The 116285-nt window shown below is 36.1% G+C and overlaps 2 protein-coding genes and 1 non-coding gene across 3 annotated transcripts; 1 reads left to right on the top strand and 2 right to left on the bottom strand.

The window, feature by feature from the left end:
* Positions 1-4003: 4003 nt before the first annotated feature.
* LOC128230731 (putative ammonium transporter 3) lies at positions 4004-22523 on the bottom strand. The gene is made up of 11 exons (XM_052943177.1): positions 22430-22523; positions 16580-16843; positions 15546-15834; positions 13974-14045; positions 12097-12156; positions 11753-11829; positions 7921-8034; positions 6740-6861; positions 6401-6614; positions 4714-4818; positions 4004-4062 (listed from the first exon to the last, which is right to left on the bottom strand). The coding sequence occupies exons 1-11, from the start codon at positions 22521-22523 to the stop codon at positions 4004-4006; spliced, it is 1470 nt and encodes a 489-aa protein (XP_052799137.1).
* Positions 22524-36323: 13800 nt separating this feature from the next.
* Trnaq-cug (transfer RNA glutamine (anticodon CUG)) lies at positions 36324-36400 on the top strand. The gene has a single exon. It is a non-coding gene; the product is annotated as a tRNA-Gln (tRNA).
* Positions 36401-36801: 401 nt separating this feature from the next.
* On the bottom strand, positions 36802-61294 carry LOC128230733 (putative ammonium transporter 3). The gene is made up of 10 exons (XM_052943178.1): positions 61225-61294; positions 49607-49870; positions 48792-49080; positions 41305-41376; positions 40415-40474; positions 40031-40107; positions 39163-39276; positions 38144-38265; positions 37676-37844; positions 36802-36968 (listed from the first exon to the last, which is right to left on the bottom strand). The coding sequence occupies exons 1-10, from the start codon at positions 61292-61294 to the stop codon at positions 36802-36804; spliced, it is 1404 nt and encodes a 467-aa protein (XP_052799138.1).
* Positions 61295-116285: the final 54991 nt, after the last annotated feature.

Consider the following 116285-nt stretch of genomic DNA (forward strand, 5'->3'; position numbering starts at 1 on the left):
AATTTCCATTTTAAGCCTGTTGCTTTTATGTTTGATGGGTGAACTTCTACTGATCTATTAGCACCAGCAAGGTCAATGTTTGCCATGAAACAATGGTATGTCATTATGTCTACCACATCTTGGATCGGTTGATATTGAAAGTGGTTTGTACTGGCGGCGTCATTAAGGGAGGAACCTGCCGGTCGAGAACAATCATGTTTTATTCTTCCTTTTTGGGAATCTTTCTTTGGGATAGCTCCAAGCGCCGACACGATTATTGGCTTTTCGTGTACAACTCTATAGCGCCCATTATTGATTTCGTATCACATTTGGGATTCGGTACGCGCGCATTTGGGCGGTTGTCGCAGACTTGTAATTGTCTACATTAACCGATTTTTTAATTTTATCCATATCCAAACTTTAAATCAATCTTTAATTCCTGAGAGAATGCATTCGCGGTCTGTAAAATCCACTGGAATGTTCCGTTCCCTTGCCTCAATGTTCAAACCTGTGGAGTATCGTAATTTCTTTCCCGAGGTGTTTTTCCCGAGTGCGTTTTGGGCGGTTGATGCCGTGGTATAGTGTCGCACATGGCGATAACATCAGTTCGGACCAAATGGGCATGTTCCTTTGGCCTTAAATAGCTTGCAATCATGTTTCTGTTTTCTCTGATTTTGCGTTGAAACTACGTCCGCGTTCTGCCTGACGCGTTTCGGTACCAATATTTACAGCATCATGTGGGATGAAAATGTCCCCCTCTGGAACCCGTTCTCTTGCCGCAACATGTCTCGTGTTATGCGAAGTGTTAAGATCATACGGACACGGCACTAGAAATTATACACATTAACAACAAAACACATTAAACATTTTTTTATAACTTTGTTTGTGTTGTACGTTGCTTTAACATAAGATTCACATTTAACAAAACTAAGTTTACACTCAATAATTAGTAAAGAATGAACTACTGCGTGGTTTGAAGACACCTTGGGTGGAGAAGATTTTCTTGATTGCATATATGTTTCTTAAGGTCTTGGCAATTGACCAAATTCTTAGCCTTTAAAGCATCTATGTTCACACAGTAATATGAAATATCGCCATAAATGTTTTCATTGGGTTCATATATATTCGCCATCTTAGTTGAAATGAAAGTCCTGCCATATTTCATAATATTTTACAAATCTTGTCTTATTTATTGATATTATTTATGGGGCTTATATAATTTTATACTACACATGATTCGGCTGTGTTCGAAAAAGTTAGCGCCGTAGCCACATTAAGGCACAACGAGGCAGCTACCTCGGTTAAAATTTGGAGAGCAAATAGATAAAAATAAGAAATACAATGAAAACTAATAAGGTCGATATCTGAATGCGTGAAACGACTACAATGTTTCATTTAATAATGAAAAATGCCGAAGCAACATACACTGAGGCAGCTTCTTTGCTGTCATTTAGCACTGCCGGGACACTGTATAATGTATCAAACCCTACAGCAATACCCTTTTGCTCGCGCATCGAGGGCACGCTCTATGTATAGAATGGCACTCCGTATTATTCAATTGATTCCGCATGAATTTAAAATATTTTATATTAATAATAGCATATACAATATATTCAAAATAACCGAATAATTGCATGTTCCATTTTATACATGCTTAAATCTCGGCTACATGTAGGAAAATATATAATTTCTTTAGCTGAAATGAAAAGCTCCGGTTGCTAAGTGTAGAGCATGGTTGTTTAATACGCGGGTAACCGCAAACACAGACATGTCCACGTGGACATAATTTAAGTTATTATAAAACTTCCAGCAGGAGGAATTCCTCTCAGAGGAAGATGGCTTAAGTCCGAAACCACGAGAACGGAAACAATAACTTCTATAAGATCTGGATAAGCAAATATGATGAAAAACTTTATTTCACAACTCCGCAAAATACACATACCATGTAAAAGCGCAGTGTCTGACCTTTGAGCCGACTCACCACAGTATGAGGAGGAAACGAATATGTCATATTTCAGTAGACTTAAAAGGGACATACTCTCCCTTATCTCTCGGTTACAAGATGGTTATCAAGAAAGGATTCCATTAGCACTCTGTCCATTATGAACATATATTCATCGCATAAAAGATACTTCTAATGAACCTGATGCGGCAAGTTATTTGAAGTAAATGGAAAACGGTATATAATTTTATTTATACGACTATTTTACATGGATTTATGACAGGTCAGTTATAAAAGCTATACAAATAAATATATTGCCAAGGAAACCAGACAAAATCAAAGGGATAATGACGGTGAAAATACATCAGTGATGGACCATTATTAGCTCAATCACTTTTATCCATTTTAAGACCACGTAATACAGCACTTTCTTTACTCGTTCACCTGAACAATTGGAAGACGGTAGAGGTGGATTATTTGTTACCTGGAAATCATGACCATCTTCCGTTAAGCTTTGAATACAAAATCAAACAAACATTTCCAAACGAACTTCCTATGATAAGCAATTTTGAGAGCACTGTTTTACGATGGAAACACTCGTGCGTCAATTGAAGGATTTTAAATGTGTGGCGTGAACGACTTCCCCACCATTGATGTAATTTGTAAGTTAATTTTGAGATTAACTGTGGGTTCTTGTTCGTGCGAACGCAGTTTTGGCGCGTTCAAAAGACTCAAAAAAATGGAAACCACCAACCATGTTAGACTCTTGTCTAAATCGTTTGGCTTCGATATTTAAAAAAAACATTCCAAGTGACTGCACGTATACTCTGCGATTGCGATTCCGGAAACCGAAGTGTTTGTTTTTTTGCTTTTGATTCGGAAAACAAAATAAAATGTTATGTATAATTATGGTGAATCTTGTTTGCGAAGTGTCGTAAATGGCAAACGAAAAGAGGTCGTAGAAATAATAGGAGGGAGCACTCTCCCGGACCCCCCTGGACTGCCTCAGTTTAAATGTGCCTCTGGCTAGGGAACTGAACAGAAATACAATTTAATCTAAACGATGACCTTTGCACAATGTTAAAGGGCCACCTTTCTCCAAAGTCGCTTATGTAACAGCATTCGTTGATGAACCTATTTCGGAATGTGTTGACCCACTACCAATGTTTTTAGTGCCGTCACAATAAGATTAAAACTAAATGACCGCCACAGATGGAGAACAATTTCGCAATGTGTCTACTACTAATCAATACTTTATAACCGATCTTCAAACTTTGAATAAAATAACGCATTCTTAAGTTTCCTAAGGCTAACGTGGCACTACCAAAGTGGTTCAAGTTGCTGCATTGCGTGGCCGATGTTCTCTATATACTGTATTGTAGCAAATTACGAAATGTTGTACAAATAATGATGGTTTACTCGGCTAGAAGGTTATTGTTTCTATGGCATATATGGGAAATCACTATTCTTGAGGAAATGTTAAAACAGCAAATCATTACTGCTCAATAGTCTTTATGATGTGATAAGATATGGCGTTTGTAAAAGTTTACTGACATACCGATAAAAATACCTACCGATGTTTTTTTGCGATTTTTATTAATAATACACATTCAAATGAAGATATTTAAAACCTTGTAACTTCAGCCATCTTATCTTGATTTTTATGTCCTATTGTCGTATTACAAGCATCAATATCCAGTGAAACGTCATTAATGGTGTCATTGTTGAGTTCAATTGCTTCTAATTGAATGCGTGATTCACCAGTGGATAAATTATGAAGACTCCTGTCGTTTGCCATTTGTAAATCAGTCATAGTATGGCTTTCTCCATATGTATGCCCGTCAGAGGCATTTTCTATGTTTTGCAAGCATGGTCCGTTGTAAGTTTCATTGTCTGAAGCGCGTGTGTCTTGGTTGCTGTCCCGGTGACTGGAGAGTGACCACCGTGAAATGCGACGTTTAAACGTTAATAATTGAGACATTATTGACGGTCGCGTGTTCAGAATTCTGGCTTGTGCTGACGACCGACCCAACAGCAGTTCAGTGTTGATCTCAAACTGTGTTCTTCTTCGCTCTGTTCTCCCTAATAGATGACGTTGTACAGGTCTGCATGAATGATCACGCCCTGGAATAGATCGTCACCTAAATTTAAGTGATAAACAATAAGAACGAATTTTGTAATGAATTGTAGTTTACTGAAGAGTTTGAATGTTTCTTTCCAGGTGCATGTATTCAAGATCGTTATTCTGTTACTCAAATTGACAACTCTGTGCTTATAAGACATTTTGTACGAGTCAATTGAATTTGTTAAAGACAACGTAGAGAAGCCTTTTTAATTTGCGATTATTCTTTATTCTTGAATTAGGATAATTTATGTATTAACCAAAGAAATATGTTGTTAATGAACCGACAATCATTTGATAAGTATTAATTATCACTGATTTAGATAGAGTATGTGTATATCAATTTCTTTCTACAATTGGGTGAGCTCAAATGAGGAACTAATTTAAACTTGTGTCTGTGTTTTGGGCTCCGACTCAAATATCATACAAAGAAAGCATACGCAACGGTAAGTAATTAACCGCATACATGTCCAACTCAGTATCGTTGAGCCTCAAGAAATTGAGCTGACCAAAATGCATTCAACGTCCATGTATTGTTTCCTTTAAACAACGTTAAAATTTTACACTACAATAGAGGGTAAACATCGAGGCCAGCAGTCAACAAGCTTATTCAAAGGCACAGGGACGTAAGCTTGAATTGGCAACTACAATCATAATGTAATAAACTTACCCATCACAAGAGCTGCTGGATTGACCTCGATGTGGTTATTATCTGCAGTGTTTTGTTCTATGGCGTCCTGTGTTTCTCCTCTCACGTGACCATTTCTGATTGACTCTGCAAACTCAGGAGCGTACGATTATGTCTTCGTCTTTCTGTCGTATACAAAATTTCCTGAAACCACACACATCCGATTAGACCAAAGCAAGTAAAACGTATAAACGTTCGTATTACTCAATTTACATTGAAATAGAGGTACATACTGACTTAATCTGACTTTAGAGAAACGTTTTTACCCAGTAAAGCATACCAACATATCTGCAGTATGTTGCACAGGCATTACTAAAACATGCACGACTGACTATCCGAAAAAGTAAAAAAAAGTTATTTTCTTTATCTAAATATTAATATGAAAAACTACAGAAACAAGCACAGAAGTCGAATGTTTAAACATAAACCCCGTTTAATGGCACAGGGTCAAGGCCAAAGACATATAACACAAAAACAAACAATCCAGAAACATGGAACAACAGCACACATCTCCACAACTACACAGGGCATATATACTATATAAACATTAAGGGGTGTTTAATCTAAATTAACTGGGGGTTTAAACTAGTTTGTTTGCACAGCCTCACTTTTATTCCAATAATCCCGAATCAAATAAAAGCGTAAATGGTGAATCTTATCAAAGTATGCGTTAACTAGAGGAAACTTAAAAATAAACCAAATAATAATAAATTTATATGTAAACCCTAAGTACTTCTATGACCCGGGATCCTGACTATATCTGCAGACGAAGGAATATAATTCAGAGTACTAATGCAAAGATATTTTTAAAGATATGATGCAGTTATTGTTTGAAACTATAAAAAATCCACACAACCAGTCTGCCTTAGTAAATAAAAGGTTAGAAACTGTGTAGTCATACAGTTTCATGATAAAAAGCATCATTGTTCTATAACTGGGAACAAACAAAGAACACATTCGTAAAAAAACAAACACACACATTGCTGCTTTTTTGCTTAAATCTTTTTCCAGATGGTTTCCCTAAGAATAATTGAAACAAGTGACGTCACACGCTGATAATACGAATCTGCCAATTTTTTGTTATATCAAAGGACTGAAAGCTTAGTTATGTGAGAATGCTATATTTAACTATATATTTTTTATGAGGAACTCATCATCCAGAAGGCAAATACTCTTCAAAGTATTTCCATTATATATACGGTTTAAATAAGATCCAAGCAATTCATTGAGTCTATCTGTCAAACTAGATGCTGGAAACATTTGAATTTTACAATTTTTATTTTAAAACAAAACACCACAGAAATCGGTATGAGCAATACTGTAAGCAATCGGTATGAGCAATACTGTAAGCAATCGGTATGAGCAATACTGTAAGCAATCGGTATGAGCAATACTGTAAGCAATCGGTATGAGCAATACTGTAAGCAATCGGTATGAGCAATACTGTAAGCAATCGGTATGAGCAATACTGTAAGCAATCGGCATGAGCAATACTGCAAGCAGCAATCAGCGATTCAAGACTATCATTATACTTTGAAATAATATTATAATGACCAAAATTTTGACAAAGTGTTCGTAATTAAGTCAGGTGTCCACTAAGGAATCTTGTTCTATACCTATTATAAATAAATAACAAAGCTATTTCAGATGTTCTTGTACCGTGTTTTACCTATGCCATGTTCGATGATGTCAGCTCCAATAATCTCTTCTTCCAGTATGCCATGTTCGATGATGTCAGCTCCAATAATCTCTTCTTCCAGCGATACCCGCAGTCCCAGAGTGACATCTATAAGCTTAAGACAGATGAAGGACACAACCACTGTCCAAATGATTATTGCCACCACTGCAAAACTTTGTATCCCCAGCTGGTACAGGCCGCCACCCTGAAATAGTCATTGTTGAATTATAAGGGTTATACAAAATATAGTCTTGAAACTCGCATAAACGTAACGTATAACGATATATTCAGATTGACATACAGTAAAACATGTTCTTATACAGCACACACATAGAAGAGCCCGGTGGAGGCTTTGTGTAAATAGAGCGCGTTGAGGAGTTTATCCTTCCGGAGAAAGAGCCCCGCTACCAGCATTCCCCACACACCGGAGACAGCGTGCGTCACGACACACCCTGCAAGAGTTGGTTACACAAGGAGAAGAATTGTATATATAGTTTGCATAGCTTCCTTTTTCCAGATTGTGGGCATGAAACCGGACACCTTCCCATCTGCTGGAAGCATCAACTATCACCACTTTAAAATTGGTAACACGATGATTTTACAATTTCGATTCTGATCAATACATGTTTTTCTTTAATTACTCAAGTGTTAACGTATTATGATTATTTTAACAAATTAAGTAGCGTGTCCGAAAACAATACTTGGCACAACGTAGACCATCTTTATGAACATGTCAGTCAAGACATTTTTGAAACATTGGCATTGATAAAAATGATTCTAACTAAATAATGCCTTCAACATCCGCGCTATGAACTAGGCTACATTTAAAGCAGTCTGGGTTCAATATGTGTTTGGTTGGTGGCCACAAATCAGACAAAGTAGGATAATTAGGGTACTCATGTGTCCTCAATAAAGGAACGTAACACGGGCAAGAATAGTATATCTAGTTATACAAGGTGGTTTCTTGATAGTTGCAAAGAAACAAGTTTTAACTAAACATTACTAATTTCATTCTTGTTTATATGTGCGTAAAAGTAATGTTGGAAAGCACTCATAAACAAAAAATGTTTCGTTTTAAAAGTAATGGTAATACACATTTGCGTCAAAATGAACGTCATTAGCGAGATAGATTTAATATATATGCGGAGACACATGATTGATAATACCATCGATTCAAACGAACACGACTGCACCGTGACATTCTTGCTGTTCCGAGGCGGTGATCACCAACATTTATTCATCATTGTATGCCTGTGTGGTCTGTCTATGTGTTTTTACGTGCTGTGTTTCATGTTTCTTGTGCCTTATGATTGTGCCTTTAAGCAACGTCTTTGTTAAGTTTGTGGCTGCTCAGATTGTCCATGTAGTTGTCATTGTATTATTACTATGATAAACTATCTGTTTGAGTACTTTTAACGAGCATGTACTACTGCAGGTGCTCTTTAGGATCTGAACCTAATCGATATTTAAGTGGTATTAAATACCAGAGTTCAAATGCTGTTCAAGCTTACCAACAGGGTCGTCTATTTTGAGCTTGTCTAGCAACGCCACTCCCGCATTGGAAACCAACGAACCAACAAATCCAATAATGAGTCCTTCCCAAGGTTGAACTACGGCACACACAGCTGAAGTTCAAATTAAACACTAAATTGTAAATACGTCGTTACTGAAATGGTTCAACAGAAACTACACAACCTTAAATAAACAAAGGGCTATAGTGGCCATAAATCGCTTACCTGTGTAAAAGCGTTTTACCTTTGCAATCAATTAATATGCTTGATATTTGTTCTCAAAGTTGTACATACTATCCAAATTTCAAAACTGTAGCTTCAAAAATAAGAAAGGTCAAAAAGGTACAATAAAGGTAACCCAAGCACAGCATTGATATTTGTTTTCAAAACTGTACACATGGTCAAAATGTTTTTGCTGCACCTTAAAAACTCAGAGTAGGTCAAAAAGTCACAGTCAATGTCAACCGAGGACAATATTGATATTTATTTTCAAAACTCTACACTTGGTCCAAATTTCATTGCTGTAGATTCAAAAAGAAAGTAGGCTAACAGGTCACATTCAAGGTCATCCAACCACAACATTGTTATTTATTTACAGAATTGTAAACATGGTTAAAATTTCATCGCTACAGTTTCAAAAATAAAACAGTAGGTCAAAAATGGTGTGTCGGATTTGATCAAAGGGGCGGTATTTGCACAATCTTGGTAGAGGACCACCATATGATGCTCGTAACAAATTATTAAAGGTCTGGGCCGAGCGGTATGAGATGAGAAGTCCACAGAAAACCTCATGGCATAGCGAATTTTGACCCCAGAGGCATAATTTGATTTTCGCAAGCAATAGTGTAAGACACAGGAACGTCGGACAGCGCAACATCCAATAAAATTTATAACTGCAATAAACAGAATGTCTCAACACGACATAGCTTCTAATCTATGCATGAGAGTTACATGCTTGTTAATATCAGGTGTATTCACTAACCACATGCATGAGAGTTACATGCTTGTTAATATCAGGTGTATTCACTAACCACATAAAATATAAGATTGTAAATTACAATGGTCTACATGTAGTTCAACGGAAAAGTCTGATTATTAAATTTATCATTCTTCTAGATAATAAAGAGATATAAAAAAAATCTAACCTATAAATAAAGAACAATTATTACCTTAGAAGTGACCAATTTGAAGAATTAATAAAATATGACATATAATCACTTGTAACTAAAAATAGATAACTAAAAATAGACAAAGTACTCTTCAACAGAAAGGGATACCGTATTGCTGCCATTGCTCCAAGAGTAAACTTTACATAACTATCAAGATTTTAACAAAATGCATTTATAGTGAACTTGTTACCCACAAGGTGAGGCCAATTTTGACCCTAGGGGCATAATTTGTACAAACTTGGTAGACAACTACTAGACCATGTTATATACCAAATATTTAAGCTCTAGGTCGCATGATTTTTGTCAAGAAAAGTTTTGTAGTTTTCCCTTAATGTTGTCATGACAACCAGAGTTCTGCATGGAATTCATTTCTTTGAACTATTTTGAAAGAGCACCGACCAAGGATCATTCCTGTAAAGTTTCATTAAGATTGTCCAAGTGGTTTAGGAGAAGATGACATTTATAATCAATTGTTGACGCTTGACGACAGACGACGGACAGACGACGGACGACAGTCGCCAGACATAGACTGATCACAATAGCTCACCTTGAGCATTTTGTGCTCTGGTAAGCTAAAAACAAAACAAAATAAAACTAGAGTTGTCACAGGAGTGACGAATACCCCCAAATTCCGCCTGGACACAGGAATGGCAAACCATTCCTTTGAAAAGAGGCCTTAACTCCAAGGTTACTGCACACTGCATCTTCTTTTATCATGCATGTATTGTTTCATTTAAATCTGTTGAGTAATTTAGATGTTACACTGCTGACAAGAAAAACTAGCTGATGCTCTAGCTGATCTCTTCTGGAATAAGTCATCTAGAGCATTCACGACCTTTTTTTCCAACACGATCATCATCAAATTTTACAAGTACATATTTGGGCTTGAATGCATCCTTGTCCACCTGGGAATAAATCCCGGGACTGTTCCTGTAGCCGAATTAACAAGTTCATTTGACAGGTCAATATTTGTAGTAAGCACTACTGTGGCAAATATGCCATACTTAAGTTCTGCTGGTATTCCACTGGCATCTGGTTCAAATGAAGCATGCTGGATTTGTTTTGTTTGTTCATCTTTCCAAGTGTCAATTACATTTAAGGTAAATATTTGCTCATTTAGTTTCTGAAGGATCTATCGAACTTGACCTGTATCTTCTGATGTTACACCTGTGTACCAAAAAATGTTCAAATCTGTCAAGCCTTTCATGAGTTATCGTCCGGAAACCATTTTTCTATTTTTAGTAACAGTGACCTTGACCCCACCAGCCCTAATATCATACTTGATCTGTATCTTCTGATGTTACACCTGTGTACCAAAAATTGTTCAAATCCGTTTAGCCTTTCATGAGTTATCGTCCGGAAACCGTTTTTCTTTTTTTAGTAACAGTGACCTTGACCTTGGCCCCACCAGCCCCAATATCGAACTTGACCTGTATCTTCTGATGTTACACCTGTGTACCAAAATTTTTTCAAATCTGTCAAGCCTTTCATAAGTTATCGTCCGGAAACCGTTTTTCTATTTTTAGTAACAGTGACCTTGACCTTGGCCCCACCAGCCTCAATATCGAACTTGACCTGTATCTTCTGATGGTACACCTGTGTACCAATTTTTTTCAAATCTGTCAAGCCTTTCATGAGTTATCGTCCGGAAACCGTTTTTCTATTTTTAGTAACAGTGACCTTGACCTTGGCCCCACCAACCCCAATATCGAACTTGACCTGTATCTTCTGATGTTACACCTGTGTACCAAAAATTGATGTTACACCTGTGTACCAAAATTATTTCAAATCTATCAAGACTTTCATGAGTTATCGTCCGGAAACCGTTTTTCTATTTTTAGTAACAGTGACCTTGACCTTGGCCCCACCAGCCCCAATATCGAACTTGACCTGTATCTTCCGATGTTACACCTGTGTACCAAAAATTTTCAAATCTGTCTAGCCTTTCATGAGTTTTCGTCCGGAAACCATGAAAACCGACAGACCGACCGACAAACAGACCGACCGACAGACAGACCGACCGACAAGCTCACTCCTATATACCCCCTCAAACTTCGTTTGTGGGGGTATAAAAATTAATTTCATACATATTTAGTAATTCAGAAATAGGAAATCGCATGTTCTCTTTCACCTTAGTACTGGAGTTTTTCAAGTGTATCTGGTATTAGGAACATCGTGTAAAGTAGTTATATTGCTTCAATGAGCAATTGGCAATCGAGATAAATACGGCTTGAACTCCGTAATTTTACGAAGCAAAAAATTATTATGTTCCCTTGAAGGCTTAATTAATAGCCAGTTAGTTACTTGAAATAAACCTCATTTATAAAATACTATCATTATTGAGAAATGCTGCAATTATCTAGTTCATTGTAATTAAACAAAGAGATTAAGGGCATATTCTAAAATTTCATCAACTTATAAAATGATCGTTATTAATCCTTCGAGCACAACTATAAGCATAGAATATTTAAGAATTCATTAACGTATCAACTACGGATATTGTATAAACTATTTATGATTCGAATAACATTTCTGAAAAGTTGTGAAACTGCTTAATGAAGTAAGCATGGTTAAGCTCGGAACTAACTGAGGCCGAAAGATGGGAATTTAAGTACTAAGTTTTCAAGAAAAAAACAACAACGCTTGTTTCAGACAGTGTTTACCTGTCACGGATACTAGAGAGCCAAGGAGACCATTAATCATGTACTTGACATCAAACTTCCGGTCCTTCATGATATAACTGAAAATTTTTTTTTTTTTAATTTAACGCTATTCCTGTATCGCTTTGGAGAATTTGAAAGAAATTGTGGTTCATTAATATAACGAATAACCTTGGACTTGCTACATAACCCATTCCATACTCATAGGATAGTTTATTTGACAAAAAGATTGTTTTTTGCATGCATTTTATAATTATACCTTACTTACTAGCTGTCCTTTTAAACAATTGCACGTACGCACGTTAAAATGTATACACCGTATACGATTTTCAAAGATAAAAAACTACCTGAGAAAAAATCCACCAACACCGCCGGCCACCGAGGAACAAAGAGTTGTTGCCGCAGACCTGCACATATACATTAACATCAAATTAAGTAAGCATTTTGTTGAAGTTATCAATGGAATTAAACAGATCGCGGTTACCTTTTAAAGCTGCACTCTCACAGATTGAACATTTGACAACTTATTTATTTTTTGTCTTGGAACGAGCCAATTTTTGCGAAAATCCATGGAAACTAGTTATATAAGACTGCTGACAAAATATTAGATCGCAGACTTTTATATAAAAGTTCAAAAATTGATGTTTTATGCATTTTTCTTAAACCGTTAGTAAACCATAAAACATTAATTTTCGAACGGAAATATGAAAATCTACGATCTGATTTTTTGTAAGCAATCTTATATCATTGATTTGCAGATAAATACGCAAAAATTTGCTCTTTCCAAGACAAAAAATAAAAAAGTTGTAAAAATGGCATATCTGTAAGAGTGCAGCTTTAAACGTGAAATAGATGATGATGATGATGATGATGATGATGGTCCTGTATTTAAATTAAGTAGGTACAGCTGAAAGAGTCTCAAATTATGTTAACAATTGCAGATCATAAGTGCATACGTTGAATTTTTATAGCGGTTATGATGTTAAAGAAAACACTGATAACGTTAACAACATTGTTCACTTTAAAAATAAATCTTAACGACCGGTAACCTAACCAGCAGCCAAACATCAACTGTGATCTAGTTAAAAACAACGCTGATCAAAACCTAAAAGGCATAACATAAGCTAGACGCATTACAATATTTATGCGAAAAGCTACAGAAACAAGCTTTGTAGCAAAAAGTTTAAACATAAACCCGGTTTAATGGCACTACAACACACAAAAAATACATAAATAGTAAACTCCGTTTTCAATTAATTTGTTGGTTGCCGCTTTGAGGCGGTCAGTGAATAAACGAGTTCACTAGGGGTTCAACCGGTTTACGGAGCTCAGTCGTATAATAATATTGGAGTATTGACGGTTATATCAACGCAACGATATTCTTTTGATGTTTGTGGCAGGGGTATTCGGGGTTAATGTGTAAACTTTCGACTACTTGAATTGTTTCTATAGTATTTCACATACATTTTGGGAAAAGTGAAAGGATGTTTACACCTCGAAAGAACTGCAAGCACAAGTTAAGCCATTCCATTACGGTAACCCAAACATCAACTGATAAATGGAATCATACAGTGTGTATGAAATGTGTCTGCTGAATTATATGCGTTTATTTGTCCTTTTAACCATTCTCAAAGATCACCGCAAAGTGTTCTCGCTTAAGTTTCAATTGCTTTGCGATTCGAATAAAACAAAAAGACAACCATTTAGTCTAACGGTGTAATGAACCAGAAATTCCATTTTAGTTTTCTTAGATAAACTTCATTAAAATATCGCTAAATCCTCCGAAATGCCGTGGTAATCATTAAACAGAGTACTAGGCGTATTTCTAAAGTAGCACACTATTTCAGTACATAGATGAGGCTCTTATGTGAATTTTCAGTTTCTACTCTTGTTGGCTGTACAAAGAAATCATCACTAAAATAAAGGGCATTGCTTGTGCAGGCCATTTAATCAAAGACATAGTGCAAGGCAGTAAAATGTTAACTCTATTCAGAGGTTAGAGACACTGAATTATCATTACATTATCTTCATTCCCAGCTTTGTTCAGTAAACGTAAAATACGTATCTGCATTTCAGGGAATGTATTTTGGGCCCTGCCTTGGCCCATGAACATCTGTCCTGTAATGTTTTATAAATGCGAATATGTACATAATTGAAGTCAAACACCATACAAATTCGTAACTCGAGTGAACTATTTGGTTTATTAAGATATGTGCATACTGACCTGGCGGCTAGTTTCCATTTTAAACCGGAAATACCAAATGTGCTTCCGCAGTTGAATCCATGCCAACCCCACCTAGAATGATTGGTAAATATAAGGGTATGTTTTATTACTTTTTGTAAATGCGTGATTCTTTTTGATCGATAAGACTTCTGTTTAAATAAAGAAACTTACAAAAACACATTTTTACCGCTTTTTATGGACATATGACCCCAGTCAGCTCTTGGTTTCACTGACGGTTCCAAGGCCATATCCTCAATTTCTAATAAGTTTATTTATATATCTATTTTGTTGCCCTTGTGGTTTGTCTGTTTTGAACGTGTCTCTTGTTTTGTGTATAGTTTAACTAGTGCCTTTAAACATGAATACAAAAATAATATTTGTATGTTTTGGTTTATCAATGTAGTTTGCATTTGTGTTTTGTTAAAATATATCAAATATTGGATCCACGATTCCCGTACAAGTAAAGAGACATTGTCGCTTGTCCAGAATTAATGCTTTTTACAAGTAAAGAAGAGCGGGTAAAGAGGCCTCTTGGCGTCTTCTGTGTTACCCTTCTCCCCGATAGTACAAACCTGTCGACAGAAATGATGGTTTTGTTCTAAATTATGCTGGTTTTAACCAAACAACACAAGTTTACATTCAAAGGTAGACAACCATCATTTCAATCATGGCATAATTGAAACATTTGTTTGTATGTTACATAACACTCATCAAGACAATCTGTTAAAAAAACCTCTTAAATAAGTATCTCGTACCTCAAATCAAAATTTTACATCATTCCGTCCATGAAATAAAAAAATATCCATGTAAAAGGTATAAGTATTATATCTAAAATGATTTTTTTTTATTGGAATCGAATGTCGAACGCTAAAAAATGCTTGAAAAACAATATTAGGAATTGTCTCTACAGCAACCATCAATATTTGCAGCAGACGCCCTTTTGACATCAAAAGATCCAGCACCATACTTATAATATCATAGTCTTAACAGCATCGACCATCAAAATGTACTATTCATCCGAACCATGCTGCTTTGAAATTATTCACCGCCGCACGATGCAGCTTTAAAGTAGATAATCCGCCGCTGAAAAAAAAGCTGTCGTCTGAAGATTTTCAAGCTGTTTCCCATTCGTTTTTTTTTTATACTTTTAAATAAAAAAAGAAAGAAAAACGAAAAACAAAGGCAATGTCAGCAAGTCCCAGTTCTGAGTACTAATATCCAGGAATTTATAAAACACTTTAAGATACAACAGTTTAAAAGGCTTTGGTTGTCTTTGTGTTTTATGTTTTATATATTATTCAGCAAAAAAAACAAATTATTATATAAGGGGACTGAACATTCATTAAAGGTTAATATTCGTAGAAATATTGAATATACACAAACGCTTTTGTAAAAGACACATTTTGCTTGCATTTTCTTATTAGAATATCATAAACAAAACTTATACTGATTAAAGATATTGAAGGATCAACACAGGCAAGTCTCGTACGTCCATGTTTGAGATTTGCAAGCCGCTTTTTAAACCAGGCGTGAATTTATATAACTAACAAGGTAAGTTGTAATACCACGTACCATAGCATGAACATGCCAAGCACAGCGTTTGTCGGAGAGCTCATGGTCGGTGCTTTGTGCCGCTCCCCGTCGTAGCGCCTATGCCTGGGTTTCAACATGAGGGTAGCGACAAGCCCAGTGACCCCACCCACAATGTGTACAGGCCCCGCCCCCGCTATATCGACCACGCCCAGCATGTAGAGCCAGCCCTTGGATGACCAGACCCAGTGAGCAGGGATGCTGAACAGGACCGTGTTGATCATGGAGAAGACAATGTATGAAACTAGCTTGGTCCTTTCCGCCATAGCACCTAATCGGAGGTAAAATGAAGTCATTACTTTAAATAAGGTCATGTCAAAATATTATGCGTCCTCTGGCAGGCTGGTTTTGGGCCATCAAAAGAAACAGAAAAATAAATAACTTTTTAAAAATCATAATAAAGCTTAGCAAACTGCATTTGCATAGCTAATGTAATTATTATGTATAACTAACTTAAGTACTTTACTAACCAAAATAATAGTGTTATTAGGAAAGGTATAAGAAACCAAGTATATAGATTTTTTGATTTTTCGTGTTTCGTTGAATTGCCGTGTTGATTTTCCGAGCACCTGTTGTATATGTCTCAAAAAAGTTGGATCGAGGAAAATGTGTATGTGTTTGTTATCTTGACGTTTCTTTTCACCTGCCTTAAACAGTCTTTGAACTTGAAACACGACGTTAAACATTGATTCAATTTAATAAGGCCTTACTCGTGAATCAAATGCAATTATTTGGAAAAGCCCAATTATAAGCCAAAAACATACAGAGATCTTCTTTAATGACACAAGGATCGAAGCAGAAGCTCAACGGACAATCAACAGTAGGAGATAACAAATGCTTTACCAGCATATTTGAATATTGATTGCTTCAGATACCAAATTGTTTTATTGGAAAACATTGCTATGCAATTAAAATAACATTACAATAGACTAGTCTCATGACAACGCAATTAAAATTTGTCGTCCGTTCGTAACGAGTTTATAAATGAGTCTGAAATAAATTGACAGACAAGGTACCGGAAACGATGGTTGTTGCGGTGGTCGCAAACGAGGCTTGGAAGAAAAACTTGGAATATACGATACCGAGTTTCTCATCTTCAGCAGTCACAAAGAAATCTCCCCATCCGATGAAAGCGTTGCTGAACGAGGCGTTGCCAAAACTGAGTCCGTAACCGAAAATCCAGTATGTGAGACCTCCAAAAACGACGTCCACTGCATTTTTGACCATAATATTTAGCTCGTTTTTAACGCTTACTGTTCCACTTTCCAGGAGCCCAAAACCTTAGAGATAAAACACAACCTTTAAGAAATAAATAGATTGTTAACTTAATGTATCCTATATACACTTGTGTACACGTTGGATGCATGGCTACCCAATTATATTTTGATATCATTTAAAAATGTTTTATAATCTGGGATAGAATATGTAAAATATATATAAATGACAACACGCCCTTACACCCCTAAATAATTTACAAGGAGGTAATTCACTTCAGATTCTGTTGAATTATAGAACAAAAATACCAGCTGCAATTACTTTATGCTATACTTATTTCAGGTCATTTATTTTAAAAGTTCACAACCCTTCAAAAGATACTAACATTATATAGGGTAACCAGTCAGCAACATTTAACACTTTTGTAAATGATCGGAATAAAATAGGAATAACATGACAGGCTAGTTATTCAATCATAAATGTTAAATAAGTATTGATAGTCATTTTTGGGTGGCCATTTATATACGTATACACATATACTACAAATTAATCAGAAGAGGTCGAACAGTAATATGGGTTGCTATATGTAAAAAGGAGTCACCATATTTCGCAAAGGAAACAGTCATTTATTCAATAACCTCGTCAGCGATAAAAAGAGTCACCAAATTTGGTATAGTAAACCGTCATGTACTTAATAACCTCGTCAGCGATAAAAAGAGTCACCAAATATGGTATAGTAAACCGTCATTTACTTAATAACCTCGTCAGCGATAAAAAGAGTCACCAAATTTGGTATAGTAAACCGTCATTTACTTAATAACCTCGTCAGCGATAAAAGGAGTCACCATATTTTGTACAGGAATCCGTCATTTAATTAATAACCTCGTCAGCGATTAAAGGTGATTGAAAGGAAAAGTTCCTTTTTAGTTGTTTTTATTTTGCAATTAACGGTGCTTTATATGCGGGCAATTATAGCTGCTTTGAAATACGTTTAGAATTTAACTCAAATGGATTTTTACGAGAAGTGATTATTTTCTTAATGAACATCCAGAGTGCAAAAGTTTGGTTGAAGCCTTCCAAGCGTAAAAATTCATATTTTTAAGGTGCTATAGGTGCTTTTAGAGCAAAACAAGTTACGTTAACTGATTTTATTGGAGATTGGTTCTTACAGAATTGGCATTTTACAAGATGAGGAATGATTTTAAGTGCAAAATTGTTTGACACTATCTTATTTACAATGTATTGTGGCTTCGAGGTGATTTCTTCTGTTTTCAGTAAGACATTTACATTTTGTGTAATGTAATTAAGAACTGAATTTAAGCCATATGTATCACCAAGGAGCCACACTACTTCTATTGAAATGTCCTGAATCTTTTTCCGTTTTGTCTTCCCCACCCACTTTGTAAAGGTCTCTTTTCTGATCACTTGAAACTATTATCGCTGTTTCTCGATAACGATTGCAACAGGACTCATTTCCGATGACGTCAAATTATAAAGCAAAAATGGCACGAAACCATGTGTAAACTGAATTTTAAAGATAGATATTCAGCTTAAAGCTGCTTTTGGAGTTTCAGGACCCTTTTCGGCAGGGACCTACCAGTACACGCAGGCTCCTCTTAGGCAAATTGTTCAATTACTATCATTAGCTGAACGTAAAACACTTGAACATAAAGACGACACGCACACAACATATCCGAATTTCAATTAGTTTTTTTAAAACTTCTGTAAAAGTGATACCCTTTACATACGTGTATTTTTTGGAATATCGTTTTATATATGGCACTATTGGCCGGATTTAGACCGAGTTAAAGTTAGACGTTGCGGAAATTGACACTGAAATACATGCGTAACCGGAATGTCCAGCGATAATATATCGTTTAAATATGTTGTATGTATACCTGTAAACCAGATAGAATAAATGATTCCATTTCAAATTAAAGTTGTGTGTTTGTTTTTCTATTTAAATATAGATGAAGTAACCGTTGTTTTATTATTATTATTATATTAAAACGCCTGTGTTACGCTGTCTTGAGTTTATTGTTTTAATCTCTGGACATGTGTTTTAAAAGAAAAAAAATGTTAAAATGATTCTTGTTGACCTAACGGCCCTTTAATGACAATTAGTGTTCGTGTAATAAGTCGTAAATGTCTTGAATGTCCGGTAAGCGTTATGGATGATATGGAGAGTGCACAGTCAAGATAATAGTGGCGAAGTGTACACGATCAAATGTATGTTATGTTATATACGAAACGACGATATTGGAGTAAAAAAGCATTGATGGTGAAACTAATATTGATTAATTTAAATATCGGAAAAAGTGAGTAAAAACACATTAATTTCATTGGTCTTTGAACATGGCAATAGAAGCAGAACATGCAAAAGTAATGCCAGACTAGTATTGATATACTTTAGAATACACATATCATTAATATTTAAGCAATACAAATATCAGAATACATTCATCCGTATTCCACCTAAACCATCATGGCCGTATACAACACTGCTGACGTCACTTCATACACATATCATTGCGCGATGTTTGAATGACGTCACAGGCGAAGTAGTGCGTAGGTTAAATGTTATCAAAAGGTAAAAAAACAATTCTTCAATATGAGTATAACAAGAAGGGTATACATATACTAAATAAATAACGTCTCTCGAAATCCGAATTTAACCCCCTCATAAACATTTGACTTTGACATTTGACCCGGATGCACCATACATACATGCAAGTTATATACTTGTACTTGCAATTGCAATTCCTACTGACAACAATCTAAATGATGTAACAACACTTTAAGCGTAACAATCTGTACAATACATATCGTGTCAAGTAATGGTAAATTCATGTCTTTGTTCTAATTTACAGAGACAACGTGAGAAATCAAAAAACTGATTTTTTATAAATTAAATGCTTTAAATATAAACAACGTCAAAATACAATTTATCATTCAAAACAAAATGACATTCCATCAGACCATATGCGGATCATAAGGCATGTCTGTGTGTGTACCTGACTGCATTGTGAACACAATGAATGTCGACTGGAGGATCCAGGTAGCATCCACTTCCGGATCAGACAATATACCATCCGTGTCCACTGCCATCATATAAACAGTTCAAACCGATTTATTTTTATTGTTTTGCATCATTTATTAATATCGTAGTAAGCTCGAGGCTTCTGTTCTTAAACTAGTGTTCACGATAAGTTTGCCTTTCTAGCTAAAATGCTTATGACGGACAGGTATTCTCATTTTCATGTACAGAAAGACCATGGCAGCAGCCACAGAAACAACTATTGAAAATTTCCATTAATGTAATAGCAGCAGGCAATTGGCTTACTTCAGCATACATATGAAAAATATTGTTTTCACTGGATAATGTGGCGACGCCTGTAGGAAATCAGCATACAACGTGCATGTAAAGCTAGGCATATTCTATGTTTTTCTCTATAGGTTATAGCTCATAAAGTACAAAATTAACAAATGGATTCGAAGGGAACGACATCGAAACTTAGGTTAGTACGTATGACGTCAATGTCAGTTTTGAATCGACTCAGGCTCATACGTAGAAAAACATCACAGAGGGCATGACATACTTGGCCATAATGAGCTTAAAGCAAAGTACTATACAGTCCATTGAGTTTTGAAACTGACGAGATACGGCTAAGCTTAATGTCAATTACGATCAGTAATTGGTAGCTTACCTAAATAGTAATTAAAGACGTGAAAATCAACGATGACGAAGTTTACAAAACAAATAAAAAATGCATTGTACAATAAGCATTTAAAGCAATGGATGATAGAAATTCGTTTGAAATATATACATAGCAAACAATCGGTACATTCAGTACAAGAGCGCTTCATACAACCTAAAAAGCGCAGTAATCAGGATTCAAATAATAATTTTATTCCCATAAAATTATTTTAAAGTTGATAAAGAAATGGTCAATGATCAGAGCGAACTAAGAATTGTCTCTTAAATTGTGTTAATATTCAAAAGGGCATAACACAGTAGTTTTGTTATCGTTTTATATATGCATAATTGAGTTAATATTTTGTCCATCACATGAGGAATACGTTTGTGTTTATATTACTTTGTTCAATCTGAAATACAGAGGGAATAGTATGGTAAGACTTGAGAACACATAATTTCAAGATTGGGTTGAAAGCAAACTTCGCGGATGACTGCATATGAATGAATTTACATGTGTGACGGTTTATAAACCTTATTTAGAAAGGCAAGTACATTTGACCCGTAACAATTTAGATGTCACAAGTCAATCATATTGATTATTGTATCAAGTGCGTTAGAATATACTCGATACTCGATCAACATTTTATTGTGCCATTTTTGTGATTGCTTTAAATGAAAAAGGATATTTGCTTTTTTGTTACATGTATTTGCAGATAAGTGTTATTGCTATTTTTCAAGATATTCCATTTTTTGAATAAATATCATATTAAATTAAAAGTGTTGATTGGATTGTCTGAACCATATGACACAAATATAAACCCTATTGTCGACTAATGGTTACAAACAGAACTCTGATAAAGAAAGTCCTTCGTAAAATATTAAACTAGCAATGGAATTAAATCTTTCAAAAGTAGAAATGTATGGCGTTCCCGATCAGCTTTTGTATTGTGTCAAAAATATGATTGTTTCATTGGATAAGATGTTAACTTACTGTCCGTTCCATAAAGCATGACTTTGGTTCAGTTCCACTAGTAGTACGTGGACAAATATGCCGTATACGATCTCATCATACATAATGTGAACTTTCTTTGATCGTAACGCTACCTGACTGTATCCGGAAACATCTTTATTTATCGTTTGTCATGTAATATAATATACTATAAAGATCAGAGAAGCTATTAGATAATTACATTAATGAGCCAACAGATTGAATTCAGAGAGCTCTTTTAAAGCTATCAGTATGGTAAATGTTTCAGACCCTATCACATGTGTCTTGCAATATTCATAGTATCCATTACCTGATTACACTTTTTAAAACTTTATATTCCTTTTCAACCTAAGATAGAGCATTTTTGCAAGATTGGTACATTAAGAAAGCCAGTGTAGTTTGTACGACAAGCATTATATGAACTGTTTCATAGATGAATACATATTTATAACGACTTTTCTCACTAGTTTATATCTAAAGATACCGAGCAGCTCTTTTTCCAATATAGTGGAAACAACATTATAGTACAGAACAGTACAAGCACACAACATATGTCCATTGCGTTGTTATGGGTCATGTTGCAGTTATAACAACATTCATTTACAGGAAAAGAGGTAGAGCTCATGTGTTTCCGGGGTGGATGTAAAAACGGCTCGCCGAGTTATGCGCAAAAGTCGGAGTTTTCCATCTTTACCGGAAACACATTATTGATAAGCTTTCTTTCACACCTTAAAATATCAACATTTCTAATATTTGGCGACATTGACGACCACACAAAGGCTATAACAGTAAACCGATTATTATTTTCTTGATAATCGGGATGATAATACAGAAGTCTTGTTTCATGACACACAAACCCATGTCAAAGCAAAGCAGATTGCCATCAAGAGACAGCAAAACAGTCCAAAACAAACACAACGCTTAAACGACGACACCAACGACAACAAGAATAGCTGACTATTTCACCTGACTGCATGGTAAACACAATGAAAGTCGAAGAAAGGATCCAGATGGCATCTGACTGAGGGTCCGCCATAACGCCTTCGCCCGCTACTGTCATTGTCTAGACAAGGACATTTGCAAACAAATGATTTTGTGATATGACTTCCATTTTATTTTCCAAAATGTAAGATGAATTTTCTTGGATAGGCGTGTATTATTGAATGTCAAGGTACGTTCACTGTTATTCATCCATGTTCAAAATGCAGTAAAACATTTTAGGCAAAATGCCACAAACGGACAATTTGTCTATATTTCGCGGATTTACACTTCTAATGGTTAAATGTATTCAAATATGTATACTTAAGATATGTAATCAAAATCAGAACTAGAAATAATCGTCTATCAATTGGAAGCTGGTTAAATATACACTTAAATACAAGACATTGATAGAAATGTGAAGGACTGAATAAAGCTGTTTTGCGGAACCTCTTTACTTGTTTATTGACAAACAATGATAATGGCGCCATTTTGTAAGCTCAATATTTACACCTCAACTTCCATTTCAAAATGAACTGCGATTCGGTAGTTGTGAATATTTTCCGATAAACGCAACATCGTCGGATATGTTTCAATCGCGAATCATCGCATAGCAATGTATATGCAAATTGAAAAATGTTTATCTAGTTGTTGTTTGTATTGTGTTATCTGGCCCCGAAAAACTTAAATCTACATGTTAAAAATTGTAAATGAATGATATGTTAAATGTATTGTTGTCCTTATTGTTTCAATTTACGATTAAAAGTGACCTGGAGTGATTGACTTTTTCCCGCGTTATTGTAACGTCATTTGATAAACTGTTTCCGGTTTCGGTCGGGTCGGTCTATTAACATATTGGATGAGAAATAATTTTAATTTTTGGTTTGCGGCTTTTTTTTGCGATTTGGTGCCCAATTGCAGTGTATGGCTGTGATGGAACACGGATACAAAAGAAAAAGATTTGCTAACTTAAAAGAAAGCAATCAGGAGAGGTAAACATTACATTTGTTGCGTGCTACATAGTTCAAACTGTGACAATAATTTCATTAAAGCAAAGCAGCAGTCCGATAGGACCATTCACTTCAATAAAATCATTCTTTTTGCAAATCACAATAACCGGTTAGGGAGTAGATATTGGAAAGTAAAGTACAGTTCTCAGACAGCGATTTCCGACTTGTTTTACAAGACTCTGATGGATATAAAACAGTTTTTAACCATGTACAGTTTGATAAAAAATACACTTTAGTGAAGCTGTATTTTATAACCTTTTATATTCCAAATAATTAGCCAGACTCAAAAACGTCATTTTATGACATGATAGTAAATAATACCTCTCTATATATATTGAAATCAATATTACATTAATAGCAGAATACGGATGGTTCAGATATACTATTGACTTTTTCAAATATTAAGATTCCTAAAAATGGACTGAAATTAATTAATGACGTCACTTTAAGGAAGTTTCCCAGAAATCCTACTGTCAACCTATCCTCAATTATGTATACACTTACACCTCTAATTCAAACAAATGAAAAGCACGTTTTGTTTTATGTCGCCGCATGAATTCCCCAGTGTTCGAACTACTATATTTTTATAAAGATTTCTAGCCCTTAAACGTTTTTGTAAATGAGCCCGAATTCAATAAGCGTTGAGTAAATTTTAATTAGTATTTAAAAACAATAAGCAAGAAAGATAAGGTTTAATTAATTTATTCCATAATGTTATAATTGCGATAATTAATTTTATTGAAATAAATTATTTAGTTAAGGTCTTCCCAGCTGTTCAACCTTGTTTGGATTTTGGGGTCATTTTGTCTGAATATAAGCCAATGGATCGAGACCTGCGGATACCATGATTTCCTGTTCCATTTTATAAACAAAAAGAGTGTGGAAGTTATGAAAAAAGGCGGATTGTGAGAAACTACATAAGTAAATATATAGCATATTTCTTTAATGTTGTTATTCACTGGTTTGATAGGATGATAGAGAACTCCATTTGACCTCAAAACACACGTCTGGTATTTCAGTAACGGTTTTGAGTGTGTATGTTTTGAAGTTAAAAAGGTACAGTGGTATGAACAAAATATTAGAATTCTTCACAAACCGGGGTGGTGTGTTGCATGAATACCAAACAGCGTCCAAGACGGACTTTCCTTCTTGTAACATACCTGCATACCATTTTGTATAGCAATTAATTCCTTATTTATGACTTATTTGTCTTCTGTAGCTTTTTGCATATATATTCAATACATATAGAAAGACATAAAACGTCCAGCCAGCCAATAAAATATGACATCGAGATCAAATGAGATTATATTCAATTACTCTAAGTATTTGCCAAATATTTCATCAATGCCTGTCAAGGTGGTCTAGTTACATACTACAATCTTATAATTCTGAAGAAGATTTTGTTCCAGTGTAACTATATCAATAAGTGGTGTCTGACATTGGAAAGAAAGTCCAGCGAATATTTGGTACAAACAACAGAAATTTGATGCGTTTATTTTAATTTACTTTAAATACGTGTAAGGCTTGCTGGAGTCACTTGCAGCGCCTGAACGTCTTTTTCGGAAGATAAATTAAAATGAACTGTAGCACATATATTAGTACAACAATTGTGTAAACTTACCTGGAAAGCGACAACATTTCCTTGATGATATCCAAACAAATCACAGCGATTGATATTCCACAAAACCTCGACCGTTTAATTGTCATTCTCCAATATATCACCAGCCCCCGATGCTCATTCTAAACTTTTGACCAAATGACGGAAGTAATGGTTCTCCAGCGGGAAACAACCTTCTAAGCAATTTAATTTCAAGACCTTCATCATGCGTTTTTGCTGGTAAAAATACCTTGATCTGATTTGTTTTACGGAACATATCGGCACGAAGCGCTGATGTATTGAGAATTCACGGCAGTGTATTTTTTCTTCCCATCTTCGTTTTTAGGCAAAGGCTACGGAGTATTTTTTAACGTATTTTTTATATATTTATTTTTAATGAATAGATAAATCCATATACTTCTTATAATTTTCATAAACCGGTCCACATTTATTTATAATTAAATACATTGAGGGTGTTTTGAAATGATCTGTTAAGTGCTTAATAACAAACAAACCATAAACGATTAATGAAATGGCTTTGTTTTAACCTGATGATATATAAACCAAACACGTTTTTATAATCCTACTAGTCAGTGTCTAGTATAAGTCTTTTATATGTGTTCAAAGCACTTACAATGTTTGCTTCAACCCGAAAAAAAAGTTATGAGAGTATGAAATAAGAGCAAATAAAACGACCAAATCTTGAAGATAGAATCATGGCTAAATGTTTTGCATATCATTAATTAGTGCAGGAAAAGAGTCTTTCTGGTTATTCCCCATCTAAGTGGTACACATTATTGAATACTCAAATATACATGTACGTACACTTTGTTAACCTCATTGATATTTTCATCCATGTGAATTTATCCTTTGAATTATTGAATTTTTCTCTATCATTTGATAATGTTATTCAAATATTGTGTTAACAATCTCATGAAAGTTAATGTTAATTCAGATATTTATTATGATGGCATAAAATCCATGATCTTGATATGCATATCCTCTAAATGAGACCTTTTCAGTGAGACCTTCCTTTCATTTAATCTTTGATCGTATTTGTTCTAAGCATCGACAAATCACTAGTATTAAATTTCAAAAATGACTTATGTATTGATAAACATTGATTATTTTTTTATTCGTGTTTGCTTGACCTATTTAGGTTTCATAATAATTAAGATGTTTTCATAATGATAATGATAGTAAAAACGTAGCCGCCGTTCTTTTTAGGTGCGCGTTTTTGGCTTTCGGGAATTTGAAAAAGAAAAACTTTTTCCCGAAGTGACATTTTTTTTATTCCTTCGGCTCTTGTATGAAAACTTGTGCAGGCAGTCGATCGAGAACTCGAGATAGGGTACTAGATACTATCGTGTGAAGCCATGTTTGTATACTCTTTTAAGTGTATGTTATATTATTTCAAAATTATAAAAGTAGAATAAATAAATCAGTTTATAAGTTTGAATATTTTTGACAGAGATCTTATAATTATATCGTCTCTGTTTGTAAGTAGAGTTGAGATAATTAAGCATATGAAGATAGATTTTAACGGTATTTTCAACATTGTTAAACTGGAAAGAGTAACTGATGATGTATGAACTTGCATTCAAATATAAAATATTTAAATGTTAATTTTCGTTGATTTTCAACGAATAACCATAGGTTTGAAGCATTTTGCCTTATCTTATAGTTTTCCAGAATCCATTTCAATTCATCATTTCACATAGTTATAACAATGATAAGTTTAGAATAAGTTTGATTCCTATTGACGACACTTTGGCGTACTATTTATGTCAATCTGTTGCCCCACATGTTAGACGTTTGCGCTCTACTACGTGTGGTTACCTTAATTTTAGAAACACAAACGGTATATGCTCGGCTTATTAAGGATTGTTGGGATAAGAGTGAGGTTTGTGCACATAAACTGGTTTAACCCCCCAGTAAATTTACATTTTACTGACCGTTCCAAGGAGGTACCTTACAATTCTTGATAAACATACCAATTATATATATATAGTATTGATGCACTGTGCTGTTTAAAGAGTTTTGTGCTGTTCTATGTTTCTTGTTTGTGATTTTGTGTTCTATGTCTTTGGCGTTTACCCATTGCCACTAAACCGGGTTTATGTTTAAACTTTTTGCTACTGAGCATGTTTCTGTAGCTTTTTGCATAAATATTGATATTTACAGCAGTTTAGTGAGTGCCGTGTGAAAGCTGTAAAAAGTCGCCCCGCACTTTCATTTAACGTTGTCATAATTTCCAGTTTTACAGAGACTGTGGTCGGTAGTTTTTGGTTTACATAATCTTAGTCATGTTGAAGACCTTTTTTATACAAAGGTTGTAGTACATTTTTCTAATCACTCAGTTTTAATTTCATTCACGTAATTTATATTACTGAATTATTAATCACTCATGAGGTTTTAGACCGCATTTAATATGCCAGGATCCTACACTCAAATTTATCTTAGGTAGTTCTTAATATAGCTTTTTGGCAATGTTCTGCAACGTTTCTATAAACGAGGTGGCTATACGTACAAATAATTATGAATACAGTACCTAAAAATATAAACCAAAAACCTTTGACTAGGAGGCAGGCTTCGTTAACTTTTAATCAACATCATTTCCCTGAACTGTTTTAAAAGACACCTATAGTAAATATTCGTAGATTGAATTTACATCTAGCTAATACTTGTCAAGTAAGTTATAACACAGATTCAAATAATAAACTTTTTAATTTAAGAGTGGTAGTCTCCCCATTGAAACTCTCAATAGTGCGAAAGTTACGATGGGGCTTGTTTCCTAAAATTTCTTCGTGCAATTCTGGGAAATGTATTTGTTGTTCTTTTCTTCGAAATAGCTCTAATATTACCTCGTCCATAAATAATAGGACGTTTAATTGTTTACTTAAGGAGAATGTCTCTTGAAAATCATCTAATATTATTTATGTTCTAACTTGAAATGTGGATACTTGTGGAATCCATTATTTAGGACAGACAGGGGGGCCATTGAAAGCCCGATTACGTTAACATGTTTATAAAATCAAGAATAAGAAAGAATAATAACTCCTTAGATTTTCTATATCAACATTTTTACAAGACGGGACATAGCTTAGATAAATTAACCATTCATCCAGTTGAACACCTTATATTTACAGATAAAGAAAGTAATTCTTATAAATTTAAAGCAAGATGCATTGCAGAACTTAACTGGATTAAACGCTTGCAAACTCCATATCCGCTTGGACTTATATAATGATAATATATTTAATGTAGGTAATATTTCGAAATGTAATAATATTTATATTTTTTTCATTATTTAAAGAAAGAAAGCGTAAGACAAGATCACATGGCAAGAGAATTAATGGAAACATTTAAAGAAAACAACGTAGAACAATTGATATGGAGCAATGTAATAGTATCTTGTTACAAAATGGCAAACATCGGCTTCTTTCTACTTCATGTTCCCTTTCATTAACTTCTTTACGGTCACTTGATAGGGAAGCTGATAATATTGTTTTAAGAACTGATCCGAAGTATGAATGCGCTTGTATGGTTAATGGATATACTAAACTAAACCTTCATCCCACTATTGAAAATGTTGATACTAGCAAAGTATATTGCATTAAACTTTCTTTTAGCAACAAGGGTATAGATCTTCTTAATCTAAATAATTTATTTAAGAATAAAAATGTAGAAAAATGTATTCCACAATACTATAAGAATAAAGAAATGCCAATGATATGTTACAAATATAAAAAGCCTATTAGAAATTTCATATTTAATTATAATAAAGTAGTATCAGAAGATGATATTTCCGCAAATACACCTTCTTCATGAGATTGTATTGACTCCATGTACCGCTACGACCCTGTTGGGCATATTGTTACAGGAGATTTTTCTTTTATTAAAAATAATCTTCTTTGAAAACTGCTTAATAAAGGTCCTAAATACCGGATAGCATCTGAAATTAATTTCCATACATGTAAATTAGAATTGACAGACAATATATCCAAATATAGTAAAAGCTGGTGCAAAAGAGAAGGGGTTGAACCAAATGCCTTATTACCGTGGATGAATAAAATATTGTACCTAATAGATAAGAAAATAGAGTTTTTCAACAATAATCCGTTGGCACTTCCCCCTAAGTCTATTTCGATAACTCCAAAGTTGATAATGGATATCAAATCCCTACATAAAAAACTTTTATTGGTACCAGCTGATAAAGCAGCTAATAATGTAATCATAGTTTGACGTTTATATTATGTAAATACTATTATTGGAGAGTTACAATCTTCCAAAACTTACATTTTTAACCAACTTGATGAAGAAAGTGTTAGTAAAAAATCATATTGATTATAATGCTAAACTTCAAGTTCTTTTGAATGATGATCATAAAAACATTCTTAAAATACACTGGTTGATTAAGATGCATAAAAATCCGAATAAATCACGATTTATTGTTAATTCTATTTCTTGCTCTACTAAACGAGTTTCAATTTTACTTACATCCTGCTTAACTGCTATAAAGTTTCATGTGAAAAAATACTGTAGTAAAGTTTATGAGAATTCTGGGATTAAACTCTTTTGGTCTATCAATAATTCTTTAGATTTAGTAAATGATTTTGAAAATAGACGGTATAAAGTCTCAGTACTCAACTCAACTCAACTCAACTCATCTTTATTTCCACCATTAGCGGTGATATTCATATTATGTACAAATAGTTACTATGAAGGCATGATATCTATATACATGATATATGTACATACACAATAATTAGCATATTATATCAACATGCATATTGAAATTGTGTTTGTATCCTTTGCATCAAACTTTGAGGTATAAGTCTTGTATCGAACACAATTATGCACTATTCACGAGACAGTTATAAATAAATACAAACGATCGTCTCAAGAATTGTTTTCGCACTGCTTGGTTATTCTGTACACTTAGTTCTGCCCCAAGAAGTGCTAAGAAAAACATAACGCTATCCATTGACAACAGTTCTTGCGCAAGGCCCATGTCCGTTTCCATGACGTCAGTGATTAGACGCCACCTTTCACGCTCATGTTTGGTACACCCGTGAATGATGTGTATATCCAAACTGTTTGACATCCATGACATCGTTGTGGCAATTGTGGTGGCCTTTTGCACCACAGTTTTGCAATAAACATGCGAATATGTTTATAACAGTTTAAGTCAAATATATCGTACACTGTTGCTCTACTTACACGCGGTTGCAAAATTCTAAATAGACTAAAATCCTCGTCTGACAGAGTTCGTGCTGACCATAATGAGGTATCTTTCAATGAAACAATAGTTTTAACTGTATGTTTCCATTGACGTCTAGAGGGAATTCGTTCTGGATTAACTAAAGCATTGTTGATAAAGCTTTGAAGTCCATATGTACATAGGATTTTACATATATCAGGAATAAAACCTAAAGAAACATTTCTATCTGTTACAAACTGAAAGTATCGTCGTAGAAAAATATTCTTAGTGGTGCATTTAGAGTCTAGACAAAGTATCAAATGTAAGAATAGCAATTTCTTAATGACCACCGAAGAATACAATTTGTGAAGCCCAAGCATTGATTCACACATATCAGATCTCGTGCGAAAATGAAATCCTTGTATTTTCTTAACCATAAAATGCTGTAAGCGATTAACTGAAGTTATATCGCTTTGTACAATATTATTCCATAATTCACTACAATAGAGAACAATTGGCATTATGATTTTAACATAGAGATTAACCGAAACTAATGGATTAAGACCATGTGGATGTACACCTTGAGCTCCTCTTATCGAAAAAACTTTTGCGAGGGAGAAAACTACTTACATGGCAGTTAATGTTAAAAAGGTTTTTTTTTTTACTTATAATCGCTCAGATAAATATATCTATTGGACATGCACAGATGTCATTGAAGTTTTAAATTTTGTACTCAATAATTCTTTTCTTAAATTTGGTAAATGTTTATATAAGCAAACTGTTGGAATTCCAATGGGTGCCAATTATGCACCTTTACTTGCAGACCTCTTTTTATACAGCTATGAAAGTGAATATATGTTAAAATTATTTAAGTCTGGAGATCTAGCTCTTGTTGATAAATTCAATAGCACGTTTAGATATATTGATGATATTCTAAGTTTAAATAATCCTGTGTTTACAGATAACATTCATTCGATATACCCTTCACAATTGCAACTTAATAAATCTAATATATCCGTTTTAAAAGCATCCTGTTTAGATTTGCAACTAGAAGTAAAGGAATATATATTGAGCATCAATCTTTATGATAAACGTGATGATTTTAATTTTAAAATAATTTTAATTTTTAAAATAATTAATTACCCTTCCTAAGATGTTCCTATTTCACCATCATATGGTGTTTTTATTGCACAGTTGATACGATTTGCTAGAATATGTATAGATGTAAAAAAATCAGCTCTCGCAGTAAACTTATGACGCAAAAACTTCTAAAACAGGGCTTCAGATATTTTAAATTAAGGAAAACTTTCTCAAAATTTGTTAATGGTCATTATAATCTCATATCAAAGTACAATAGTAGTCTTAAATCGCTCATTGCTGATAGTATTGCTCATCCCGATTTTTATGGTGATGTTTTAAAGAAAATTCGTAAAATTAAAATGTTTCCAGCAGGTAGTTGGGCAGATAGACTTAATGAATTACTTGGATTTTATTTAAACCGTGGATAGAAAGGCAATATTTTGAAGAGCACTTGCCTTCTTGTTTTTAAAGATGAATACCTGAAACAAAATATTGGGTTGAATATAGCATCCTTTCATAACTAAACTTTCAGTGCTTTGATTTTTATGAAGAATTTGCTAATTCATGTTATCTTTAAAATCTTTTTTGGCAAACACGTGTTGACTGACTCCGAGTGTTTTGGCTGTGACTTAATTTTCTTCAAATATTTTACGTTTTCAAATCATTTGGAAGGAGAGAATAGCATATTCAAGTCGCTTTTATTTTTGATATTGTTTTTCTTTATTTGTTCCCAGTTTTAGTACAATGATGCTTTTTATTATGAAACTTTATGATCACACAGTTTTAAACCTTTTATTTTATAAGGCAGACTGTGTGTGATGCTTTTGGTTTCTAACGATGACTACATCGTATCTTTGAAAAGTATTTGCATTAGGTGCTCTGAATTGTTTCCCTCCGTCTGCAGATAGAGTTGGGATCTCTAATCATAGAAGTACTTGGGGTTTACCTTTTCGTTTTATTATTATTATTTGTTTTATTGATAAGTTTCCTCAAGTTACTGCATACTTTGATAAGATTTACCTTTTGCGTTTTATCTTTACTAAGGATTGTTAGGATAAGAGTGAGGTTTGTGCACATAAACTGGTTTAAACCCCCAGTAAATTTACATTTTACTGACCGTTCCAAGGCGGTACCTAACAATTCTTGATAAACATACCAATTATATATATATATATATATATATATATATATATATATATATATATATATATATATATATATATATATATATATATATATATATATATATGCACTGTATTTATGCACTGTGCTGTTTGTAGAGTTTTGTGCTGTTTTATGTTTCTTGTTTGTGATGTTGTGTTCTATGTCTTTGGCGTTTGCCCATTGCCACTAAAGCGGGTTTATGTTTAAACTTTTTGCTACTGAGCATGTTTCTGTAGCTTTTTGCATAAATATTATTACATTCCTACATCGTTACGAAATCCAAACATAAATTATTATTTTTTTATATCTCAAACCAATTACCATCTCCTTTACAGCAGCGATTCGCATAACAGTCAAAGTGTGTAAGCCTTCTATTATTGTGAAAGAATGAATCAAATATGTAAAAACACTGACCTTGAGTGATAATTGGACCTCATGCTCATAACGACCATTGTCTACGTCTCGAGCCGTTATAGTACATACTAGCCAATAATCCCAATACTACCCAGCCTTGCCATGTATTAAACTATAAATGGCCGACAGCAACAATAGTCCAAGCAATGTAAGGCCTTATAACGGTTTTAAAACAGACACTCACAGAAGTAAGGTCAATCCAGTCAAATACGCTTCTGACCTCAGACCTGTCGGTAACGGTCTTTAGGTGATAGCTGTGTAATACTCACTATTATAGAAGCTCAAACAATCAGTATAGTTATAATCAAAGTACACTGTGTACTGTGTGTAAACAATACACGTTTCAAAGAATTAAAAAAATAAAATTGAGTAACGTACCCCAAAAAAGTTCTTCAAAAATCGACAAGTATATATGATGTTGTTATTTAAATTATTATCACATAAACATAGATTAAATAGTGAACACAATCATGTCTAATAAAGTAAAAATCAGTCAACAAGAAAATTTAGATTAAAAAAAAAACAATTATTTAATAAAATTCGAGAAAAATCGTTTTGAATTAATCTTGTGACTTTCGTAACGTGACACCTAACTATTAGGTATTGCCCGTATAAATATTTTCATCATTTAAGCTCCCTTTTGATATAAAGGTATAAACAATTCTTACGTCCAGCTGTCTGGGAAATGACCATGCAGCATTTACCACATCACACAATTTTAAACCCTAAAAATTTCAAGATTCTATGAAATATTCATTTAGCAAATCATCTGTCTCACAGGACTAACTAACTAGTTATAGGTCCCAGTAGAGTCGAGATCCAGCGAACTCCTGATTCACTGTCCGTTTCACGGATGTTATTCAATCATTTTACATAAAACAATTTTGATTAGGGAATGGTTTGTGTGTAGTGGTTGTATTTGTGTATATCGCGCTAGATTATTCTTGGTATTTGTATTTGGGTGGTGTAAATATGTTTGTGTGTCTAGGTGATTGTCAATTGGGCCATTGCCTAGTGCACCTAAACAGGATTTGTTATTAAATTTGGACAAATAGGCTTATTCCCTTAGAATGCATTATATTAATGAAACAAACAATAAACCAGACGTTACAAAACCAGACATGCCAAAATATCATTTCAGGAAAAGGTAATTTAAGATTAACTGGGACTTTAAGCACTTTGTGAGTTCTCAACCTCGCTCTTGTCCCAACATGTATCTTGTCTAACCACGTGTCTAGATCATATTGCCACAAGTCAATAACTACAATGAAAACTACATGGACAAGCCCAGCAAACGGAAATTCAAAAAATAATATTTATGCGAAAAGCAACAGAAACAAGGTCAGTAGCAAAAAGTCTAAACATAAACCCGGTTAAATGGCACTGGGTAAACGCCAAAGACATATAACATAGAATCACAAACAAGAAACATGGAAGAACAGCACAAACCTCCACAAACAGCACAGAACATACATACTATATATATAATAACTAGGTATGTTTATAAAGAATTGTTAGATAAACCCTATTTAATTACACAAATTTATGGCCTAAACGAGAATGCAATAGAAAAACAACACGGAAATAATGGTATAACCACCTTGGTTCGGTAATGGATACACGAGTTCACTGGAACTGGAGTCTACTGGGGGCTTAAACCACAAACAAGAACCACAACGCATATAAGAAAGAAGATATTTCACAAAATTATTGTGTGCTTTGTGTTGCTTTAACGTAGGTTTAACATATCCATATAACTGATTTGCGCTCTACAATTACAGTATGAAGTGAACTATAGCGAACAGACATAGAATGTAAAAAACTGTGATAGAAGCGTTTTCTGGATCGGATACTTGTTTTTTTCATATTGCCATATTGATTGATATTATTTGAGTGTTTTAAATAATTGCATCCAATAGATGATTCGATTGTGTTTGAAACATAATGGCATTTTTATTATAACGATGACCATTGTGTTACAGTGTAATGTGACTGCCCTATTTAATTATAGAATGAATCTTCGAATGTTGTTGACCCACTACCATTGATGTTAGAGACACCACAATAAGATTAAATTTATACGACCGTCACGGAGGAAGAACAATTTCGCAGTTTATCAATTATTAATGAAACAAACACAAATAATTTAGTCTTTTAAGGTTTGGTAGCCCACTACCAAAGTTGTTGAATTTTGGGTTGATGTTCCCTTTATACTGAAATGTGGCAAACTACAGACGTTGTTCTTATCGCTGTACAGCTATAATTGATTACCATGCAAGGATATCACTGCCACCATGAATGTTGTTCGATTGAATATTAAAACAGAAACAAAACATTACTGCTCAGCACATTTCTGTATTTATTCCGTAACTGTAATTTTGTGATAAAATATGCTTGTCGCAGACGCTTACTTACGTACCGCTAAGTTATACCTACCAATATAATGTTTTTATTAGTTTAACAATTCCGAATGCAGATATTTAAAACCTGGTAACCTGTGATCTTTTATCTTGATGTTTGTTTCCTATTGCAGTATTACTAGTATCACTACCCATTGGAAAATCATTAATGATGTCACTGCTGCTGAGTTCAATAGCTACTGAATCAGCTCTTGCTTCACCAGTTGATACACTATGAAGACTCCTGCCGTTTGCTGTTTGTGAATCACTCATAGTATGGCCTTCTCCATCTGCATGCCCGTCAGAGGCATTGTCTATGTTTTGCAAGCATGGTCCGTTGTAAGCTTCATTGTCTGAAGTGGGTTTGTCTTGGTTGCTGCCACGGTGACTGGAGAGCGACCACCGTGAAATGCGACGTTTAAACGTTAATAATTGAGACACTATTGACGGTCGCGTGTTCAGAATTCTGGCTTGTGCTGATGACCGACCCAACAACAATTCAGTGTTGATCTCAAACTGTGTCCTCCTTTGTACTGTGCTCCCCAATAGATGATGTTGTATAGGTCTACCTAAATAATTATGTTCTGAAATAGATAGCAACGTAAATGTAATTGATTAAAAATAATTGATTAAATATCTTTTTTTTAATTTCAGTTTATTTTAGTGTTGATCTGTTAGTTTTTTATCCGTATGCATGCATTCAAGATCGCCATACATTTATACCAATTCACAAAACTGAGCTTATAAATCATGCTGTACAAGTCAACTGAAGTTTTAACATGCTAATATATATGTTTATTTACATATTTATCAAAGAAATATGTTGCTAATGAACCGACAGATACATTTGTGCAGTGATGATTATTCCTTATTCAGATGTAACGAATGCACATCGATTGCACTCGAATAATCATTGAGATCAAACGAGAAATGCATTCAACTTTAATTCAGTGGAATGGGCTCCGACTGAATCAGATGGCATACAAAGGAAGCATACGTAGCAGCTAGTAATTATAGTCCGCCCGGTTAGCTCAATCGGTAGAGCGTTGGACTCTGAATCGGACAACCCGGGTTCGATTCCCGGGCGGACCAGGTCACTTCTGTTGTGATTGGTTATGAAATCCTTTCTACGGCCATTCGCACTGTACCACTGCCCCTGGCATGTACAGAAGTTGTCAGTTCCTTGCAGAGGTGAAGGCACCTAGTACTGGTTCTGCCCAGGATAGGTATGCGGTTGTTGAACTGTCACTCTGGGACCCTTCAATGTGCTCACGCCGGGACCCGGGGTATAAACTACTAACACCACCACCAGCTAGTAATTAACTTCTAACATCTACCAAATCAGTGAGTTTTTAGAATTTGACCTGAACGAAATGTCTTCAAGTCTAACTTTAAACATTTACAATACAATATAAGGTGTATGATTGAAATCAGAAGTCAACAATTAAGTATACGAGTAATAATGCTAAAGTAAATTTGTATGCTTTGGAAAACTAACCCGTCGCACGAGTGTCTGGATTGACTTCGATGTGGTTATTATCTGCAGTGTTTTGTTCTATGGCGTCCTGAGTTTCTCCACTTACTTGTCCATTTCTGATTGGCTCTGCAAACTCCGGAGCGTACGATAATGTCTTCGTCTTTCTGTCGTATACAAAATTACCTGAAACCACACACATAGGGCTTGACCAAAAAATGTTAACAATTAGTTCTAAAGCAATCATGATATTTTGCGTATAAATGTACCGATTTATTTATTGCTCATTCTGTACCAAATATTGTCTTCTATTTATTAAATGAATTATATGCTTTCAAATGCTAAAATATGTTTTACATCCACATAATGGAACTTTAGATGTATGTCTCTATCTGAAGACAAACGTTTTGTTTGGCCAGAACGCCTGAGAAGTTTTAACAAAATCTAATAACAATATTGTTAAATTACCTCCATTAAACAATAACTAGTAAAACAAGAGAACCTTTGAATATTATTAGTAGTGAATGCAAATTTCCCAAAGTTATTCGAAGTCCAATACAGTTATTGAACATCTCAAAAATTAAGATAATTATTAATTTTATTATTATTTCAATCAGCTAGGAAATGACCAACACTTACAGAACCATTGCAAACTTTCTTTGAAGACATAAATGTTCAACTTTCATATGTTCTATTCTTTTAAAAGTTTTTATTTGCAAAAACGCCGGTTTTATTATAATTTGTTTATTACGTTATGCTTAATGTGACATTTTGTTTCGTGTTTAGAAAAGCAAATGTATATTTTTACCCAATTTTATAAAATACCATAAGAAACGTCTACAATATGTTGCAATGGCGTTAATAAAACATACATGACTTGCACAATGTTTTACCTATGCCATGTTCGATGATGTCAGCTCCAATAATCTCTTCTTCCAGCGATACCCGAAGCCCCAGAGTGACGTCTATAAGCTTTAGACAGATGAAGGACACAACCACTGTCCAAATGATTATTGTCACCACTGCCAAACTTTGTATGCCCAGCTGGTAGAGACCGCCACCCTGACATAGTCAATTTCCAATTAAAAGGGAAATTCAAAATCAAGTCTTTAAAATAAAAAGAAACACATTAACGCAACGTGTCTGCCATTTACGCTATATTATGTAACCATTATTAGATATACAGTCAAAACAAACTTGATACAGCACGTACATAGAAGAGCCCGGTTGAAGCTTTAGATACTATTATTAGATATACAGTCAAAACAAACTTGATACAGCACGTACATAGAAGAGCTCGGTTGAAGCTTTAGATACTATTATTAGATATACAGTCAAAACAAACTTGATACAGCACGTACATAGAAGAGCCCGGTTGAAGCCTTGTGCAGATAGAGAGCGTTGAGGAGTTGATCCTTCCGAATAAAGAGCCCCGCTACCAGCATTCCCCAGGTACCGGAGACAGCGTGCGTTCCCACACACCCTGCAAAAGTTGGTAACATAAGCTTAATTAAATTAAGCAAGTTTTATAAGACAGTGGGCATCGAACCGGACGCGTTTCCACAAGAGGGTGCCATCACAGTTCAAACATAACCTTTAATATTACTATCACGACGGTTTCCCACTTGAAATTGTCTCAATACATATATTCTTCTGAAGATAATGCTAATGTATGACAATTCTCTTTAAAGCTGGTGTGACAGAAAACAACACTTGACTCATGATAGACCACGCTTCGAACATGGTAAGTTAATAGATATCTTTTATGGAACATAAGCATTTGGAAATATCATTCATTTATAACTATATAACGGATTTAACATCAGCTTAACTAACTCGGATACTTTTAAAGCAGTCTGTGCAGAATGTATTTTGCCAGTGGTCACCAACCAGATATGTGGTTTCATCCGGGTACTCAAGTGCCCTCAATAGCGGTGCCTTACACGTGCACCAATAGTATATCATATTGTAAGAAATGGTTACTCGATGGCTGCAAAGTATTTTTTTTTAATTAACAAAACTAATTTTAATCTGTGCTTAATAGTTAACAATGATATTACAAATATATATGTGTCAAATGAAACAAGGTTCGTGTCCACAAGTAATGGTATTAAATCTTTGCGTCAAGTCTTTCAATTTTACGTAATAAAACCGAACGAATGCCATTATCAAGATTAAATATAGCTATGAATATATCTAAAAGATCCGCTAGAATTATTTTAATTAAATTGTTCAATTGCCAGGAAATGAGGCAAACTTAAAAGATTTAGGTTATTTAGATGCAACACGGTATTTGTCTGGATGATATGCATTGATGATGAAGAACTGAACAAGACGGACTATATAGAGAATAAGAGTATATTTCACAACCGAAGCTTACCCACAGGGTCGTCTATTTTGAGCTTATCTAGCAACGCGACTCCGGCATTGGAAAGCAACGATCCAACAAATCCAATAATAAGTCCTTCCCAAGGCTGCACTATGGCACACACACCTGAAGTTCAGTTAAAATACGAAGTTGTAGATATATGTGGTTATATACATGTTTCAACGGAAACCAAATAAACGATGATTTAATTAAAACAAAAGAAAAATAAATCAAATTAATTTTATACATATTTTGTATTTCAGAAATAGGAAATCGCGTTATTTGCTCTTTCACATTGGTACTTGAAATTTTGCAATGCATCTGATATTAGGAACACCATATACAATAGTTTTGTTGCTTCAAACCGCTGTTGGCATTCGAGATGAACACGGCTTGAACTTTGTAATTTTACCTCGCACAATGTATTTATGTTTCATTTAAGGCTTTATTGAAAGCCTGTTAGTTACTTGATAGCTATCTCATTTTTAAAAACATGAGAAATACTGCAGTTGTCTAGTTCATTTTAATTAAACTAAGAGGTTTGGTACAGATTTTATAATGTCACCAACTTAAAAGTAGTCCGTAATTATTCCTTTGAGCAAAACTGTAAGCATAGATTAATTAAGACTGCATGTACGTGTCGACTACGGATTTACGGTTACTTGAATCATGTATTAGAATGAACATATAGTATCAACTCTCAATAAATCTTGTAACATTTCTGTTAAGTTGTGAAATTGTTTGATAAAAAAAACATAATTAAGCTTGGTACTTTGAGGCCGATAGGTGGAAATTTAAGGACTTTCAGGTTATGCGTCAACATGAATCACCGCGTTTATTCCAATATTTTCCTGGAGAGCATTTTTTAGACAGTTTTTACCTGTAACGGAGACCAGAGAGCCAAGGAGACCATTTATCATATACGTGACATCAAACTTCCGGTCCTTCACGATATAGCTGAAAACATTCTTAGGAAATTGTTTTGGTATAAAGCTAAAGCTATATGTGTATCACTTGAAGTATTGATTTATCTGAAAAGATATAGCACATCTAAAATAAGATCAATTCTGCTCTTGCAACAGAACACTTTCCAGACAAATAAGATGTTTTATTCATAGTAAGCATTATCAAAAATATCGCTTTCTAGATACATTTTTTTAATTTGGCACGTGCTAAACGACAATAGCTGTGTATTTGAACATATTGACATAAGCTTGTAATTATGCATTCAACTAGAGAATATTTTTTATAGATGAAGAATTACCTGAGAACAAATCCACCAACCCCGCCTGCAACCGAAGAACAAAGGGTTGTTGCTGCGGACCTGCACATAAACATTCATTTAGTCTAACAGCGTTATGTACTAAAAGGTTCCTTTTAATATTCTTAGATATTCCTCATAGTTAAATCCCTTGATACTTCAACATAATCTGGTAAACAGCCGATTATGTGTTGTTTTTGTGAGTTTATTAATGTAACCATACTATTTCAGTACGAAGATGATGCACGTATGTGCATTTGGATACTTACGTCGTTTCGCAGTGTTATTTAAGGAATGAATTACGGGGTTGATGTCATTATCGGGGTATGAACGCAATTGGGTTGGTCAATGTGTGTGGAGTCCGAAGGAAATTTAAAAAACTAACACTTTCTAAAATGTTGATTTATATTTTACGGGACCTTCTGACACAATACAAACATTAACAAGATAGATATTTTTCATGTATACTGTTATGCAATGAATTGCGATCCGAACATATCCGAAGATGTTGCGTTCATCGATTGATGAACGCAATTGCCGAAATGACGTTCATTTAAGGAATGGAAGTTGAGGTGTAAATTTATCACAAACATAAATGACATTGCGTCTGTATGTGTTTTAATTACGAACATATACCATGCACATTAAGATTAAAGAGTACTAAGCAGTATCATGATATTTCCATTCAGTAATCAGGGATACTGAATTTAGTTTGCCGTTTTCGTAATTTCAAACTTTGTTAGACGACCGTGAAATACGTATCATAAAGTACATTTAGGGATTCTAACGAAAAACAGGTCCGGGCTAATGAGCTTCTGTGATTCCATAAAAACCTAATACGACAGAACAAAACAGGCAAACTATACGTTTTATTTAGCTCTGTGCATACTAACCTGGCAGCTAGTTTCCATTTTGAACCGGAAATACCAAACGTGCTTCCGCAGTTGAATCCAAGCCAACCCCACCTAGAATCATCAGAACATATGACGGTGATTTGTTCTTGTTCGATTTTGAAAATAAACGCGATAAGACACACACAAAAAAGACATCACAAACATACATCTGTTATCCCTTTTATAGGCATACACTAGAAATTGTTTACATCACTCTACGTAAGTGAAATATTTTCGTGTCCTTAAATTTTTGCAGGAGAACACTATTTCTTAGTGAATTAAGAATTGGGTGTTGTTTTTTGTTGTTGCCAAAGTGGAGACTTCTTTGCAAGGAAAACAGCCTTTTTGCAAAAAGAAATCACTGTAAACTTGTAAAGTCATCAACTCAAACGTTTCTAAAATAAGAAAGCCACGGGACTTTAATTGTTGGGAGCTGTATACACAAAGCACCTAAGGTTATTCATTCAACTTCATTAAGATATTTGCCTTTTTTCTAAAATGGATTTAAAGAAAACTGACAATATTTGTACAGCTCGACAAGAAATGAAAACAGATGAAAACAAATCATAAAAAGAGGAGGGTTTTGTTGAAAATGTTCACTAAGATCTTAATAAATATGGTCCTTGTGCAGTTGATTTATATCAAGAACGTGGTTACAACTGAAAATAACGTCTTGTGCCTTTTACAATTGTCTGTTTCTGGAATGTGAAATGTGATTTAACATATGTGATGAGAATAGCACACTAGGAACAAGTGTTTTTAATATAGGCAATTCTAAGCAATAAAACATGAAGATGTCATTTGCCATCATAATACTTTATCATCAGTCCGAAAGATTTTCCCAAGCCTTTCAAAGATTCTATGAAAAAATACAATGCGTGTTTAACCAGTTTTATTACAAGCCTGTCAATTTCATTTTGATATCCAATAGTGGCAATACAGTATTTTAATTTTGCTGCGCGGTCTCAACGGATTCGTGTTTACATATCGAATTCAATGTGATACAGGACGCAAGAAAAACGTCCAATCACAACCTTCTATAGTTCTCAACCGATTTTCCGAAAAAGTTCACTACAGCTACAAAACCAATTATGGTAAGAGATTGTTTACTTGTTTAGCCAAAGACGTATTGAATAATTTTCTAATTCTCATTTAACAAACCTCTAAATACTATTAAAGCTTTGTATAAAACATATCACCTTTTCACTGAAAATACTTTTAAAGTTTTGCATAAAACATACCTTACGAAAGATTAATTACTGAATACTGAATACTTTTAGTTATATTATGCATGTTATCATTATATTTCTTCTTTTTCTGTTATTGATATAATAATTAATATTTTATTATTATTATTATTATTATTGATATTTTAATTATAATCTCATAATTATTTTTATTATTATTATTTTATTATTATTATTATTATTATTATCATTATTATTATTATTATTATTATTATTATTATTATTAAATAACTGCTTTCAGCTTATATTTTTATTATTCTTATTAAACATGTGTATGTTGGTAAGTGGGAGGTTGTGAACTCATACATTAGTTTAAACAATGGGGCTGTTCAAAATGGGTGGAGTCCGAAGGTTCGGACTCCACCAGCATTTTGAACTGCGCCATTGCATACCATAACCCAATGAAATGCAAAATGTCGAATTTTAATACTTATATTTACATTTATTTAAATGTACATTTCTGCTAATATAAATAGATCATTCAAGAGCATTTTCTCTTTTTTCATTCTCTCTTTGTTCTCAACGGTGTGTAAATTCGAACAGCTACAGTAACCTAAATCTAAAAAAAAATGAATGCGCAGAAAAAATAGTTCCTTATTCATGGGTTTAATTTCTATATTTTCAAGGAAAAGTATATTTTAACAACGTATTATAACTGTATTTCAGCTAGAAAAATACAACTGGAGTTATGAAAAATTAATAATAACAAGAAAACAACATTCTCATTATATCTCGCGATAATACGCGATACTAGCGTTTGTTAGTCTGACACGAGTTTTCAAATTGGAGAAAAGTTCCAGTCAATTTACTTGTTGAGCGTTATGTTGAAGGATCAGTTGGTGTATGAACCATGTTGGAATACGTTATTGGACAAATCAGCAAGTGCATTGTCATTTCTTCGGAAGTTAACATCGGATGAAACGACAGTGGCGGTGGGTGGGGTAACGTGTTTAGAAATGGAAACTTTCGCAAAAGGAAAGCTAACGGACGCGAGAAGACTTAGTGTTGAACTGCGCTCTTTCTTCTGGACGTTGCTGGGTGCACTACAATATGTTATTGTTTCATTTCCTCCATTTCATGTTTTGTCAGATGCTTTATTTTTACCAAATATCAGCCCCACGTTAGGCGAATACCTTTTTTACCGTCTCCGTGGCCCAGTGGTTAAGGCGTCCGCCTACGGAGCGGGAGGTCGTGGGTTCGATCCCTGACCGCGTCATACCGAAAGACGTTTAAAGTTGGAACAAGTAGCCCCCTTACCTGGCGCTTGGCATTTAAAGGGTAGTGCTTGGAAAAGTGGTGTACTCAGTACTGGTTTAAACCAGGAAAGTTGTACCCCGTGTATCGGTGCTTTGAGATAGGGCACAAAATTAATTGGCAAGGTCTAAAGAAATACATACAAACAATTCAAAATTCCAAAATAAGTCGTCATCATTGTCATTTAATATTTCTTCAAATGTTCCATACACATCATAAAATCAAAATCTACATTAAAATCAATCAAACTATCGTTGCTCATTTTGTTTTAATTGCTTTACTGCAGATTTTAGTTTTGCAGGTTGCCAATAATTTTACTACAATTTCATTGAAAAAAATAGTTCCGTAGTAAATATGCCCCGCCCATTAGTATTCTTTGCACCCAATGACAGGACAGAAGTATCGAACAAATGCACGCGATTTCGATGGGAAATGCCATTGCACTTTATACAGAAATAATGTGAAATTGATAAACAACAACCATCGTTAAGGAATGAAGTGTTAATGTAAATATTACATTGTGGTATGTCTCCACTGTTGTGTACGCTGTTAGTGTCTCGTTTAATCTGTTGAGCCTTAAAACAGGAATAAAACTTGTTCGACTAACTGGCTTATTACTGTAGTCTTCATTGTGATATTCTGTTTAAATATCGGGTCCCAGCAACAGTAACAATAAAAGGGATGTTGTCGGCTTTGTAGAGTAACTGCGTTTTTACTTAGGAATGAAAGGAAAGAAACGGTGGAATTAGGTCTCTTCAAAGTTGTTTCATAACCCTGCTCACTGATAGCACAAACCTGCCAACAGAAACGATAGGTTTGTTCTAACGTATGCTGATTTCAACCAAACACCCATGATACACATTGAAATCTTGCACCTATCTTTTCAATGTTGACACATTCTGCCATAATAGCAACTTTTTTCATATGTAACAAAAAGCCCTTGAATATAATCTATAAGGCCAAAACAAATAATTGTTTGTTTAGGGTAACCTTCCCAAAATTGCTAGGTAGGGTAGGTAGGATTTATTTTTTTATTTTTTATTATTATTTTTTTTCAAAATCTGTCGTAAGTTCAGAGTGTTTTCTTGCACATGGCAGTCTTTCCTACATTACTGTCATTGCCTGACTTTGTTTTATCATATAAAAAATAATTCTGATTAAAATCTGCATTTATCCACCCTTCGTAACTCTATATTCGCTAACGATTTTTTTTTGCTCAGAAACGGAAAAAAATAGTTAGGGTCGGCGCATTTTTATAGGTATGGTCAGGTTACCCGAAACGGACATATTTATTTTAGGCCTTATGTATATGGTACCCGAAAGCAACCTTTGGCTTTTAAAAATACCAGTGAAAAAGATTTTAATTCTGGTCATATTTATGTTTTGAAGCATACGATTTATATTGTTTTTGTTACGGAAAACACATCAAGAAACAATTTGTTTAATAAAACGGAGAAATAAAGAGAAGACTTTCCGACTTATCTATCTTATTTTTGTGGGGCACGAAACCGGAACCAAACATTATATTTTACGCCTTGCTAATCTTATTTTACTCCATTTTAGGTGTCTTTTACTTGTGTTTTTTATACTTGCATCGAAATAGCAGCTGATGGGCCTTAAGCACCTAATAAGTATGTCTATCCAAAATTTCACATGTGACTTTCCCATCATGTACACAAGGTTTTGTCCATTAAATAGAGATATACATATAACTTGTATTCTATCTGAAGATGGATTTGCTATTGGCATCGAAGTCGAGCAAGACGAAGGCTTTAACACCAACATTTGGAAATGTCTCTATAGCAACTATAAACATCTCACATCAAAACATGCAGCACCAGTCTGCATACGCATCGTGTTCTGCCGCACCATACTGTATTAGCGCGATATAATCCGCCGCACCATACTATTTAAGATCAGAATTCCGCGCGCCTTGCAGCTTTAACATCATTATTCCATGCACCAAGACAGCTTTAACATAATAATCACACGCGCCCCGCTGCTTTAACAGTATAATCACAGGTACCTTTCTGCTTTAACTGTATAACCCCACGCGCATTCCTGCTTTGACATGATGATCCTGTGCGCCATGCTGCATTAACATCCTTAATTCAGGCACCAAGGCAGCTAAAAGCAACATAATCCCACGCATCTCACTGCTTTAACATAATAATTCCACGCACTTTGTTGCTTCACATCACTATCCACACGCGCCTTTCTGCGTTAACAACATTACACGCGCCTTGATCCTTTAACATTAAAATCCGTCGCACCATGCTGAGTTTACTTCATATTATGCCGCACACTGCTGCTTTAACATTTGAATCAGCAGCACCATGCTGCTTAAACATCATCATTTGACGCTCCATGCTTCTCATACATCATAAACCACCTGACCATGTTTATTTAACGTCTAATCAGTCGAACTATAATGCTTTAAATAACATCATTATTTGCCTTATGATGCAATATCTGCCGCTCTATCATAATCCCCAATCCCAAACAACTTCTATAAAAGGGGTGAACTTCATTAATATTCAGAAACATATTCACTTGAAAGGGTCCAAGGTCAAGACGATGAAAAAATATAGCATGTGCAAAAATACTATGCTTAAAACGGGGTAATACTAAATCGCAAACACTAGTATCGATATTTATTCACGCTTTACATTTTAATGCAACCTTTGCGAACGCATATTTAGTTTTGGGTCAATATATAAGTTTTCTTGAAGCTGAACAAGTATCCTGGTAAAATGAAGAAAGCGATGTGTGGGCTGTGACCGCTAACAAAAAAACACAGGAATTTGACTCAATGTTTGGTCTGAAATGATATATTAATGTCATTATATGACCAAATACTGACAAAACAACAATTTCGGACACAGACCTGGCCACTAATACTATCATTAAAGAAAGGACCGGCACTCCGGACGTGCCTAAAATCAGGTGAGTCAGTTTTGATCTCTGTTTTCTTTTACACAACCGTCATAATCTAAACATACAATACAGTTTTGATAAGCGCTATCCATAACCTTTGCAATGATGAACAGCACTTGACACTTGTTTCGCAAATCAAAACGAAATCGAGCAAATAATTAATCCTGTCAGTGCGATTTTCAAAGGTCGGAAAACAATGTGATCAAAGTCAAGATCATGCACAGGTGGCATATCGCAACAATTCATCGACTGTTCAAACATATATTAACAAAGATTGGTAAATGCATCTATAAAAACCAACCTTTCTTGTGTTTACCATCCAAATGCAGTAAAAACAACTTTCCGCAAATTATTTTCTGTCAATAACGGCCATTTTTCTTTGCGAGCGCCTGGCTGATGGCCTTGAAGTTGACCTTGTTTTCGATTGGATTCTCGCAGGGCCCGGCTAATCGAAAATAAGGTCAACTTCAAATTGTTGTAGTATCTATTTAGTCATATAATGACTTTAATGTATCATTTAAGACCAAACACTGAGTTAAATTCCTGTGACAAAAAAGAGGTTCTTCATTTAATTTGAAATAAACGAATACCATTTATGCCTAATTGTTGGTTCCTGAATATTCTTGTTTGTATAAAGGGAAAAAAAAAGAATCACAAAAAGCCCCTGTATATTTTTTATAAAACAATAGTTAAAGGAAATTTCAAAATATGTGAAGTTGCCAGTCATGCAATAAGCACTATTCTTTAAAGACTTCATTAGTGTTTCTAGTGCGTCAAATTCGTGTGTAATCCGTTTACAAAGGAAACAAGATTATTATTTTGCTCAAAATGTTTTCGCTTCAAGGTCGTTTAACCATTTGTCGTTCTTCATAACCAGATTGAAGACATCCAAACGGTTACAACCTGACCTACTCGCTGCTTCCCATTTGTGTCGACGAGTATTGACATATACACGGCACGATTATTAAAATTGTAAATTTCAGACATATACGAACTAAATTACCATTCCGTTTCCTACTTCATCTTTTAAACTAAATTATTTTTTTTATATATTTCCTGCATTTCGATTAAATTTGGAGATTTATATGTGAAATAACAACAGTGAAAAACAAAGGATTGAAATTATCAACTTTTAGAACTACTTTTACAATCAATTTTGAACATTAACATTATATATATCATAATAGATTAAAGCAACTGCTCAAACATAATTTTGAGATTATATCATCTATTTTATAGCTTTATAAATTGCATGACTTTGAAATTCGAACTTTTCAGAAAATTCACAATACTGTAACAATTTGGACAATCATGCAATTACTGTTACCATTTGGAACATAGTTTCATTAACTACAATTAAATGATAGATGTGTATAAACAAATGGGATTTAAAATGAGCAAATAATAATTTTTAACTAAAAGTATTGGAGAACTATTTCTCAACAAGGACAGTATACGGCATCGGCGATCAAACCATTACGTCAGGGCCTCCCAAGTGTAGCCGGGTCATAAATGTGTATTCCAAAAAGAAGGTACATGTAGTTAGATTGTTTTTTGGAAATACCGCCGAAATGAGCATAAAAGAAACAGATCACTTGATGATTACATAATAAGATCGTACTTTATTTCACTCGTGGTCATTTTAAAACTATAGTTAAAATATGTTTTTCGTTGACCCTTGTTATATAGAATACGATTTTACACTAAAATAAACAAATATCCTTTATCTAGAAAATGATATTTATATTAACCAGTAATACAAATTCTCAGATATGATTGGAGTGAACTGTCATTAATTGCAATAAATAGAAGTCGGTCTTAGAAATGATGACATAACATTAACAGGTAAAAAGAAGCTTAAAAAAGTACATTGTACTGGCATTAGCTTACAAAAATTCTTCCATACACTAGACTGATTAACTTTATAAAAGGATCCACAGAGGCTGAATCTCTCACGTCAACAGGCTTAATTCATTTACGGCTTGTCAGCAGCTTAATAACCAGTTTTGAGTTACTATAACTAAATAGATTCGATGTTATACCACGTACCATAGCATGAACATGCCAAGCACAGCGTTTGTCGGTGAACTCATGGTCGATGCTTTGTGCCGCTCCCCGTCGTAGCGTCCATGCCTGGGTTTCAACATGAGGGTAGCGACAAGCCCAGTGACCCCACCCACAATGTGTACAGGCCCCGCCCCCGCTATATCGACCACGCCCAGCATATAGAGCCAGCCCTTGGATGACCAGACCCAGTGAGCAGGGATGCTGAACAGGACCGTGTTGATCATGGAGAAGATCATGTATGAAACTAGCTTAGTCCTTTCCGCCATTGCACCTGATCAAAGAAAAATGAAGTCATTATTCTATGTAAGATCATTCTAAACTGATTTTATGTCAAGGTGTGTTTTCACGATAGTTGATCGATTTACCAATTCTGGAATGTTGTTTTTGAAAATTGAAGCCTTACGTTATACATAAAATTATTATGGGTTTACTGATCCAGCAATGAGAAATATAGAAAAAAGCACAATTATGAGCGGGAAACTTACAGAGATCTTGTTTAATGACCCATGAATCGAAGCCAAACCTCAACGGACAATGAAGATACAGAGAAAATGAATGTTTTAACAGCAAATTTCACCATTGATTGATTCCTTGAGTCCTACGTTTTCTTTATTAAAAACATAGCTATTAAATTAATAGAATAAAAATAGGTGTTTTTAGAGGGAAAGTTCAAACGCATATATTTTGTAATAATAATGCATGTCACAAGACACGCAATCGTAAAATGGCATCCGTTTGTAACGTATTGTTTTGTAAGTTTCATTCAATACAATGTTTGAAATAAATAGTGTATGTACCAGATACGATGGTTGTGGCGGTGGTCGCAAACGAGGCTTGGAAAAAAAACTTGGAATACACTATCCCGAGTTTCTCATCTTCAGCAGTCACAAAGAAATCACCCCATCCGATGAAAGCGTTGCTGAACGAGGCATTGCCAAAACTGAGCCCGTAACCAAAAATCCAGTATGTGAGACCTCCGAACACAACGTCCACTGCGTTCTTGACCATTATATTTAGCTCATTTTTAACGCTTACTGTTCCGCTTTCCAGGAGTCCAAAACCTTAGGGATAAAACACATTCATTAAGAAATAAACAGTACGTTTTCTATAAATAATCGTTTGCATTTTTGATGCCAAGTGACCCTCAACTATTTTGGTATGATTTAAAAAGGGTTTATAACTAGGAAATGATATTTTTTTTAAATCCGAAATTATGACAAACATGCCTTTTTAAGCCTTTGAAGATTAGGTAGTTCACGTTTAGTTCTAATTAAAATAAAAAATAACATACCAGCCGCAATTACCTATGGTCATTTATTTTACGTATTTGAAATCAGTAACTAAGCAGCATATTGAGTCAACAGTAATGAGCATTTAACAATTTTGCCAACAGTTAAATAGAAATGACTGACGGGCTAATTTTTTCTATGGATTATATGCAAAACAAATATTGATAGTTTTTCATCGTGGGTGATTCAAGTAGGTACCAACACCTAAATATTATTATGAAAAATTATCATTATTGCAATTACCCCACGCTAGACTCTCTGAAATAAGCATATATAATGATCAAATATGTTTACAGTTTTACAGTTTCAGTTTATTGGCAATATCAGCAAATACATGCTTTTTGGCCAAAATTAACATCAATTTTTTACAAAGATGGCCACAAATAAAGAAAAAAAGAAAAATTCCACACACAAACATATAAGTATTTGATAACTATAATTTTAAGCTACACATGATTACACACACATGCGCACATTCCAGCATATAAATTACACACATATATTAATACAATCAAGATGTCACTGTATGTAACATTTAAACAAATCAAGAAACACCGCCAGCAAGTGCATCGTTTCGTTTTGAAATGGCGATACATACAAATTTTGTTAGGTTCCTGACAGTCATAGAATTATTACTAAATAAGGTAGATACAAATGTTCACACATATACTCGAAAGAGGTCAGAACCAGGTTTCTTTTCTAAATTGTACAGGAGCAGGAGCATGTTGTGTGATATGTAAAAAGGTATCAACACATTCCGTGTGGGAAATTGATATTTACTAAACAACGGTGTCAGCGAAATAAAGTCATAGTCAGGGAAAGCTAAATTTTGAATAGTTGGTCATACAATTATAGCTTCTTCCAAATACAATGAAAATCATTTTATTTTGAATTCTACTCGTTATGGTTAGTTTCGTGTTACCACTTTGTAATATAGGCTCGTGGATCACTTGGATTATCCTCGGTTTTGCTCGATAACGTCAATGTCCTCAGTCGTTGAAATGGCAAATGATAACAAAAGCAATATAGAAACAAAACCAAGAACAACAACGACAGCATCAACAACAGCAACAACAACAACAAATTCAACAAAGACGTCATCAACAACAGCACAATTTAAATTGCATCAACCAATATATACTTGAGATACCTTTCTAGTTATAAAATATACACAACTAAGGTCACATCAAATTGATTTCTTCGTCATCGGATTCTTGCGGTAAGGGCACTCATTTTCAAGGATATTTTTTTGAAAATAAACTGCGCGCACCCTAAACAAATTTCATTTTTTTTTTCGGAGCGCGTCGACATTTAAACTCTGTGATTTTTATGCCTGTAAGGCAATGTTTATAACAGTGCAGTATAGTCTTTTACCAACAATAAACTGATTCAGTAAACAATAACGCTTGTTTTTGCTAAAATAAAAAATAAACGGTTTGCATTCAAGTATTTGTAAACGTCACATTTGCAGACATTTCAACTTCAGTGCTTGTCTTCAAACATTAATTTGACGTAATTGATCCATTACTTATTGGTACATTACTCCCAAAAAGCATTTAAAAGAATTGCGAAAACAGATAACTAACACCTAAGAAAAACAGAAAAGTATCAGGAAATGGAGACTGTATTAGTTATTTCAAATGGCTCTAAAATGATTTACTATTTTTTGTTTATTCTTCTCTGGTTAGAAGTTATGTTCATGTTTCTAAAGAAAGAAAAAACCCAAGACATAGCTGTTGTTGTTTTTACTGACAATAAAACATGTCGTATTTAATGTAGTGCCTTTAAAGTACTGTATACTCAAGTTTAAATTGTGTAATTTTTAAAGTTATGCTTTTTAAAGTTTTTCCTAATTTAACATGTGTTCGGAGTTTTTTTACTCATATTGAAATAGCACCAGCCGTTAGTCTGTGCATATGTGTGTCCCAATTGCTCATACCCAAGCTGTAAATTTCTCATGTATGGACAAGCACAGAATTTCTTATTGCAATGACATATTTTCAAAATTTGCTGTATTTTGATATTCCATTACTAGTTTTTACTTCTCTTCAAATACCACTTTTGGGGCATTCGTCTCTAACAGTAACAACGCTACTTTGTATGGCTGTAGTTAAAATTCAATTGACTAAATTTTATCAATCCTGATTTTTATTATTTCACTGTCATATTTTTTATTTTAACATGATCATGTTAAACAACATATTGCCAACTTTATACTTATAAAACAGATTTGAAGCTGATGATTCTCGGTGAAGTTTTGCTGTTTTATTGTAGGTAATACCCAGTCATGGGTGTGCTGTAAAATAGTGTTACTCCTGTTGATGCGATTTGTTTTGGAGAATAAATAACCTAAGCCACATTGTTCTTCATGTTTCTACATTTTTATGTATGAAGTGTAAACTAAAAATATTTTTTTGGTATAATCAAATATGAAACAAACATATGTGTATTACTTGATTCGCAATAATGTCATTTTTATCTTTTGAGCATTGTTAAAAAAAAATTTTTTCATTTGATTTGGGAAAATTCAAAACAATTACATATTTATCTTTGTTCGGTACATAAGCTATACTTAAATCCTTTATAGACAGAAAATGTTGCTTTTTATCGTTATCGCTTCATCTTTAGTTTTGTTATGTTTTTTCTCTCGTTTCAAAAATATCTTATTAAAAAAATAAATATTTTTCTTCGCTCCATTTTTTAACAAGAAAATCCGTTACCACGACATAAATTTGTCGTGTCCGAACCCTGTTTAATTCGCATGTAAGTTAATATTTATTTTAAATACAAAGGAATGATATTAAGATGATTGAAGAATATATATTTTTTACATAGATACTCATTGACACTTGACATATATAGAAACGAGGTTATTGCATCATTTGTATTTGGTATCTTGGGAAATGTAGAGAACAAACTATTTTCCTACACGAAAGCATCATATTTGTTATAAGCCTCTTACGAAAAACAAATCTCTCGCTGACATGGCACGAAACTATAAGTTAACTGAGTTTTCAAAAAAGACATTCAGCTTTGAGCTGCTTGTGGAGTTGTGGATCGTTTTCGGCACGGATCTCTTTGTATTTGGACGCATGTCTAAGGCTAATTGTCCAATGGTTATTACGCATGTTTCACAGATTTAAGGCTTATGGGCTAACTGTTAAGACATATTGTCAGGTCTGTGTGAAGAACTTGCCATCCTTGAAGGCCATCAATCTAAAGAATTTATCGGCTTTTTCTGGATGTGAAATTCTGATTCATAAATACATGATGACTTTACATGTCAGAGTTTAATTTGAAAGATAATTTAGGTGTACAAAAATGACATTATTATCTTAGTTATTAATAACTGAAAAATATTTAATAATTCTAAATGTTAAATATATGAACGCAATTTACAGCAACATTCCGATTAACAGCCCATTAAAATGTTTCTTGGGCACTGTTAATGTTAAATTTAATTGAACAAAGTAAAATTGAATGAAGAAAACAGTAATATAGTTTACATGTTATTCTTCGAAAACTGACTCAACAAGTTTTACTTTCTGTATTAAGTTATCTTATTTATCTGAATGAACAGAGGTAAAACAGGCTAGCAGACACATTTTCATTGAATTTTGGAAATCATAGCCCAAAACAGTTAAATGATTTTCTAAGCTTTTGGCAAATAGTGCATTTCTACTTTAACATCATTTTAAGTAAATTACATCATAATATGCTCAAATATATTTTTTAAAGTGTTTCATTAATGAAGGTGCAATTACTTCCAATTCATTTATACACTGTTATGTCATGAATTAAGATATATTAAAGTGTTCAAGTCTGAATAAGTACCATTACTTGTAGTTTGGTAACACAAATGTATATTTGCATCATAAAAGTATGATGGTATGATGTACTACATTGCCGGAAACTGTTTCAGCAAATCGTAACGCACACATAGAAGATAAGATCAAAGCACATCCGAATTTTAATCTGATTTTTAAACTTTTATGAAAAGTTATGTACTTTTGATGCATGTACTTATAAGTATATTGTTCCATATTTAGCACAACATATTTAGACTGTGTTAAAATGAGAAATAAATCATCTTTAAAAAGATGGAAGTTGTCACTCAAAGGCATGCGTATTTGAACTTCTTGCTTTAATCCACCGTTCTAATATATTGTATGTTTAATTAGGAAACAGGTAGAATTGTGTGTGAACATAAATCTATTCCAGTTCAAATTAAAGTTTTTGTTTTGTTTCGTTTTTAGTACAAAATCCATTTAGTACCCGTTTTGTTATTGTAAAAAGCTTGTGTAACGCATTCTTGATATTTTACTCTATGAACTTTATTGCATGCGTTTTTCTCAGAAAAATGATAAAATGATTCTTGTTGACTTTAAAGAACTATAATGACAATTAGTGTTCGTGAAATAAATCGTAAATGTCTCGAATGTCCGGCTAGCGTTATGGATGATATGGAGAGTGCGCAGTCAAGATATTATTGACTAGGAGTACACGTTCAAATATATGTGTTTTGATTCACGAGAAGAACAAAATTGAGAAAATTAACGTTGATTGTGAAACTGATGTTGATTCATTCCTATTACGCACAAAATGAGTAAAAATAACCAAGATTAATATTTCTTCAAAATGAGTTTAACCAGTATGGCTTGAAATCTTTCAAATCTTCAAACATAAACTCGGGTCGAATAGTGTATTCGCAGTAATCTAAAGCATGTCACAATCTTTTAAATATAGCAATCTGTACAGTAGATTTCGTGTCAGGAATAGAGTAATTATAAAATCGTGTCTAATATTTGAACACATGTATGGATGACAACGTGAGAAATTAAATCACTGACTTATTATTAATTAAAAACATTAGTTACAAACAACGCTAAAATACCAATCATCATTCAAATTGACATTCCATCAGATCATACGCGGATCGTAAGGCATGTCTTTGTGTGTACCTGACTGCATTGTGAACACAATGAATGTCGACTGGAGGATCCAGGTAGCATCCACTTCCGGATCAGACAATACACCATCCATGTCCACGGCCATCATCTCGTTTTATTCAGTAAGTATTATTCAAACTGTTTAACTTTTATATGTCCTCTGTTAAATGAATTTCTGATTTGCTTTGCATCATTTAACAATGTCGCAGTAAGCTTGTGGCTTCTGGCCTGAAACTTGTGTTTACAATATGTTTGCCTTTCTTACTCATCTGCTAATCACGAACAGGTCTTCTCTATCTTTATGTACAGATATACCGTGACAACAGCCACAGAGACAGCTATTGACAAATAATCATTAATGTGATCCCAGGCGCTTGGCATTCTTCAGGTTACGTATGAAGGATGCGATATTCATTTTTCTGAATAATGTGAAGACGCCTTAAATAAATTAGCATACAACTAGCAATATAGGGATGGGTATGAACTTTTTGTTATTTGTATAGCTTATAACTCATTTTTTACACATTAAAGAAATGTATTCCAAGGGAATGACCGCGAAACGTTGGTAAGTAAATATGACACTACGGTCAACTTTGAATCGACCCCGTCACGTACCCAGAAAAACGTAACGCAGGGCATTGTAAACTTGATTAAGATGAGATTGTTTAAAGCGATGTACTATACATTTGATTGAGTTTTTAAATTGACGAGATACGGTTACACAGAATGATAATTACAAACAGTAGTTGCTAGCTTACTTTAATGTAAAGGGAATAAAAGGCGAAACAATCATGAAGGCAATCATTTACATTAACCTATATCGAAATACATTTGGCATTTATACGTATAACGCTTATATGTTAATGATGCGACTACAATGGGTACACTCAGAACAAGGGCGCCTCAAGCAGAGTGAGATCCACACCAACCAGTACACAGGACTCAAATAAAGACCTGTTTCGGAAATCGCTATTGGAACATTTGAGATATAATGTCATAACACAAATTATTGAAAAATACTTGTTTAGTTTATTTAAACTTCTCTAATATTTGCTTTCTTCCATGTTTCTTGTTAACTTTGTGATTTTTGTTTTGATGTTCTATGTCTTTGGCGTTTACCCAGTGCCATTAAACCGGGTTTATGTTTAAACTCTTTGCTACTGAGCTTGTTTCTGTAGTTTTTCGCATAAATATTAAAGACTTAGTCTTGAGATGATACACACATGGTCAATGAGCAGAGTGAACAAAGTTATTTCCGTCAACTTGTATTATTTAAAAGGTATTATTCAGTAGTTACTTGAGCAAAAAGATTGTTATTGGACTTCAAGTTAATGCATACATTGATAAGATTTACCTTTTGCGTATTTACTTTATTCAGAATTGTTGGGATAAGAGTGAGGTTGTGCACGCAAACTGGTTTTACACACACAGTTAATTTATTTTACTGACCGTTCCAAGGCGGTACCTAACAATCCTTGATAAACACACCTTGTTTTTATATAGTATATATGCACCGTGTTGTCAGTGACATTTTGTGCTTTTGTTCATGTTTCTTGTTTTTTTTTGTGTTTTTTTTTTGGTATTCTATGTCTTTGGCGTTTACCCTGTGTCATTAAACGGGGTTTTTGTTAAACTTTTGGCTGCTGAGCTTGTTTCTGTAGCTTTCCATATAAATATTTACCTACGTCTGGTTAGGATAGGATGACCAATGGTCAGGTGAGAGAGCGGACAAGTTATATCTGGTCAACATATGGCAATAAAGGGTCATAACTCAGGAGTAACTGAAGCAAGAAGGGTTGTTATTCGACTTTACTTACGTCTGGTTAGGATTGAATGACCAATTGTCAGGTAAGAGAGCGGACAAGTTCTATCTGGTCAACATATGGCAATAAAGGGTCATAACTCAGGAGTAACTGAAGCAAGAAGGGTTGTTATTCGACTTTACTTACGTCTTGTTAGGATAGGATGACCAATTGTCAGGTAAGAGAGCGGGTCATAACTCAGAAGATACTAAGCAATCATGCTGGTTAATGAAATACTTCTGAGATATCATCTTCATATATATAATGAGCAGGTTTAATACAGATTTGCCTAAAATGTTTAATTTGAATTATCTTTTAATAAAAATACACATTGCACACAAAGTATACACATTTTATAAAATAATATTGTTTGTATAAATGAACCGATTCCAATGGCACCAACAATGTGACGGCGCCAAAAAACTCCCAAAATCGGAAGTACCATCGTTGACATGAAGATTTTTTTTTATCAGAATTAAATAAATATTTTACTATGAAATACGATATTTGAAAGCTTGGTAGGGAGAACATTAAGGCCATTTTTGCATGCATATTTTAGATGTTTATATTTATATGGGACTTTGTCAGCTATTTTCAAATCAAATACATCAAACGGAGCAGATGTAATATTGCCTTAATACCAAAAGTTAATCAACAAGTTTAATAGAACTGATCTTTATTAAATGCTGATATCGCAAAAATAATATCATTAAGTTAAATGCTTTCATTCATTTTGTCAAATGCTTACTTTCAAGTTAGAAGTCACCTTCTATCGGGAATGTATAAGAGTAAGACTTTAAAATACATACAATTATGATTGATTTTGAAGTGCTGTTTATGTGTCCGGATGACAAACAGTTAAAAAAGTAAAAAGCAACATAGAAATGAAAAATTCACAGACGAATACAAATGTCTGAGTCAACATTGGTGCCGCTATATAACCCTTTTTGGGGAAACCATTTACATTTTTCCCGTCACAAATCAGATGTTACAAGCCAATCATATTGCATATTGCATCAAGTGCTTTAGATAATCAGATTTACATTTTATGGTGTCATTTGGATCATTGCTTTTATTAAAAAATGTAATGGGAGGTAATTGCTGTTTCTGTTTTTCAAGATATACTTTATTTGAACAGATAACATCTAAAAATAAAAGACAATATTTCATTGGGGATTGGATTGTCTGAAGCGATTCGACACAAAATAATCGATTTTTCCGAAGGATGGAATTCATCGGAATCAATACAAACACTGATAATATATTCCTTCGTAAAATATGAAACCTCAAATATAAGTGGATATTGTTTGTTTTTCAAAAATATGTATGTCTCGTTGGAAAAGGTATTAACTTACTGTAGGTTCCATCAACCATGGCATTGGTTCTGTTCCACTAATAGTAAGTAGACACAAATGCCTTACAAAATGTCATCACACATAATGTGAACTTTCTTAGATCCTAACGCGACCTGGCTGTATACGTGAACATCTAGGTCTATCGTAATTCATAAAAATATATACGGCTCAGAGAAGCTATTAGATAATTACAATAATGAACCAACCGCTTGAATTCAGAGAGCTCTTTTGTAGCTAATTATTCTCTTTAAAGCTGCACATTTTGTTTCAAACTAATCTGAAGAGCATTTTTATAGCATTAGTAGATTTGAAATGCCAATTTAATACTGAAGCATTATATGAACTGGTTCATTAATGAAACCATATTTATAACGACTTTTTACCCCAGTTTATATCTGTAGATACAGTACAATTCCCCTTTCGGTATAGTGGTACCAACATACTATTTTAAAACAATGAAAACACGGTACACGTTTAGTGTCATTCTCATTTTAATGGTTTTAGTTGCAGTTGAAACAATATCAGTTTACTGGAATAGCCGTATAGCTTATGTGATTCCGGTGCAGAAGTAAAATAGGCTTGTCAAGTTATCTCCAATTGTTGGATTCTTCCATCTGTACCGGAAACACATGATTGATAATTTCTCATTCACACCTTAAACTTTCGAAATTTATTAAATTTTCGCAAAATATAAAATCACAGTTGAGGTCAAAGGACAGTGCATTGTTGCAGTGCTATTTTTATTAATTCAAATGATACTGTACTTTGTTTTGTTTTTCGAAAAGTATTTATCTAATTTCCCTAAATCTGCAAATCGCTAATAAACTATTCTCAATTTGCGTGTTTATTTGCATCACTCATCTTACATGGGAATGGAGAAAGATATCACATTTTACAGAACACGACCGAGACGTTTATCCGTTATGAGATAAAACTGTTTGTATGGGATATTATGCTTAACTATGTACCAAAATCGCTGCCTCTTTTAATATAGAAGTGAGACATGCATTGCACTGGAGTTAGATAGTTTGATAAAACATCATCAAATTAAATTGAAAATTCAAGATGCATGCTAGAAAGTGACCGATCGAAATCACAGACGTACACTTTTGTACCACTACGAGTACATAACAATACTATAAGGTCTATCGTGTCGCAATATTTTACCATATATACGAACGAAATAAAATAGCAAGTATTGAGAAAATGACATCGTTGGAAATAAAACGAAATACTTATGCATATGTTGTTGGAACCGGTGATGTTGCTTCGTTGATTCGTTGTCAAAAAAAAATCAGAATGCCTTATTACACATGATAGACACTAAGCAAACTTTGTTGGCAACTACAAAACAGAGCGCAGCATTACAACGAAAGTCCTTAACATACATTTATAACCAAGAGTTACAATAATGAAATGGAAGCGGTTGTAACAAGCCCAGCAAGCAATTGAAGCGCCTGTTTTAGTGAAAAGGGGCAGTCAATCGAATATTGAGTTTAATGGAAATATAGTGAAATGTGATTTAGTTAAAGCGACAGTCCGCAAAAGTAACCGTATTTCAAAAGTTTTTAATAAGTTCCACATTGTTTCAGACCGACTGAACCGCAATTATTTTTTAAAAAATCGCTTTAATAACTTAGATTTAACAAATTGAAAATTGCCGAAAGTTGCTATTTTTAGACGGCAAAAGAGAAAGTAGGTCTACGGTTTTTTCGACTACTCTTGGGGGCGATACTATTTCCCGGTCCCGGTCTCATCCGGTCCCGGTCTCCTCCGGTCTCTGTTTTATAGTAGCTATCGGGCGTGATCAAAAAGGTGTTAATGACCGCGGGGGGTAATAGGATTACAAAAGATTACAGTTGATTAAAACATTAGATATTTGATGATAATTATGTCACTATTTATTTCAAATTTTATATCAATAAAACATAAAATAAATTTAGGCAAAGATAAAAACATGAAATATGCACATGTACTGAAATTAATGTCATGAATAACAAACACATTGAGTGTGTGTTTTTTTCATATTAAATTCAGTTATAAGTATACTATTGATAATAGTAATACAAAAAATAACAATGCTTGACTACATGTAAATCAGATATGAGTCGGATATGCAAACATGGAATTTTTCAATTGTAATCATTTATGCTTAAAAAAATTTATGTCGGGGGGGGGGGTAAACATAAAAGGAAGAACAATAACATAACATAACATAATTTAAAAGGTGCAATTCTAAGTTACTTCATACTCTAGCCGTCCTCAATCTTTTATGCAAAAAACATGAGCATTTGTACTGCATCGCATCTTTCTCTACACCTTTAACACGAATTGCATAAATAGTGTATACCTATAACAAATTGCATAAATTAAGACATAATGTTTATATATTTTATACCATTTTGTTACATATAAAAACAAATAAGATTGTCAAAATCGTGTTATAAACATCAGCAACACAATCCGTTGCCTGGGGCCATAAGTTATGAACCGGGAATTATGAGACCGGATGAGACCGGATTTTACGAGGAGAGACCGGGAAATAGTATCGCCCTGCGCATGCGCAAGAACTTTGGAATCCCACTGTTTTTTCTATTTATATAACCGTTAACTCTCGGGGGCCGATAGTTAAGAAGAGATATTGAAAATGACACGAAAAACTCATTTCTAGGTCGATTTGAACCAAAAATTTTTTGGATTCGTCAGTCAGGAATGCTTATCAACACATAGATGGATTTTTTTTTTTCATGGCTAATTTGCCCGATTTGCGGACTGTCGCTTTAATGCCGAACCTAAAGGACGACCACGACGTTGACGACGACACGAAGGATTTAACAGTAAATTGATTTCTTGAAAAGCAGACGGGATGATAATACAGTGGTCTTGTGTGATGCCACAAAAACAAATGCCGAATCAAAACAGACTGCCATTGATAGACAGCAAAACAGGTCAAACCACACAAAATTCTAAAAAAACGAAAACATCGACAACATCAATAAAACAACAGCTGAATATTTTACCTGACTGCATTGTAAACACAATGAAAGTCGAAGAAAGGATCCAGATTGCGTCTGACTGGGGATCCGCCATTGCGCCGTCGCCCACTACTGTCATTACCTAGAGAGCATTTACAAACAATAAAACCAAACGTCCAGACTTATTTTATCACACATTTCTAGCCAAACCAGAAAGTAGTCATTTGCCCAATTATTAGAAATCATTGTACTTCCAATTGTACTATTTAGAGAAAATTATATGACGTCAAAGGTTTCTAAGGCAAACATAATGGAGACACCTTCGGATATAAATCTTTTGAATGTCAGGGTACCTTTAAGGTTATTTATTTTCAGTTTATGTAAAGTAAAATATAGTTGGTATAATGCCTCAAACGGATAATTTGTCTTCTTTAACGGCTTAAACATTATAATGGACAATGATTTTCATACACAGTCGTTTTTAAGAAGACTATCTTGATCAAATTCCTGCTAAGAGATATCTTACAAAATTGATGACTAGAAATACTCATCTACCAATTGAAGCTGGAAACTGGTGTTATATAGAGCTAAATGAAAACGCATGTGAATCATGTGATAGAAACTGTAGTTGTGATGAATTGCTGTATGTACTTGAATGTAGCTATTCTTGTGTAATATTGTTTTATAGACAATGACCTCGGCCTCAAAATGTTTTAAAATTAAAATGGTAAGATCATCAAATTCATAAACTTATGCAATTTCATTCTTGTTGACAAATTCAGTTGAAGAAATTCAACGTAATTTACTCCTCCATTAGTAATTAATTTTTGAAAGTATACATTATTTTTCAGTGATAGTATTTTTAAGACTAAAGTTTTGTATAAGTGTTATGCATGTGAGAGCAAATTTCTTGGTAAAGACAAACATTCGGTTGAACGTAAATGCAAACAATAATTATGCGTATGTGACACTCGCATTTTATGGTCATTCAGTTGTATACCCGCTGATAAGTAGGTCCAATAAACTTATCTGACCGGATTCATTCAATACACCAATACATCGAAAACAAACGAAAACGGATAGCTAACGGAAGATACAGTTTGCGTTATCAGAACTCAGAACAGATCTGCAGATAACCCCAGGAGAGAAATTCATCACGTGTTAATTATAACTGTGACAAATCATATGCTTTCATCAAAGCTATGCAGCCGACCGATATCATCTGTTACATTCATTTCAATTAAATGTCTAGTTTTTGCTAACAACAATTACCATTTACATCTAGGATAGTAAAGTCTAGAAGGTTGCGATTTCCGCTTTGTTTTGCAAGTAATATATCACTCTTATGAGCATTAAAAGGGTTCTTGCCTAAATATATAAATATAAAAACTCATTTTGCCTTGCATTAACATTCCGCGTGATGTAGGTTAAATAAAAAAAAAATTAAGTTCAAAATATTCCATCGTTTATGTAAATTTTTAAGCTTGTCGAATAATTTTATACAAATATTGGTGAGGAACCGAGCGTTATATAATTATGTTTATAAATAATTACTTAGAAAATGGAATTCTGTTGACTAAAAGACACTTACCAAATTTCATGAATAGTCAAGACGACCTCAGCGAATATCGGGTTTCATTTTCTTTACTTTACACTTGCAAAAAAACTTGCGACATGAAAGCAATGCTATATATCCTTATACATGAAGGTTTATCAGTCATTAATATGAAGCAAGCAAATTGTATTAAAAATTATAAATTTACATTACCTATTCTTAAGGTAATTACAGGCACTTATCGGTTACATAGATATTTTGGAATCGACTTTTATTGCCTGTGAACAGAATTATCAAAAGGTAAAATCGCGCTTGTCGAGCGCACTGCCTTTCAGCGCTTTCAACACCTTCATTGCTACTTACAATGCAGTAGAACTCTTCCGAACTGATCTAACTTTAGCTTGTTTGTTGTCAGTCAATAACGGATACATAATTTTCATAATCCAATCTAGAACATGAGATCTGAACCTGATGAAAAAGGGCAAATTTCGAACAAAATAAATAATGGAATAGTTTATATATTTCTTTTATATACTCATTTACTTCTGTAAGTTAGATAGGATGATAAAGATCGAAAACAAGGTTCCAGTGATATAAAAAAAAATCCATTTGACCTAAACACTTTTGATATGTTGTGAATTAAAAAGATCAAGCAGTGTCCGATACCTACCCCCTTTCTTATATTATGCATGCATACCACTTTATACAACATTTCTCGTCAATATTATATTAACCGTCAAATAATATGTGGCCATTCAATGAACTATGATATAAAAATCAGACGTATTCAATGAAATTTAGTATTCGCCAAATATTTTCATCATTGCCTGTGCATATATAGTAGGTAAACTACATAAATCTTATAATTCTGAATATAAATATAAACTGATAAGACGTGCTCGTCATTGTGAAGAAAGGCCATTGAATATGTGGAACAATTACCAGAAATGTTTAGAGTTTTAAAAGTTCTTACTTTAAATGGGCTAGACACCAGATGATAAAACTGCAAGAAAAAAAAATGTCAAAAACTTACATGAGCTTGACATCGTTGTGCACAACGCATTGAATCTTACAAACTAATGTTTCCAACCGCTTACAACACATGTATCTTTTGCAGTATTTGCACATTTTTCTAATTTGAGATTTACTACGATTCTACTACCTATTTCCCAGTAAGTTTAAAATATAGCGGCGGTATATTTATCCGTACTCATAAACAGATATGTATTTAATTTGGGAAACCGTTATGCGCATTTTTAAACGGGGAATCACAGCTGAAACAGCAACCTGATTGTTGCGTTATTATTTTAACCATGTTAAGTTGCGTATCATTGGCATCCTACTAGCTTACATTGACACTTCTAGACTTGTTTTGAGGAAATACTGTTTTTGCCTATTTTTGGACCATTTGGTGTGTAGCCCCTTTAGATGTTCAAAGCTTTCTCGAGTCGCCTGCTGCGCCATTGCGTCTTATATCTGAAGATAAATTAAAATGAAATCTACACATGCATCAGTACATTAACGTTGTTTGCTTACCTGAGACTCGAAGATTTTCTCTTGGTGATATCCAAGCAAATCGCCGCGATTGATATTCCACAAAACAGCTGCAGCTTTATGATCATGCTCCTTGACTTTTACGCCACCGTAAATTTCCAACTACCGATGTTTAATCTAATCTCTTGGACACTCTAAATGACGTAAAGTATGGTGTTCGGTTGGGTTGTAATCATCTTACTAATCCTTACATTTAATATCAAAGCCTACATTATTCGTTTTTGCTGGTAAACAATATTGTGATCTGAATTGTGTTTTTACGCAACCTATCGGCAAGATGAGCTGATGTATTGGGAATTCACGGCAGTGTAATTTTTCTTCTAGCCTCCTTCTATAGACAAAGATTATGGAGTACTTTCGAACGAATTTTCCAGCCAGACAAGCCTGAATTCTGACCATACGATTGTGTTGGTTAAGATTTATGAAAAAAACAATCCATACAAGGCTGATTAGTATACGTATATATTAGGTATAGATTTTGAAAGACGCTTACGGACCTTAATAGAAAAAAAATACCAGGATGAGTGAAAAATATGTGGGTATATGTTGGTAACATACAAACAAATAACGATACACGAAATCGACTTGTTTTACCCCATAATATAAACACCAGAATCTTTTTTATAATTATTTTAATCAGATGTTATTGTTTGCCCAGGTATGTGTTCCAGGTACATACACAATTTGCTTCAGGACATTTTTAGTATATATTCCGCCCTTGAAAAACAACTGATTTTGAGATTACGAAATAGAAAACCAGTTAAGGAATCTAAATCTAGAAAAATCTTCGCTAAATCTAATCACAATTTATTTTCTACATCTCAATATTGCACCAGCATATTATTTTTTTATAGCATGAAAATGTCTTAATAAAGCCAACTGTCTTCTTTAGTATCTAAAGTTATGCACCCTTCAAATTGAAAGTATGTACTGCTCCGTGAAATTGTTGAAGGGTTTGAAGTTATTCGATAACGTTAAAGCATGTTTTTTCTTAGATTGACTGATTTACTGTGACACTCCTCTCGGTGACTACATTTTAATCGTTAATTTCAAATAGACCATATAAGAAATAAATTGAAATTGTATTTCATAACACTTGATGAAGTTTATGGAAAATGCCGTTAAAAAAACAATCAAGTTACAAGTGCTACTGCAAGTGTTTATAGGCTTTTATCAAAAACCTCACGCTTACCTATTACAATATTCATTTTTGTTGTTGAAACAATTCAACTATTTAATTTTCTCCATGGTTGCTTTGTTTCATAACACTCACAATATAAATGAATTCAACGGATGGAATGCATGTATATAAACTAAGGGAACTTGAAAATCGGACTCTATTGATATTTGACCAAGCAATTCGATTTCCTATCGGACAATTATCGAAAGTTCATAACATCATTTAGGAATACATTGTGTGTATATCATGATCATTTAAATGGTTCAACTGTGATCAGTAAGCATTCTTTTTGGAACATTTAGTAAATTTCCAAAACACATTACTGTTTTTAGAACTTTAATGAAAGAACGAAACACATACATAATAATTGCACATCGGATGCAAAATGATGCACATCGCACCGAGTAAGGATCTCAACATTTTATTCTTGTTAACATTAAAAAACCTGTAATATTGAAAGTTGAAATATTATCTAAACTTTATAAAACTGAGACCTGGCCCACAACACCATGATGTAACCTAACCCCCACTTCGACCAATAGCTTGTCTTTCGTTGGTAAGCCTGTTTGCGTTTAAGAAAAACTTCAAAACGTTCGACCTTACTTTGCCTGGGTAGTGACATACACCCTTCCCTGAGGTCACAGCGTCATCACCAGGCGCCACTATTGTGGAAAAGACTGACCTCCCTTGTTTAGATAAACTTAACGAAGATTTACCAGAACGAAAAAATAACATTCATATCACTTAAGCCGCAGTACAAAAAACACGTAAGTAGCTCTAAGTGACAACTATTTTGGAAAAACACTACCAATTGTCACCGACATGACCATATCAGCGATTATTTACCGTTTGTACTCGATAATCGTTTCATCAGTTATGTTTATTTATAATATGATGCCTATTTCTTAATGTGTTACCTTCTTTAAATAAAGTTATTATTATCATTATTTATATTATTATCATTATTATTATTATTATTATTATTATTATTATTATTATTATTATTATTATTATTATTATTATTATTATTATTATTATTATAATTATTATTATAATTATTATTATTATTATTATTATTATTATTATTATTATTATTATTATTATTATTATTATTATTATTATTATTTCCATAAACTGTTTTCCATTCCAACCGACCCTGTCACTTACCATCTACCGACCCTGTTACTTACACTTTACCGACCCTGTCACTTTCCCTTTACCGAACCTGTCACTTACCCTTTACCAACCCTGTAACTTGGCCTTTACAAAACCTGCCACTTGCCCTTTACAGACTCTGTCACTTACCCTTTACCGACCCTGTATTTTACCCTTTACCGACCCTGTCACTTGCCCTTTACCGAACCAGTCACATGCCCTTTACCGACCATGTTAATTGACCTTTACCGACCATGTCACTTTTCCTGTAACGAACCTGTCACTTTTCCTTTACCGACCCTGTCACTTTCCCTTAACCGACTCTGTCACTTACCCTTTACCGACCCTGTCACTTTCCCTTTACCGACCCCGTAGCTGACCCTTTCAGACCATGCCACTTACCCTCTTCAGACCCTGTCACTTACCCTTTACCATCCCTGTCACTTGCCCTTTATCATCCCTGTCACTTTCCCTTTACCGACCCTGTCACTTGCTCTTTACCAACCCTGTCACTTACCCTTTACCAACCTTGTCACTTTCCCTTTACCAACCCTGTCACTTACCCTTTACCATCCCTGTCACTTAACCTTTACCAACCCTGTCACTTGCCCTTTACCAACCTTGTCACTTACCCTTTACCAACCTTGTCACTTTCCCTTTACCAACCCTGTCACTTACCCTTTACCATCCCTGTCACTTACCCTTTACCAACCCTGTCACTTGCCCTTTACCAACCTTGTCACTTACCCTTTACAAACCTTGCCACTTTCCCTTTACCAACCCTGTCACTTACCCTTTACCATCCCTGTCACTTACCCTTTACCAACCCTGTCACTTGCCCTTTACCAACCTTGTCACTTACCCTTTACAAACCTTGCCACTTTCCCTTTACCAACCCTGTCACTTACCCTTTACCATCCCTGTCACTTACCCTTTACCAACCCTGTCACTTACCCTTTACCAACCCTGTCACTTACCATTTACCAACCTGGTCACTTACCCTTTACCATCCCTGTCACTTACCCTTTACCATTCCTGTCACTTTCCCTTTACCGAACCTGTCACTTACCCTTTACCAACCCTGTCACTTGGCCTTTACAAAACCTGCCACTTGCCCTTTACAGACTCTGTCACTTACCCTTTACCGACCTTGTATTTTACCCTTTACCGACTTTGTCACTTGCCCTTTACCGAACAAGTCACTTGCCCTTTACCGACCTTGACACTTTCCCTTTACCGACCATGTTACTTAACCTTTACCGACCATGTCACTTTTCCTGTAACCGACCTTGAAACTTTCCCTTTACCGACCATGTTACTTACCCTTTACCGACCATGTCACTTTTCCTGTAACGACCCCGTCACTTTCCCTTAACCGACTCTGTCACTTACCCTTTACCGACCCTGTCACTTTCCCTTTACCGACCCCGTAGCTAACCCTTTCAGACCATGCCAATTACCCTCTTCAGACCCTGTCACTTACCCTTTACCATCCCTGTCATTTGCCCTTTATCATCCCTGTCACTTTCCCTTTACCAACCCTGTCACTTGCTCTTTACCAACCCTGTCACTTACCCTTTACCAACCTTGTCACTTCTCCTTTACCAACACTGTCACTTACCCTTTACCATCCCTGTCACTTACCCTTTACCAACCCTGTCACTTGCCCTTTACCAACTTTGTCACTTACCCTTTACCAACCTTGTCACTTTCCCTTTACCAACCCTGTCACTTACCCTTTACCATCCCTGTCACTAACCCTTTACCAACCCTGTCACTTGCTCTTTACCAACCCTGTCACTTACCCTTTACCAACCTTGTCACTTTCCCTTTACCAACCCTGTCACTTACCCTTTACCATCCCTGTCACTAACCCTTTACCAACCCTGTCACTTGCTCTTTACCAACCCTGTCACTTACCCTTTACCAACCTTGTCACTTTCCCTTTTCCAACCATGTCACTTACCCTTTACCATCCCTGTCACTTACCCTTTACCAACCCTGTCACTTGCCCTTTACCAACCTTGTCACTTACCCTTTACCAACCCTGTCACTTACCCTTTACCATCCCTGTCACTTACCCTTTACCAACACTGTCACTTGCCCTTTATCGACCTTGTCACTTACCCTTTACCAACCTTGTCACTTTCCCTTTACCAACCCTGTCACTTACCCTTTACCATCCCTGTCACTAACCCTTTACCGAACCCTGTCACTTACCCTTTATCAACCTTGTCAATTACCCTTTACCAACCTTGTCACTTTCCCTTTACCAACCCTGTCATTTACCCTTTACCATCCCTGTCACTAACCCTTTACCAACCCTGTCACTTACCCTTTACCAACCCTGTCACTTACCCTTTACCAACCCTGTCACTTGCCCTTTACCAACTTTGTCACTTACCCTTTACAAACCATGTCACTTTCCCTTTACCAACACTGTCACTTACCCTTTACCATCCCTGTCACTTTCCCTTTACCAACCCTGTCACTTGCCCTTTACCAACCTTGTCACTTACCCTTTACCAACCTTGTCACTTTCCCTTTACCAACCCTGTCACTTGCCCTTTACCATCCCTGTTACTTACCCTTTACCAACCCTGTCACTTGCCCTTTATCAACCTTGTCACTTACCCTTTACCAACCTTGTCACTTTCCCTTTACCAACCCTGTCACTTACCCTTTACCATCCCTGTCACTAACCCTTTACCAACTCTGTCACTTACCCTTTACCGACCCTGTCACTTGCCCTTTACCAACCCTTCACTTACCCTTTACCGACCCTGTCACTTGCCCTACCGAACCAGTCATTTGCCCTTTACCAACCTGGTCACTTACCCTTTACCAACCCTGTCACTTGCTCTTTACCAACCCTGTCACTTACCCTTTACCATCCTTGTCACTTTCCCTTTACCAACCCTGTCACTTACCCTTTACCATCCCTGTCACTTACCCTTTACCAACCCCGTCACTTGCCCTTTACCAGCCCTGTCACTTACCCTTTACCAACCTGGTCACTTACCCTTTACCAACCTTGTCACTTCTCCTTTACCAACCCTGTCACTTACCCTTTACCAACCCTGTCACTTACCTTTACCAACCCTGTCACTTATCCTTAACCAACCCTGACACTTACCCTTTACCGACCCTGTCACTTACCCTTTACCATCCCTGTCACTTACCCTTTACCAACCTGGTCACTTACCCTTTACCAACCCTGTCACTTACCCTTTACTAACCCTGTCACTTACCCTTTACCAACCCTGTCACTTACCCTTTACCGACCCTGTCACTTACCCTTTACCGACCCCTGTCACTTACCCTTTACCAACCCTGTCACTTACCCTTTACCATCCCTGTCACTTACCCTTTACCAACCCTGTCACTTACCTTTTACCATCCCTGTCACTTTCCCTTTACCGACCCTGTCACTTACCCTTTACCAACCCTGTTACTTGGCCTTTACAAAACCTGCCACTTGCCCTTTACAGACTCTGTCACTTACCCTTTACCGACCCTGTATTTTACCCTTTACCGACCCTGTCACTTGCCCTTTACCGAATGAGTCACTTGCCCTTTACCGACCTTGACACTTTCCCTTTACCGACAATGTTACTTACCCTTTACCGACCATGTCACTTTTCCTGTAACGAACCTGTCACTTTCCCTTTACCAACCCTGCCACTTACCCTTTACCATCCCTGTCACTTACCCTTTACCAACCCTGTCACTTGCCCTTTACCAACCTTGTCACTTACCCTTTACCAACCTTGTCACTTACCCTTTACCATCCCTGTCACTTACCCTTTACCTACCCTGTCACTTGCCCTACCGAACCAGTCATTTGCCCTTTACCAACCAGTCACTTACCCTTTACCATCCCTGTCACTAACCATTTACCAACCCTGTCACTTACCCTTTACCAACCCTGCTTCTTACCCTTTACCAACCCTGTCACACACCCTTTACCAACCCTGTCACTAACCCTTTACCAACCCTGTCACTTACCCTTTACCGACCCTGACACTTTCCCTTTAACGAACATGTCACTTGCCCTTTACCGACCCTGTCACTTACCCTTTACCGACCCCTGTCACTTACCCTTTACCAACTCTGTCACTTACCCTTTACCGACCCTGTCACTTGCCCTTTACCAACCATTCACTTACCCTTTACCGACCCTGTCACTTGCCCTACCGAACCAGTCATTTGCCCTTTACCAACCAGTCACTTACCCTTTACCAACTCTGTCACTTCCCCTTTACCAACCCTGTCACTTATCCTTAACCAACCCTGACACTTACCCTTTACCGACCCTGTCACTTACCCTTTACCAACCCTGTCACTTACCCTTTACCAACTCTGTCACTTACCCTTTACCGACCCTGTCACTTACCCTTTACCAACCCTGTCACTTACCCTTTACCAACCCTGTCACTTACCCTTTACCAACCCTGTCACTTACCCTTTACCAACCTGGTCACTTACCCTTTACCAACCCTGTCACTTACCCTTTACCAACCCTGTCACTTACCCTTTACCAACCCTGTCACTTACCCTTTACCAACCTGGTCACTTACCCTTTACCAACCCTGTCATTTGCCCCTTACACACTCTGTCACTTACCCGTTATAGACATTGTAACTTGCTCTCCACAAACCCTGTCATTTATCTCAGTTTTACTTTAATAAATTAAGTACGCAGTTTTCAGATATAGAAACGTGTGCGTTACAGGGGAAGGGAAAAAACTCATCCTGAGGCACAGAGCTAGTGTTTACATTTGTTATGCCCTTAATTACTGTTAACAGCTCAAAGCACAGTAAGGAAATAATGCAGGGTTCTGAGAAGTATTTAAAGATTCCAAATGAAGGAAAAGCCTCTGGGTAATGAAGAATTTTCGCTGTTCTTTTGCGATGGACGTTTAATCATCAATCAAGTAAAATAACTCACTGTCATTTGCAATATGCGTGAAGTTAGCGCTGTGGCACCGTGGCACCATTTCAACTCTGAAAAAAACTATGTGATGCAATACACATAGCTAAGAGCAAACACAATAAACTTATTAATGACCAATATGACAACCCTAATTTCAAGCATAATCCCGCGATTGAACATTGCAAAACCAATGTATTGTTATAAAGTCTCATGCGATGACATGCTACTTTTATCAAATATGAGTGTTTGATATACTTATCGTAAGACATATCTTGTAAACAGTTTTTCAGCATATCCTGCAACGCTATGTATAAAGGCAGGTGACTTGCCACATTTACAACACGTTTTATGGTCAAGCCTGTGACTGCTTGTGCATGGCGACACAGCGGCTAATACATCATTCATATCATCTGAGCTTACGTTGGCTCACGTTGTAACATTACAATTTTCAGACTGTACCACAAATCAAAATCAGGTATCGTGAGATCTACTTTTTGCAATGACATGTAAAAAGAATGAATGCATCGGGACTTCCAACAGGGAGGTATGGGGGCATGCGGTTTAAAGACCGCATTATTTTAAATACGTTCATAAGACTGTAATCATTATAATCTGAAATTAATTTTGGCGTGGAACCAAGGGGAGCAGATGCTTATAGAAAATAACGAGACAAATGAAAATGAGTTAACTAAACTACCCTACCTCATTTTACATACTTAATATAGTTAAAACGTCCTAAGCTGACATCGGATCTCATTTAATTAGATAAACACTAGCAATAGACTCGCGATATGAAAGCATAGTTCATTTTTCTAAGTACATAAAGGTTTATCAGACATTGTTACGAAACTAGCTCACAGTATTAAAATATCATCAATTTAAAGTATTAGATTATGACCAGGGGATTTGTTTAATTTTTACCCCAGTGTGAGGATTAAATGCCCTAGGGGAAATATTTTCACTGAGGCAATAAACAACCGAAATCCATGGTCAACCATGTCTTATCCTGTATGGTGCAAATGTCTTGTCATTCATTCAATGATTGTCTAACATTGTTTAGAAGTAAGTGATGTGAGTTTACTGCTTTCGATAAAACACATTCTTATAAATTCACTTAAGTATCGCAACTTGGGAAAAATTAAACGAAGCAACTTAATTTCATATGAGTAAATTTCGAGAGGTACTTTTTACCGTTTAAAGACGGCTTTATTTTTTGTGTTCTGGAGTTTCAAAGGCTTTAGTTAATAAGTCATCAATCGAAACAGTATTACGAGATAATATTTACTGATTAACAATGATTTCAATCCCCATAAATAAATGTATGGTTGTTTAGCTACTTTTCTTTACAAGATGAACTTAGTATAGGCAATATTTACGACTTATATCCCTTTTTGACACTAATATTGAAAGATATTAATCTTTTTAATGGTTTTTCAGATCCTGAAAATAAAACAATAACACTTGCGTAAAACAAAAGTAGTAGTTTATGTGTGTTAAGATATATTGGTTTAAATACAATGAGTTAGAATTCTCCTTCCAGATCATTTACATAAATGAAAAAACTGAAAGGGACAAGAGGTCACCTCGACGTGTCCCTATGGAGAATACAAACAACTTTATCAAATAAACATTTTTTAAATGTTGAGCTTGATTTTGCATTGCAATAAATCGACTGTTTTGTAATTATTATCATCCCACGTACGCCATTTAATCAATTTGTAAACATTCAACAAAACATACATACAACTTATTATTTCGTTTTAGAGTACGTTCGACAATACTGTTTAATACTTACATGTTATTAATTGTGCCCATAGTTGCTCCTTGCGTAAGATGTAAATAGTGTAAACAAAGTTGTTTCTAAATTATCTATTATTAGCTTTTCGAGTAAATACTTTTCAAAGTTATTCGTCCATAATTTTCAGCTTAAAGTTCGTTTTCATGTAATGGTACAGTAAAGCCTTCCCTAAACTGAATGAAAATAACCTAGTTTTGATGCCTTGTAAAACAGGGCATCGAAACATCCTAATAAATCATTTTTGATATAGTGCTAAAACAACTTGCCGGGAAACAGCCGGAATGCACAAATGCACAATCAACATGATACTCGTGCCGCTAGAAATCGCAGATTAACCATGAATATGAATATTTCGAGTCCCACGAGCATTAAAGTGTGTCTGTTTAAACAAGTTCTCTGCATTTTCAGATGATAGAAATATTTTTATACAATAAACAACCTATTTCAATCATGCAATCGACAAATGCACTGTCTCTTCTGACATGGATATTACCATAATGTTTCCACTGAAGCAAAACAAAAAAAAATGCTATACAAAAAAATGTTTCGCCACACGGGCGTTTTGGCCCAAATATTAAGCTAGTAATTGAATGCTAAAAGTATGCGGTGTGTTCACCTAATTTAGGTACATTCTTTGCATTATAGCTAATTCTTTTAAGTTCTTAAACTTTTGTAACAATAGCATTTCAATGATTATGCAAAATTTGACCTTGTCACGACATACCTTGTAATTCGCAATAAACGTCATGTTCAAGATAAATTAGGTCATGACAACTTTTTACATAGCGAAACTGATGCAATCATTAGAGACAATCAAGCATGCGGCTATATATTTTGTGTTCCACTAGGCTTGGGAAAATAGTTGTGTGACGTAATCACAGGCTCTGAACACGTGAATCAATAATTGATCAGACAAAACATTGTTTTAACTGTATAGCTGGTAACATCTGCTCCTTGTGGAAGTGGACATTTTGTCTACTTCTGTCATATGGGTGGTATACCGTACCGACCATTATGTGTCTAAACACAAACTCTACAATCATGTTGGCTTGATATATATATAAGTCAACAATGAGTACAGCAGTTTAGCTTTACACTTGTTAATTAGCAAATAGCAACAATAGGTTAGAATTCCTTCATCAGTCAATTTATAATCTGGCTTTATTATTTGGAAATGCGGTTATGTTTGATAAAGTCAGCCATAAACAATGTATGGATAGACAGATACTTTTTATTCTTCAAGAATGGAGAACATAATGTCCAAACAAATTCGAATAATAGCCTAGTGTACAAAATATACATATCAGCATATGAAAAAGTCTTTGTTTTACAGTAGTGTATACAACATGTTTAGTTTCAAAGTTATTGAGATCGTAACCAACATTATAAAGTAGGTTTATGCTAGAAATACATCATCGTGTTCATAATTAAGGCAAGCTTTCTATACAAAATTGACCAGAATCGGTTTGTATAGCTACCTTCATACTGGCCAGAACGCGATGTTTGCATTAATTCTGAAAACAGACTAGAAATGTCAATCGCTGTATCCAAATGCCGTTAACGATTCGTTTTTGTTTATTTTGCAAAAATATAACATTTGTTCAATCACTTTTCACAGAGGTTTCACAAAGTACTATACTTGCAAGAGCGTTTGGCATTGAAAATTACTTTCCAAATCCGCCGAAAAGAGTGAAGCATACAAAGCCTACTTGAAGACAGCCTTCAGCAACATTCCACAGATTTTCTGGGATAAACTCCGAGGAGCAGGGCAATTCGCGAAGTTTCATTTGCAGTATTTATGCATATCATTAGCTCTAAATGCGTAATATATGCGGTAATTAATGATTTATTTCCATAAAAAACTCGATGGGAATTGTCCAGTACGTGTTTAAGTTTTTAAATACTCAAAATATCGTATTTCAGCAATAGGCGATACACATTTGGTATAAAAATGATTGCCTGTCAACATTTGAAAAACTCGTGAGCCCATTCAAAAACACAATCTTGGTAAGGTAACTTGGACTTTAACTAGTGTTAGTTATGTAATAAGTAACACAATGTTTTAGTTTGTAAGACCAGCGTTGTCTTAATACTGATCATACCAGGCACCACTATTACTGAATGTTGCCCTTTTGATTTTCATTATGTTAACGGAGATAAGTTTTATCCGAGCAAAGGAAACACAAATGGTGTAGTATGGTAAGGTCTTCTTATAATTGTTCATTGTGTAGGTGGCAGCATATTTACATCGTCAGAGAGTTTAGAATTACCGGGGCAAAAAGGTGAAAATCTTCAACGTGAAACAACAAAAACCCACCATACGAAATCACGCTAATCTAAAGGCAAAAATAGAGCACGTTTTTTCCATTTCATATGATTTACTAATAATACAATCAAAATACAGGGATGAGCTTATTAGTCGAAAATTACAAAATATACCCTGTTTAGGGCCACAACGCAAGGACCAAAACGGCAATGAACTGGAGACACATGCGTATGAGCATCACATACACAAATAAAAAAACAGACGACAACGACATATATTCACAAAGGTAAAGGGTAACACTGAACGCAAATTACTGAGCAAACCAAGTGGAACAAAAGAGAAATACTGCTGTGAGAAATGAAATCATGTCATATGTAAACGGTTATGGCTATTATAGCCACGTGATGTTGCGTACTAGTGTCATGAACTCCTTGAGTTTCAAAGGTTTTAGTTAATAAGTCAGCAATGGAGAACGGTATTTCAAGGTAACGTTAACTGTCACATGATGTTGCGTACTAGTGTCATGAACGCCCTGAGTTTCAAAGGTTTTAGTCAATAAGTTAGCAATGGAGAACGGTATTTCAAGGTAACGTTAACTGTCACGTGATGTTACGTACTAGTGTCATGAACTCCTGAGTTTCAAAGGTTTTAGTTAATAAGTCAGCAATGGAGAACGGTATTTCAAGGTAACGTTAACTGCCACGTGATGTTGCGTACTAGTGTCATGAACACCTTGAGTTTCAAAGGTTTTAGTTAATAAGTCAGCAATGGAGAACGGTATTTCAAGGTAACGTTAACTGCCGCGTGATGTTGCGTACTAGTGTCATGAACACCTTGAGTTTCAAAGGTTTTAGTTAATAAGTCAGCAATGGAGAACGGTATTTCAAGGTAACGTTAACTGTCACGTGGTGTTGCGTACTAGTGTCATGAACGCCCTAAGTTTCAAAGGTTTTAGTTAATAAGTCAGCAATAGAGAACGATATTTCAAGGTAACGTTAACTGTCACGTGATGTTGCGTACTAGTGTCATGAACGCCCTGAGTTTCAAAGGTTTTAGTTAATAGGTTAGCAATGGAGAACGGTATTTCAAAGTAACGTTAACTGCCACGTGATATTGCGTACTAGTGTCATGAACTCCTTGAGTTTCAAAGGTTTTAGTTTATAAGTAAGCAATGGAGAACGGCATTTCAAGGTAACGTTAACTGTCACGTGGTGTTGCGTACTAGTGTCATGAACGCCCTGAGTTTCAAAGGTTTTAGTTAATAAGTCAGCAATAGAGAACGGTATTTCAAGGTAACGTTAACTGTCACGTGATGTTGCGTACTAGTGTCATGAACGCCCTGAGTTTCAAAGGTTTTAGTTAATAAGTTAGCAATGGAGAACGGTATTTCAAAGTAACGTTAACTACCACGTGATGTTGCATACTAGTGTCATGAACTCCTTAAGTTTCAAAGGTTTTAGTTAATAAGTAAGCAATGGAGAACGGTATTTCAAGGTAACGTTAACTGCCACGTGATGTTGCGTACTAGTGTCATGAACTCCTTGAGTTTCAAAGGTTTTAGTTAATAAGTCAGCAATGGAGAACGGTATTTCAAGGTAACGTTAACTGTCACGTGATGTTGCGTACTAGTGTCATGAACTCCTGAGTTTCAAAGGTTTAAGTTAATAAGTGAGCAATGGAGAACGATATTTCAAGGTAACGTTAACAGCCGCGTGATGTTGCGTACTAGTGTCATGAACACCTTGAGTTTCAAAGGTTTTAGTTAATAAGTGAGCAATGGAGAACGGTATTTCAAGGTAACGTTAACTGTCACGTGGTGTTGCGTACTAGTGTCATGAACGCCCTGAGTTTCAAAGGTTTTAGTTAATAAGTCAGCAATAGAGAACGATATTTGAAGGTAACGTTAACTGTCACGTGATGTTGCGTACTAGTGTCATGAACTCCCTAAGTTTCAAAGGTTTTAGATAATAAGTTAGCAATGGAGAACTGTATTTCAAGGTAACGTTAACTGTCACGTGATGTTGAGTACTAGTGTCATGAACTCCTTGAGTTTCAAAGGTTTTAGTTAATAAGTCAGCAATGGAGAACGGTATTTCAAGGTAACGTAAACCGTCACTTGATATTGCGTACTAGTGTCATGAACGCCTGAGTTTCAAAGGTTTTAGTTAATAAGTCAGCAATGGAGAACGGTATTTCAAGGTAACGTTAACAGCCACGTGATGTTGCGTACTAGTGTCATGAACTCCTTGAGTTTCAAAGGTTTTAGGTAATAAGTCAGCAATGGAGAACGTTATTTCAAGGTAACGTTAACTATCACGTGATGTTGAGTACTAGTGTCATGAACTCCTTGAGTTTCAAAGGTTTTAGTTAATAAGTCAGCAATGGAGAACGGTATTTCAAGGTAACGTTAACTGTCACGTGATGTTGCGTACTAGTGTCATGAACTCCTTGAGTTTCAAAGGTTTTATTTGATAAGTCAGCAATGGAGAACGGTATTTCAAGGTAACGTTAACTGCCGCGTGATGTTGCGTACTAGTGTCATGAACATCTTGAGTGTCAAAGGTTTTAGTTAATAAGTCAGCAATGGAGAACGGTTTTTCAAGGTAACGTTAACTGTCACGTGGTGTTGCGTACTAGTGTCATGAACGCCCTGAGTTTCAAAGGTTTTAGTTAATAAGTCAGCAATAGAGAACGATATTTCAAGGTAACGTTAACTGTCACGTGATGTTGCGTACTAGTGTCATGAACGCCCTGAGTTTCAAAGGTTTTAGTTAATAAGTTAGCAATGGAGAACGGTATTTCAAAGTAACGTTAACTGCCACGTGATGTTGCGTACTAGTGTCATGAACTCCTTGAGTTTGAAAGGTTTTAGTTAATAAGTCAGCAATGGAGAACGGTATTTCAAGGTAACGTTAACTGTCACGTGATGTTGAGTACTAGTGTCATGAACTCCTTGAGTTTCAAAGGTTTTAGTTACTAAGTCAGCAATGGAGAACGGTATTTCAAGGTAACGTTAACTGTCACTAGGTGTTGCGTACTAGTGTCATGAACGCCCTGAGTTTCAAAGGTTTTAGTTAATAAGTCAGCAATAGAGAACAATATTTCAAAGAAACGTTAACTGTCACGTGATGTTGCGTACTAGTGTCATGAACGCCCTGAGTATCAAAGGTTTTAGTTAATAAGTCAGCAATGGAGAACGGTATTTCAAAGTAACGTTAACTGCCACGTGATGTTGCGTACTAGTGTCATGAACTCCTTGAGTTTCAAAGGTTTTAGTTAATAAGTAAGCAATGGAGAACGGTATTTCAAGGTAACGTTAACTGCCACGTGATGTTGCGTACTAGTGTCATGAACTCCTTGAGTTTCAAAGGTTTTAGTTAATAAGTCAGCAATGGAGAACGGTATTTCAAGGTAACGTTAACTGTCACGTGATGTTGCGTACTAGTGTCATGAACTCCTTGAGTTTCAAAGGTTTTAGTTAATAAGTCAGCAATGGAGAACTGTATTTCAAGGTAACGTTAACTGTCACGTGATGTTACGTTCTAGTGTCATGAACTCCTTGAGTTTCAAAGGTTTTAGTTAATAAGTGAGCAATGGAGAACGGTATTTCAAGGTAACGTTATCTGCCACGTGATGTTGCGTACTAGTGTCATAACTCCTTGAGTTTCAAAGATTTCAGTTAATAAGTCAGCAATGGAGAACGGTATTTCAAGGTAACGTTAACTGCCACGTGATGTTGCGTACTAGTGTCATGAACTCCTTGAGTTTCAAAGATTTAGTTAATAAGTCAGCAATGGAGAATGGTATTTCAAGGTAACGTTAACTGTCACGTGATGTTGCGTACTAGTGTCATGAACGCCTGAGTTTCAAAGGTTTTAGTCAATAAGTTAGCAATGGAGAACGGTATTTCAAGGTAACGTTAACTATCACGTGATGTTGCGTACTAGTGTCATGAACTCCTGAGTTTCAAAGGTTTCAGTTAATAAGTCAGCAATGGAGAACATTATTTCAAGGTAACGTTAACTGCCACGTGATGTTGCGTACTAGTGTCATGAACTCCCTGAGTTTCAAAGGTTTTAGTTAATAAGTCAGCAATGGAGAACGTTATTAAAAGATAACGTTAACAGCCGCGTGATGTTGATTACTAGTGTCATGAACACCTTGAGATTCAAAGGTTTTAGTTAATAAGTGAGCAATGGAGAACGGTATTTCAAGGTAACGTTAACTGTCACGTGGTGTTGCGTACTAGTGTCATGAACGCCCTGAGTTTCAAAGGTTTTAGTTAATAAGTCAGCAATAGAGAACGATATTTGAAGGTAACGTTAACAGTCACGTGATGTTGCGTACTAGTGTCATGAACTCCCTAAGTTTCAAAGGTTTTAGTTAATAAGTCAGCAATGGAGAACGGTATTTCAAGGTAACGTTAACTGTCACGTGATGTTGAGTACTAGTGTCATGAACTCCTTGAGTTTCAAAGGTTTTAGTTAATAAGTCAGCAATGGAGAACGGTATTTCAAGGTAACGTAAACTGTCACTTGATATTGCGTACTAGTGTCATAAACTCCTGAGTTTCAAAGGTTTTAGTTAATAAGTCAGCAATGGAGAACGGTATTTCAAGGTAACGTTAACAGCCACGTGATGTTGCGTACTAGTGTCATGAACTCCTTGAGTTTCAAAGGTTTTAGTTAATAAGTCAGCAATGGAAAACGGTATTTCAAGGTAACGTAAACTGTCACTTGATATTGCGTACTAGTGTCATAAACTCCTGAGTTTCAAAGGTTTTAGTTAATAAGTCAGCAATGGAGAACGGTATTTCAAGGTAAGGTTAACAGCCACGTGATGTTGCGTACTAGTGTCATGAACTCCTTGAGTTTCAAAGGTTTTAGTTAATAAGTCAGCAATGGAGAACGGTATTTCAAGGTAACGTTAACTGCCACGTGATGTTGCGTACTAGTGTCATGAACTCCTTGAGTTTCAAAGGTTTTATTTGATAAGTCAGCAATGGAGAACGGTATTTCAAGGTAACGTTAACTGCCGCGTGATGTTGCGTACTAGTGTCATGAACTCCTTGAGTTTCAAAGGTTTTAGTTAATAATTCAGCAATGGAGAACGGTATTTTAAGGTAAAGTTAACTGCCACGTGATGTTGCGTACTAGTGTCATGAACTCCTTGAGTTTCAAAGGTTTTAGTTAATAAGTCAGCAATGGAGAACGGTATTTCAAGGTAACGTTAACTGCCGCGTAATGTTGTGTACTAGTGTCATGAACACCTTGAGTTTCAAAGATTTAGTTAATAAGTCAGCAATAGAGAACGATATTTGAAGGTAACGTTAACTGTCACGTTATGTTGCGTACTAGTGTCATGAACGCCCTGAGTTTCAAAGGTTTTAGTTAATAAGTTAGCAATGGAGAACGGTATTTCAAAGTAACGTTAACTGCCACGTGATGTTGCGTACTAGTGTCATGAACTCCTTGAGTTTCAAAGGTTTTAGTTAATAAGTAAGCAATGGAGAACGGTATTTCAAGGTAACGTTAACTGTCACGTGGTGTTGCGTACTAGTGTCATGAACGCCCTGAGTTTCAAAGGTTTTAGTTAATAAGTCAGCAATAGAGAACGATATTTCAAGGTAACGTTAACTGTCACGTGATGTTGCGTACTAGTGTCATGAACGCCCTGAGTTTCAAAGGTTTTAGTTAATAAGTTAGCAATGGAGAACGGTATTTCAAAGTAACGTTAACTACCACGTGATGTTGCGTACTAGTGTCATGAACTCCTTGAGTTTCAAAGATTTTAGTTAATAAGTCAGCAATGGAGAACTGTATTTCAAGGTAACGTTAACTGTCACGTGATGTTACGTTCTAGTGTCATGAACTCCTTGAGTTTCAAAGGTTTTAGTTAAAAAGTGAGGAATGGAGAACGGTTTTTCAAGGTAACGTTAACTGCCACGTGATGTTGCGTACTAGTGTCATGAACTCCTTGAGTTTCAAAGATTTCAGTTAATAAGTCAGCAATGGAGAACGGTATTTCAAGGTAACGTTAACTGCCACGTGATGTTGCGTACTAGTGTCATGAACTCCTTGAGTTTCAAAGGTTTTAGTTAATAAGTCTGCAATGTGGAATGGTATTTCAAGGTAACGTTAACTGTCACGTGATGTTGCGTACTAGTGTCATGAACGCCCTGAGTTTCAAAGGTTTTAGTCAATAAGTTAGCAATGGAGAACGGTATTTCAAGGTAACGTTAACTGTCACGTGATGTTGCGTACTAGTGTCATGAACTCCTGTGTTTCAAAGGTTTTAGTTAATAAGTCAGCAATAGAGAACGATATTTCAAGGTAACGTTAACTGCCACGTGATGTTGCGTACTAGTGTCATGAACTCCCTGAGTTTCAAAGGTTTTAGTTAATAAGTGAGCAATGGAGAACGGTATTTCAAGGTAACGTTAACAGCCGCGTGATGTTGCGTACTAGTGTCATGAACACCTTGAGTTTCAAAGGTTTTAGTTAATAAGTGAGCAATGGAGAACGGTATTTCAAGGTAACGTTAACTGTCACGTGGTGTTGCGTACTAGTGTCATGAACGCCCTGAGTTTCAAAGGTTTTAGTTAATAAGTCAGCAATAGAGAACGATATTTCAAGGTAACGTTAACTGTCACGTGATGTTGCGTACTAGTGTCATGAACTCCCTAAGTTTAAAAGGTTTTAGTTAATAAGTCAGCAATGGAGAACGGTATTTCAAGGTAACGTTAACTGTCACATGATGTTGAGTACTAGTGTCATGAACTCCTTGAGTTTCAAAGGTTTTAGTTAATAAGTAAGCAATGGAGAACGGTATTTCAAGGTAACGTTAACTGTCACGTGGTGTTGCATACTAGTGTCATGAACGGCCTGAGTTTCAAAGGTTTTAGTTAATAAGTCAGCAATAGAGAACGATATTTCAAGGTAACGTTAACTGTCACGTGATGTTGCGTACTAGTGTCATGAACGCCCTGAGTTTCAAAGGTTTTAGTTAATAAGTTAGCAATGGAGAACGGTATTTCAAAGTAACGTTAACTACCACGTGATGTTGCGTACTAGTGTCATGAACTCCTTGAGTTTCAAAGATTTTAGTTAATAAGTCAGCAATGGAGAACTGTATTTCAAGGTAACGTTAACTGTCACGTGATGTTACGTTCTAGTGTCATGAACTCCTTGAGTTTCAAAGGTTTTAGTTAAAAAGTGAGCAATGGAGAACGGTTTTTCAAGGTAACGTTAACTGCCACGTGATGTTGCGTACTAGTGTCATGAACTCCTTGAGTTTCAAAGATTTCAGTTAATAAGTCAGCAATGGAGAACGGTATTTCAAGGTAACGTTAACTGCCACGTGATGTTGCGTACTAGTGTCATGAACTCCTTGAGTTTCAAAGGTTTTAGTCAATAAGTTAGCAATGGAGAACGGTATTTCAAGGTAACGTTAACTGTCACGTGATGTTGCGTACTAGTGTCATGAACTCCTGTGTTTCAAAGGTTTTAGTTAATAAGTCAGCAATGGAGAACATTATTTCAAGGTAACGTTAACTGCCACGTGATGTTGCGTACTAGTGTCATGAACTCCCTGAGTTTCAAAGGTTTTAGTTAATAAGTCAGCAATAGAGAACGATATTTCAAGGTAACGTTAACTGTCACGTGATGTTGCGTACTAGTGTCATGAACGCCCTGAGTTTCAAAGGTTTTAGTTAATAAGTCAGCAATGGAGAACGGTATTTCAAAGTAACGTTAACTGCCACGTGATATTGCGTACTAGTGTCATGAACTCCTTGAGTTTCAAAGGTTTTAGTTTATAAGTAAGCAATGGAGAACGGCATTTCAAGGTAACGTTAACTGTCACGTGGTGTTGCGTACTAGTGTCATGAACGCCCTGAGTTTCAAAGGTTTTAGTTAATAAGTCAGCAATAGAGAACGATATTTCAAGGTAACGTTAACTGCCACGTGATGTTGCGTACTAGTGTCATGAACTCCCTGAGTTTCAAAGGATTTAGTTAATAAGTGAGCAATGGAGAACGGTATTTCAAGGTAACGTTAACAGCCGCGTGATGTTGCGTACTAGTGTCATGAACACCTTGAGTTTCAAAGGTTTTAGTTAATAAGTGAGCAATGGAGAACGGTATTTCAAGGTAACGTTAACTGTCACGTGGTGTTGCGTACTAGTGTCATGAACGCCCTGAGTTTCAAAGGTTTTAGTTAATAAGTCAGCAATAGAGAACGATATTTGAAGGTAACGTTAACTGTCACGTGATGTTGCGTACTAGTGTCATGAACTCCCTAAGTTTCAAAGGTTTTAGTTAATAAGTCAGCAATGGAGAACGGTATTTCAAGGTAACGTTAACTGTCACGTGATGTTGAGTACTAGTGTCATGAACTCCTTGAGTTTCAAAGGTTTTAGTTAATAAGTCAGCAATGGAGAACGGTATTTCAAGGTAACGTAAACTGTCACTTGATATTGCGTACTAGTGTCATGAACTCGTGAGTTTCAAAGGTTTTAGTTAATAAGTCAGCAATGGAGAACGGTATTTCAAGGTAACGTTAACAGCCACGTGATGTTGCCTACTAGTGTCATGAACTCCTTGAGTTTCAAAGGTTTCAGGTAATAAGTCAGCAATGGAGAACGTTATTTCAAGGTAACGTTAACTGTCACGTGATGTTGAGTACTAGTGTCATGAACTCCTTGAGTTTCAAAGGTTTTAGTTAATAAGTGAGCAATGGAGAACGGTATTTCAAGGTAACGTTAACTGCCACGTGATTTTGCGTACTAGTGTCATGAACTCCTTGAGTTTCAAAGGTTTTATTTGATAAGTCAGCAATGGAGAACGGTATTTCAAAGTAACGTTAACTGCCGCGTGATGTTGCGTACTAGTGTCATGAACATCTTGAGTGTCAAAGGTTTTAGTTAATAAGTCAGCAATGGAGAACGGTATTTCAAGGTAACGTTAACTGTCACGTGATGTTGCGTACTAGTGTCATGACGCCCTGAGTTTCAAAGGTTTTAGTTAATAAGTCAGCAATGGAGAACGGTATTTGAAAGTAACGTTAACTGCCACGTGATGTTGCGTACTAGTGTCATGAACTCCTTGAGTTTCAAAGGTTTTAGTTAATAAGTCAGCAATGGAGAACGGTATTTCAAGGTAACGTTAACTGCCACGTGATGTTGCGTACTAGTGTCATGAACTCCTTGAGTTTCAAAGGTTTTAGTTAATAAGTCAGCAATGGAGAACGGTATTTCAAGGTAACGTTAACTGTCACGTGATGTTGCGTACTAGTGTCATGAACTCCTTGAGTTTCAAAGGTTTTAGTTAATAAGTCAGCAATGGAGAACTGTATTTCAAGGTAACGTTAACTGTCACGTGATGTTACGTTCTAGTGCCATGAACTCCTTGAGTTTCAAAGGTTTTAGTTAATAAGTGAGCAATGGAGAACGGTATTTCAAGGTAACGTTAACTATCACGTGATGTTGCGTACTAGTGTCATGAACTCCTTGAGTTTCAAAGGTTTCAGTTAATAAGTCAGCAATGAAGAACATTATTTCAAGGTAAAATTAACTGCCACGTGATGTTGCGTACTAGTGTCATGAACTCCCTGAGTTTCAAAGGTTTTAGTTAATAAGTCAGCAATGGAGAACGTTATTAAAAGATAACGTTAACATCCGCGTGATGTTGAGTACTAGTGTCATGAACACCTTGAGATTCAAAGGTTTTAGTTAATAAGTCAGCAATGGAGAACGGTATTTCAAGGTAACGTTAACTGTCACGTGGTGTTGCGTACTAGTGTCATGAACGCCCTGAGTTTCAAAGGTTTTAGTTAATAAGTCAGCAATAGAGAACGATATTTGAAGGTAACATTAACAGTCACGTTATGTTGCGTACTAGTGTCATGAACTCCCTAAGTTTCAAAGGTTTTAGTTAATAAGTCAGCAATGGAGAACGGTATTTCAAGGTAACGTTAACTCTCACGTGATGTTGAGTACTAGTTTCATGAACTCCTTGAGTTTCAAAGGTTTTAGTTAATAAGTCAGCAATGGAGAACGGTATTTCAAGGTACGTAAACTGTCACTTGATATTGCGTACTAGTGTCATAAACTCCTGGGTTTCAAAGGTTTTTGTTAATAAGTCAGCAATGGAGAACGGTATTTCAAGGTAACGTTAACAGCCACGTGATGTTGCGTACTAGTGTCATGAACTCCTTGAGTTTCAAAGGTTTTAGGTAATAAGTCAGCAATGGAGAACGGTATTTCAAGGTAACGGTAACTTTCACGTGATGTTGCGTACTAGTGTCATGAACTCCTTGAGTTTCAAAGGTTTTAGTTAATAAGTCAGCAATGGAGAACGGTATTTCAAGGTAACGTTAACAGCCACGTGATGTTGCGTACTAGTGTCATGAACTCCTTGAGTTTCAAAGGTTTTATTTGATAAGTCAGCAATGGAGAACGGTATTTCAAAGTAACGTTAACTGCCGCGTGATGTTGCGCACTAGTGTCATGAACTCCTTGAGTTTCAAAGGTTTTAGTTAATAAGTCAGCAATGGAGAACGGTATTTCAAGGTAACGTTAACTGTCACGTGATGTTGCGTACTAGTGTCATGAACGCCTTGAGTTTCAAAGGTTTTAGTTAATAAGTAAGCAATGGAGAACGGTATTTCAAGGTAACGTTAACTGCCACGTGATGTTGCGTACTAGTGTCATGAACTCCTTGAGTTTCAAAGGTTTTAGTTAATAAGTCAGCAATGGAGAACGGTATTTCAAGGTAACGTTAACTGTCACGTGATGTTGCGTACTAGTGTCATGAACTCCTTGAGTTTCAAAGGTTTTAGTTAATAAGTCAGCAATGGAGAACTGTATTTCAAGGTAACGTTAACTGTCACGTGATGTTACGTTCTAGTGCCATGAACTCCTTGAGTTTCAAAGGTTTTAGTTAATAAGTGAGCAATGGAGAACGGTATTTCAAGGTAACGTTAACTGCCACGTGATGTTGCGTACTAGTGTCATAAATCCTTGAGTTTCAAAGATTTAGTTAATAAGTCAGCAATGGAGAATGGTATTTCAAGGTAACGTTAACTGTCACGTGATGTTGCGTACTAGTGTCATGAACGCCTGAGTTTCAAAGGTTTTAGTCAATAAGTTAGCAATGGAGAACGGTATTTCAAGGTAACGTTAACTGTCACGTGATGTTGCGTACTAGTGTCATGAACTCCCTGAGTTTCAAAGGTTTTAGTTAATAAGTCAGCAATGGATAAAAGATAACGTTAACAGCCGCGTGATGTTGAGTACTAGTGTCATGAACACCTTGAGATTCAAAGGTTTTAGTTAATAAGTCAGCAATGGAGAACGGTATTTCAAAGTAACGTTAACTGTCACGTGGTGTTGCGTACTAGTGTCATGAACGCCCTGAGTTTCAAAGGTTTTAGTTAATAAGTCAGCAATAGAGAACGATATTTGAAGGTAACATTAACAGTCACGTGATGTTGCGTACTAGTGTCATGAACTCCCTAAGTTTCAAAGGTTTTAGTTAATAAGTCAGCAATGGAGAACGGTATTTCAAGGTAACGTTAACTGTCACGTGATGTTGAGTACTAGTGACATGAACTCCTTGAGTTTCAAAGGTTTTAGTTAATAAGTCAGCAATGGAGAACGGTATTTCAAGGTAACGTAAACTGTCACTTGATATTGCGTACTAGTGTCATAAACTCCTGGGTTTCAAAGGTTTTAGTTAATAAGTCAGCAATGGAGAACTGTATTTCAAGGTAACGTTAACTGTCACGTGATGTTACGTTCTAGTGCCATGAACTCCTTGAGTTTCAAAGGTTTTAGTTAATAAGTGAGCAATGGAGAACGGTATTTCAAGGTAACGTTAACTATCACGTGATGTTGCGTACTAGTGTCATGAACTCCTTGAGTTTCAAAGGTTTCAGTTAATAAGTCAGCAATGAAGAACATTATTTCAAGGTAAAATTAACTGCCACGTGATGTTGCGTACTAGTGTCATGAACTCCCTGAGTTTCAAAGGTTTTAGTTAATAAGTCAGCAATGGAGAACGTTATTAAAAGATAACGTTAACATCCGCGTGATGTTGAGTACTAGTGTCATGAACACCTTGAGATTCAAAGGTTTTAGTTAATAAGTCAGCAATGGAGAACGGTATTTCAAGGTAACGTTAACTGTCACGTGGTGTTGCGTACTAGTGTCATGAACGCCCTGAGTTTCAAAGGTTTTAGTTAATAAGTCAGCAATAGAGAACGATATTTGAAGGTAACATTAACAGTCACGTTATGTTGCGTACTAGTGTCATGAACTCCCTAAGTTTCAAAGGTTTTAGTTAATAAGTCAGCAATGGAGAACGGTATTTCAAGGTAACGTTAACTCTCACGTGATGTTGAGTACTAGTTTCATGAACTCCTTGAGTTTCAAAGGTTTTAGTTCATAAGTCAGCAATGGAGAACGGTATTTCAAGGTACGTAAACTGTCACTTGATATTGCGTACTAGTGTCATAAACTCCTGGGTTTCAAAGGTTTTTGTTAATAAGTCAGCAATGGAGAACGGTATTTCAAGGTAACGTTAACAGCCACGTGATGTTGCGTACTAGTGTCATGAACTCCTTGAGTTTCAAAGGTTTTAGGTAATAAGTCAGCAATGGAGAACGGTATTTCAAGGTAACGGTAACTTTCACGTGATGTTGAGTACTAGTGTCATGAACTCCTTGAGTTTCAAAGGTTTTAGTTAATAAGTCAGCAATGGAGAACGGTATTTCAAGGTAACGTTAACTGCCACGTGATGTTGCGTACTAGTGTCATGAACTCCTTGAGTTTCAAAGGTTTTATTTGATAAGTCAGCAATGGAGAACGGTATTTCAAAGTAACGTTAACTGCCGCGTGATGTTGCGCACTAGTGTCATGAACTCCTTGAGTTTCAAAGGTTTTAGTTAATAAGTCAGCAATGGAGAACGGTATTTCAAGGTAACGTTAACTGTCACGTGATGTTGCGTACTAGTGTCATGAACGCCTTGAGTTTCAAAGGTTTTAGTTAATAAGTAAGCAATGGAGAACGGTATTTCAAGGTAACGTTAACTGCCACGTGATGTTGCGTACTAGTGTCATGAACTCCTTGAGTTTCAAAGGTTTTAGTTAATAAGTCAGCAATGGAGAACGGTATTTCAAGGTAACGTTAACTGTCACGTGATGTTGCGTACTAGTGTCATGAACTCCTTGAGTTTCAAAGGTTTTAGTTAATAAGTCAGCAATGGAGAACTGTATTTCAAGGTAACGTTAACTGTCACGTGATGTTACGTTCTAGTGCCATGAACTCCTTGAGTTTCAAAGGTTTTAGTTAATAAGTGAGCAATGGAGAACGGTATTTCAAGGTAACGTTAACTGCCACGTGATGTTGCGTACTAGTGTCATAAATCCTTGAGTTTCAAAGATTTAGTTAATAAGTCAGCAATGGAGAATGGTATTTCAAGGTAACGTTAACTGTCACGTGATGTTGCGTACTAGTGTCATGAACGCCTGAGTTTCAAAGGTTTTAGTCAATAAGTTAGCAATGGAGAACGGTATTTCAAGGTAACGTTAACTATCACGTGATGTTGCGTACTAGTGTCATGAACTCCCTGAGTTTCAAAGGTTTTAGTTAATAAGTCAGCAATGGAGAACGTTATTAAAAGATAACGTTAACAGCCGCGTGATGTTGAGTACTAGTGTCATGAACACCTTGAGATTCAAAGGTTTTAGTTAATAAGTCAGCAATGGAGAACGGTATTTCAAAGTAACGTTAACTGTCACGTGGTGTTGCGTACTAGTGTCATGAACGCCCTGAGTTTCAAAGGTTTTAGTTAATAAGTCAGCAATAGAGAACGATATTTGAAGGTAACATTAACAGTCACGTGATGTTGCGTACTAGTGTCATGAACTCCCTAAGTTTCAAAGGTTTTAGTTAATAAGTCAGCAATGGAGAACGGTATTTCAAGGTAACGTTAACTGTCACGTGATGTTGAGTACTAGTGACATGAACTCCTTGAGTTTCAAAGGTTTTAGTTAATAAGTCAGCAATGGAGAACGGTATTTCAAGGTAACGTAAACTGTCACTTGATATTGCGTACTAGTGTCATAAACTCCTGGGTTTCAAAGGTTTTAGTTAATAAGTCAGCAATGGAGAACGGTATTTCAAGGTAACGTTAACAGCCACGTGATGTTGCGTACTAGTGTCATGAACTCCTTGAGTTTCAAAGGTTTTAGGTAATAAGTCAGCAATGGAGAACGGTATTTCAAGGTAACGGTAACTGTCACGTGATGTTGAGTACTAGTGTCATGAACTCCTTTAGTTTAAAAGGTTTTATTTGATAAGTCAGCAATGGAGAACGGTATTTCAAGGTAACGTTAACTGCCGCGTGATGTTGCGCACTAGTGTCATGAACTCCTTGAGTTTCAAAGGTTTTAGTTAATAAGTCAGCAATGGAGAACGGTATTTCAAGGTAACGTTAACTGTCACGTGATGTTGCGTACTAGTGTCATGAACGCCTTGAGTTTCAAAGGTTTTAGTTAATAAGTCAGCAATGGAGAACGGTATTTCAAGGTAACGTTAACTGCCACGTGATGTTGCGTACTAGTGTCATGAACTCCTTGAGTTTCAAAGGTTTTAGTTAATAAGTCAGCAATGGAGAACGGTATTTCAAGGTAACGTTAACTGCCGCGAGATGTTTCGTACTAGTGTCATGAACTCCTTGAGTTTCAAAGGTTTTAGTTAATAAGTGAGCAATGGAGAACGGTATTTCAAGGTAACGTTAACTGTCACGTGATCTTGCGTACTAGTGTCATGAACTCCTTGAGTTTTAAAGGTTTTAGTTAATAAGTCAGCAATGGAGAACGTTATTTCAAGGTAACGTAAACTGTCACGTGATATTGCGTACTAGTGTCATGAACTCCTGAGTTTCAAAGGTTTTAGTTAATAAGTCAGCAATGGAGAACGGTATTTCAAGGTAACGTTAACAGCCACGTGATGTTGCGTACTAGTGTCATGAACTCCTTGAGTTTCAAAGGTTTTAGTTAATAAGTCAGCAATGGAGAACGGTATTTCAAGGTAACGTAAACTGTCACTTGATATTGCGTACTAGTGTCATAAACTCCTGAGTTTCAAAGGTTTTAGTTAATAAGTCAGCAATGGAGAACGGTATTTCAAGGTAAGGTTAACAGCCACGTGATGTTGCGTACTAGTGTCATGAACTCCTTGAGTTTCAAAGGTTTTAGTTAATAAGTCAGCAATGGAGAACGGTATTTCAAGGTAACGTTAACTGCCACGTGATGTTGCGTACTAGTGTCATGAACTCCTTGAGTTTCAAAGGTTTTATTTGATAAGTCAGCAATGGAGAACGGTATTTCAAGGTAACGTTAACTGCCGCGTGATGTTGCGCACTAGTGTCATGAACTCCTTGAGTTTCAAAGGTTTTAGTTAATAATTCAGCAATGGAGAACGGTATTTCAAGGTAAAGTTAACTGCCACGTGATGTTGCGTACTAGTGTCATGAACTCCTTGAGTTTCAAAGGTTTTAGTTAATAAGTCAGCAATGGAGAACGGTATTTCAAGGTAACGTTAACTGCCGCGTAAAGTTGTGTACTAGTGTCATGAACACCTTGAGTTTCAAAGATTTAGTTAATAAGTCAGCAATAGAGAACGATATTTGAAGGTAACGTTAACTGTCACGTTATGTTGCGTACTAGTGTCATGAACGCCCTGAGTTTCAAAGGTTTTAGTTAATAAGTTAGCAATGGAGAACGGTATTTCAAGGTAACGTTAACTGCCACGTGATGTTGCGTACTAGTGTCATGAACTCCTTGAGTTTCAAAGGTTTTAGTTAATAAGTAAGCAATGGAGAACGGTATTTCAAGGTAACGTTAACTGTCACGTGGTGTTGCGTACTAGTGTCATGAACGCCCTGAGTTTCAAAGGTTTTAGTTAATAAGTCAGCAATAGAGAACGATATTTCAAGGTAACGTTAACTGTCACGTGATGTTGCGTACTAGTGTCATGAACGCCCTGAGTTTCAAAGGTTTTAGTTAATAAGTTAGCAATGGAGAACGGTATTTCAAAGTAACGTTAACTACCACGTGATGTTGCGTACTAGTGTCATGAACTCCTTGAGTTTCAAAGATTTTAGTTAATAAGTCAGCAATGGAGAACTGTATTTCAAGGTAACGTTAACTGTCACGTGATGTTACGTTCTAGTGTCATGAACTCCTTGAGTTTCAAAGGTTTTAGTTAAAAAGTGAGGAATGGAGAACGGTTTTTCAAGGTAACGTTAACTGCCACGTGATGTTGCGTACTAGTGTCATGAACTCCTTGAGTTTCAAAGATTTCAGTTAATAAGTCAGCAATGGAGAACGGTATTTCAAGGTAACGTTAACTGCCACGTGATGTTGCGTACTAGTGTCATGAACTCCTTGAGTTTCAAAGGTTTTAGTTAATAAGTCTGCAATGTGGAATGGTATTTCAAGGTAACGTTAACTGTCACGTGATGTTGCGTACTAGTGTCATGAACGCCCTGAGTTTCAAAGGTTTTAGTCAATAAGTTAGCAATGGAGAACGGTATTTCAAGGTAACGTTAACTGTCACGTGATGTTGCGTACTAGTGTCATGAACTCCTGTGTTTCAAAGGTTTTAGTTAATAAGTCAGCAATGGAGAACATTATTTCAAGGTAACGTTAACTGTCACGTGATGTTGCGTACTAGTGTCATGAACTCCTTGAGTTTCAAAGGTTTTAGTTAATAAGTAGCAATGGAGAACGGTATTTCAAGGTAACGTTAACTGCCACGTGATGTTGCGTACTAGTGTCATGAACTCCTTGAGTTTCAAAGGTTTTAGTTAATAAGTCAGCAATGGAGAACGTATTTCAAGGTAACGTTAACTGTCACGTGATGTTGCGTACTAGTGTCATGAACCCTGAGTTTCAAAGGTTTTAGTTAATAAGTCAGCAATGGAGAACGGTATTTCAAGGTAACGTTAACTGTCACGTGATGTTGCGTACTAGTGTCATGAACTCCTTGAGTTTCAAAGGTTTTAGTTAATAAGTCAGCAATGGAGAACGGTATTTCAAGGTAACGTTAACTGTCACGTGATGTTGCGTACTAGTGTCATGAACTCCTTGAGTTTCAAAGGTTTTAGTTAATAAGTCAGCAATGGAGAACGGTATTTCAAGGTAACGTTAACTGTCACGTGATGTTGCGTACTAGTGTCATGAACTCCTTGAGTTTCAAAGGTTTTAGTTAATAAGTCAGCAATGGAGAACGGTATTTCAAGGTAACGTTAACTGTCACGTGATGTTGCGTACTAGTGTCATGAACCCTGAGTTTCAAAGGTTTTAGTTAATAAGTCAGCAATGGAGAACGGTATTTCAAGGTAACGTTAAACCACGTGATGTTGCGTACTAGTGTCATGAACTCCTTGAGTTTCAAAGATTTTAGTTAATAAGTCAGCAATGGAGAACGGTATTTCAAGGTAACGTTAACTGTCACGTGATGTTGCGTACTAGTGTCATGAACTCCTTGAGTTTCAAAGGTTTTAGTTAATAAGTCAGCAATGGAGAACGGTATTTCAAGGTAACGTTAACTGTCACGTGATGTTGCGTACTAGTGTCATGAACTCCTGAGTTTCAAAGGTTTTAGTTAATAAGTCAGCAATGGAGAACGGTATTTCAAGGTAACGTTAACTGTCACGTGATGTTGCGTACTAGTGTCATGAACTCCTGAGTTTCAAAGGTTTTAGTTAATAAGTCAGCAATGGAGAACGTATTTCAAGGTAACGTTAACTGTCACGTGATGTTGCGTACTAGTGTCATGAACTCCTGAGTTTCAAAGGTTTAGTTATAAGTCAGCAATGGAGAACGGTATTTCAAGGTAACGTTAAACTGCCACGTGATGTTGCGTACTAGTGTCATGAACTCCTTGAGTTTCAAAGGTTTTAGTTAATAAGTCAGCAATGGAGAACGGTATTTCAAGGTAACGTTAACTGTCACGTGATTGCGTACTAGTGTCATGAACTCCTGAGTTTCAAAGGTTTTAGTTAATAAGTCAGCAATGGAGAACGTATTTCAAGGTAACGTTAACAGCCACGTGATGTTGCGTACTAGTGTCATGAACTCCTGAGTTTCAAAGGTTTTAGTTAATAAGTCAGCAATGGAAACGGTATTTCAAGGTAACGTTAACTGTCACGTGATGTTGCGTTACTAGTGTCATGAACTCCTGAGTTTCAAAGGTTTTAGTTAATAAGTCAGCAATGGAGAACGGTATTTCAAGGTAACGTTAACTGCCACGTGATGTTGCGTACTAGTGTCATGAACTCCTGAGTTTCAAAGGTTTTAGTTAATAAGTCAGCAATGGAGAACGGTATTTCAAGGTAACGTTAACTGCCACGTGATGTTGCGTACTAGTGTCATGAACTCCTTGAGTTTCAAAGGTTTAGTTAATAAGTCAGCAATGGAGAACGGTATTTCAAGGTAACGTTAACTGTCACGTGATGTTGCGTACTAGTGTCATGAACTCCTTGAGTTTCAAAGGTTTTAGTTAATAAGTCAGCAATGGAGAACGGTATTTCAAGGTAAGTTAACTGCCACGTGATGTTGCGTACTAGTGTCATGAACTCCTTGAGTTTCAAAGGTTTTAGTTAATAAGTCAGCAATGGAGAACGGTATTTCAAGGTAACGTTAACTGCCGCGTAATGTTGCGTACTAGTGTCATGAACACCTTGAGTTTCAAAGGTTTAGTTAATAAGTCAGCAATGGAGAACGTATTTCAAGGTAACGTTAACTGTCACGTGATGTTGCGTACTAGTGTCATGAACGCCCTGAGTTTCAAAGGTTTTAGTTAATAAGTAGCAATGGAGAACGGTATTTCAAAGGTAACGTTAACTGCCACGTGATGTGCGTACTAGTGTCATGAACTCCTTGAGTTTCAAAGGTTTTAGTTAATAAGTCAGCAATGGAGAACGGTATTTCAAGGTAACGTTAACTGCACGTGTGTTGCGTACTAGTGTCATGAACCTTGAGTTTCAAAGGTTTTAGTTAATAAGTCAGCAATAGAGAACGATATTTCAAGGTAACGTTAACTGTCACGTGATGTTGCGTACTAGTGTCATGAACGCCCTGAGTTTCAAAGGTTTTAGTTAATAAGTCAGCAATGGAGAACGGTATTTCAAGTAACGTTAACTCACGTGATGTTGCGTACTAGTGTCATGAACTCCTGAGTTTCAAAGGTTTTAGTTAATAAGTCAGCAATGGAGAACGGTATTTCAAGGTAACGTTAACTGTCACGTGATGTTGCGTACTAGTGTCATGAACTCTTGAGTTTCAAAGGTTTTAGTTAATAAGTCAGCAATGGAGAACGGTATTTCAAGGTAACGTTAACTGCCACGTGATGTTGCGTACTAGTGTCATGAACTCCTTGAGTTTCAAAGGTTTTAGTTAATAAGTCAGCAATGGAGAACGGTATTTCAAGGTAACGTTAACTGCCACGTGATGTTGCGTACTAGTGTCATGAACTCCTTGAGTTTCAAAGGTTTTAGTTAATAAGTCAGCAATGGGAATGTATTTCAAGGTAACGTTAACTGTCACGTGATGTTGCGTACTAGTGTCATGAACGCCCTGAGTTTCAAAGGTTTTAGTTAATAAGTAGCAATGGAGAACGGTATTTCAAGTAACGTTAACTGTCACGTGATGTTGCGTACTAGTGTCATGAACTCCTGAGTTTCAAAGGTTTTAGTTAATAAGTCAGCAATGGAGAACGGTATTTCAAGGTAACGTTAACTGCCACGTGATGTTGCGTACTAGTGTCATGAACTCCTGAGTTTCAAAGGTTTTAGTTAATAAGTCAGCAATGGAGAAGGTATTTCAAGGTAACGTTAACTGTCACGTGATGTTGCGTACTAGTGTCATGAACCCTTGAGTTTCAAAGGTTTTAGTTAATAAGTGAGCAATGGAGAACGGTATTTCAAGGTAACGTTAACTGTCACGTGGATGTTGCGTACTAGTGTCATGAACCCTGAGTTTCAAAGGTTTTAGTTAATAAGTCAGCAATGGAGAACGGTATTTCAAGGTAACGTTAACTGCCACGTGATGTTGCGTACTAGTGTCATGAACTCCTGAGTTTCAAAGGTTTTAGTTAATAAGTCAGCAATGGAGAACGGTATTTCAAGGTAACGTTAACTGTCACGTGATGTTGCGTACTAGTGTCATGAACTCCTTGAGTTTCAAAGGTTTTAGTTAATAAGTCAGCAATGGAGAACGGTATTTCAAGGTAACGTTAACTGTCACGTGATGTTGCGTACTAGTGTCATGAACTCCTGAGTTTCAAAGGTTTTAGTTAATAAGTCAGCAATGGAGAACGATATTTCAAGGTAACGTTAACTGTCACGTGATGTTGCGTACTAGTGTCATGAACCCTGAGTTTCAAAGGTTTTAGTTAATAAGTAGCAATGGAGAACGGTATTTCAAGGTAACGTTAACTCCACGTGATGTTGCGTACTAGTGTCATGAACTCCTTGAGTTTCAAAGGTTTTAGTTAATAAGTCAGCAATGGAGAACGTATTTCAAGGTAACGTTAACTGTCACGTGATGTTGCGTACTAGTGTCATGAACCTGAGTTTCAAAGGTTTTAGTAATAAGTCAGCAATGGAGAACGTTTTCAAGGTAACGTTAACTGCCACGTGATGTTGCGTACTAGTGTCATGAACTCCTTGAGTTTCAAAGGTTTTAGTTAATAAGTCAGCAATGGAGAACGGTATTTCAAGTAACGTTAACTGCCACGTGATGTTGCGTATACTAGTGTCATGAACTCCTGAGTTTCAAAGGTTTAGTTAATAAGTAGCAATGGAGAAACGTATTTCAAGGTAACGTTAACTGTCACGTGATGTTGCGTACTAGTGTCATGAACTCCTGAGTTTCAAAGGTTTTAGTTAATAAGTCAGCAATGGAGAACATTATTTCAAGGTAACGTTAACTGCCACGTGATGTTGCGTACTAGTGTCATGAACTCCTGAGTTTCAAAGGTTTTAGTTAATAAGTCAGCAATGGAGAACGGTATTTCAAGGTAACGTTAACTGTCACGTGATGTTGCGTACTAGTGTCATGAACTCCTGAGTTTCAAAGGTTTTAGTTAATAAGTCAGCAATGGAGAACGGTATTTCAAGGTAACGTTAACTGCCACGTGATGTTGCGTACTAGTGTCATGAACTCCTTGAGTTTCAAAGGTTTTAGTTAATAAGAGCAATGGAGAACGGATTTCAAGGTAACGTTAACTGTCACGTGGATGTTGCGTACTAGTGTCATGAACCCTGAGTTTCAAAGGTTTTAGTTAATAAGTCAGCAATAGAGAACGTATTTCAAGGTAACGTTAACTGCCACGTGATGTTGCGTACTAGTGTCATGAACTCCTGAGTTTCAAAGGTTTTAGTTAATAAGTCAGCAATGGAGAACGGTATTTCAAGTAACGTTAACTGCCACGTGATGTTGCGTACTAGTGTCATGAACCTTGAGTTTCAAAGGTTTTAGTTAATAAGTCAGCAATGGAGAACGGTATTTCAAGGTAACGTTAACTGTCACGTGTGTTGCGTACTAGTGTCATGAACGCCCTGAGTTTCAAAGGTTTTAGTTAATAAGTCAGCAATGGAGAACGGTATTCAAGGTAACGTTAACTGTCAGTGATGTTGCGTACTAGTGTCATGAACTCCCTGAGTTTCAAAGGTTTTAGTTAATAAGTCAGCAATGGAGAACGGTATTTCAAGTAACGTTAACTGCACGTGATGTTGCGTACTAGTGTCATGAACTCCTGAGTTTCAAAGGTTTTAGTTAATAAGTCAGCAATGGAGAGAACGGTATTTCAAGGTAACGTTAACTGTCACGTGATGTTGCGTACTAGTGTCATGAACTCTGAGTTTCAAAGGTTTAGTTAATAAGTCAGCAATGGAGAACGGTATTTCAAGGTAACGTTAACTGCCACGTGATGTTGCGTACTAGTGTCATGAACTCCTGAGTTTCAAAGGTTTTAGTTAATAAGTCAGCAATGGAGAACGGTATTTCAAGGTAACGTTAACTGTCACGTGATGTTGCGTACTAGTGTCATGAACTCCTGAGTTTCAAAGGTTTTAGTTAATAAGTCAGCAATGGAGAACGGTATTTCAAGGTAACGTTAACTGCCACGTGATTTGCGTACTAGTGTCATGAACTCCTTGAGTTTCAAAGGTTTAGTTAATAAGTCAGCAATGGAGAACGGTATTTCAAGGTAACGTTAACTGCCACGTGATGTTGCGTACTAGTGTCATGAACTCCTTGAGTTCAAAGGTTTTAGTTAATAATCAGCAATGGAGAACGGTATTTCAAGGTAACGTTAACGTCACGTGATGTTGCGTACTAGTGTCATGAACTCCTGAGTTTCAAAGGTTTTAGTTAATAAGTCAGCAATGGAGAACGGTATTTCAAGGTAACGTTAACTGTCACGTGATGTTGCGTACTAGTGTCATGAACCCCTGAGTTTCAAAGGTTTTAGTTAATAAGTCAGCAATGGAGAACGGTATTTCAAGGTAACGTTAACTGCACGTGATGTTGCGTACTAGTGTCATGAACTCCTTGAGTTTCAAAGGTTTTAGTTAATAAGTCAGCAATGGAGAACGGTATTTCAAGGTAACGTTAACTGTCACGTGATGTTGCGTACTAGTGTCATGAACTCCTGAGTTTCAAAGGTTTTAGTTAATAAGTCAGCAATGGAGAACGGTATTTCAAGGTAACGTTAACTGCCACGTGATGTTGCGTACTAGTGTCATGAACTCCTTGAGTTTCAAAGGTTTTAGTTAATAAGTCAGCAATGGAGAACGGTATTTCAAGGTAACGTTAACTTCACGTGATGTTGCGTACTAGTGTCATGAACTCCTTAGTTTCAAAGGTTTTAGTTAATAAGTCAGCAATGAGAACGGTATTTCAAGGTAACGTTAACTGTCACGTGATGTTGCGTACTAGTGTCATGAACTCCCTGAGTTTCAAAGGTTTTAGTTAATAAGTCAGCAATGGAGAACGGTATTAAAGGTAACGTTAACTGCCACGTGATGTTGCGTACTAGTGTCATGAACTCCTTGAGTTTCAAAGGTTTTAGTTAATAAGTCAGCAATGGAGAACGGTATTTCAAGTAACGTTAACTGTCACGTGATGTTGCGTACTAGTGTCATGAACTCCTTGAGTTTCAAAGGTTTTAGTTAATAAGTCAGCAATGAGAACGTATTTCAAGGTAACTTAACTGCCACGTGATGTTGCGTACTAGTGTCATGAACTCCTGAGTTTCAAAGGTTTTAGTTAATAAGTCAGCAATGGAGAACGGTTTTCAAGGTAACGTTAACTGTCACGTGATGTTGCGTACTAGTGTCATGAACTCCTTGAGTTTCAAAGGTTTTAGTTAATAAGTCAGCAATGGAGAACGTATTTCAAGGTAACGTTAACTGTCACGTATTGCGTACTAGTGTCATAACTCCTGAGTTTCAAAGGTTTAGTTAATAAGTCAGCAATGGAGAACGGTATTTCAAAGGTAACGTTAACAGCACGTGATGTTGCGTACTAGTGTCATGAACTCCTGAGTTTCAAAGGTTTTAGTTAATAAGTCAGCAATGGAGAACGGTATTTCAAGGTAACGTAACTTCACGTGATGTTGTACTAGTGTCATGAACTCCTGAGTTTCAAAGGTTTAGTTAATAAGTCAGCAATGGAGAACGGTATTTCAAGTAACGTTAACTGTCACGTGATGTTGCGTACTAGTGTCATGAACTCCTGAGTTTCAAAGGTTTTATTAATAAGTCAGCAATGGAGAACGGTATTTCAAGGTAACGTTAACTGCCACGTGATGTTGCGTACTAGTGTCATGAACTCCTGAGTTTCAAGGTTTTAGTTAATAAGTCAGCAATGGAGAACGGTATTTCAAGGTAACGTTAACTGTCACGTGATGTTGCGTACTAGTGTCATGAACGCCTGAGTTTCAAAGGTTTTAGTAATAAGTCAGCAATGGAGAACGTATTTCAAGGTAACGTTAACTGCACGTGATGTGCGTACTAGTGTCATGAACTCCTTGAGTTTCAAAGGTTTAGTTAATAAGTCAGCAATGGAGAACGGTATTTCAAGGTAACGTTAACTGCCACGTGATGTTGCGTACTAGTGTCATGAACCTTGAGTTTCAAAGGTTTTAGTTAATAAGTCAGCAATGGAGAACGTATTTCAAGGTAACGTTAACTGTCACGTGATGTTGCGTACTAGTGTCATGAACTCCCTGAGTTTCAAAGGTTTTAGTTAATAAGTGAGCAATGGAGAACGGTATTTCAAGGTAACGTTAACTGTCACGTGATGTTGCGTACTAGTGTCATGAATCCTGAGTTTCAAAGTTTTAGTTAATAAGTCAGCAATGGAGAACGGTATTTCAAGGTAACGTTAACTGTCACGTGATGTTGCGTACTAGTGTCATGAACCTGAGTTTCAAAGGTTTTAGTTAATAAGTAGCAATGGAGAACGGTATTTAAGGTAACGTTAACTGTCACGTGATGTTGCGTACTAGTGTCATGAACTCCTGAGTTTCAAAGGTTTTAGTTAATAAGTCAGCAATGGAGAACGGTTATTTCAAGTAACGTTAACTGTCACGTGATGTGCGTACTAGTGTCATGAACTCCTGAGTTTCAAAGGTTTAGTTAATAAGTCAGATGGAGAACGTATTTCAAGGTAACGTTAACTGTCACGTGATGTTGCGTACTAGTGTCATGAACCTGAGTTTCAAAGGTTTTAGTTAATAAGTCAGCATGGAGAACGGTATTTCAAGGTAACGTTAACTCACGTGATGTTGCGTACTAGTGTCATGAACTCCCTGAGTTTCAAGGTTTTAGTTAATAATCAGCAATGGAGAACGGTATTCAAGGTAACGTTAACTGTCACGTGATGTTGGTACTAGTGCATGAACCATTGAGTTTCAAAGGTTTTAGTTAATAAGTCAGCAATGGAGAACGGTATTTCAAGGTAACGTTAACTGTCACGTGTGATGCGTACTAGTGTCATGAACTCCTTGAGTTTCAAAGGTTTTAGTTAATAAGTCAGCAATGGAGAACGGTATTTCAAGGTAACGTTAACGTCACGTGATGTGCGTACTAGTGTCATGAACTCCTTGAGTTTCAAAGGTTTTAGTAATAAGTGAGCAATGGAGAACGGTATTTCAAGGTAACGTTAACTGTCACGTGATGTTGCGTACTAGTGTCATGAACTCCTGAGTTTAAAAGGTTTATTTAATAAGTCAGCAATGGAGAACGTATTTCAAGGTAACGTTAACTGCCACGTGATGTGCGTACTAGTGTCATGAACTCCTGAGTTTCAAAGGTTTTAGTTAATAAGTCAGCAATGGAGAACGGTATTCAAGGTAACGTTAACTGTCACGTGATGTTGCGTACTAGTGTCATGAACTCCTTGAGTTTCAAAGGTTTAGTTAATAAGTCAGCAATGGAGAACGGTATTCAAGGTAACGTTAACTGTCACGTGATGTTGCGTACTAGTGTCATGAACTCCTTGAGTTTCAAAGGTTTTAGAATAAGTCAGCAATGGAGAATGGATTCAAGGTAACGTTAACTGCCACGTGATGTTGCGTACTAGTGTCATGAACCCTGAGTTTCAAAGGTTTAGTAATAAGTAGCAATGGAGAACGGTATTTCAAGGTAACGTTAACTGTCACGTGATGTTGCGTACTAGTGTCATGAACTCCTTGAGTTTCAAAGGTTTTAGTTAATAAGTCAGCAATGGAGAACGTATTTCAAGGTAACGTTAACTGTCACGTGATATTGCGTACTAGTGTCATGAACTCCTGAGTTTCAAAGGTTTTAGTTAATAAGTCAGCAATGGAGAACGGTATTTCAAGGTAACGTTAACAGTCACGTGATGTTGCGTACTAGTGTCATGAACACCTTGAGTTTCAAAGGTTTTAGTTAATAAGTCAGCAATGGAGAACGGTATTTCAAGGTAACGTTAACTGCACGTGATGTTGCGTACTAGTGTCATGAACCCTTGAGTTTCAAAGGTTTTAGTTAATAAGTCAGCAATGGAGAACGGTATTTCAAGGTAACGTTAACTGCCACGTGATGTTGCGTACTAGTGTCATGAACTCCTGAGTTCAAAGGTTTAGTTAATAAGTCAGCAATGGAGAACGGTATTTCAAGGTAACGTTAACTGCACGTGTGTTGCGTACTAGTGTCATGAACTCCTGAGTTTCAAAGGTTTTAGTTAATAAGTCAGCAATGGAGAACGTATTTCAAGGTAACGTTAACTGCACGTGATGTTGCGTACTAGTGTCATGAACTCCTGAGTTTCAAAGGTTTTAGTTAATAAGTGAGCAATGGAGAACGGTATTTCAAGGTAACGTTAACTGCCACGTGATGTTGCGTACTAGTGTCATGAAACCTTGAGTTTCAAAGGTTTTAGTTAATAAGTCAGCAATGGAGAACGGTATTTCAAGGTAACGTTAACTGCCACGTGATGTTGCGTACTAGTGTCATGAACTCCTTGAGTTTCAAAGGTTTAGTTAATAAGTCAGCAATGGAGAACGTATTTCAAGGTAACGTTAACTGTCACGTGATGTTGCGTACTAGTGTCATGAACGCCCTGAGTTTCAAAGGTTTTAGTTAATAAGTAGCAATGGAGAACGGTATTTCAAGGTAACGTTAACTGTCACGTGATGTTGCGTACTAGTGTCATGAACTCCTTGAGTTTCAAAGGTTTTAGTTAATAAGTCAGCAATGGAGAACGGTATTTCAAGGTAACGTTAACTGCCACGTGATGTTGCGTACTAGTGTCATGAACTCCTTGAGTTTCAAAGGTTTTAGTTAATAAGTCAGCAATGGAGAACGGTATTTCAAGGTAACGTTAACTGCACGTGATGTTGCGTACTAGTGTCATGAACTCCTTGAGTTTCAAAGGTTTAGTTAATAAGTCAGCAATGGAGAACGGTATTTCAAGGTAACGTTAACTGCCACGTGATGTTGCGTACTAGTGTCATGAACTCCTTGAGTTTCAAAGGTTTTAGTTAATAAGTCAGCAATGGAGAACGATATTTCAAGGTAACGTTAACTGTCACGTGATGTTGCGTACTAGTGTCATGAACGCCCTGAGTTTCAAAGGTTTTAGTAATAAGTCAGCAATGGAGAACGGTATTTAAGGTAACGTTAATGTCACGTGATGTTGCGTACTAGTGTCATGAACTCCTGAGTTTCAAAGGTTTAGTTAATAAGTCAGCAATGGAGAACGGTATTTCAAGGTAACGTTAACTGTCACGTGATGTTGCGTACTAGTGTCATGAACTCCTGAGTTTCAAAGGTTTTAGTTAATAAGTCAGCAATGGAGAACGGTATTTCAAGGTAACGTTAACTGTCACGTGATGTTGCGTACTAGTGTCATGAACTCCTGAGTTTCAAAGGTTTTAGTTAATAAGTCAGCAATGGAGAACGGTATTTCAAGTAACGTTAACTGTCACGTGATGTTGCGTATAGTGTCATGAACTCCTTGAGTTTCAAAGGTTTAGTTAATAAGTCAGCAATGGGAACGGTATTTCAAGGTAACGTTAACTCACGTGATGTTGCGTACTAGTGTCATGAACTCCTTGAGTTTCAAAGGTTTTAGTTAATAAGTCAGCAATGGAGAAATATTTCAAGGTAACGTTAACTGCCACGTGATGTTGCGTACTAGTGTCATGAACTCCCTGAGTTTCAAAGGTTTAGTTAATAAGTCAGCAATGGAGAACGTTATTTCAAGGTAACGTTAACTGCCACGTGATGTTGCGTACTAGTGTCATGAACACCTTGAGTTTCAAAGGTTTTAGTTAATAAGTCAGCAATGGAGAACGGTATTTCAAGGTAACGTTAACTGCCACGTGATGTTGCGTACTAGTGTCATGAACCCTTGAGTTTCAAAGGTTTTAGTTAATAAGTCAGCAATGGAGAACGGTATTTCAAGGTAACGTTAACTGCACGATGTTGCGTACTAGTGTCATGAACTCCTGAGTTTCAAAGGTTTTAGTTAATAAGTAGCAATGGAGAACGGTATTCAAGGTAACGTTAACTGTCACGTGATGTTGCGTACTAGTGTCATGAACTCCTGAGTTTCAAAGGTTTAGTTAATAAGTCAGCAATGGAGAACGGTATTTCAAGGTAACGTTAAACTGTCACGTGATGTTGCGTACTAGTGTCATGAACTCCTTGAGTTTCAAAGGTTTTAGTTAATAAGTCAGCAATGGAGAACGGTATTTCAAGGTAACGTTAACTGTCACGTGATGTTGCGTACTAGTGTCATGAACTCCTTGAGTTTCAAAGGTTTTAGTTAATAAGTCAGCAATGGAGAACGGTATTTCAAGGTAACGTTAACTCACGTGATGTTGCGTACTAGTGTCATGAACTCTTGAGTTTCAAAGGTTTTAGTTAATAAGTCAGCAATGGAGAACGTATTTCAAGGTAACGTTAACTGTCACGTGATGTTGCGTACTAGTGTCATGAACTCCTTGAGTTTCAAAGGTTTTAGTTAATAAGTCAGCAATGGAGAACGGTATTTCAAGTAACGTTAACTGTCACGTGATGTTGCGTACTAGTGTCATGAACTCCTTGAGTTTCAAAGGTTTAGTTAATAAGTCAGCAATGGAGAACGTATTTCAAGGTAACGTTAACTGTCACGTGATGTTGCGTACTAGTGTCATGAACCTTGAGTTTCAAAGGTTTAGTTAATAAGTCAGCAATGGAGAACGTATTTCAAGGTAACGTTAACTGTCGTGATGTTGCGTACTAGTGTCATGAACCTGAGTTTCAAAGGTTTTAGTTAATAAGTAGCAATGGAGAACGGTATTTCAAGGTAACGTTAACTGCACGTGATGTTGCGTACTAGTGTCATGAACTCCTTGAGTTTCAAAGGTTTTAGTTAATAAGTCAGCAATGGAGAACGGTATTTCAAGGTAACGTTAACTGTCACGGATGTTGTACTAGTGTCATGAACTCCTGAGTTTCAAAGGTTTTAGTTAATAAGTCAGCAATGGAGAACGGTATTTCAAGGTAACGTTAACTGTCACGTGATGTTGCGTACTAGTGTCATAACTCCTGAGTTTCAAAGGTTTTAGTTAATAAGTCAGCAATGGAGAACGGTATTTCAAGGTAACGTTAACTGCCACGTGATGTTGGTACTAGTGTCATGAACCCTTGAGTTTCAAAGGTTTTAGTTAATAAGTCAGCAATGGAGAACGGTATTTCAAGGTAACGTTAACTGCCACGTGATTTGCGTACTAGTGTCATGAACTCCTTGAGTTTCAAGGTTTTAGTTAATAAGTCAGCAATGGAGAACGGTATTTCAAGGTAACGTTAACTGCCACGTGATGTTGCGTACTAGTGTCATGAACTCCTTGAGTTTCAAAGGTTTTAGTAATAAGTCAGCAATGGAGAACGTATTTCAAGGTAACGTTAACTGTCACGTGATGTTGCGTACTAGTGTCATGAACTCCTGAGTTTCAAAGGTTTTAGTTAATAAGTCAGCAATGGAGAACGGTATTTCAAGGTAACGTTAACTGTCACGTGATGTTGCGTACTAGTGTCATGAACTCCTGAGTTTCAAAGGTTTTAGTTAATAAGTCAGCAATGGAGAACGGTATTTCAAGGTAACGTTAACTGTCACGTGATGTTGCGTACTAGTGTCATGAACTCCTTGAGTTTCAAAGGTTTTAGTTAATAAGTCAGCAATGGAGAACGGTATTTCAAGGTAACGTTAACTGTCACGTGATGTTGCGTACTAGTGTCATGAACTCCTTGAGTTTCAAAGGTTTTAGTTAATAAGTCAGCAATGGAGAACGGTATTTCAAGGTAACGTTAACTGTCACGTGATGTTGCGTACTAGTGTCATGAACTCCTGAGTTTCAAAGGTTTTAGTTAATAAGTCAGCAATGGAGAACGGTATTTCAAGGTAACGTTAACTGTCACGTGATGTTGCGTACTAGTGTCATGAACTCCTGAGTTTCAAAGGTTTTAGTTAATAAGTCAGCAATGGAGAACGTATTTCAAGGTAACGTTAACTGCCACGTGATGTTGCGTACTAGTGTCATGAACTCCTGAGTTTCAAAGGTTTTAGTTAATAAGTCAGCAATGGAGAACGGTATTTCAAGGTAACGTTAACTGCCACGTGATGTTGCGTACTAGTGTCATGAACTCCTTGAGTTTCAAAGGTTTTAGTTAATAAGTCAGCAATGGAGAACGGTATTTCAAGGTAACGTTAACTGCCACGTGATGTTGCGTACTAGTGTCATGAACCTTGAGTTTCAAAGGTTTAGTTAATAAGTCAGCAATGGAGAACGTATTTCAAGGTAACGTTAACTGCCACGTGATGTTGCGTACTAGTGTCATGAACTCCTGAGTTTCAAAGGTTTTAGTTAATAAGTCAGCAATGGAGAACGGTATTTCAAGGTAACGTTAACTGTCACGTGATTGCGTACTAGTGTCATGAACTCCTGAGTTTCAAAGGTTTTAGTTAATAAGTCAGCAATGGAGAACGGTATTTCAAGGTAACGTTAACTGTCACGTGATATTGCGTACTAGTGTCATGAACTCCTTGAGTTTCAAAGGTTTTAGTTAATAAGTCAGCAATGGAGAACGGTATTTCAAGGTAACGTTAACTGTCACGTGATGTTGCGTACTAGTGTCATGAACTCCTTGAGTTTCAAAGGTTTTAGTTAATAAGTGAGCAATGGAGAACGGTATTTCAAGGTAACGTAACTGCCACGTGATGTTGCGTACTAGTGTCATGAACTCCTTGAGTTTCAAAGGTTTAGTTAATAAGTCAGCAATGGAGAACGGTATTTCAAGGTAACGTTAACTGTCACGTGATGTTGCGTACTAGTGTCATGAACTCCTTGAGTTTCAAAGGTTTTAGTTAATAAGTCAGCAATGGAGAACGGTATTTCAGGTAACGTTAACTGTCACGTGATGTTGCGTACTAGTGTCATGAACTCCTTGAGTTTCAAAGGTTTTAGTTAATAAGTCAGCAATGGAGAACGGTATTTCAAGGTAACGTTAACTGCCACGTGATGTTGCGTACTAGTGTCATGAACTCCTTGAGTTTCAAAGGTTTTAGTTAATAAGTCAGCAATGGAGAACGGTATTTCAAGGTAACGTTAACTGTCACGTGATGTTGCGTACTAGTGTCATGAACTCCTGAGTTTCAAAGGTTTTAGTTAATAAGTCAGCAATGGAGAACGGTATTTCAAGGTAACGTTAACTGCCACGTGATGTTGCGTACTAGTGTCATGAACTCCTGAGTTTCAAAGGTTTTAGTTAATAAGTCAGCAATGGAGAACGGTATTTCAAGGTAACGTTAACTGCACGTGATGTTGCGTACTAGTGTCATGAACTCCTTGAGTTTCAAAGGTTTTAGTTAATAAGTCAGCAATGGAGAACGGTATTTCAAGGTAACGTTAACTGTCACGTGATGTTGCGTACTAGTGTCATGAACTCCTGAGTTTCAAAGTTTTAGTTAAAAGTCAGCAATGGAGAACGGTATTTCAAGGTAACGTTAACTGCACGTGATGTTGCGTACTAGTGTCATGAACTTGAGTTTCAAAGGTTTTAGTTAATAAGTCAGCAATGGAGAACGGTATTTCAAGGTAACGTTAACTGCCACGTGATGTTGCGTACTAGTGTCATGAACTCCTGAGTTTCAAAGGTTTTAGTTAATAAGTGCAAATGGAGAACGTATTTCAAGGTAACGTTAACTGCCACGTGATGTTGCGTACTAGTGTCATGAACTCCTGAGTTTCAAAGGTTTTAGTTAATAAGTCAGCAATGGAAGAACGGTATTTCAAGGTAACGTTAACTGTCACGTGATTGCGTACTAGTGTCATGAACTCCTTGAGTTTCAAAGGTTTTAGTTAATAAGTCAGCAATGGAGAACGGTATTTCAAGGTAACGTAACTGTCACGTGATGTTGCGTACTAGTGTCATGAACTCCTTGAGTTTCAAAGTTTAGTTAATAAGTCAGCAATGGAGACGGTATTTCAGGTAACGTTAACTGCCACGTGATGTTGCGTACTAGTGTCATGAACTCCTTGAGTTTCAAAGGTTTTAGTTAATAAGTCAGCAATGGAGAACGGTATTTCAAGGTAACGTTAACTGTCACGTGATGTTGCGTACTAGTGTCATGAACTCCTTGAGTTTCAAAGGTTTAGTTAATAAGTCAGCAATGGAGAACGGTATTTCAAGGTAACGTTAACTGCCACGTGATGTTGCGTACTAGTGTCATGAACTCCTTGAGTTTCAAAGGTTTTAGTTAATAAGTCAGCAATGGAGAACGGTATTTCAAGGTAACGTTAACTGCACGTGATGTTGCGTACTAGTGTCATGAACTCCTGAGTTTCAAAGGTTTTAGTTAATAAGTCAGCAATGGAGAACGGTATTTCAAGGTAACGTTAACTCACGTGATGTTGCGTTAGTGTCATGAACTCCTGAGTTTCAAAGGTTTTAGTTAATAAGTCAGCAATGGAGAACGGTATTTCAAGGTAACGTTAACTGCCACGTGATGTTGCGTACTAGTGTCATGAACTCCTTGAGTTTCAAAGGTTTTAGTTAATAAGTCAGCAATGGAGAACGGTATTTCAAGGTAACGTTAACTGCCACGTGATGTTGCGTACTAGTGTCATGAACTCCTTGAGTTTCAAAGGTTTTAGTTAATAAGTCAGCAATGGAGAACGGTATTTCAAGGTAACGTTAACTGTCACGTGATGTTGCGTACTAGTGTCATGAACTCCTGAGTTTCAAAGTTTTAGTTAATAAGTCAGCAATGGAGAACGGTATTTCAAGGTAACGTTAACTGTCACGTGATGTTGCGTACTAGTGTCATGAACTCCTGAGTTTCAAAGGTTTTAGTTAATAAGTCAGCAATGGAGAACGTATTCAAGGTAACGTTAACTGTCACGTGATGTTGCGTACTAGTGTCATGAACTTGAGTTTCAAAGGTTTTAGTTAATAAGTCAGCAATGGAGAACGGTATTTCAAGGTAACGTTAACTGCCACGTGATGTTGCGTACTAGTGTCATGAACTCCTTGAGTTTCAAAGTTTTAGTTAATAAGTCAGCAATGGAGAACGGTATTTCAAGTAACGTTAACTGCCACGTGATGTTGCGTACTAGTGTCATGAACTCCTTGAGTTTCAAAGGTTTTAGTTAATAAGTCAGCAATGGAGAACGGTATTTCAAGGTAACGTTACTGTCACGTGATGTTGCGTACTAGTGTCATGAACTCCTTGAGTTTCAAAGGTTTTAGTTAATAAGTCAGCAATGGAGAACGTATTTCAAGGTAACGTTAACTGTCACGTGATGTTGCGTACTAGTGTCATGAACTCCTGAGTTTCAAAGGTTTTAGTTAATAAGTCAGCAATGGAAAACGGTATTTCAAGGTAACGTTAACTGCCACGTGATGTTGCGTACTAGTGTCATGAACTCCTTGAGTTTCAAAGGTTTTAGTTAATAAGTCAGCAATGGAGAACGGTATTTCAAGGTAACGTTAACTGTCACGTGATGTTGCGTACTAGTGTCATGAACTCCTTGAGTTTCAAAGGTTTTAGTTAATAAGTCAGCAATGGAGAACGGTATTTCAAGGTAACGTTAACTGCCACGTGATGTTGCGTACTAGTGTCATGAACCTTGAGTTTCAAAGGTTTTAGTAATAAGTCAGCAATGGAGAACGTTATTTCAAGGTAACGTTAACTGTCACGTGATGTTGCGTACTAGTGTCATGAACTCCTTGAGTTTCAAAGGTTTTAGTTAATAAGTCAGCAATGAACGGTATTTCAAGGTAACGTTAACGTCACGTGATGTTGCGTACTAGTGTCATGAACTCCTTGAGTTTCAAAGGTTTTAGTTAATAAGTCAGCAATGGAGAACGGTATTTCAAGGTAACGTTAACTGCCACGTGATGTTGCGTACTAGTGTCATGAACTCCTTGAGTTTCAAAGGTTTTAGTTAATAAGTCAGCAATGGAGAACGGTATTTCAAGGTAACGTTAACTGCCACGTGATGTTGCGTACTAGTGTCATGAACTCCTTGAGTTTCAAAGGTTTTAGTAATAAGTCAGCAATGGAGAACGGTATTTCAAGGTAACGTTAACTGCCACGTGATGTTGCGTACTAGTGTCATGAACTCTGAGTTTCAAAGGTTTTAGTTAATAAGTCAGCAATGGAGAACGTATTTCAAGGTAACGTTAACTGCCACGTGATGTTGCGTACTAGTGTCATGAACTCCTTGAGTTTCAAAGGTTTTAGTTAATAAGTAGCAATGGAGAACGGTATTTCAAGGTAACGTTAACTGCCACGTGATGTTGCGTACTAGTGTCATGAACTCCTGAGTTTCAAAGGTTTTAGTTAATAAGTCAGCAATGGAGAACGGTATTTCAAGGTAACGTTAACTGCCACGTGATGTTGCGTACTAGTGTCATGAACTCCTTGAGTTTCAAAGGTTTTAGTAATAAGTCAGCAATGGAGAACGGTATTTCAAGGTAACGTTAACTGTCACGTGATGTTGCGTACTAGTGTCATGAAACTCCTTGAGTTTCAAAGGTTTTAGTTAATAAGTCAGCAATGGAGAACGGTATTTCAAGGTAACGTTAACTGTCACGTGATGTTGCGTACTAGTGTCATGAACCTTGAGTTTCAAAGGTTTTAGTTAATAAGTCAGCAATGGAGAACGGTATTTCAAGGTAACGTTAACTGCACGTGATGTTGCGTACTAGTGTCATGAACTCCTTGAGTTTCAAAGGTTTTAGTTAATAAGTCAGCAAGTGGAGAACGGTATTTCAAGGTAACGTTAACTGTCACGTGATGTTGCGTACTAGTGTCATGAACGCCTGAGTTTCAAAGGTTTTAGTTAATAAGTCAGCAATGGAGAACGGTATTTCAAGGTAACGTTAACTCACGTGATGTTGCGTACTAGTGTCATGAACTCCTGAGTTTCAAAGGTTTTAGTTAATAAGTCAGCAATGGAGAACGGTATTTCAAGGTAACGTTAACTGCCACGTGTGTTGAGTACTAGTGTCATGAACCCTGAGTTTCAAAGGTTTTAGTTATAAGTCAGCAATGGAGAACGGATTTCAAGGTAACGTTAACTGTCACGTGATGTTGCGTACTAGTGTCATGAACTCCTGAGTTTCAAAGGTTTTAGTTAATAAGTCAGCAATGGAGAACGTATTTCAAGGTAACGTTAACTGTCACGTGATGTTGCGTACTAGTGTCATGAACTCCCTGAGTTTCAAAGGTTTTAGTTAATAAGTAGCAATGGAGAACGGTATTTCAAGGTAACGTTAACTGTCACGTGATGTTGCGTACTAGTGTCATGAACTCCTGAGTTTCAAAGGTTTTAGTTAATAAGTCAGCAATGGAGAACGGTATTTCAAGGTAACGTTAACTGCCACGTGATGTTGCGTACTAGTGTCATGAACTCCTTGAGTTTCAAAGGTTTTAGTTAATAAGTCAGCAATGGAGAACGTATTTCAAGGTAACGTTAACAGCCACGTGATGTTGCGTACTAGTGTCATGAACTCCTTGAGTTTCAAAGGTTTTAGTTAATAAGTCAGCAATGGAGAACGGTATTTCAAGGTAACGTTAACTGCCACGTGATGTTGCGTACTAGTGTCATGAACTCCTTGAGTTTCAAAGGTTTAGTTAATAAGTCAGCAATGGAGAACGGTATTTCAAGGTAACGTTAACTGCACGTGATGTTGCGTACTAGTGTCATGAACTCCTTGAGTTTCAAAGGTTTTAGTTATAAGTCAGCAATGGAGAACGGTATTTCAAGGTAACGTTAACTGTCACGTGATGTTGCGTACTAGTGTCATGAACCCTTGAGTTTCAAAGGTTTTAGTTAATAAGTCAGCAATGGAGAACGGTATTTCAAGGTAACGTTAACTGTCACGTGATGTTGCGTACTAGTGTCATGAACTCCTTGAGTTTCAAAGGTTTTAGTTAATAAGTCAGCAATGGAGAACGTATTTCAAGGTAACGTAACTGTCACGTGATGTTGCGTACTAGTGTCATGAACCCTGAGTTTCAAAGGTTTTAGTTAATAAGTCAGCAATGGAGAACGGTATTTCAAGGTAACGTTAACTGCCACGTGAGTTGCGTACTAGTGTCATGAACTCCTTGAGTTTCAAAGGTTTTAGTAATAAGTCAGCAATGGAGAACGTATTTCAAGGTAACGTAACTGCCACGTGATGTTGCGTACTAGTGTCATGAACTCCTTGAGTTTCAAAGGTTTTAGTTAATAAGTCAGCAATGGAGAACGGTATTTCAAGGTAACGTTAACTGTCACGTGATGTTGCGTACTAGTGTCATGAACCTTGAGTTTCAAAGGTTTTAGTTAATAAGTCAGCAATGGAGAACGGTATTTAAGGTAACGTTAACTGTCACGTGATGTTGCGTACTAGTGTCATGAACTCCTGAGTTCAAAGGTTTTAGTTAATAAGTCAGCAATGGAGAACGGTATTTCAAGGTAACGTTAACTGCCACGTGATGTTGCGTACTAGTGTCATGAACTCTGAGTTTCAAAGGTTTTAGTTAATAAGTCAGCAATGGAGAACGGTATTTCAAGGTAACGTTAACTGTCACGTGATGTTGCGTACTAGTGTCATGAACTCCTGAGTTTCAAAGGTTTTAGTTAATAAGTCAGCAATGGAGAACGTATTTCAAGGTAACGTTAACTGCACGTGATGTTGCGTACTAGTGTCATGAACTCCTTGAGTTTCAAAGGTTTTAGTTAATAAGTCAGCAATGGAGAACGGTATTTCAAGGTAACGTTAACTGCCACGTGATGTTGCGTACTAGTGTCATGAACTCCTTGAGTTTCAAAGGTTTTAGTTAATAAGTCAGCAATGGAGAACGGTATTTCAAGGTAACGTTAACTGCCACGTGATGTTTGCGTACTAGTGTCATGAACTCCTTGAGTTTCAAAGGTTTTAGTTAATAAGTCAGCAATGGAGAACGGTATTTCAAGGTAACGTTAACTGTCACGTGATGTGCGTACTAGTGTCATGAACTCCTGAGTTTCAAAGGTTTTAGTTAATAAGTCAGCAATGGAGAACGGTATTTCAAGGTAACGTTAACTGCCACGTGATGTTGCGTACTAGTGTCATGAACTCCTTGAGTTTCAAAGGTTTTAGTTAATAAGTCAGCAATGGAGAACGGTATTTCAAGGTAACGTTAACTGCCACGTGATGTTGCGTACTAGTGTCATGAACTCCTTGAGTTTCAAAGGTTTTAGTTAATAAGTCAGCAATGGAGAACGTATTTCAAGGTAACGTTAACTGTCACGTGATGTTGCGTACTAGTGTCATGAACTCCTTGAGTTTCAAAGGTTTTAGTTAATAAGTCAGCAATGGAGAACGGTATTTCAAGGTAACGTTAACTGTCACGTGATGTTGCGTACTAGTGTCATGAACTTGAGTTTCAAAGGTTTTAGTTAATAAGTCAGCAATGGAGAACGGTATTTCAAGGTAACGTTAACTGTCCGTGATGTTGCGTACTAGTGTCATGAACTCCTTGAGTTTCAAAGGTTTTAGTTAATAAGTCAGCAATGGAGAACGGTATTTCAAGGTAACGTTAACTGCCACGTGATGTTGCGTACTAGTGTCATGAACTCTTGAGTTTCAAAGGTTTTAGTTAATAAGTCAGCAATGGAGAATGGTATTTCAAGTAACGTTAACTGTCACGTGATGTTGCGTACTAGTGTCATGAACTCCTGAGTTTCAAAGGTTTTAGTTAATAAGTCAGCAATGGAGAACGGTATTTCAAGGTAACGTTAACTGTCACGTGATGTTGCGTACTAGTGTCATGAACTCCTTGAGTTTCAAAGGTTTTAGTTAATAAGTCAGCAATGGAGAACGGTATTTCAAGGTAACGTTAACTGCCACGTGATGTTGCGTACTAGTGTCATGAACTCCTTGAGTTTCAAAGGTTTTAGTTAATAAGTCAGCAATGGAGAACGGTATTTCAAGGTAACGTTAACTGTCACGTGATGTTGCGTACTAGTGTCATGAACCTTGAGTTTCAAAGGTTTTAGTTAATAAGTCAGCAATGGAGAACGGTATTTCAAGGTAACGTTAACTGTCACGTGATGTTGCGTACTAGTGTCATGAACGCTTGAGTTTCAAAGGTTTTAGTTAATAAGTCAGCAATGGAGAACGGTATTTCAAGGTAACGTTAACTGCCACGTGATGTGCGTACTAGTTCATGAACTCCTTGAGTTTCAAAGGTTTAGTTAATAAGTCAGCAATGGAGAACGGTTATTTCAAGGTAACGTTAACTGCCGCGTGATGTTGCGTACTAGTGTCATGAACTCCTTGAGTTTCAAAGGTTTTAGTTAATAAGTCAGGCAATGGAGAATGGTATTTCAAGGTAACGTTAACTGTCACGTGATATTGCGTACTAGTGTCATGAACTCCTGAGTTTCAAAGGTTTTAGTTAATAAGTCAGCAATGGAGAACGGTATTTCAAGGTAACGTTAACTGCCACGTGATGTTCGTACTAGTGTCATGAACTCCTTGAGTTTCAAAGGTTTTAGTTAATAAGTCAGCAATGGAGAACGGTATTTCAAGGTAACGTTAAACTGCCAACGTGATGTTGCGTACTAGTGTCATGAATCCTTGAGTTTCAAAGTTTTAGTTTTAGTTAATAAGTCAGCAATGGAGAACGGTATTCAAAGTGTTAACAGGTAACAGGTGTAACACTGTCACGTGATGTTGCGTACTAGTGTCATGAACTCCTTGAGTTTCAAAGGTTTTAGTAATAAGTCAGCAATGGAGAACGGTATTTCAAGGTAACGTTAACTGTCACGTGATGTTGCGTACTAGTGTCATGAACTCCTTGAGTTTCAAAGGTTTTAGTTAATAAGTCAGCAATGGAGAACGGTTATTTCAAGGTAACGTTAACTGTCACGTGATGTTGCGTACTAGTGTCATGAACCCTTGAGTTTCAAAGGTTTTAGTTAATAAGTCAGCAATGGAGAACGGTTATTTCAAGGTAACGTTAACTGCCACGTGATGTTGCGTACTAGTGTCATGAACTCCTTGAGTTTCAAAGGTTTTAGTTAAATAAGTCAGCAATGGAGAACGGTATTTCAAGGTAACGTTAACTGTCGTGATGTTGCGTACTAGTGTCATGAAACTTGAGTTTCAAAGGTTTTAGTTTAAGTCAGCAATGGAGAACGTATTTCAAGGTAACGTTAACTGCCGCGTGATGTTGCGTACTAGTGTCATGAACTCCTGAGTTTCAAAGGTTTTAGTTAATAAGTCAGCAATGGAGAACGGTATTTCAAGTAACGTTAACTGCACGTGATGTTGCGTACTAGTGTCATGAACTCCTTGAGTTTCAAAGGTTTTAGTTAATAAGTCAGCAATGAGAACGGTATTTCAAGGTAACGTTAACTGTCACGTGATGTTGCGTACTAGTGTCATGATGAACTCCTTGAGTTTCAAAGGTTTTAGTTAATAAGTCAGCAAGGAGAACGGTATTTCAAGGTAACGTTAACTGTCACGTGATGTTGCGTACTAGTGTCATGAACCTGAGTTTCAAAGGTTTTAGTTAATAAGTCAGCAATGGAGAACGGTATTTCAAGGTAACGTTAACTGTCACGTGATGTTGGTACTAGTGTCATGAACTCCTGAGTTTCAAAGGTTTAGTTAATAAGTCAGCAATGGAGAACGTATTTCAAGGTAACGTTAACTGTCACGTGATGTTGCGTACTAGTGTCATGAACTCCTTGAGTTTCAAAGGTTTTAGTTAATAAGGTCAGCAATGGAGAACGGTATTTCAAGGTAACGTTAACTGTCACGTGATGTGTTGCGTACTAGTGTCATGAACTCCTTGAGTTTCAAAGGTTTAGTTAATAAGTCAGCAATGGAGAACGGTATTTCAAGGTAACGTTAACTGTCACGTGATGTTGCGTACTAGTGTCATGAACTCCTTGAGTTTCAAAGGTTTTAGTTAATAAGTCAGCAATGGAGAACGGTATTTCAAGGTAACGTTAACTGTCACGTGATGTGCGTACTAGTGTCATGAACTCCTGAGTTTCAAAGGTTTTAGTAATAAGTAGCAATGGAGAACGGTATTTCAAGGTAACGTTAACTGTCACGTGATGTTGCGACTAGTGTCATGAACTCCTGAGTTTCAAAGGTTTTAGTTAATAAGTCAGCAATGGAGACATTATTTCAAGGTAACGTTAACTGCCACGTGATGTTGCGTACTAGTGTCATGAACTCCTGAGTTTCAAAGGTTTTAGTTAATAAGTCAGCAATGGAGAACGTATTTCAAGGTAACGTTAACAGCCACGTGATGTTGAGTACTAGTGTCATGAACTCCTTGAGTTTCAAAGGTTTTAGTTAATAAGTCAGCAATGGAGAACGGTATTTCAAGGTAACGTTAACTGTCACGTGATGTTGCGTTACTAGTGTCATGAACGCTTTGAGTTTCAAAGGTTTTAGTTAATAAGTCAGAATGGAGACGATGTTTTCAAGGTAACGTTAACTGTCACGTGATGTTGCGTACTAGTGTCATGAACTCCTTGAGTTTCAAAGGTTTTAGTTAATAAGTCAGCAATGGAGAA

Source organism: Mya arenaria, chromosome 4, assembly GCF_026914265.1.
Source record: "Mya arenaria isolate MELC-2E11 chromosome 4, ASM2691426v1".
NCBI classification, from domain to species: Eukaryota; Metazoa; Mollusca; class Bivalvia; order Myida; family Myidae; genus Mya; species Mya arenaria.

Coding starts and splice junctions, on each gene's coding strand:
- LOC128230731 (XM_052943177.1), bottom strand. CDS start 22,523: ATGACAGTAGCGGGCGAAGGCGTTATGGCGGACCCTCAGTCAGATGCC. Junction 14,046..15,545: donor CTTGGCATGTTCATGCTATG/GTACGTGGTATT, acceptor CAATCATTCTAG/GTGGGGTTGGCATGGATTCA. Junction 8,035..11,752: donor CTCTCTAGTATCCGTGACAG/GTAAACACTGTC, acceptor TTTGAACTTCAG/CTGTGTGTGCCGTAGTTCAA.
- LOC128230733 (XM_052943178.1), bottom strand. CDS start 61,294: ATGGCGGATCCCCAGTCAGACGCAATCTGGATCCTTTCTTCGACTTTC. Junction 49,871..61,224: donor TGTGTTTACAATGCAGTCAG/GTAAAATATTCA, acceptor TTTATCCCTAAG/GTTTTGGACTCCTGGAAAGC. Junction 40,108..40,414: donor GTTGGTGGATTTGTTCTCAG/GTAATTCTTCAT, acceptor GAATGTTTTCAG/CTATATCGTGAAGGACCGGA.